Source organism: Quercus suber, unplaced genomic scaffold (genome assembly GCF_002906115.3).
Source record: "Quercus suber isolate HL8 unplaced genomic scaffold, Cork oak 2.0 scaffold_270, whole genome shotgun sequence".
NCBI lineage: Eukaryota > Viridiplantae > Streptophyta > Magnoliopsida > Fagales > Fagaceae > Quercus > Quercus suber.
In genome coordinates this window covers 600,428-744,606 of record NW_027069726.1, presented here as the reverse complement: position 1 = coordinate 744,606, position 144,179 = coordinate 600,428, and the positions used below count along the sequence as shown (strand labels likewise).

The 144,179-nt window shown below is 34.5% G+C and overlaps 9 protein-coding genes across 14 annotated transcripts in view; 4 read left to right on the top strand and 5 right to left on the bottom strand.

The window, feature by feature from the left end:
• Positions 1-1,421, bottom strand: part of LOC111997599 (LOB domain-containing protein 22) — a 12,088-nt gene extending 10,667 nt beyond the window's left edge. Inside the window, exon 1 of the mRNA XM_065781542.1 lies at positions 628-1,421. Within this exon, the coding sequence (XP_065637614.1) occupies positions 628-1,421 (794 nt within the window). The remainder of the gene's footprint in view (positions 1-627) is intronic.
• A 6,552-nt stretch (positions 1,422-7,973) lies between these two features.
• On the top strand, positions 7,974-9,592 carry LOC111997591 (uncharacterized). Its single transcript, XM_024029700.2, has 2 exons — positions 7,974-8,688; positions 9,184-9,592. Exons 1-2 carry the CDS (start codon positions 8,107-8,109, stop codon positions 9,463-9,465), a joined length of 864 nt encoding a protein of 287 aa, XP_023885468.2. The 5' UTR covers positions 7,974-8,106; the 3' UTR covers positions 9,466-9,592.
• A 3,944-nt stretch (positions 9,593-13,536) lies between these two features.
• Positions 13,537-14,288, top strand: LOC111997600 (uncharacterized). The gene has a single exon (XM_024029710.2). The coding sequence runs from the start codon at positions 13,725-13,727 to the stop codon at positions 14,286-14,288; it is 564 nt and encodes a 187-aa protein (XP_023885478.2). The 5' UTR covers positions 13,537-13,724.
• A 3,567-nt stretch (positions 14,289-17,855) lies between these two features.
• On the top strand, positions 17,856-21,521 carry LOC112023861 (uncharacterized). Its single transcript, XM_024056486.2, has 3 exons — positions 17,856-18,243; positions 19,876-19,959; positions 21,034-21,521. The coding sequence occupies exons 1-3, from the start codon at positions 18,002-18,004 to the stop codon at positions 21,263-21,265; spliced, it is 558 nt and encodes a 185-aa protein (XP_023912254.1). The 5' UTR covers positions 17,856-18,001; the 3' UTR covers positions 21,266-21,521.
• A 6,214-nt stretch (positions 21,522-27,735) lies between these two features.
• On the bottom strand, positions 27,736-60,161 carry LOC112023864 (auxin transport protein BIG). The gene is made up of 14 exons (XM_024056489.2): positions 59,689-60,161; positions 59,266-59,372; positions 51,664-51,826; positions 45,488-51,564; positions 43,055-43,672; positions 42,747-42,927; positions 39,237-39,468; positions 34,595-39,148; positions 34,246-34,468; positions 33,534-33,935; positions 33,031-33,174; positions 30,861-31,886; positions 29,161-29,664; positions 27,736-28,765 (listed from the first exon to the last, which is right to left on the bottom strand). Exons 1-14 carry the CDS (start codon positions 59,957-59,959, stop codon positions 27,944-27,946), a joined length of 15,324 nt encoding a protein of 5,107 aa, XP_023912257.1. The 5' UTR covers positions 59,960-60,161; the 3' UTR covers positions 27,736-27,943.
• Positions 60,162-70,600: 10,439 nt separating this feature from the next.
• LOC112023845 (uncharacterized) lies at positions 70,601-72,504 on the bottom strand. 4 transcript variants are annotated; one of them, XM_065781559.1, is made up of 3 exons: positions 72,243-72,504; positions 71,382-72,133; positions 70,601-71,345 (listed from the first exon to the last, which is right to left on the bottom strand). In XM_065781559.1, exons 1-3 carry the CDS (start codon positions 72,400-72,402, stop codon positions 70,815-70,817), a joined length of 1,443 nt encoding a protein of 480 aa, XP_065637631.1. In that variant the 5' UTR covers positions 72,403-72,504; the 3' UTR covers positions 70,601-70,814. The 4 variants fall into 4 exon arrangements, with proteins under 4 accessions (XP_065637631.1, XP_065637633.1, XP_065637632.1 ...); XM_065781561.1 differs by having other exon boundaries at positions 70,601-71,303; XM_065781560.1 differs by having other exon boundaries at positions 70,601-71,303; positions 71,346-72,133; positions 72,243-72,503.
• Positions 72,505-89,450: 16,946 nt separating this feature from the next.
• On the bottom strand, positions 89,451-94,544 carry LOC112023828 (putative disease resistance protein RGA3). 3 transcript variants are annotated; one of them, XM_065781558.1, is made up of 2 exons: positions 91,133-94,544; positions 89,451-89,708 (listed from the first exon to the last, which is right to left on the bottom strand). In XM_065781558.1, the coding sequence occupies exon 1, from the start codon at positions 94,427-94,429 to the stop codon at positions 91,136-91,138; it is 3,294 nt and encodes a 1,097-aa protein (XP_065637630.1). In that variant the 5' UTR covers positions 94,430-94,544; the 3' UTR covers positions 89,451-89,708; positions 91,133-91,135. The 3 variants fall into 3 exon arrangements, with proteins under 3 accessions (XP_065637630.1, XP_065637629.1, XP_023912223.1); XM_065781557.1 differs by lacking the exon at positions 89,451-89,708 and adding an exon at positions 90,522-90,701; XM_024056455.2 differs by lacking the exon at positions 89,451-89,708 and adding an exon at positions 90,522-90,655.
• A 6,063-nt stretch (positions 94,545-100,607) lies between these two features.
• Positions 100,608-103,149, top strand: LOC136070922 (receptor-like protein kinase FERONIA). Its single transcript, XM_065781556.1, has one exon. It carries the CDS (start codon positions 100,684-100,686, stop codon positions 103,027-103,029), a length of 2,346 nt encoding a protein of 781 aa, XP_065637628.1. The 5' UTR covers positions 100,608-100,683; the 3' UTR covers positions 103,030-103,149.
• Positions 103,150-133,164: 30,015 nt separating this feature from the next.
• On the bottom strand, positions 133,165-133,923 carry LOC112023830 (uncharacterized). Its single transcript, XM_065781541.1, has one exon. The coding sequence runs from the start codon at positions 133,921-133,923 to the stop codon at positions 133,165-133,167; it is 759 nt and encodes a 252-aa protein (XP_065637613.1).
• Between the last annotated feature and the right edge of the window lie 10,256 nt (positions 133,924-144,179).

Sequence of the window (144,179 nt, the reverse complement as noted above, 5' to 3'; positions counted from 1 at the left end):
AAAAAAAAAAAAATTACATTAATAATTCATCATTTCATGTGCCTACACTCTTCAGAAAAAAGAATAGAGAAAATAATTGATAAAAACGTGAACAATTCATCATTCATGTGGCAGGACTCTTCATGTATTGTGTCATTGTATAATGATTCGGTCCTGCAGATGATATTCATCAAACTATTTCATGTGGCTGTACTCTTCAGCACATTCTGAGGAACATGGTTGACGGAATGTATCGTGTCCTTGGATGTTGATTCGGTGCTGCAGATAATATTCATCAAACTTCGTTTATGCTATGAACAAAATATCCAAAATAAATTCATTCAAATGCACAAGATCATAGAAAATATTATATAATTAAAAGCTAAAGGTTTTGCTATGCAGCAATTGCTTGGGTTATGTGGCAATTACTGTTTACAAGTATGCAACAAAACATTTTCCTAATAAAAATAAATTTATTCAAATGCGCATGCTTATATAATTGCTGTATACAAGTATGCAGCAAAACTTTTCCCTTAAATAAACTGATAAATAAAAATATAAAATAAATAAACTCATATCCAACCACAAATTCTATACATAATTACAATATAAAAGATTCTATATATAATCACAATTTGAAATACATACCTTGAATCACAAACTTCTTTGAATTTATCAACCATGTTCTCATAGTCCGAATGGTGAAAAGGAAATCCCTCCGATGGAGGTTGAACATTTAATTTCCCGTCAATATATAATCCTTTTTCATTGATAGGAATGTTCAAATGCTGTTGATAAATCGAAACGGTATTACTGGTTGTAGTTATGTCTGATTGTAATTGTGAAGGAGGTAAATAGTCAGACTTTTGTTGGTATTGGCACTGACCCTTGAGATTAGTTATATATTGTGAAATACTTAAATAGTCTGCTGCAGCCTTTTGTTGGGGTTGGCACTGGCTCTGGAGATAAGTTATATCTAATGGCAATTGCGAAGGAGGTGAATGTGAATAGTGCTTTTTGATCCTATCCTTGTAAATCCTTACAAGATCTGGGAGCAGACTTTGAAGCTCTCCTGTGGCTTCTTGTAACCGTAACTGTAGTTGCTGCACAATACCATAACAACCCGTATTTGGAAATTTTGCCCACATCTCGGACTCATATTTGACGGATCTCATTGCCTTTTCACGGTCTGCAGGGTGTACTTGTTTTAGTATTTTCATTATGTTGGATACACCAAACAAACGGTGTGCATATTGAAATGACTTGAACTCCTCAGCAGGAAAAAATGGTGCCAATGGGCAATCTTTTCCACACTTTCTCCGTTGATATTTGCATGCGGCACAAGCACTCTTCGTAGTCAAAGTCATTTGAGATATGAAAACAAACACTAGAAGTGACGAGAATACCATTAATATCATCAAGATCTTGTTGGAAGATGCCATCATTGACAACTGATAATAAATCGATGTAGTTTTGTTAACCAAGAACGTAGTTTCCATGTAATTGTTAACCATGAGCTGGGAACAGAAAGACCCGGTAAAGATTCGCAAATTTCAGATTCAGAAAATTGGATCTTGTTTTGAACTTTGAACTTTGAACCTCAAAGTATTTGATAGATATTAATTGTTTTACACCCACACGGTATTAATTCAGTTAATCTAAAATGACAGATGAAAAGCCTTAATAGTATTTCATTTTCCATTTTCAAAACGAGCGCAGGAAATGACATGTCATTTTTTAAACACAAAACATTTATTATTATTGCTTATGTGTCACCATTTGCATTTATTGTTACTTTAATTTGTATTAAACATGTCATTTTTTACACTCATTAAGTTGACTTTTTTTTGGTGCAAAAAAAAATAATAATAAGTTGACTTTTTTATTTTAGTCAAATAGGTATTATTCATAAATATTTTTTCAATCATTTACAACAAACTTGCATGCACAGATAGTACTAAAAAATTTAGCTTTTAACAATTTAAAAATTATTTTATTTATTTTAACACATCATTTTATAATATGCTTGTAATTAAAAGTTTTTTTTTTTATCTCTTCATTTAAATATTTTTTTTTATCACTTTATTCTTGTAATTAAAAGTTTTTTTTTTTATCTCTTCATTTAAATATTTTTTTTTATCACTTTATGCTACGGTAATGAGAAAAGATGATCCCATAAAATAAATTAATATTTTTTTCAAGCACTTTGTGCTACAGTAAACAGTTTGTATAAATTTTTAACTTTACCATCATCAATGTAATAAGTTTTTTTGTGTTTTAAATACTAAGAAAGCATTTTAGCTATTTTAGCACCAACAATATGAATGCTCTAAAGTACTAATAAAATTTAACTCCAACTAAAAGTCTTAATTAGATATAGTTATCCAGCACTACTATTCTTTTAATTTCAAAATATAAGACTCCGGCATGATAGACAAGTGACAACAACTATGCTGGTGGTGGATTAGTTTTCTTTACTTTTCCAACACTTCTAGAGACATCCAGAATGACCAGGTCATTGTCTCGTTAATAATTTTTTTTTTTTTCCACAAAAATCTCTAGAATTTGTTGCTCACTATACATGCATTATTGATTAGGTTTCTTTCCCCTTTTTTTTTCATTTTTATCCTTCTAAACTATATAGTTGATCTTTATCCTTTACACCATATATTAATTTAATTCTTAATTTTTTAATTGTGTCAATTTGGTCTCTAATCTTTCAATGTTATTCTAATTTAGTCTCTTCCATTATCCTCTTGGATAGAGGATAAAAAATTAGACGTGTCAAACGGTATAATAAAAAATACTAATTTTTCATGCCACAATAATTGCCAATTGTACTGCCAGATAAAAAATAATTTTTTTATTTAAAAAAAAAAAAAAAAACCCCAAAATTTATGTTCAAACCCTCAAGTAATCACTGTGTTTTCACGCTTACCAATCCGATTAAATCGATGGTTTTTCTTATTTGTTTCCGATTTTTTCTGTGTTTTGGATTGGTTTGAAAATGGCTTTGGTTTTGGTTTTATTGGAAATTTTGCAGCGACCCACAATAGTTGATGTGTTAAGCGAGTTGATGAAGTTCATTGCGCCTCTTTGGATAGTGTTCTTGTCGGGGTTTTGTTGGGTGGGCATGTAAGCCCAGATGGGCCAATGTTTTGACCAAAGATACTTTTCCTACTTCACCAATTACCACAACACAATCCACGTGTTTCACATTTGTTCCAATTCCAAGCTTGAATTCTTCGAGGTTTCAGTTCCCCAATTGCTGCTATCCAATCTCATTCTAGGTTTTTTAGGGGTTTTCAATGTCTATGAGTGAATTGACAACTTTGCATATTATTTGTTTTGATAGTTTTGCTTTGGATTGGGTTGTAGAATTTCGATTAATAGTTGAATTAAAGAGTTGGGTTGTTTCTAAAATTTCAATTTCTTTACTTCTGTTGATTTGAAATTTCTTTTCTTTTTTCTTTCTTTTTTTTGTTGATAAAATGTTGGTTTGAAATTTCTAATCTCACGTGTAAAAAATATTTGGGTTTATTTATTTATTTTTAATCTAACATGGTGGTAGAGTTGACAATTAATGTAGCATGAAAAATCATCTTTTATTACTTTATTTGACACATCAAATTTTTCCATCAAATCCACAATAGTTGATGTGTTAAGCGAGTTGATGAAGTTCATTGCGCCTCTTTGGATAGTGTTCTTGTCGGGGTTTTGTTGGGTGGGCATGTAAGCCCAGATGGGCCAATGTTTTGACCAAAGATACTTTTCCTACTTCACCAATTACCACAACACAATCCACGTGTTTCACATTTGTTCCAATTCCAAGCTTGAATTCTTCGAGGTTTCAGTTCCCCAATTGCTGCTATCCAATCTCATTCTAGGTTTTTTAGGGGTTTTCAATGTCTATGAGTGAATTGACAACTTTGCATATTATTTGTTTTGATAGTTTTGCTTTGGATTGGGTTGTAGAATTTCGATTAATAGTTGAATTAAAGAGTTGGGTTGTTTCTAAAATTTCAATTTCTTTACTTCTGTTGATTTGAAATTTCTTTTCTTTTTTCTTTCTTTTTTTTGTTGATAAAATGTTGGTTTGAAATTTCTAATCTCACGTGTAAAAAATATTTGGGTTTATTTATTTATTTTTAATCTAACATGGTGGTAGAGTTGACAATTAATGTAGCATGAAAAATCATCTTTTATTACTTTATTTGACACATCAAATTTTTCCATCAAAGGGGATAACCACAGAGACCAAATTGACACAACACTAAAAAGCTAGGAGTCAAATTGACACAATTAAAATGTTAAAAACTAAATTGATATATGGAGCAAAGGATAAGGATCAACTATATAATTTACCCTATATTTTATTATGTCAATTAGGTTTCCTTTATCTAGATATTGCTTTATCTTATTATTGCTTGTAGTTTTTTATACATATAAAACAATTTTTCATAACATCAAGGATGAAAATAAATTAATTTAGATTGAGATGCAAAATACCTTTTTTTTTAAAAAAGTTTCTCCGAGCAAATGGGGAAAATCTCTCGCAAGGCAAAAAGCCCTCCGAGCAAATTTCAAGCCACCACTCCCAATAATCCACGAATCAAGAACAAGCGGTTATAAGTATAAGGAATTTTACCACTATCCTAGACTATCCCAAAATACCAACTTACAGTTGAACCTTTGCTCCAATCCCTAATTGGACTTGATCTTGTAAAAGACTTCTTCGTTTGCACTAATCCTAGTACGTGACTAACTCCAAGCTACTAATTGATTTTTTTTTTTTTTTTTTTTTTTGCAAAGTTCTTCACTTTTAAAGCACGTTGAAGATCTGGAAGCACTTGGTTACAAAACCTAAAGCGCACAAAACGCAGTAACTCCTCACAAAGTGTATATGAGTTCTCTAATTGAATCTCTAGGTTTTTGAGAATGAAACCCTAGCAATCCAAGTCATCATGAGCCAAGATTCAAATTTGAAAATTCTAAAATCGTAGAGCTCGATAGATCGGGCTTGTGTCAAGAATTATTCATTAAGTCTCGATAGATGCTAATGTCGAGCTAGTGTCGAGCTTCATTGAATTAACTTTTCTTCACTTGTTTCTTAGTTCAATCTTTATGGTTTTAAAGATACCACTTGTTATGTTTGTGTAACATACTTCTTAATACATTAAACACATCTTAGATCTACCTAATTGCAAGTGCATTTTATCAAAGAATATGCCAATACATAGAACATATGACCATAACATAAATTACCATAAGAAAATAATTTGCTGCAAACTAAGTTGTAGCAACTCTTATAAAAATGCATACATGTAAATACCTTAAATAAACACCTGTCCAAACTTATATTTAAATGAAAACTTTGTTGTCAAAATTGAATTGTTCAGCAAATGGCCACTTGATATATGTGCATTTTGTAGAAGTTGCTACAACTTAATTTGCAGCAAATCATTGCTCATTACCTTATATCTTAAAATTTTAATCTATCAGCTAGAGCGGTCCAACTAGTATATAAAGAAGTTATAGCTAGTGCTTGACAAACAAACAAACCAAGCTCTCGTACCCATAAAAAGTAGAGCCTATTGCAAGGGCCCTAGTGAAAATATATAGAAGAATTGGAATAGAGTTCCGATATAGGATCACGTACTCTTATCTACACCATATATTAGCGGAACTTAACACGTCATTTTTTTATAAATGAAATATAGAGTAGAGATAATTAAGATTACTTGCTTTCTTGCTAAGATAATTATCATTTATTCCATAAAAAAATTATCATTTATCCTATATAATAATCAAATTTTTAATTCCAAAACTGAATACATTAAGAGTTCATCCACGGACAAAATTGGGAAATGCCCTGTTTGAGCAAAAAAATAGCATTGTGCCATTTTTTCCAAACTAAATAGGGAAATGCCCTTCTTTTGTAACTCGATTTTCTCAAAATCGAGTTATTAAAAAAAAAAAAATTTCTGGAGCCTTCTAGTGGCGTTTTTAGGGACCTATAGTGACATTTTCAAGACCTATAGTGACGTTTTGTAACTCAACCTCCATAAAATCGAGTTATAGGCAATTTTTTTAATTTTTTTTTTACCTATAACTCGATTTCATATAAATCGAGTTAAAAAAACGCCACTATAGATCCTAAAAACATCACTATAGGCTCCTAAAAAACGCTGTTATAGGGCCTAAATCGATTTTGAGAAACTCGATTTTCAAAAGAAGGGTATTTTCCTATTTAGTTTGGAAAAAATGGCATAATGCTACTTTTTTTGCTCAAACAGGGCATTTCCCAATTTTGTCCGTTCATCCACATCATAAATACACTAGGATATAATTCTCCAAGATAATCCCTACTAGGATATAATTTTCCAAGATAATCCTTAGACCATTCATATCCGGATGAGGATTAGATCCAGTATTCCTGGACTTGTTGAAATGTGGACACTTAACAAGTAGGGGCCGCTCCACATTGAGGCCGTGGTGGTCCTATGACCACTCTGGTTATAGATTAAGACTATAATTCCACTTTTTTTTTTTTTTTATGTGAATTTTAACAAATTCATCATTGGCTTACATTTTCTTCTTATATTCTTCATACTTTCAAAATTTCAATAAGATCAAAAATCAATAACTATGTCATCAATTAAATGTTTACATTTTGAATTTTTGTAGTCTAAAATTATAGATAAAAAATAAGTTTACGAATCGAATAGAAAATAACATTCCATTGGCATGAAATTTGACATGTGTTTTAAAAATATATATATATATATATAATAAAATAAAAAAACATACCATTCAATGGTTATATTTTCAAAATATGTAATAATATTAATTTGTTTAGTAAGCTACAATTAAGTTTGTTGCCAAATTTTGGTCCCCTTAACAACATATTAGGCCCTTACAAACAAAAAGGAAAAGTTCAAGAAAATTTTTATTGAACTAAAATTTTGAAAGAGATTTAACTTGCCGTATTGATAATAAGAAATTATCATGCAACAATTTCAAAATAAGAAAACTTATAAAATGAATTTGCTTTTTTTTTTTTTTTGTCAATATATAAACTTCTCTTTTTATTTGATTTTGTATAATTTAAGTTTCAAAACGATTACCCTGAAAAAATTCCTAGAGCCACCACTGTTAACCAGTGTTTGATTCGTGTTTGCATTTTAACAAGTCTACTGGTCTAGTACTGTAATGCTTAGAATCCTTAGACCCAAGTCAGTTCCCGTCAGTTCTTTCAAATTGGCTTTTTACTTTTTAGCCAATTTAGTCAAAACTATAGCAAAAAATCAAAAACAAAAAACAAAAAACAAAAGACCACCAGACTGTTTTTTATTTTTGTGTCTGTTATTTTCCTTGTTCTTTCTCTTTTTCTTTATTGTTGCATAGGCAGGAAGCTAGAATGTAACGATCCAACGCACAATAGAAGTAACGGGTAAAGTGAATTTCTTGTTTTATTTGGATGACCTTTACAAGATGTTTTCTTTTTGTTCCTTTGTTTAATCCGCTTGTAGACTTTTTAAAACTGATAGGTTTCCTCCATTTTTTAACATATCTGTTTCATAAGTAATCTTATTATAATTCTTTTTCACCGTAAATATAATTGTAAAAGAAATATTCAAATATCTCCAATTTTTTTTTTATATATAACTAAACTTTTTTATAAATTTCATAACCTAAAACAGATGAAAGTTGAAACAGCCAACAATTGTGTATTTAATGTCTATACTGAGTAATGCTGGTACACATAAAATAACATAATTTGTATCGCAACTCATCCAAACAGTGAGCAGTGGGTATATGCCAGATACCACACAAGCTTAGGAGACTTTTAACCGTTCAACGCACAAATGAAATCCTAAAGCTTGTGCTCATTTCACATTGGTCAATAAGGATAAAAAAATAAATAATAATAATAATAATAAACTGATTCAAGCTTCGCGAGCTAATCTCAGACTTGACAACCAAGTAAACTTCTTTCTTTTTTTTTCTTTTTTTTCTTTTTTTAAACATTTCCTCAACCTTTGAAAATTGCGATCAGATTTTACATTCACTTCCTCTGTTCCTCATACCATTTGTCTTTCAACCTCCAAGAAAGGACAAAGCACCATGGAGTTCTTTAAGGACGCCACAGCTGTAAGACTCAGGAGTCACTTCTGCAAGTACCTAGTAGCTGAAGACGACGAAGAAAAAGTACGGCAGAGGAGCAGCGGGGCCTCAAACAGAGCGTTTTGGACCATCGAGTTTGTGGAAGAAAACAGCAACCTTATCCGCTTGAAAAGCTGCCATGGCAAGTACCTCAAGGCCTCAGACGAACCATTTTTACTAGGGATGACAGGGAACAAAGTGTTGCAAGCTATGCCAGTATCAGAAAATGATAGTTCTATCGAGTGGGAGCCTAGAAAAGATGGTGTTTACTTGAAATTGAGGACAAAAAGTGGGAATTATCTGCGAGGCAATGGTGGCACGCCCCCTTGGAGGAACACGGTCACACATGATTTGCCCTCTAGGACTGCAACGCAGGATTGGATTCTTTGGGAGGTGGATATGGACATAACAAGAGATCGTTCGTTTTTATCATCATTTTCAATGAACTCTTCGGTTGTGGAGGATTCTGAGGGGTCTGAGTGTTCTGAAACAAGCATGCCATCAGCTATCTCTATAGATGCTGACATTGCTAGTGAAAGAAAGGTACGAGCTTTCAAAAAATTTTGATAATTCACTCATTGGGGTGGGAGTTTGAATCCTAGACGTTTTTTTTTAAAACATTAGAAAGTGTTAGTAATGGTCACTTCATGGATTGCAGACAATCCATTAAGGAGGTTTTTTCTTAGGTGCTTAAACTACTGTGTAAGTAATTTTTTTTGGTCTATAATTCACTTAAAAAATCTGGGTAATTAAATATGATCACCATCGAAATTATTTGTTGGAGTTAATTTTAGTTTTGAAATTATGCACCATGGAGAAACGAATATGATAGCCTTAGATGCATCATGCATATATGATCCCTCAACATTAAATTTCTACGGAAGTGTGAAGTCTATTAATACCAATTTCATTATATCATTATATTGATCTAACAAATTGATAAGTTTGACTTTTAGGATTGAGTTAAATAAATCTCATTGTTTCGTACTCATGTCAATTGGATAGCTCATAATCGTGCTTTTGTTTGTCTTTGTAAAGAACGAAGAAGGATCTGGTAATTCCAAGAAATCTGATGAGGATGAAATCATAAAACTTGGTGCTCAGGTTGCCGAGTACCAGAGAAGAGAAAAAATGTTTTGGCTTTGGTTGGTGTTGTGCTGGGTCATATGTGGGTTGCTCATATTTTTATTTTTATGTACAGTAATGTCTGGTTCAACAACGGAACAATATTTGTTTTATCTTAAGCTGAAGGGGTTTGGCTTTGGTAACGTTGATGCTAGGTTCAATTGGTCAAAAACTGCTAGGGGTGTTGTGGTGTGATGATTCATGCTTGTTCGGTATGGGTGTTGCTAAGTCTTGTAATGCATAGCAAGTTGCATTAAAGAATATAGTCAATGGAAGTTGCTTATGTGAGTTTTATAATGCAAGCTATTACATCTTTTTTTTATTTTTTATTTTGTTAATTGTTCAGGTTGTCCTCTAACTTTGTGAATTTTGTTAATAGCACTGTATTGAATTTTAATTGCTCTTTATTCAAACTTATTCATATGTATATATGGACAAAACATAATAGATAAGTATAATTTATACTTTAAAACATGTCTTTCACATAATTTATTGTAGGGTAAATTACAAAGTTGATCTCTATTTTTTACACCATATTTCAATTTGATCCATAATCTTTCAATTGTGTCAATTTGGTCTCTAATCTTTTAATGTCGTGACAATTTAGTCTTTGCCGTTATCTTTTGAATGGAAATTGCTGACATAGCAAACGACCCAAATAAAAATAAAAAACATTTGCCACATCAATGGACACTTGTACTGCCACATCATTTGACAACCAAAATCCCTAACTCAACTCCATTTATTCTTCCCCTCTCTCGTTAGTCACCACCAACCAAACCCATCTCCATCTCTTCTCCCTCATCCTCTAAGAAGTTGCAGACACCAGCGAGAGCAACCTAAGAATAATTGATTGAAATATTTATCTTATGTTACCTAGCAAAGATACAGAAGTCATGTCAGTCGGTGAAAAAGTATGGAACTTTAGAAGTCTAGGACCACATAAGACTTTCACCATATCCTAATATTCCCACCAAATTCTAAAATCAACCATATAAAAATGAAATAAAACCCAAAACACATTACCTGGTGGGTTCAGAAAAAACAAAGGAAGAGTTCCTAAGTCTGTGACTATGGATACCGCCACAGCCAAATTTGCTTTAGTTTCGTCTATCATTTTGTTTTAACAACAGCAATCTACCGACTGCTCTACAGTTAGCTTGTAAGGTAGATTGCCATTCAGTTGTTCCCTTCTTTGGTTGGTAGAGAGTTAGGAGAGAGAGGGGGGAAAGGAGATGAAGATAGTTAGGAATTTTATTAGAGTTTAGGAATTTTGATTGTCGTGTTTCAAATTTAATTTGTTTTTTTTAATTAAAAAAAAAACTGACATGGCAAATAAATAATTTTTTATTTAGACTGTTTGTCATGTCAATAATTTTCATCTAAAAAATAACGACAGAAACTAAATTGAACATAAAACTGAAAATACATATTTCTTTCATAATGTCATGTGTAATTATCTGTTAAATTATATTAATTAAAATTAATATTCTTTGACAATTTTAAATTAAGTTCTATTTGTTCAATAAATTCAAATTTACACAATAGATTATAATTTTTTTTTTTTTTTTTTTTTTTTTCATTATAATAATAGTATTAAATAACATCTATCAAAAAAAAAAAATAGTATTAAATAACACAACATTCATACAAATCAACTCCTTCCATATACATTAAATAATAAATGTTACTTTTATATGTCTTAATATATACAATGCAGTAAAAGAGAAATATAATAATAAAAAAACTGAATGAAAATTTTTTTTATTTTTTTTATGTATGGATGGGAAAGTAGAACATGTTACAAACTTTTAACCAACATAGCATCTTCTTCTTGTTTATCTAAAGTCTATATATATATAACATATAATATTATATATACTCTTTTTTTTTAAGAAACACATATACTTAAATTGAGCCTTATACAGTCACACTTATGAGCGACGGTTATGTATCATCTTATGCTGTATAATAAAAGTTGATTCTAGAAACCACAATTAAGCCAAGTTGATATCCTACCTAATTGTCACATGTAATGCTTTTTAATTATAGTTTTACTTAGAGTTAGCAATTCGTGTTCATGTGTCGAGTTCGTGTTATGTCGACTAATAAATATTCAACTATATGGGCCAACACTAATCTGACACGTTTATTAAATAGGTCAAAATTCCTCAACCCTAACACGACCTATTTATTAAATGGGTCAGTTGGGTCGACCCATTTATTAGATTCTATAAAAGTGAAAAATAATACAAATTTTAGTATTAACCAAATTAATCTAAAAAAAATCAAAAAAATTAATTTTTTTAAACATAAAATTTAGAATTAATGAGTAAATGCATCACAAATAATTATTTAAAATTAAAATATATCTTAATATCACAAATAATCAATCACAATATGTTAAAGAAAATAAACCACAACAACTAATAAGTTCATATACCTAGGGTTTAAATGATATATTGATAAAATATCATTTAATTAAACGGGTCAGACAAGTCAAATGGGTTCCAAAGGTTGAACACTAACTCGACTCGTTTATTAAACGAGTTAGTTGTGTTAATTCGAATATGACACAAACCCATTAAGTCTCAACTCATATAACCTGTTAATTTCGTATCGTGTTTGCGGGTTGTGTCATATTTTGTCACCCCTAGTTTTACTATTAACTTATTTATTCTTATCAACTTTTGCTTATTATTATCAACTTTAAATTAAAAATAAAAATAAAAATTATCCACTTTTTATTAACAGCTTTTTATTTTATTTATTTCTATAATACATGACGTATTTTTTTCCCTATCGAAATAGTGGAAGATTTTAATTAACAAAACTAACAGTAAAACCTAGGAATAGAATTTGGGTTCAAGAAGTTGTGATTATGTCAAGTAAATATCTTATATAATTATCATGTGTGCTGCTTTTAATTATGATTTTACAATTAACTTATTTGTTTTTATCAAATTTTATTTTTTTATAGAAATAGACAAATATTTTATTAACAACAGTAACAACATGACATCATGGCAGGAATAGTAGGTTTAAAGACTATACTAATAGTATTTTATTAAATGCCTCTAGGTTTTTCTAAGTAAAACAACAATATAGCAGATATAAGATTACACTAAGGGCATGTTTGGTAAACTGTAATAGGCACTGTAATATAATAGTTATTCTTATAGTTTAATTATTCCTTAATTTCGTTATGTTTTTATTACAATGAATAATCATTCCTTATGAATAGCTATTCTTCAAAATGAGGAAGAATAACTATTCATCTTTAAAATGATTGTACTAGCTATTCCTTAGTAAGTACAATAGTTTATTTCCAAATAAACAAACTTTCCATATAAATCTAACAATTATAAAAATAAAAAATAACTTATATTTCTCTTAAATTTAAAAAAATAACAATTTTTAAGGAGATATAATTGTATGAGTAAGATATTTCCTAAAATAATCTTAAGTTTGATTCTAATGTTATAACTCACAACCAAACTTATGAATATGTTTAGTTATTACATTACAACACATTTTATTTCTAGTAATAAAGATTATAATTCATATCGTAATTCTCATTCAGCGTACCGAACATACCCTAATAATATTTTATATGTCGTAGGTGTTTCATCACAATTAGTTTTGATTTCCATTTGATTCTACATCCTCTAAATTAGTTTTATACCGAATTATAGATATAAACCCTATCAAACAAATTAAAATAACAAATGTTATTAGAACCACTCACTAATCTTTACTTTAATTAGCTAAGGCGCAACAGTAGGAATTGTGTGCTTAAGTTTTATTGTGAGAAACACACGGTACAGCTAATATGTTTAGAATTTAGTATTTCATAGTGTAATCTTACATACATGGCAATTTTTATAACAATTTTTACGATAGTTGAATCTGCAACTAATCAATTGATTCTTATATAACTTCACAACTAACATTATTTTATCATCTACTATTACTAATTTATCATTTCAAAAGTTGTAAAATATTTTGTGAAAACTATTTTCGCTCTAGAATTATTCTACATCATAAATCAAACGCTTCCTTTAGCAATGAGATCTCAAAGGCATTTGTTTCTTCATTAATTCTCTGCCCCAAATCGATGATGCTCTAATCTAGCGCAATTCAACATTATAATTTTGTCTAATAGCAAGTTGGGTTTTTTTTTTTTTTTTCAAATTCACAGTAAGTTGGTTTTCAAGTGTTTGTTATCTTAACTGTTCTTATATATTGTAGCTTTTGTAACCCCCCATAACAACATTTCCTCTAGCTAACTTGACTCTTTTTCTTTCTGCCAAGCACATCTACCACATTTCCCAATCTCTCTAACACACATTGGTTATCATTAGCTTCTTTAAAACAAATTAGTTACATATTTTACAATCTCTTTAATTTAATTTACGTACGTAGAATATTTGATCCTATTCATTTAGAGTGCTATGGAACTTTTTCAAAATGCCCAAGTAGTACGTCTCCGAGGCCACCACGACAAGTTCCTATTTGCCGATGATGATGAAAAATCTGTAAGCCAAGATCCCAATGGTTCGGTCAAGAATGCTAGATGGACCTTGGAGATGGTTAAAAATGCCAATGTTTTACGTTTCAAAAGCTGTTATGGTAAGTACTTAACAGCCTCCAAAATGCCATTTCTATTAGGAATGACAGGCAAGAAAGTGCTACAAACATTTCCAAAAAGATTGGATTCCTCGGTTGAATGGGAACCCATTAGAGAAGGATTCCAGGTCAAGCTCAAGACACGTTATGGCCAATACTTGCGTGGAAATGGGGGTGTGCCGCTGTGGCGGAACTCGATCACACATGATATTCGACATAGTACTGCAACATCGAATTGGGTTCTGTGGGATGTGGATATCGTAGAGATTCAAAGACATTCTCCACTACCTCGACCAATGTCACAAGGCGCTATTCGAACCGGTTCCTTAGCTTTAGAAGCAAGCTCCAAAATTAAACTCCTTTACCCTAAATCAAGAGAAGAAGTTTGATTTAGATTGACATAGGACAAGGAAAAATTTGTTACACGTATAATGTATTTATCGTGGATTTTTTTTTAGTTACAACAACGAGAGAAGGGGATTCAAACACTGATTTTCCTAATAGAGAAGAACAAGTTACGTTACACTATTAAAAGGCTCTTGGCACCTCTATGGTCTGTTGAACTAGAGTTTCAATTTTTTTTCATGCATTTAGAATTGTTGAAGAAAGGAAAATGAGATTGTGTTAGAAATTGCAAGGTGATTTAATAAGTTATTTGAATGACTATTTAGGTAGAAGTAAATATATGTATGGTTTTAGGGTCTTAATAGATAAAAGAAAAGACTTAATTTGGGACTGTCAGGAAGAAGGAAAATAAAGAAATTTATGATGTTTAAGGACGGTATGAATTGTATCACAAGAAGAAAAAGTGCTAGAAAAAGGAAAGGGAGAATAGAAAGGGAGAACAAAACGATAAGAACAACAATTAATCAATTTTATTACTTCTTTGAGTACATTCACAAATATGCATAAGAATTTTTATTGTACTAGCATTTTAACTCTTAGTTTGACCCAAAAAAAAACTGAAAATCTAATAAAAGACTAACTTAAACTCAAAGAAAATAAAACCTAGGAACTAAAAGTACCACCTTCTCAAAAAACTAAAGTACCAAAATAACATTAAATAGCAAGAATTGAAAGAATTATAGATCTTCCCCCCTTAATTCAGTATTGTCATGACTTGTTAAATGAAAACATTACTTTTTTTTAGAAGAAAATAGAAGCACAACTTAAAAAGTGTTTTAAGCCTAGGACATATTTAATTAGACCTTTAAAATCACAACTTTTATATCAATTTTTTGTAGACCCACGCCATGATTGGTATATATAATTATTTTGAGATATGGTCTAATGTATAATTTATTCTCTAAATTTTATTATAAATAACTAGTTGTGGGGCCTATGAGCCTCACAGCCTCGGCCCGCCACGAAACAGGCCCAAGGCCCAGGCCGAGGAGCATAGGCCATTTTTTGTTGGTGTTGTTAGGCTAAATTGGGGGAAGCCTCTTTTCCCAATCCACACCGAGGACCACCTCATCCTCGGCCTGACGAGGGGGATTTTAGGGAGACTAACCCCAAAGTAAGCTGTCATTCTCACATTTAATGCATTCAACTAACCCCCCCTGGCCGCATTAATGGGGAGGTAACCCCTTGGCAGGATAACGTTGATCAGAGTGAACCACTTGAGTACCGATAAGCCTCTGATGGGACGGATGGCCAGATAAGAAGGCAAATAGATGATCAACAGATGGAAAGAGGGGATAGGGAGATGAAAACTATAAAAGAAAAGTAAGTAAGGTGAGGGAAGGAGGGAGAACGATAAGGCCTCCTCGGCCCGGCCGAGGAGCATCTCCCTCCTTGAAAGAGAAACTCTTAGCACTTTTCTTAGTTGCAAGAAAATTCATGCTTGGTGATTGACGGCCAGCACCTAAACCTTTCGCCCCACTCTCTATAAATTTATTGTTTGGGCTTATTAGGGTGAAAACCCGTCACTCAGGGTCAATCCAAATCGAGTCCCTACAGTACCCATTAACCAAACCCATAATACAAAACACTTTTATTATACCTTTTTTTTTTTGGTGTCATTTCTCAAGCTAAAAGTTTTTTTTTTTTTTATAATTTTTTATCAATTTTGTTACAAAAAGTACCTATACTACTATTTAAGGGTTTTCCCTATTTGGAATCCATATTTTTTAAGTTCAAAATGCCCCTACACCCCTATGTTTAAGTACAGACAAAACTAAAAGATAATTCGGTAAAAATACAACTCTAACTTTCATTAAAATATTGCCTAAAAAATAAGGTCACTCTCCTATTAATTTTTCAATTACTTTATCCACTTATAAATTAGATTCTCAAAATAAAAATAATATGTAAAAAATAAATTCATAGGTTTTTCTTTTGCTATAAAATAGGACCACTAGACCCAACGTTTTCATTTTTTTTCCCCTTTATCAAGACTTAAACGTCTCTCTCTCTCTCTCTCTCTCTCTCTCTCTCTCTCTCTCTCTCTCTCACAATTTCCTTTCTTCTAAATTCTAATCTCATGTTTTTTTTTTCCAAATCTCTTCTTCTTTATTTTTGAATTATTAAAAAAATGTGATTTTTAATGTGTTCCATTTTTTTTCTTTTCCATGATTTATTTATTCATTTATGTTGGTGTTTGAATTGTTTTCTCTTCACATCTGTTTGTACTACTCCCCCCCCCCCCTCCCCCCCATTTTAATGAATGTATTTTCTATGTCCAAAATAAAAATTACTATGCGTATAATTTAATTGGATATAAGAGAGAAACGTCTCAATTTGAGATAAACAAAAAATTATAACACTAAACCTAAAAAGATCTCATCGCATGTATTACAACTATATTTAGTTAAAACTCTTTGCTGCAAAACTGTACAGATTATATTTTTACTTTCTACACAAATCCCGAACTGGCTTCATAAATCATCTCATCCATACTGTCTTTAATTAAAAATAAATAAATCATCTTATCCATATAGCTCAATCTTTTTATAGAAGTTCTTTAACTATTTTTTGTTTTTGTTTTTTACAAGTTCTTTAATCTTAATCTACAAAGAGAAAATTTTTTGGGGGATTAACATTCCATACAAAATTCATTATTTTTAATGCCAATTGTCTCAAACGCGTTTGACAACAGTACATTAGGCAGGAGGGGTGAGGTGGGTCTTGATTTGATCTTCCAATGATAAATTTAACAATTTTTGTAAAATTTATGCTTATTTTAGCATAAAAACTTACTGTTTTTATTTTATATAACCAATTTTGAAAAATACACATTAAATTATTTATTTTATTAAAATATAAGTTTTTTTTTAAAAAAATTGTTTTTTCCTCTTTTTGCATCACAAACACCGTTCACTCTTTTCTTCCATTATTGAGAAATGCAAGAAAAGAAAAAAAAAAAAAAAAAACCAATAGTCATGTAAATTTGCACGATTATTGCAGGCTTGTGACTAGAATTAATATTGGACAAAAAATGCATTATTTTAGACAAACTGATGTAAGTGATTTTTAGGGTTGAATAGCCAAAATTTTGCATTTATATAATTTTGCATGCATTGGTGCCAGTGCTATAACATTATTATTAGTTTTTTCCTCTTTTTTGGTTAAAGCTTATTGATTTACTGTAATCTACAGGTTATATTTATTTGGCAATTTGAGGCCATCTTTGATGGCACAAGTTGAAGTAGAAATGGGCCATATTCAAAATCTATAAAATACAACCCAGATTATATAATAAGGCTATTTTGTCAACATAATAATTGCACTGGGCTGGCTCATTGGGCCTCTTTATCATTGTTTTAGCAACTTAAAAACCTGAAAATATTTCAAAAAACCAGTCAAAACCTCCGGTTCAACTATGAAAACCGAGAACCGGACCGGTTCTGAGGGAACCAAAAAAACGGTGCCGTATTGCTTCTTACTAAACGACATCGATCTAATGTAGGGTTTGGCATAAAACTACGCCGTTTCTTCCTGCATAGGAAACGGCGTCGTTAAGCAAAACCCTAAACCCCACCTTATTCAACGTTGATTCAGTTTCTTTGTTCTGAGTTCTGAGAGAGACCCATTATTCCAAACCAATTTACCATTCAAACTCACTCATTCTCTGTGTGTTTGTGTGTGAAATTTCAAAAGTATGAGGAAGCTGAAGTATCATGAGAAGAAGCTGTTGAAGAAGGTGAATTTTTTGGAGTGGAAGAAAGAAGATGGGCACAGAGAAGCCTTTGTAATGCAAAGGTACCATGCTACTCACCGCGACGATTACAAGAGGTATTCGGGTTTGTGCCGTATGGTGCAGAAGCTAGTCAACGTTTTGATGAAGATGGACCACAATGACCCTTCTCGGATTCAATTCACTGATTTACTACTCGAAAAGCTGTGAGTTCTCTTTTTCTTTAAAAAGAAAAATGGGGCTTTTGTTTATCATTTTTTTTTTTGTAAATTTTGTGCCTTGCAATTTGTTCATATTGGTTTGTTAGTTGTTGATATGCTCCATGTTTAGATTATGTACTTGTTACATTTGAGATGTGAGTGAAATTAGAGGAGTGGACCAGATACGGACACGGGACAGGGTATGGATACAGACACGGGTACAACACTGTGACACGAATAATTTTTGAAAAATTAAAAATTATAATATAAAATGGTGGTACGACACGTCGTACGAGAAGGATATGACACGGGTATGGCACCCTGAATGAAAATGAAGTGTCGGTGCGTCCTAGCTATTTGTTATTGTTTTAATCAATATGATTAAAAAATTTAATAAAAATAGTCTGGTAAAATCCATTATTGTGTACACTGATTTGAATTTGGCATGGTTTACGGTTTTTTTGCTTTTAACTTGTAGTATAAGTTATAATACCGAATGGCAAATCCTTGAAATAACCCAAGAGGTAGCATAATTGAATGGGGACTATGCCTTGTGAAGCAGAGGTCAATAGTTCAAATTTCTCTTCCTCCTCCTCCCCTTAGGGCCAAAACTTATATTAAAAAAAAAAGGCATATTGTTAAACATGATTAACTTATAAGTGTGCATGATTAGCCCAATGGTCCAAATCACCGTGAAGTTATTGACATTATTTGTCCTCCCCCACCTAAAGGGGGAATTTTTTTTTTTTTTTATGTTATTGATGTAATAAATTTAAATAGTTATATGTGCTTGATCAGATTATCCCATCCGTCAGTGGTAATATACTGGAAATTTCTGTTTAGTTGAGGGGAATGCATATATTTTTTTGCTGATTTAGAAATTTCTTCTAAAAGGCTATTTATGTGACATCCATGAAAGCATCTCTTAGCTGTGTTATCAACTTCTATCATGTTTCCCATTTCTCCTCTTGGGGTTGTACATTTGCACCACAGCAGCCTCAGGGTATGAAGGCAGATTAATCACCTAACCATCACTGTTTTAGGTGGGCTTTTAAGTGTCCTCTTTGTAATGCAGAAGGCGTCTTGAGCTGTCTAAGCAATATCTTTCCTTCAGTTTTTAGAACTCCTTTTACATCGTCATAGTTTTTTAGGCAATGGTGCCAAAGTCTTTAATATCTGATCTGTGTTGATATATGGTACGGTTAATCTAGCAGCTCTTAGGGACTGATAACCATAGATTATAGATCACAAAAATTCCAATCACTGTGTGGCTTGATTGATGCTGTCATCATCAAACTCTAGTGTGCCAATGAGCTCCAGTCTGATGGCACACCTTTCCCACAAGAATAAGGTGAAGGATGTGGTTATGAGATCAAATCCAATCAGATTAATGTGCAACTTACCAATCTAAAAATAAAAATGATTGAACTTCCATATGAATATTATCTAAATATTTTGGGCCTTTTTGTCTGTGTTTATGTTTTTTTCCAAGGATTGAATGTTTAATTGGAGGGTATTGAGAACTATAGTTCTGACTAAGATTATCCTTATCTGGATGGTAATACGTTCTCATTTGAGTTGTCACTCATTATTGAAGGGTTTCTGTTGACTGTTATGTGTGTGTTTTCTCAATGACAGGTACAACATTGGTGTACTACCATCCAAGCACAACGCTGATGTTCTAAAAGTGTGTGAACGTGTAACAGTGTCATCCTTCTTTAGGTAAGCAAAAGCTTCTGAAAATAAAAATATCTTTCTGCTTAGTTTTAGGACAGCTCTCCCTCACCTTAAAAGTAAGGGAAGGTGTAGTTACATGTTTTATTCGCATAGGGAGTCTCCACCACGAATATAGGAAAAAAAAAAAGTTATGCTATTAGCTATGCTGTTCATCTACTATACCCCGTGTATTTTATTTTTTTACATTTAATAAAACTTATCTTATATAAAAAAAACAGTCATGCTATTCATTTTCACTATTGTTGCTGCAGATTGAACCCTTAATTAAGTGTACATGTTATTTATTTTTTTTTTTTTCTCGAGAGTGGATTTTAGTAACTCCTCAATCAAGAGAACTTGGATAAGTATAAACTTGCTGGTATTAATTATAATTATTAATTAAAGGACAGATTACAATGGATTTCGGGAGTAATCATGATTGAGACTCAATAAACAATAATAGTTAAATACAATGCAATTGACTTTTAAAATAAAAAGGTTGTATATTGAAATTGATTCTAAGTTTCAAACAACTTCTGCCAATGGCCTTTGGGCCATGTGGCACACCCACCCTATTAGTATAGGGTGTTGAGAAAGAATGAGGGTTCGCTAGTCTTTACCAAACAATCAATAAATTACAAAATATTTACTAGTCCTAGGATATAAGAAAAAGAAAGATTGTTGATATTGTGAAGACTTGTATTGCACTTTCTTAGTGGCACTCACTATTCTGGTCACATTGGAATGTTGTATCATAAGCCACATTACATTGGGCAGAGAGTTCATCTTGAGACGATGCCTGTTCACATTAAATAAATAAAGAGATGATGCGTGTTTACATTGCATGGCTTATTAGAATGTGTGGATTATATCTCATGCAATTCACAATTCTTAGAAGAATGGCCTAATCCCATGAAGCCCACCATTGGTGAGTGCTCATGCATGATCTCAAGCAACCTTGAGACTTTTGTCTGATTTTGAGAGTGTAAATACTAAATAGAAAGGATTTAGAATAAGGCCATTATAAGTTTCTTGTAAGGTCATGCTCTTGAAAGGGATGTTGTGTATCTGTCCTTGTAGGCGTAGGCTCTCAACTGTTTTGGTGCGAATGAAGTTTTGTGAGCACTTGAAAGAAGCTATCACATACATTGAGCAAGGGCATGTTCGAGTGGGTCCAGAGACGGTTACTGACCCAGCATTCCTTGTAACTAGGAACATGGAAGACTTCATTACATGGGTAGATTCATCCAAGATAAAGAGAAAGGTGCAGGAGTACAATGATCAGTTGGACGACTATGATGCAATGACCTGAGTGTAGCACTGGATTTTGTCTAAGTTGGTAGTGATCTTTGAACAATGCGATTTTTCATTTGAAAATTTTTCCTGTCTTCATAACTTCTGATTATGATGTATAGAAGAATTTGGTTACTGGAGATAGTGATCATATATCAGATTTTGCAAAGATACTTGATGTTCACAGATATTAATTAATGCATACAATTGCGATATATGTAAAATGCAATCAGCATAACAATGTTCTTTTTCCTCAGTGTATCTTCTCTATTACAGATATTGGCATTGGACTTGTGAAGCAAAAACATCCATAAGAGCCATTGTTAACCATTGTCATTAGGGCGTGGGCATATTCTGATATGTTTGGTGATGCAATATGTTGAAATTGCTAGACACCAAATTCAGTATCATCTCACAGGCTCACAGCAGGTCACATAAATGACTGGCCCAAATGATGTGAACAGCTTTGGGCTGGTCCAAAGCTGTTCATATAAGGTCATATATGAACAGCTTTGGACTCTAAAGTTTGTTTACCATTTATTTGAGAGCGAGACTTATTATTATAAATTGTTAAGAATCATGGTAAAAGATGTAATGAATATTTAGGAAATTAATTTCAATTACGTAAATTGTTAACATGAACCGAGCCCCATTTAGCAATAATATGCCTCGTGAATCTCCTAAAGATACTTGTTAAATCAAATGCAAATCAACAACTTAATAACTGAGAAAACGCTCTAACAATGGGAAATGGAACACTTGTTACGAAAATTGTTAACATGAACCGAGCCTCATTTAGCAATAATATGCCTCATGAATCTCTTAAAGATACTTGTTAAATCAAATGCAAATCAACAACTTAATAACTGGGAAAACGCTCTAACAATGGGAAAGGACCACTTGTTACAAAACTCCCAAAATTTACTGCATTTAACATCTTCATGGCAAATTTTAAGTGAGCAAACCAAGCAACTATTTATCAACATTAATAAGAAACGTACACAACACATTAGTGAAGTTGCAGAAGTAGCCATCACTACTTCCGAGGAAAAAAATCCAAATTTGACTTCCAAACACTCTTTGGGAAGCATCCACCATTTTCAATTTTGTTCAAGTTATGCTCAGTAACTCAACTAAATAGTTATGCTCAGTAACTCACCTTAGCTTTTAAGGTTGAAATATGTTCCTTAAAATTTAGTCAATTTATAATCACGCCATTGTGCCAAAAAAGAAAAACTTTCTCTAATACAAAAGAAAACAAAAGAGAAAGTTAAATAAAAGCAAGCACGCAAGATACCTATACTTGCTTACTTAGATTTATATACTTCTCTCTCTCTCTCTCTCTCTCTCTCTCTCTCTCTATATATATATATATATATAGTGTTTTATCCATGTCTAGACTTCTTCCTAACTTTTTTTTTAATTTTTTTATTTAAATTTAACATGTCCATACTAGCATTTTATTTTCTCATTGAATTATGAGATTCTTTACTCCTCTATGTCTAGGATATTCACACCTAAGATAGCTTACACAATATATAGGACTAGAGTGTATTACATTTTAAGGTTGAAATATGTTTCTTATTAATTCATCAAATTTTGATCATGAAGAAAAACTTTTTCCAACACAAAAGAAAACAAAAGAGAAAATTAAAAGAAAAACAAGTAGACAAAACACTTATGCTTGCTTACTTAGATTTATATACTTCTTATTCTGTTTTCTCTAATATCTTCACACACACACGCCAAAAGAAAAAGTTAAAGAGAAACAAGTGTGCCCAAAAAGTTAAAGAAAATTAAGTAGGCAAGGTATTTATGATTGCTTACTTAGATTTATATACTTGTTATGTTTTCCTTAATCTCTTCACAAATCACACACATCAAAAGAGAATTAAAAAAAAAACAAGTGTGTGCAAAAAATTAAAGAAAAGTAAGTAGGCAAGTCACTGCATATTTACTTTAATGCATACAATTGCAATATATGCAAAATGAAATCTGCATAACAACGTTTTTTTTCCTCAATATATATTCTCTATTACAGATATTGGTATTGGACTTGTGAAGCAAAACCATCCATAGGAGCCATTGTCATTAGGGCGTGGCCATATTCTGATATGTTTGGTGATGTAAAATGTTGAAATTGCTAGACACCAAATTCAGTATCATCTCACAGGCTCACAGCAGGTCACATAACTACATAAGTGACTGGCTCAAGTGATGTGACTATTGTGAATATGTGAATTCTACAGTGTCCTACTACCACTCTTGATTATAAGGTCATATATGAACAGCTTTGGACTCGTGAAAAATTTGTTAATCATTTATTTGAGAGCGAGACTTGCTATTATAAATTGTTAAGAATCACGTAAAAGATGTCATTGATATTTAGGAATTAACATAAACCCAACCTCGTTTAGCAATAATATACTCACGAATCAAATGCAAATCAACAGCTTAATAACTGGGAAAATGCTCAACAATGGGAAATGGACCACTTGTTACGAACTCCCAAAATTTACTGCATCTACGTGACAAATTTTAAGTGAGCAAACCAATCAACTATTTATGAACAGTAATAGAAAACACACACAAATCAAACTTTTTCTAATACAAAAGAAAATAAAAGAGAAAATTAAATAAAAGTAAGACATTTATGCTTACTTTCTTAGATTTATACATTTCTCTCTATATATATATGTGTGTGTAGTTTTATCCATATGTAGAATTTTTTAATTTAATATGTCCATACTAGCATTTTATTTTCTCATTGCATTATGAGATTCTTTGCTCCTCTATATCTAGGTTATACAAACTTAAGAATGCTTACACAATATATAGGACTAGAGTATATTACATTTTAAGGTTCAAATATGTTCCTTTTTATTTCGTCAAATTATGATCATAACATTGTGTCAAAAGAAAAACATTCTCCAACACAAAAGAAAACAAAAGAGAGAATTAAAGAGAAGCAAGTAAGCAAGGAACTTATGCTTGCTTGCTTACTTAGATTTATATACTTTTTGTTTTGTTTTCTCTAATATCTTCACACACACCAAAAGTGAAAGTTAAAAGAGAATCTCTTCATGCACACCGAAAAAGAAAGTAAAAAAAAAGTGCATGAAAAAAGTTAAAGAGAAGCAAGTGAGCAAGGCACTTATACTTGCTTACTTATATTTATATACTTTTTATTCTTTTTGCACAAACAACAAACATCCATAAAAGTTTTAGAATTGAGATTTTAGAGCATTCCATCCAAATTTGAAATTCAAATTCTACGGAGGGAGTGAAAGAACATTAGCCAGAAGTGGCCAACGGATAGTGAGCAAGCTTTATTAAACACGATAGACTCATCCACTTACTTATATTCGGTTATTCCCTCGTGCTACTGTGCATGCCACTTCAGTTTCCATTATTATTATTTTGTTCAACAATCAGTTTTCATCTTAGGCAATGGCAAAGTCTTTAATATCTGATCTGTGTTGATATCTGGTACGGTTAATCTAGCAGCTCTTAGGGACTGATAGCCATAGATTATAGATTGTTGACCATTTATTTGAGAGCGAGGCTTATTATTATAAGTTGTTAAGAATCATAGTGAAAGATGTTATTAATATTTAGGAATTAACATAAACCAAACCTTGTTTAGCAATAATATACCTCACGAATCAATGCAAATCAATAGCTTAATAACTGGGAAAACGCTCAGCAATGGGAAATGGACCACTTGTTACCAAACTCCCAAAATTACTGCATCTACATGACAGATTTTAAGTGAGCAAAACAATCAATTATTTATGAACATTAATAGGAAACAAACACTAATTGAGTGAAGTTGCAGATTGCCATCAGTACTTACAGGGAAAAAAAAAATAAATCCAAATTTGACTTCCAAACACTTTTGGGAGGCTTCCAAGTTAGCCCAATTTTCAATTTTCTTAAAATTAAGCTCAGTAGCTCATGTAATACTTATGCTATATATAGGACTTAGAGTAATTACATTTTAAGGTTGAAATAGGTTCCTTATAATTTTGTCAATTTTTTATCACGCCATTATGCCAAAAAAGAAAAACATTCTCTAATACAAAAGAAAACAAAAGAGAAAGTTAAATAAAAGCAAGATACTTATGCTTTCTTAATTAGATTTCTCTCTCTCTCTCTCTCTCTCTCTCTCTCTCTCTATATATATATATATATATATAGTTTTATGACTTTTATCCATGTGTAGAATTTTTTAGTTTAACATGTCTTATTATTGAATTATGAGATTCTTTACTCCTCTATATCTAGGTTGTGCACACTTAAGATTGCTAACACAATATATAGGACTAGAGTATATTACATTTTAAGGTTCAAATATGTTCCTTATTATTTCATCAAAGTACAATCATAACATTGTGCCAAAAGAAAAACCTTCTCTAACACAAAAGAAAACAAAAGAGAAAGTTAAACAGAAGCAAGTAGGCAAGGAACTTATGCTTGCTTGCTTACTTAGATTTATATACTTTTTGTTCTATTTTCTCTAATATCTTCACACACACCAAAAAAGAAAGTTAAAGAGAATCTCTTCAACACACATCAAAAGAGAAAGTCAAAGAGAAACAAGTGTACGCAAAAAGTTAAAGAGAGGCAAGTAAGTAAGGCATTTATACTTGCTTATTTAGATATATATATATATATATATATATATATTTGTTCTCTTTACACACACAATACACATCCATAGTAGTTTTAGGATTGAAATTTTCAAGCATTCGATCCAAATTCAAAATTGAAATTCTACGGAGGGGGTGAAAGAACATTAGCCAGAAGTGGCCATAGTGAGCAAACTTTTTTGAAAGACGAAATACTCATGGGTTTACTCATTCGGTTACTCCCTTTTGCCACTGTGCATGCCACTCCAGTTTCCAACTCCAGTGTGCCAATGAGCTCTATCTAGTCTGATGGCGTCACATTTCCAGCAAGAATAAGGTGAAGGATATGTGGTTATGAGATCAAAGCCAATCAGATTAGTGTGCAACTTACCTATCTAAAAGTAAAATTGATTGAACTTCCATATGAATATTATCTCAATATTTCAGGCATTTTTGTCTGTGTTTATGTTTATTCCAAGGTTTGAATGTTTAATTGAAGGGCATTGAGATTAAGATTATCCCTACCTGGATGGTAATGCGTTCTCATTTTAGTTATTACTTTTGATTAATTTATGATCATACTATTGTACCAAAAAAGAAAAACATTCTCTAATACATAAAAAAACAAAAGAAAAAGTTAAATAAAAGCAAGTACGCAAGACATTTATGCTTGCTTGCTTAGATTTATATACTTCTCTCTCTCTCTCTCTCTCTCTCTCTCTCTCTCTCTCTATATATATATATATATATAGTTTTATCCATGTCTAAACTTCTTCCTAACCTTTTTATTATTATTTAAATTTAACATGTCTAGCCTCTATTTTTTTTCATTGACTTATGAGATTCTTTACTCCTCTATAGGATATGTTACACAATATATAGGACTAGAGTGTGTTACATTTCAAAGTTGAAATATGTTCCTTATTATTTCATCAAATTATGATCATGACATTGTGCCAAAATATAAACATTTTCCAACACAAAAGAAAACAAAAGATAAAGAGAAGTAAGAAGGTAAGACACTTATGCTTGCTTGCTTAGATTTATATACTTTTTATTCTTTTTTCTCTAATCTCTTCACATGCACCAAAAGAGAAAGTTAAAAGAGAATCTTTTCACACACACCAAAAGAGAAAGTTAAAAAAGAAATAAGTATATGCAAAAAGTTAAAGAGAAGTAAGTAGACAAGGCATTTATACTTGCTTACTTAGATTTATATAATTTTTGTTTTCTTTACACACAACACACATCCATAGAAATTTTAGAATTGAGCTTTCAGAATTGAGCCTTCAAGCATCCAAATTTAAAATTCAAATTCTATGGAGGGAATGAAAGAACATTAGCCAAGAGGGAGCGAAAGAACATTAGCCAGAGGTGGCCAACGGATGGTAAGCAAGCTTTTATGAAAGACAATATACCCATCATATCGACTTACTTATTCGGCTAATCCCTTGTGCTACTGTGCATGCCACTCCAGTTTCCATTATTATTATCTTTTTCATTGTTTTATTATTTTGTTCAATAATCAGTTTCCATTTTCTTTTTCTTTTTTACTGTTTTGTTCAACATTCAATAAATACATAAAAAAATCAACCACCGGAAAAATGTCTCAACTACAATAATAATTCAAATGTAACTATGATTTTGAAGGTATTGATTGATCGAATTTTCAATTATTTAATTAGCTTGAACAATTACATTGTGTTGTTAAATTCACTTTTTAGAATCTTTTAATAGGCGCGTATATAGTCAGGCGTTTCTCTCATATAATGTCTCGCTCGTAAAGATACTTGATGAACTGAAGTACGATGTGTTGTATATGCAGACTGATGAATTTGATTCAAGACACCACGAGACATTTCTTTGGGGAAAGCAAATTTCATTACCTAAGGAGCGTATGTGTTACAGACTCAAACAAGACATAATATTAAGTTCTCACCCCTTCACTCATGGGGACAGAACAGGCACACATCATTATCACATTCATTCACATATCAAAATAAAGAAGTTTGTAACTAGAATTTTGAACTAAAAATACACATAATGCCCCTGATTCAGAATGATCATCAGCTTTTCCCCGCATTTATCGCAGCATGCACGAAATCCTCACACTGCGTAACTCCACCAGATAACACATCAGCTAAAACACCGATGACATCAAAGGCCCCCTGCAAATCAGTAGCAGAATTTATGTCATCGAGCCACGAGAGCCATTCCTTAGAAAACCCTACCATCTCCTTCACATTCAATAGTCTCTCTTTCATCACAATCTCCCAAGCTTCAACACTTCCACTTTCATCGTCCCCTTCTAATGATGCAGTAGTTCCTTCTGCTTTTACAGATGCCACATTTGCTGATTTTTTAACTTTGAAGAAATGCTGCAGCTGCTCAATTAAACCAGTGTAGACAAGCATTGGTCGGATGATAGACAGTAGATCATCAGCACCCTCTGATTCAGGGGTAGGGCTTCTACTAGAGCTTCCAGGTTCTACTTTTGCTGAATTGGATGATCCACGAGCCGCTGACCGGCCGTGAGTGTGCTGCATGTATGCGTGATAAATTCCACGCTGCAAGAAGGCGCATCGGTGCTGCAACCATGATTCATAGGACTCTGAGAGAAGTGAATTCACCATCATAAATTGTACAGTTTCTTCAGTCCCCACAGAAGGTTGTGTTCCAGATGGCGTGGAGGGGCGGGAATCTGTAGTGGAAGAGGTTAAATATGCTGAGACAGCTTTGGCCATGCTACGGCGCTGAGAAGGATTTCCCTGATCAAGAAGGTAACGAGCCATTTGGATCATGAAAGGAAGAAATCTGGAGTTGCTTTCCCTTCCTCCACCTCTGCTTTCTGCACTGAAGGATGCCCCTGTTGCAAATCGAGCAAGCATCTACATGACAGAAAATTCATGAACATCAGGTACGGGAAGGTAAAAAGCTAAATATTAAAGTGACAGAACCACAAAAGTTAGAAAGGAATTACTGATGAAAGAATAATACATGACTCATTCAAATCAATATGTGACCCACCACAAATGGCATTATTACATATATAAAAAAGTTCTCGACAAAACCTTATTAGGCATTATTTACCATCCAATAATTTGTTCAGCCATAAGTAATATCAAGAGGAAATCTTTGACAGGATCAATCTTCAACTTAGGGGTATTTGTATGTACTTCAAAGATTACTCAAAAGCAGAACCTTAACTCAGTCATCCAAATACAATATATAAATAAATAAATAAATAAAAAGAGTACAAGAAAAGTAAAAGAAAGTTATTTACCAGAACAATGTCGTATGTCAACAGTCGAAGCCTGCTTCCATCAGCACGTCCAAGAGCATTGAGGTTTTCCCAATACTGGTCGACATGGCGATTATACTGTTGTGGGGGAACAGAAGGACCTCTCACAGGGAATAAGGAATTACAAAGAGATTCATTATTTCTGAGGGTTGCACCATCCCACTCTTTCTTAGGATTCTTCAGAGCTGCATCTGCTCTTTTGGCCTCCTGATGGCATTGGAAATGAATGATATTAAAGTAACTCACAGTTGTGTAGACATATTCCCCACGTGCACTTCCTGAAGGGCCAACACCTAGGTTCACCCGCTTACTGTAGGAGTACACACCCAACAAATCAGTAGGCCTCAAACTGTAGCCTTCTCGGCACACCATGCATGCCAGCCCATCTTCCTCCTCCTCCACATCTTCCAGACCTTCAAGAATTGGTTGAGCAACAACAATACGCTCACCGCCATCTGAAGCTAGTTCCTGTCGCATTCCAAGTCCCTGTTCCAATTACAAAATAGACGTTCCCACCATTATTTCTTCATTTTCTTGGAAGAAGCATCAATATGGAGAATGTTTTTTTTTTTTTTTTTTTTTTTTTTAAGTAATAAGATATATTGATATCAAAAAGGAAACACCCTAGTACACAGGGAGTGAACAAGGGGACAACAAATCAAATACAAAAATTGCATGAATCTAGGAAATCAATAAAAGAAGGGAATGATTGGTTTTGCAATGCAAACAACCAATCTAATAAAGTTCTAAAAAAGAATAGCTTGAGGTCCGGAATAGATCTCTCAATATCTTCAAAACAACGACTATTTCTCTCCCTCCAAAGACACCACATTAAGCCATGAGGAACAATAGACCATATATAACCATTTCGATGACGACCAAAGCTGCCTTGCCAACACCCTAACAGCCCCAAAACAGTATGCGTCATAACCCAAGAAACTCCAAATAAACCCAAAACCATAGACCATAGATCCATAACAACAGGACAGTGAAGGAAGAGATGGTCAACCGATTCACCATTACTCTTGCACATGTAGCACCAATCTAAAATCCACATCAATCAATATGGAGAATGTATTATGTATCATATTTTGTTTCCTTGGCCTCAAAGGCCTCAATACTAGGGAAACAGTGGAGGGCAATGTCAAAGAAAAAAAAATGGAGAATTTCACCAACCAAAACTAAATCATGTATAAATTTTGCACTCCTGAGAGTTTCACTTACTAACCTAAACAAACATTATCCCTCCATATATAGATAATTATTGTCTATTTTATCTTTTAAATGTACAAACATGCATCAGCAAATAACTTTATCTTCTACTTTCTTCCCTTTAATCTATTTTTTCAGTTCTACTTCTCTGTGATTGATCCAAATATTAGATCAAATCAGATTTGCAAACATCCATATAAGCTTATCAAACCATAAATCCTATTGTTCAAACTTCCCATTACCAACCCTATCTGAACCTGCTATTTTCAACATCAAACCTTAACCCTAATTCCCCAAAATAGAAGTAGGAGTTGCAGAATTCAGATGTTGTCCTAGATCACACCCATATACTTTTTCTCGGCATTGAAAATCAAATAAAAAAGCTGCTACAATTATAACCAGCCCCAATTTTATTAGCATAGATAGATAGGTAAGTCTGCTATGCAGCACAGAGTTCAGTGGAAATGTACCTGAAGCATCTCCTCTCTCTTCCTCAAAGCTCGACGCCTCATTTCATCCCGAGTTGCATGCCGCAACCTACACACCTTCTCCTCCAAGAACCCATCTCCCTTTCCCTCTTTATTAGATAGTGTGTCTAGCAAGTTCTCAGCCCTTGCCCCAATTTCATTTTCTCCAGCGACTCCTTCCAAAGCATGAAGCAGGGGTAAGATTCCACCCTCATCAATACACCTTTGGGTGGCCAAATGCCCCATTGACAAGCCTGTCAGCATAGACAATATAAGCGGTACAGAAGGCAGTTTTAAACCTATTGGCCATTCTGCACTGGATTTAAAGCCAGCCTGCCCTGAAACCGCAAAACTATTGCTCAGATGTCTAATTGCAACACTGGTTATACCCTTCTCTAGGATAATGTCCTTTAGTCTCTCTCCACAGGAACTTGTCTTAAGTGACTCTGAAACTCTAACAAAATTTTCCAGGGAAAATCTCTGCTTGGCAGCTTGCTGAGCAAGGCTCTCGTCTTTAGGATTGTCTTGGTGTTGTTTCTCCAACAGGTCAAATTCACCCCAGTCTTGTAAGTAAGGGCTAAAATGCTGGATCAGTGCTTCCATTGCAGCAGGTTCACCATATGTCAAGTAAGGCAAAATTCGTGCGACCATCTCAGTGTTCCTTTGCTGTTTGTTTGATTTCTTAAGGCCCAAAGGATGTGATAGTCGTTCCAAGAACATGAGAACTATTTTCTTGGCCTGCTCATCTGTGCCAGTTTCTTCGCTGGTGACAGTAAGAGCACTCTGTGAAATGCTAATGCTTTCGCTTTCATTTGCTTCCATAGTCAGACTTTCCACAATCAGAAGAATGCCTTCGGCTGGCTCCATGGCATCCACAAAGAAGGCCCGCCTTGATGCTTCAAGAAGTATGCCTAAAGCTCCTAGTCTCAACAAGGCACGCCTGTTCTCTCTGATTTTGCAACAGTGCATGAGGAGATTAAGAACTGCAACCAACTGCTCTTGATTGGACTTGAAATCATCTCGCAAACGCTGAACATTCAAAACAAAAGTCAGATGGATTAATAAATAATAATAATCAGAAATAGCCTTCCCTTGCATAACAAAGCAAAGCCTTTATAAGCAATTGAAATGCAAAAAAAAAAAAAAAAAAAAATCTGAAGTATATATGCCATTTCCTTAAGTGACAATTCGATCAGGTCAAATGGCAAGGCATGGCTATTAAAATCATATAAGAGAATGACTAGAAGCACAGAATAAACATTCAGGGTACAGAAATAACTGAGGAAATTTATATAACCAGTAACAGATATGCTATAATCATTTAGATAAATATATGCATTTATAACACAGCATGAGTGCATAACCTCAAAATGAAAAATTCCTCATATCTTGGAAACCTGGCTTCTTTGGTTTAATTTCCATTTTAAAAGAGAGACAGAGATATGGAAGGCATTTTTTGTTTTGATTTTTTGAAATCTTAACTCAAAATGGCTTTTTGTTACAACAAAATGGTGTTTCCTGATACAGTTTTCTGCTTTTTAGGAAAAACAAAGCCAGGCTTGTTTGTGTTAAATTTTTATTTTATATAAGAAAATGAGATATGGCAGGTGATTTTTGGTTTTAGTTTTTTTTTAAACCATAACTCGAAATGGCTTTGATTACACCAAAATTGTGTTTCCTGAAAAACAATTTAGTTTTCTTCCTCTTCTTGGAAACTAGTTTTTAAAACTATTCTCTAAGACACAATGAAACAGGCCTTTGTTTCTATTATAAATAGAAAATAGACATATGGATTCAGATAAATATAATTCATAAACCCAAAGTCACCCAATTACAATTGCAAACTTTCAGAAAATACTCCAAAAATGCATCACCAATCCAAAGGGCACTAGAAACCATTAGTAATACTTAAAGAATAAAACAAATGTTGCTAAGCCACTAGAACAAATGTTACATATTATTCCGAAATTGACATGAAATGGAATGTTCATAAAAACGTAATGTGATCAATTTTCTTGAAATTTTTTGCAATTTCTATTTCTTCTGCCAAAAATTCCATGGTGTGCCCAAAGAAAAATGAACCTGGTAATATAATTTTGAATGATTGCTAAAAAAATATTCTTCATCAGCAAGAGGGAAATAGATCAATCATTTAAAGAAGTAGCCTACACACCTGGATCATGCCCAAAATAATTTCAAGACCACCATATTCACGTACTGCACCTGCTATGGCAAATTCAACCTCAGGATCTTGCGACTCCTCCCTATCTTCCTCCAATTCTTTAATCATAGGCTCAGTTGCTTCGCCATCTAATCCCTGCCAATAATACCACCACGAAATGTTGCATTCCCCTCACAAGAAACAACAACAAAAGAAATAACCACCTAATTTTTATGCACACCTTCAACAATAATGGACACAAACACTTCAAATTTACCACCCTCATACACAATACTTCACTAATAAACTGAGATCAAATGGACGGCGTGAATAGAAAATTCATCATATGGATCGCAAGACAGATTCCATGAATAGACACCATATGCAACCAAACAGTACATAGAAAAAAGGTATAAAGCAATTTCTTCTGTTCTTTTGGAACCACAATTGTTATTAAACAAAACTATTTACTGAAAAAAAAAATTATAAATCTAAAAGAAACAGTATCAACAAACCTGAAGACGGTAAGTCACAGTCATAGGTGGACAATCTCTGGCTGAAGTAGCAGCAGTTGTAGATAACAAGGTAGAATTAGCCAAAGTGCTTGAAGATTGATTTGACTTCCTCCATACTTGCTCATAAACTTGAGCAATGCTCAAATCAAGAGAGATGATATTCCCAGCAACTAGCAACTCCATGCCATAATCATCTTCAAGAAGACCCAAGAGATCCAACTGATGGCAAATTTTATTCTTAACATCACGCATCAATGGACCAATCTCTGCACTGGAATAAGGATTTTTAGTCATTGATCCCCTGATGAATTCTTCCTGCGTGTGTGCCTTGTTAAGAACCAAAAGATATACAGGCTCTGGTTTCGATGGGCAGATCAGATTGCAGAGCTGCTCTAAGATAAACTGCACAAACAGGTGGATAAGATTTATTAAAGGAAATTGCATCTCAACATACTTTAGATTAAAAAAAAATTAAAATAAAATAGAAGTACAAAAACTAAAGTTGTAAATGTATACAATTATACATCACTCATCCACTAAGTAATTTATCTGTATCAAGACAGAATACAAGCAGAAAATTGAGTTCAAAAATAGATCTGAAACAGGCATAACTTTAATGATTTTGACGTCTTTGGTAACTGATCAAAGATGATAAAGAAAATTATAAGCAGAAAAAGAGGATAATAAAAAGAGTAGATTACGTCATCCATACCAGAGAATTTCTTCCTTTTCGCTCCTCTCCATGAATTTGCAAACCACAGATACAGGCCCGGATAAACTGCCGTCTATTTTCACTGCTTTCAAGCAGAAGACTATCTAAAAGATCTTTTAAGAGCCGGTTGCAATCACTAATCAACTTTGTCTTTTGCACTATCAAGCCACGGATGACAATAAGTGCTTCAAGGATTTCAGAGAGCAGATTATCTTGCATGAATCTGGCACAAGATCAAATTGTATTAGATGTGAAAAAGTAAACAAGTTTATCGAAAAAAAAAAAAAAAAAAAAAAAAAAAAAAAGGAAAAAAAAAGTATGGAAGACATTAGCAAAATCCATATAATACCTGGATCTGATATTGGGAACCTCTAAAAATTTTCCAAGGAGCTCTATCAGCTTGTGAAGGATAAATCCCTGTGAAATGTCAATATGCAGGCTCCTTTCCAGAGACTCTATATTGGCCACCTCTTGGGTAATTAATTTACATATTTTACGTAGACATCCCTGCACAGTCAAAAACAGACGAGCATCTTCCGACTCTATCATCTTGAAAAGCAACTCAAAATACTCTGCAGCACTTTCACCAGCAGATAGTGTTGCCGGTAATAGAGACACTAGCAAGTTCAACAACCGAAATCGCCTTGATGCGCTTTGGGCACAGAGCAAACTTATCAGCATGCACATTTCGGACCTTATTGATTGAGAGCAAGCACTCAAAACAAGTTCTGTAACCCATGACCCAAGTTCAAATGCTGACAAGTCACTCTTTGCTGTCTTACAAGCACGCCGCTTCCACCTTAATGCATATTTAAGAGCTAGGAAATCATGTCTTTGGGGACGAGACCTTTGGCTGGCACCCTTGACTGCTTGAGACACCTTGTACTGCCTTCTAACAAAATCAAGATAAGATGCTCCCTTCTCCCACTCAGAATAGCTCAGTAATTGAATATCCTGAGTCTTCTGGGAAGCATCCCAGTTCCTTTCCAATGACTCTGGCTGAGACTTGCTCCCACTGAAAACACCACTCAAAGATCCTGAAACATTAGAGTTACTTTCATCCTTAGTCTGTGAAACAGGAGCAGATTTTGCAACACCTTGATCTTTGTCTGCTGTGTCAGGTTTTGGAGGAGTACATGCCTGAGATATAATCCTCAGACAAGGAAGAATAACATGCTCAGAGATGGCAGGATGCTTGGCACCCAATTTAATGGAAGAAAATAACAGTTGAAAAACAACACGTAACCTTGATTCCCAGAATTCATCAGCCAGAGAACACACTTCCGAAAGCAATAACAGCTCTTCACGGGTAGCCAGAGCAATATCCATGGAACGATGATGTTCAAGGCAGTACATGACTTTCTTCTGCATCAGACTGTTCAACTCAGTCACTGCACTAACATCACCCTCAGAGAAAGCACAAAGTACTGCCCTAGCTTGGACGCGGGCAGTCTTAGGACCTTGATGAATGTTATTTTCAAATAACTCAGATAAGATGCCAGATGAAACAAGTTGTTTCTTAGAATTTGGATGCTTTGATAGCACCTGCAATAATTCAAGGCACTGGGTCACAAAAGTAGTTGCACAGCCATAGCAATTATTTGGAGACCTGGATACCACAAATCTTGAAGCAGCAACTCCATTATCAGAATGTTTCTGGTGCAAATAACTCATCAATACCCGGCGTAACCCTTGCAGCGTCTGAACACTTTTACTAACAGAATCAAAAGCTGCTTTGCACTTCTCACCATACAGGACACCAAGAAGAGCAATTTTACGGTTTATCTTACATGAAGGCCCAGGCAAAGAGACCATCATTTGCTGCACAGAGTCCTTCTGTTGTGAGTCCATCTCATTCTCACCAATACTTGATACAATCTTGAGTAGGGGCTTCTTAAAACCCAAGAGTTGCTGATATCTCCTATGAGCATTTTCTGATTCAGATTCTATAGCTGCTAAATTTCTCTTCATATCTTCATCATTCTCCATGTTATCAAATGTAAAACTGGGCTTTGCCATGAAATTGAACTCAAACCTTCCATATTTGCTGTAACCACACTCATTGCAAAGAAAAGAATCCAGATTCTCATAATTGATGTTTCGGCATTGCCTGCATTGATATGCATTCTCATGGCAATTGCTACATATCCCATGCTTATCAGTGACTGGTCGACTGCAACGTGGGCATTGCAATGGTTCAAGGGATAAGGCCTGTAGATTTTCATAGAAAGAATCCAGCTCAATCATGAAGTTACAAGCGGTGATTGGAATGGGGAACTCTACTTTTAGCTCAGTCTGATTGAAAGCAAGATGACAACTCTTTGCACGCTTCCATAGTGCCCAATTATTTTTCAATTCTGACAAGTCAGCCACAGGCCTATTATTGTAGTAGAGGTTTAAAACTTTTACTGATTTAGATTTGCGTGCATCATGAACATTCATAGTCACAGTCTGGATTGTGTAACTCCCTGTGCATTTCACAATGATTCGGTTGTCAGTAAACTTTGTTTCAGATTTCAGACTTTCTAGCTTCATCCTGCTATATGGTACCTCAGGTGAACTGCAGGCAACACAAGGTTCACTCTCTAGATAGTATCCATCAAATTCCACTAAACCACTTAAAGTGTTGTATATGCGGGAATTTGGATGATTAGCTAATAGCTCATTTTGAGAATGAAGTGTTTCAAAGATGCATCTAATAACATCAGGGGTCAAGCACCGATCCACAAGTTCAGTACTTTGTTGCTTTGAGCTAATATCAGGGACTTTTCCCAGCAACCATGTGACAAGTTCTGTGTACTCAACAATATTCTGACCAAACATTGGCAGGAATTTGAATTTCTGTAGGAGAGTTGTTAACAAGGTTTCCTTGAATGACTGCTTTCCATGATGCCAAACACCAAAAAGAACACACTTGGCCTCTGCACGCACAGAGCTCGAATTCCATTCCAGTAGAAAACTATCAATAAATTGTCTCAAGACATCACTACCCTTGTCAGTGAAGATATCAATCGCTGCCTCCATATCTAAATAGGACTTCTCTGAACCAGATTCAGTTCCATCTTCACCTTTCTTTTTCTTCTTTGAATCCAAAGATTGAGTGCCTGATTTGTTTGAACCTATTCCAGAGTCTGCTTCAGTTTTCTGTAAAGAGTGGCCAATATCCTTTCCTGTATAGAAGGCCAAATTTAGAAGTTTAAGAGTCTGAACAACAGACTCCTCCCCGAAATAAAATATTCCATTCATCAGGAAGGGTAAAACATCTCCATGCCTCAAACAGTATTTCTGCCAGTTCCGAGGTCGTGCACCAGCTACTTCAGCCATAGTAGATAGGCACTTCACAATCTTAACACTTCTCTCATAAGAGACAGGCTTTTGAAAACCACCAGATTTATTTATGTGTTTGAAAAGTTTCTTAACTTCACTGGAGAATTGCCAAGAGTCTCTAACACTGTAATAGGTAGTTTTGCTTCCACATAGATGCAGGAAAAGCCTCCTTGCGTATCTTCTTACAAACGTTGTATGGGGATTGTTAATGTAACTGCAGAGAACATCCTGATATCCATCCAGCTTCAAATCCTTACTGTATGAAGTCTTGTAAACCTTCTCTCTCTCACCACTCTTGTCTTGCTTTTCAGGGCGAACCAAAGTGTAAACAAGTCGGAAAGCATTCTCTAACAATAGTCTGTGGTAGTCCATAAAGATATCTGTCCGATGGGCTTTAGCATATGAATCCGAAAAGAACGGAGAAAAATTACCTGCAGGTAGATCTCTTCGTACCATTAGTAAGGACCCACAGCCAGAACCAGGGCCCGAACCATGTGCACCATCATGATTAACAGGAGGAGACTTAAATACATGCACAAGCTGCTGCAGTATATCCATTAAATAACTGATAAAACCTTGTTGTCTAAGAGAATCACAGGCTCGAAGCAGCTGGGAAATGAAATCATCTTTGTCCTGATCATCCAAAGAAGACTGAGTAGCAGCTGAAGTGGAGGGCGGAATCTGGATAACACTCTTGTCATTTGTTTCTACAGTTCCAGCTGATTTTTGAGTGGAATTATCAGTTCCAGGCTGGTGCCAGTTCCGAAGCATCAACGTGAAGAACATGAAGATGAGGATTTCCACTTCCCCAAAAGAAGAGCGGGTTTTGGCATTAAAAGGTTTGTTGAGATTAATCTCATCCAAAAACCATTTAATTAATTTCTCTAGATCCAAACTTTTCGGCTTTGAACTGTCTATAAAAGGTCCACCCACAGCAGATGATAGTCTGTAGAAGAGTTGCATTACAGGGATTGCCCGAACTCCAGAGGTTGTCTCCATCCATCCTTTCAACTGTTCAAGAAGCTCAGAAAGAAGCAAAGAATTTACAGCCCGTTTCGAAGCAGAAATTGAAACTGGGTCAGTCACTGAAGTAGAAAACTCTCCAGATTCACTGGGCTCCAACACATGGATTGATGGAGCAGAACTCTGCATGCTGGCATCTGCAGTGGCTGGCAGCAAGCTTGTATCACTTGCATCATCTGGTGTGAAGTGAAATTCATTGCCATCTCCTCCAATTGATTCAATTTCAATTGGAATTGCTGTCATAGGATGATCTCTAGAATGTGGTGGGGGAAGCCGGTCTGCATCTAATACTTCATAACATGCCTCACATAAATCAAAATCAGGACAAATAGTACAATGCCATCTTCGCCTAAGTATAGGAACAGTGGAGCAGCCATCACAACAGTATTGAACAGATGAAGTGATGGAATCTTCCTCAATCATGACTTGGGTATTTACACCAGTTGTGTCAGAAGGCACAGGAGCAGACACAGTATTTTCCACCGCATCATCTGTAGCTAACATGGTTTGCTTTGGAAATGGAACCTGGAGCAACCTTGAAGATATAGCTAGGCTGAAAAAACAAAGCAAGTATAAATAAGGATCTGACAAACAAAACTCCATTCAGATTCCAAATAAAGCAGAAAAAAAAATATAAGTACCTGCTGGAAGTCTGAACTGCGTCATTGGGGGAAAACAGAAGTTGCTTGAGTAAAACAACAGCAGGTGCCACAGAGCATCCTGTATCCTTCCCATGTAAAGTGAGGCATTCAGCATAACAATAAATGAGTTCCACGGAAGATATAACAATATTGTTCATAGTTTGTGTGTCAGGCTGCTCTAATTCCAAAATTCCCCATAGGACTTGCATAAGCCCATCCACCACTTCAGAACCTATATCAGAGGAATGGCAGCTTATATTAATACAGAACAAATCAATAAACAAACATCTCTCTACACTTTCATGGCACAAAGCTGCTGATTGATCAATTAGACATAATGGAAGTGACAGCCACGTCAAAACTCTGGAATGTAAACAACAAATCAAACTGAATAAACATGTCTTATTAATTTCAGAGGAGAGGAGTAGAATAGGGCCTTATAGGTGAAAGCCCTAAGCTCAACCCCAAAGGAGTACTTTTAGGGCTCGTTGGATTGAGGAGGGGGAGTGGAGGGGAGTAGAGTAGAGTTGGATGAAAATAGGCTAATTTTGAGCCAATTCCACTCTACTCTACTCTCCCTCCTTCTCCCTCAATCCAAACGGACCATTAAATCTTAACTCCCTAGATGGTTGGATGATAGTTTATAAGTCCTAAAACTTTCCTAAGAGTCAAGAGTATTCCTTCTGGGATGGGCTTGGAGCTTACACTTTTACTAAGCTTAAAAGACTTTCATCTACTCTTCTCCTTCAAAATTAATTAACAAAAGAATAAACATAATTGTCTAAACCAATGCTCCAAAATCCTTCAGGTAAATGTGTAACACCGAGAAACAACACTAACATTCCTAGGGTTGCCGTATTTAACTTTTTCAAAATATAACATTCAAGGAGGTAGAAACAAACAAGAAGATGAAATGATTAGTGAAGATCCAAAAACCCAATGTTAAATAGAGTCCTTGCACCATGAAATGATATAAATACCTTTAGCATGGCACACTGTCCTAACATAAACATTTAGGACTTATATGATTCACAATATCCATGTCATAGAATTTGAAAAACTGGCATCATTATCATTGCTCTTTGCACCATAGAGCTCAACAAAGCAATAAACAAACTAATTGAATTTTTATTAACACAGAAAATAAATGGTGCTTTCAATTTTAGTGCCTAGGGATTCCAATTTTTGCCCACCCCCTACATACCCATGGCAATGAATGTGATTGGTGACACATCAACAACATAATAGGCAGTGTAGGAACAGGTCATAGAATTAAAACACAAGACAAATTCAGGGCAGGGATGGTTTTAGTCTCCCCATCCCACCCTGGGTATATTTAAAATTTTGTATACGTATAAATATAGTATAGTAAAACTAATCTATTTTAAGTAATAAAACCCAAGGTTTCATCTTTGTTCATTAACCCCCCCCCCCCCCCCTCTCTCCCTCTAACTTTTCACCTTATGAGAATGTGCCCGCCCTTCCACAGTCACCATAAATCTCCCGTCTTTCCTTCCTTGGCCCCTCTATGTCTCTCTAGTTTGCGCCCCAATCATCACCATCACTCATTGCATTGACCACCATCATTGCTGAGATCTGTCCTCATTCTTTTTGTTGTCTTGATTCTTTATTGTTTTAGGTTCAATGGACTCATTTGTCGTTTGGTTTAGTATTTTTCAATGAGCATTATGTCAATTGGTGTGATGTAGCGGTGTACAATAGTTTTCTTGCCTTGGGGGTGGCAACAGAGTGGTGTGTTGATGCAAATTTGAACATGGGTGTTGTCAATAGTAGTTTTGAAGTGTTTGGTGACTTGGGTATAATGGAGCATGGTAGATTTGGGTGGTGGGGTGTCGTTTGCTTTAGTATTTTTCAATGAGCATTATGTTAATTGGTGTGATGTAGCGGTGTACAGTAGTTTTCTTGCCTCGGGGGTGGCAACAGAGTGGTGTGTTGTTGCAAATTTGAACATGGGTGTTGTCAATAGTAGTTTTGAAGTGTTTGGTGACTTGGGTATAATGGAGCATGGTAGATTTGGGTGGTGGGGTGTAGTGAATGGTGGTGTTAGCAATGAGCGGTGGATTATGGTGGTGGTGATTGGTGTTTGTATGTTCAAGCAGGGTAAACTGTGGTGGGGGAAAGTTTTGAAAGGACCCCCCATGGCACCACATTGTCGCACAAACCGTAGATGGAATGGGGATTTTTTTTTTGATAGACAACAAAAAATTTTATTAATAAAAAAATAGCCAACTCAAGTACATAGGGGATGTACTATATTGGCAAAAATCAAGAACCAAAATTACAATGATCAAGCAAAACAGGAAGGGAAAAAACAAGAAAAATGCGACAAAACTATACTCCAATCAAGGAGAGTATGTAAGAAAAAAGACTTAATCTCTAGCAATGACTGTTCCCATCCCTTAAAGGATCTAGCATTCCCCTCACTAAGTAGAATGGAGATGGGGAATAGAGCCCATATATATACATATATATATATCCACCTAAAAAAATACAAAACAAAACTGAAAGAGAGAACAAAATAAAAACTGATTCACATGTTAAATTAAAAACCAATCAATCCAACCATCTAATAACTTAATAACGCAAGCAATGAGAAGCCAATTTCAATTTTATTTTATTTAAGGCATCAAGGACAAATTTGTAATTTTCTGGACTAGTGTCATCTATTTGTATGGACTAATGCTTTCTATTCAAGAAAAAAATAATTTCTCCATATCAGAAATAATGAAGTTTTGCTTGAGGTTTGTGTGACACAACCTTCTCTGAAGTGTGAACCAAGGAATCATAGGTGTGATGACTAAAAGTTTATTACTTTTCTTTTCGTCCTTAAATTTCCAGCAACTTGAAACCTAGTAAAAACAAATTTTTTTGTCACCTTTTAAACCTAAATCCCAAACTTCAAAACCCTAAACCAGATCCATCAAATAGACCCAAATACCCCATGAAGAGTCAAAACACAATTCACTGGTTACTATTCATAGCCTAGAATAGCAACCCGGACTTTGGAGTTTCCCCTTAATTTCATCCCCAAATCCTGCTCTTCCTTTTTATCATCTGAACCCTATATTCCTTACTATTTTCCAGCATTTTCCCCACCAAACCCTAACTCCTTAAAAAACAACCTGTCCAAGCAATGTCAGATCTGATCCAGGAATTCTATTTCTGATTTTGTTCCCCTTGTCCTATGTCACTACAACAATTATAAGATGAACTACATGTAAACCACAATCTTCACCAGTTCACTTTTATAAGGTCTGCAATCCATTAACTTCAATGCACAGCATGCCCAGCCTCAATTTCCATATTAAATTTAGGTAATATTTATCATAACCATAATCAGGAACATAAAGGAATACTTTTTTTTTTTTTTGGATAGGTAAGAAAAAATATATTAAAGACACTACAATCTGCTGGAGAAGCACAAAAGAACACATAAGGAATGCTTCGACGAAATTTAATATTATTTCCAATTAGGGGATGTGAAAATACCATTCATCTCCAGAAAAGTAGCCAAATTAGACCGACGCTGCAACGCAATCTTAGAGACTGCACGCATCTGGCCTGTAAACTCTTCAATAATCCACCTTCCTGCAGTACTACCAGTGCCAAGCCTTGAAGAAAGTGCAGAGGTTGATTTGACCACCCCAAGGAGACGCATGGTATCCTTAACCTAAGTAAGAAGCTTCAGTTAGTGAGTGCACAATGCTCACTTGCATATAAATAAGAGAAAATTAACAAGCACACCCAAAAAACGGGGGATAATAGTTAACAAATACACAACAAAAGTAGGCATATACTTGGTAGTATATCTCTTTTTTGGGGAATACAGCCTGCAAGATACGGCGAGCAGCAGCCTGCAACAAGGGTTCCCGGTCACTTTCAAATATGGTTTCTAGTAACTTCTTGCACTTGAGGTTGCTCAGCTCCTGTTTTACTTCCTCAACTCTTGAGCATTCTTGTGACTTACACACTGAATAAAATCTAGATAGAAGCTTAAGACCATCTGCTATAACCTGCTCCTGAACAGGAGCAGACTGCATTGAACGGCGCTTTTTCCCTGATACTGCAAGCGAGGCATTAGAACCAAGCACACGAGCTTCCATATCCAAAACTGCATCCATTTTCTCTTTCCAACCAAATTCATCTTTAGCTCGACCATAAACGTCAAGTGAGTCTATTCTAGGCAGTGCAGACCCACCGAAGGTTGGTCCAACAGAAATTGTAAATTCCTCATCAGCAAGGAGTGATTCAGCAACTGTAAATGGTATATCATACCAAGAACGCATGCCCTCATCTAATTTAACAACCCTCTGGAAGATAGTAATATCAGATGGTATATGGTTTGCTGAAGCATAACCCACATGCACACGAAAACCAACCATGACTATATCAGGGTTTGAATTGAAGACGGTTATCTGTGAAAACAAGAATATACAATCAGAGAAGTTTAAACAAGAGCAGAGAAAATGCAAATAAATCAAACAGGAAAAGACATGACCGAGTGACCACTATAATAAACTGCACGCAAAAGACAAACCATCCTGTCTACCCTCAATATGCTCAGTATCATAACGATTATGATTAACTCATTATCCAGACATATGAAGCATTAATATGGCCACATTACAATATGGACAGGGATATGTCAAATGTTGAAAATAAAAGATAGGATGTGACAAGGATACATTAATCAATCAACATATAATAAATATTTTCAAATGCAATTTTTTTTTTAGTTTAACAGATGTTAACAAACATCAAAAGGGGAAAATTTTTGTATAAGACAATAAAACTAGATTAACTTATTAATTTTTTTTAAAAAAATACTTGACCATGATCTTCTGGATGGTAATGTATCCAATCAAACAAAACAAGAGGCAATTTGAATGAAAAGAACGCCCTGGGAAGTTAATTGGGCAACCTGCTTAACAGTCTCAGATTCAAGGCTGACGAATATTTTCAATTTGTTGCCAGGTATGTAAATCTATTTTGTGAACAACTATACTGTTTTCCCCAAAAAGGACACTCACTGGACATAAAAGAAGATGCAAATCTTGCTCTGAAAATTATGTCAGCTTCAGGGAAGATCAAGATTAATCAGGCTAAGACCACCCCGTACCATGCACATGATCCCACCCCTAAATATTGTACAACTACTTATTTTTTATAAATAATAATCCTCCACAAAGATTCTGATGATACCACAGGTTTCCCCCAGGTTCTTCAATTATCGTTGACCTCTTACCTGAAGTTGAAGCAGCACCTGATACAACCATGGAGGAAAGGTAAGTTGCTGCCTTTAGAGTGATATTCAGTTTTGGCAGCTCAAGAGCTTTTCCTGTCATTGGCCATCATGTGATGTCTAGTTGAAGCATACATATGCTTTTAAAGCCTATAATAGTTTTTAAATTTGTCACTAGGTTTATAAGTTATTGCGTTCATAAACTTATGTTTACAGAGGATATTCTCTTAACTATGTTCTGTCTAGATTATTCTAGAGTTTCTTAGTATCATTCTAGAATTTCTTAGTACTGGGAATCTTTTAATGCATTTCTTAGGCCTATAATTTAGTAGTCAAATTTTGATCCTTGGTCCTATTAGGTTAAGCAAAAGTCAAAAATATACAAATAGCCTTCACCATATTCGAAGATTTATAAGTTGATTAATGGAATATTGTGTGATTTGATTTATGTAACAAAAGTTTCCAGAGTGTTCTCCTTCTGTCTCCTTCAGCACACATAATTGTTCATGTCGTTGTTTACATGATCATTGAACATCAGCAAAATCTTTTATAACCCCAAAGTAGATCACTTCTCTTATACCCTTTAAAATCTTTTCCTGTAAGATATTTTATTGAAAGAAAGGAGAGCTCGAAATGGAAAGCTTCCTTAAAAAATTACAAATAGAGAGAGAGACTAATGGCAGAACCATAGATGGAAAGAGGGCAGAGACAAAACACAATAGTTAGACCGTAAAGACACAATACCTTAAAGCCTGCAGCACTAGCTTGAACATCAACAAAATCTTTTATCACCCGAAAGTAGATCACTTTTCTTATACCCTTTAAACCCTTTTTCTATAAATAAGATATTTTATTCAAAGAAAGGAGAGCTTCAAATGGAAATCTTTCTTAAACAATTACAAACAGAGAGAGAGAAACTAATGACAGAACCATAGATGGAAGGAGGGGAGAGACACAACACAAAAGTTAGACCATAAAGAAACAATACCTTAAAGCCCGTAGGATTAGGGCTTTCTAGAAAACCATCCTCAGATAACAAGCTCTGCTTAGCACCCTCAGAGTCTCTGATGGCCTCACCGCCCAGTTTCACATCCGGTGTAATCAACACTGTTTTCTCAAAAAAATCAAGTGGGAATTCAGGATTTACACCAGCATAAGCCTTATTGCTTAGGATACCAGAACCCAATTTTTTAACTTTCTCCGATGTCGCATTTGCACTAGCATCAACTCCAACAGGGACATGTGAGTATATTTGCAGGCTGCCATCATCATGTAGAACAAGACAGTGGATTTTGTCTTTGGATAAAGGTTTGTAGGCAGTTATCCCAACTATGGGTGAGGTTGAACCCACTGCATGCCGCAGGTTTTGTGCAATTAATTCATGGGCCCCAATGGACACAGCAAGTGCAGAATTTGATTTTAAACTAGAGAAGCAAACAAATAACCCACTTCCAGCCAGCAACTCCTTCCAACGATGAAGTCCAGCAGGCCGCTGCTTACCATCTTGCTCCTCATATACCGAAGATATCTCAATAAGAGATGTTGCATCAGAACTCAGCCGACCTATCAAGGTTGTGCCATCTTGATAAGATATGAAAAGTAATTTACATGATGAAGAAAAGTACAAAGAGGAGCCCTTGGCAAGAATTTCTTTGTCCTGAACATGTATAATTTCCTTCAATGGCGTGGCCCCAACATTACCTTCCACTGACAACTCTAGCCTGAATAAGCTACCACATTCTGAAAGAACAATAAGAAACATCCTTCCCTGGGAAGCCAAATAAAGGGTTGCATCTACAATAATGTCATCTTGCAATGTGAAGTAGTGCATGGGACTGATGTTGTCCTGAGACAGATCGTATATTTTGACAAACCTGTTTGTAACCACCATTAACTGAACCTGAGAACCTGGAACCCAATCTACTCGCCTAATATATGCACCTTGTAGGGCTAGTTCAATGGCAAGACGATCAGTCACTTCACCACGAGGGTTCACAGTGAGGACCTGGCAATCTTCATAACCAGCTACAGCGAGATAGTTCTCTATGACTGAATTAAAAGCAAGATGGACAATCTCAAAGCGAACAACATTCTTTGAGAGAGGCTTAACATTTGTCTTGTCTGCTGTAACAGGTGCAATGGTGGCTTGTCCAATTAACTGCCCAACATCAAAGATAGCAACTTTGTCACCTTCTCCAACAGCAAGTCGGCCTCGAACACTGACACTGAGCAAGGTTTTGACAAGAGAACCACTCGCTAAATGTGACTTAAGTTCCTTGGCATTTGAATAATCTGCCTTTATTTTTAGGTCTAGTGACCCACTTTTATATGCCTTCTTCAATTGCAAGATATCAACACCATAAGAAAGCACCTTATCCTCGCCCAAAACAATTTTCTTATCTTTTGAAAGGCTGGAGTCTCTTTTACTAGTTATAGAAGGCAACAATGATGAACAAAGGCCAAGCACCCGGCCCTCAATATCAAGCTCCTCCAGTAGCAGTGGAATCCTATCTTGAAGTTCTCTTGGAATTGATAACCTGAGGGAGTTATCAATATCTGTATTAACATCCTCATCAAAATCTGAATCACTATCTGGCAGCTGATCTCCATCCTGGGTAAAGGGTAAGAAGGACTGAAAATTACTAGAACCACGCACAGGTGCAACACTACTCCCAGTGAATTTGCGAGGCTTCAAACACTGACAGTTGCTACCCCTAACACCCCCAGCTCCACAATCACAAAAGAAGCGACTCGAGCGAGAATAAACAACACGGTGACCACGATGACAAACTTTAGCACAAACAGAGCAGCAGCCTTTTGATACAGTCAGATCACATGTATAACAAAAATACCAATGCTGTTCCATGAAATTGCTGCCACTGGATGTAAATGTGCATACTTTAGAAGCAAGGGCCCTTTCACTGTTACTATCCTCATCCTCATCCTTGTCTATGCTAGCCACCTCACCATCAGAAGTTCCATCATCCTCATCTTCATCCACAGAAGTTGCATCACATTCAATAGATGTGGATCCCCCTTCTTGATTAGCTGAAAGAACCAATGTTTCGGAATTCTTACTTGATCCCACCAGCCTAGAAGCCACAGATCCCACCCCATGAGTATTGGTAGACAATGACTTTCCAGCAGATCTTTCTGGAGTATTCTTACCAGATCCACAATCACTCAAGATGGTTCCAAGAAAACTGAACAAAAACTTCAACCCCGGAAGCAAACGTTCATCACCAGCCACCTTCTCCATCAGCTTTATGGCCCGTTCCAAAAGCAATTTCATTGATGTCTCTCCTCTTGAAAGTTGAACAACAAGATGAAAATAGGACTTGGCTACATGAATATCAAATAGCAAAAATGCAGTATCAAGTGAAACCAGCACAGCTTCAAAAAAATGACTTTGCAGTTCACTAGATTGCAACTCAGAAGGTGAGGATACAAGGCACAGAATAAAATTCATAGTTGACTCTCTGAGAGAAACAGAACTTCCTTTTGCACTATTGATCCCACCTGAAGCTTCCACTACGCAACCTAAAAGCCTTTTCTCCAACCATTTGGTCAGGCGAACTGAATCCATGCCAAGGAACTTATTTTGTATCTTTTCTTTAAGACCAGGACACAACTCTCCCGATAATAGATCAACAAAGAAGGAAAGAACCTTCACATTTACTAAGTCTGAGCAGCAATCATCCAGTGAATCAATCAAAACCAACAAATCACCACGCTGCAACCCATACTGATCCTTCACCTGCTCTGACACATCCTCCGCACCAACATAAAATTGGAAAATGGCAGACTTTGAAGGGTCTTTCTTAAGGCTATCAATTGTATCAATAGCCTTGGTAATTATCAATTCATGGATACTGCTATCACCTACTCCTCTGGCATTTATGTCCCTTAGAAAACCTTCCATGTGCTTTATTAGAAGTAAGTTGGAATAATCCAATACTTCCAAACCAACATTTAAGATGTGATAAATATCTCCACACATCCCATGAATGCTTCCAAAGATCCTATCAAACCTGACCGTCATTACTGTACCAAGAATCTGATCAAGTAGTTCAGTCTCCAGATGGATATTTTCTCTCGCATTTTTTATTCTGAGCAGCCCATCTAGAGTGGAAATGATCCCTCTTATGCTAAGAATGCAAGAAATAAGAATTCCACTAGCAGTTTGAGGACTAAAGGGAAAACCGTGCAACATAAATTCCCAATAGGCCCTGGATAAATTTCCGACAGCTCTCTTATCAATGGCAGCATCCAACTTCAATAAGATATCAAGAACAGGGTCCAGCTGGGAAGAAGTGGTGCAACTCTTTTCAAGGAGCTCATCTTGAAAACATTTGTCAAATCCAGAATGCTTGAGAAGCAATAGAGGTGAAAACATATTAGCATTGTTCTGATCATTATCAACAGTAGCTAGGAAAGCTTTCTGTTGAGCCTGCAAATATCTTTCCAACATAGAAGACAGCAGCCCGACCAGCATTTCAATTTGACCAGCTTCAACAATGGAGCAAATCAGGTCTTCAGAAAGAGTGATATACTCATTGTCCCTAGATGTGTTTTCCATCCATGGACTTGCTCCAGGAATTTTATTCTTAATGCAATATCTCCAGATGCCAACATTAAGTATGGAAAGTACCAAAGACAACCATGATCCATTCCTAAAGAAATCCCAGCCTAGTTCCTCAATTCCCTCTGGTACGTGCATGGCATGCAAGTGCTGAATTAGGCCAACTACTCCAGGGAAACTAGTGCCACGGTCAAAGGCATCACTGCACCCTAAAAATGAGTGGGTGAAGCAGAAGAAATGTGCCATATCAGATAAGTCCAGAGCCTGGGAGCCAGTCCGAAATGGAAGCAGATTGTCGGATGCAGTGCACACCGAAGGAAAATCCCAACAAAGTGCAAAAACATATCTTTCAATAATAAGATCTTCAGGTGCTGCAGCTTTTTTACCTTTCCAAGCCCCGAGAATCTGCGAGAAAGTTGCGAAAATATCATTCCAACTCAAGCATAAGCCACCTTTGGCCTGATCATCCCGATATAGTGAAGTAGGAAGGGCTGAAATATCAATCAGTTGATTGATCAAGCTACTAATGACAGGCTCTTCAATCCATGCACCAACCAAACTATTTACTGCGATTGATGCCCAAGAGGATAAATAATCATTCATGTTATTAGGCAGACGTGAAAGAGAATGGGGGGCTTCCCTCAACTTGGATCGCAAATCCAGGACCAATGATTGAGGACAAGTATGTGGATAAAATATCATATGACGAAGCACTAAAATCAACCTTGAAATTAGTAAAGCCCAGCATGAAAACTGTGTGCTGTTAAAACCCGAAGTTGGAACCTCAATTGCTCTGAGGGAAGAAAATATTAAGTTTGCCAGTGTTGCCTTTTCTCCTTCGGAAGATAAGTGGAATGCCATAAGAAGAATCTCAATATGAAAGACAGAGGGAAGGGTACCAATAAGCTCCTTGAGGCTAGGACATTTATAAGAAATAGCTTTTGCCTTCTCAAGAACAAAACCCACAAATCCCCTGTATATTTGGGTTCTGAACTGGCTACCTGCCAAACCCACCCTACAGAAAAGAGTGTGAGCTAGCAAGGTTAGAGTCTGATCATTGTAAACAAATATATCGTTTTCAACATTCAGAATTTTCTCAACAAGGTACTCTTCAAGGGAATCAGACAAAGCATGGTGAGTGAGAAGGTTGTGCAACAGCTCAAAGCAAAGTTCATGGATATTCCCATTTCTCCTCTCTTCACGTAAACTGCCACAGCTATCAGACGTCCTATCTTCAGAACAACAGCCCTGACAAATAAGTAAGGAAAGCAAAATATCAATATGGCTCCTACTGATTTGTTTGCGGCCATCCTCGTATATGGATGTATACCATTCTGGAGAGAAGATGCTCGATTCAAGAAAACTCAACATTTCTGTAGCAGCTTGAATTGGTGTGTTGCTATGGCTGGAGCTAGAATTGATAGCAACAGGTGGCTGATCACATCCATCTGTAGATCCTACAGAACGACCACTCTCAGAAAAAAGGTCACCAAAAAGGGCTTCATCCTCTTGGCAAACTGCATTTTCCAATTCAGAGTTGGAAATAGTTTTTGCACAACTGGAAGATGATCGCTCCACTTTTGGCCTTAATTTTACTGCTTCAGAATGAAGAAAAAAAATAAGATGCATTAGATTGTCCACCCACTGCTTTGATGAGGGGAATATCATTTTCAATAGTTCTTCCACTGTGTACCTCTTAAGTAAAGGAACCTTCTCAAAATGAACATAACAATAAGGGGAATCAATCAGATCAGCAGAACTGCCACTAAGCACTCTTTCAAACTCCTCCCAATTGAGAGGCTGATGTGTTTGCCTCCTGAGATCATAAATAAGTTTCAATATGTAAAGAACACTGCGAGGGAAGAAAGCTAGCGGAGGCTTCAGGTTAGCAGTGGACTTGTTGTATCTCCACACAGAAGAATCCAAATTGTCCAATATAGAAGCTACTATACATGCTTGAATATTCTGAAAAATGCTACTATTGCAGAAAACAACTTGGACAAGCTGAAGAAACTCTTCCAAAAGCAACAGAATCAGGCTCTCAAAACTACCATCAATAGCAGCATGGCTATTTACAAACTCAAATCCAGGTCTAAACAAAATTGGCAATACATCAGCAAAAGAAGCAACTGCCTGAACCAATTGGACATCATATTCAACGTAAGGAATGTCCTTTGAAAGACTTCCAAGTAACTTCAAAATCCTCAAACTGAATGAGAGTCTCTTACTGAAATTTGTACCAGCTGTCTTCTCGTCAAACACAGCTGGCATTGCAATCAATTCTTTGCAGAGCAATACCAGACGCCGAATGCATCCCACATGAGCAACAGCCCAATGCTGGGACAGAAAAATAAACTTGTTCAAATTTTGGTGGAAAGCATGTGCAATGAATCCAGATGTCTGCCTATCTGATTGTATGCACTCAGAAGCTAATGTCATATGAAGCCGATCCACTGGTTTCTCTTCCACAGAGCAACTGGTCCCTTTTCAGATAAACATATGAGAAGCATGTCAATATTACAATGTAAACAATGAGATAAAACAACTGCAAGAGACCATGGAGTTCACAATATCAGAGATACCTTGAAGACTGCATTTAACATGATTATCCAAATCAATGCCACAACAATCAGCAACCGTTGGCAATAGGTCTACCAAACTATTTATAGAGCAGGGCTGCAATGTCTCAGATACTTTATCCACTCCATCAACTAATGCTATCTCCAAAAGCTGTACCAATTTATTCTGAAAAAATCAAACAAAATTGAAGCCATCAATAATAATAACTATCACCATTTAACTGATTCAAAAAAGATGCACAAACTGACTGAACAATCTAGCACTAAATAAATCTATTAAAAGAAAAAAAAACAAGAGAAGATATTTAAAACTCCAAGAACTATGACCTCTCTCTCTCTCTCTCTCTCTCACACACACACACACACACACAGAGTTGAAAGACCTCTAACCGCACCGCAAGTTAGCCGGTGGTTCCTAAAACCATACAGATTCAGGAGAAAAGGAGGTAGTCAGGCTTCCATGGCTCAAATTATGCACTGATTAAGTGATGAATAAAACTGTACAATATTAGTGGTCTCCATTTTACAAGCAATATGAGTTCAAAAATCCATCATGCATGCCCCTTCTCAAAATATTCCTAAAAGTTTTTCCACCAGACAAAAAAGTGATTGATATTACACCATTAAATTATCAAGACAGCCCAATTGTTATTATTGAGAACCATCATGCAGTAGGTTTCAAACCACAACATGAACTAGCATGGAAGACTTTCAATAATGACTTTTCACCAACAGAAGCCATAATATCTTCCATCACTTTTAGTACGTTCTAGAGAGAAAATCCAAATCTCAGTTTTTCTTTTCTTTTTTTGATAGGTAATAAAAGTTTTATTGATAACAAAAATGCAATGTGATTATGTAGATCTAACAAAATTAAGGAAATTAGACAAGAAAATACAATGTGTGAGGCCCCAAATATGAGACCACTCAAACAAAGTCCTAGCTAGCGATGTCTTCAACAGTTCAATAGGTCTCTCAATGTCTTCAAAAGTTCAGGCATTGCGTTCCTTCCATACTAACCACATAAGACACGCCAATACCATATTCCAAACATTTGAAGAATAATTCTCCAACCAATGTTTCCAAGCGAAAAGAAGAAAGGCAACTGTATACGGCATCACCCACTGAACCCCAGACATGAGGAAAACCTCACTCCACAAAGCACGAGCAAACTTACAATGGAGTAAAAGTTGATCCACAATTTCCTCATCACACTGACAAAGACAACACCAATTAACAAGAGGCAAATTCTTCTCAACAAGGTTATCTATGGTAAGAATCCCATCCCTAGTAGCAGTCCATAAAAAGAAAGAACCCTTTTAGGTACCTTTATACACCAAATGCTCTGCCAAGAGAAAGAAATAGAAGGGGCTTTTAATAAAGAATTATAAAAAGAGTGGACATCAAAAATACCACTACGATTTAACTGCCAAATGATAACATCATCACCCTCCCCCCTTGGTATTCTGGCAAAAACATGCTCAAAAAAAGAGTAAAATCTCCCTGTTTCCCAGCCATTAAATTCACAATGGAAAAGTAAGTTCCAACTTGTATCTCCCCCATCTGGTGCATATAAAATCATATCAGAAATCAAAACTTCTTGAACCACAGCACAGACAAACAGTTCCAGATATAACTCTTTCAAAGAAGTAGGACCGCTCCAAGGGTCATGCCAGAATCGAATGCGACTACCCTCTCCTGCTGCATACACCACATGACTAAAGAAACTATCTGCATATTTCTAATACTCTTCCACAACCCACAGCCATGTGTCCCTCTGGCAACTCTAGAGCACCAACCTCCACTACCCTCCCCATATTTGGTGGCAATAACCTGACGCCATAAATGGGTAACTTCCTTCCCAAAGCACCATAGCCACTTCCCAAGCAAAGCTTGGTTAAAAAGCTCAATCTTCCGAATCCCCAAACCACCTGCCTCCACTAGCCAAACAACCTTATCCCAAGCAACAAGCAAATATTTAAAAACTTCATCAGATCTCCCCCAGAGGAAGTTCCTCTGAATCCTCTCTAATTTGTCTGCTATGTGTTGTGGGATGGTAAACAAAGAAAGATAATAAGTTGGAAGGCTCGACAGAGTGCTCTTCAATAAAGTAAGCCTACCCCTTTTGTGCGAGTAAGTGAGTACCTGTGTGTGTTAGGCTGCTGAAAATCTTGCTGTCATCCTTCCATTCATTCTGATTTAACATTGCCTTGTAATTTATAGAACAACACAATGGCTAGAGCCACACTCAATATTAATTTTGCTATAAAAACAGCCTGATTTGGAGGTTTTAGCCATTTTTTGTATCAAACATATGGATTCTTTTTATAAGTAATAATATTTACTTAAATGAGAATATTACTTCATGATCATGATGTTCAAGACAAAGAATCTTAAAAATTACAAAGAATCATACAGATAATTGAAGTGAGGCTTGAAAATCAAAAATAGAATTACAATGTGTAAAGCCCCATGGGTGAGACCAATCAATCAAAGTTCAAATCAACAAGGATTTCAGCTGATCAAGAAATCTCAACATACTCAAAAGTGAAGTTATTATGTTCCTCTGAACTATACACATCAAACATAATGGAGTAAGATTCCAAACATCCGAAGAGTTCCTTAATAACCAATTCCTCCACCCAAACAACAGATCTGCTATAGTTGGTGACAACACTCAGTGAGCCCTAAACATCTTTAAAACTATGCTCCACAAGCCATATGCAACCTCACAATGGCGCAATGAATGGTCCACCATTTCCCCACTACACCTACACATACAGCACCAACTGACTAAAGAGAAACTCCTTTTGAGGAGGAGGAAATTCTGAATGTGGTTAAAGATGCTAATGGGGATATATCTCTGTTCTAGATGGGTTCCCTTTAGCTTTTTTCAAAAGTTGCAGCGACAGTGTGAAGAAAAATCGATTTGGAACAGTGTTTTGGAAAAAATGGTGAGGCGTTTAGCAGGATGGAAAACATATGTAGGGAGGTAAAGTTACTCTTCTCAAGAGTAATCTTTCTAATTTGCCCATGTATTTCATGTCTTTATTTCCTATTCCAGCAGATGTAGCCCTTTGTCTTGAGAAATTACAACAAGATTTTCTGTGGAGGGAGTTGGGGGAAGAGTCCAAGCTTCAATTGTTTAGCTGGGATAAAATATGTTTGCCTTACCAAAATGGTGGGTTAGCTGTAAGAAAGCTCAGAATCTTTAATGAGGTTCTTTTGGGTAAATGGTTGGGGAGGTTGGAGAGGGACTCGTTGTGAAGGCAAGTGGTGGATCTGAAGTATGGCTCTATGGGAGCTGGTTGGTGTGCAAAACCAGCCATTGGGACTTATGGGTGAGCCTTTGGAAATTCATCCAGCAGGGGTGGATTAAATTTTCTCAATGCACTAAATTCGAGGTAGGTGATGATACTATAGTAAAGTTTTGATTGGATGTGTGGCATGATGATTCCCCTCTAAAGAGTCTTTTCGGAAATTATATAGTATTACTCAGAATAAGGAAGCTCTTGAAGCGGATTATATGAAGTTAAGGAATGGTTCAATTTTTTAGGAATTAAATTTCATTCAGGCAATTCAGGATTGGGAACTGGAATCTCTTGCAGTTTTCTTGGATCTTTTCTATTCTAGCAAAGTGACAGCTGGTGGAGTGGATAAGCTTTGCTGGAAGCCATCTCAGCAGAAGGATTTTGAGGTTCATTAGTACACTGCTTGTGTGCTTTGGTTCCCTATATTGATTTCTTTATTCAGTGAAGTTATAATACTTATAAAGAAATAAAAAATAAAAAAAGGATTTTGAGGTTCGTTCTTATTATAATATGTTAGCTCCCTTTGGTGGTGTTCAATTCTCTTGGAAAATATTTGGAAGCCAACAGTCCCCTCTAAAGTGTCCCTCCTCTGGGTGGCTTCTCTGGGGAACATTCTAACAATGGAGAATCTGAGAAAGAGTATTATTATCCTGGCTAGTTGGTGTTGCACGTATAAGAGGGATGAAGAAACAATGGATCATCTGTTGTGGCATTATTCCTTGGTTAGAGAATTGTGGGATTTGATTTTGCCTTGTTTAGCATTTATTGGGTGATGCCTAGGAGGTTTATTGATTTACTAGTTTGTTGCAAGGCAGTTTTGGGCATCATTGATATGTTGAAATTTGAAAGACTATTCCTCATTGTTTGATGTGGTGTATTTGGAGGGAAAGAAATACAAGGAGATTTGACGGGTGTGAGAGGACTATGATAAAGCTGAAAGCTTTCTTTATGAAGACATTTCTTGAGTGGATGTCAGCATCAAGGATGTTTTCTTTCTCTGATTTAATTGAACTTCTTGATTTTTGTAATTTTGGAGCTTTACTGTGATGTTGTGTTAGTATACTCCCAGTGTACTTGCAGTTATTTTTATTAATAATTTTTTTTAATTATAAAAATAAATTAAAAAAAAAAAGTTATTTGCCTTCAATTTTTTTTTTTTTTATAAATAGTTCATCCATTCCTCTCTCAAAATACTCCATGTCAAACACAATTTTTCTTTTTGATAAGTATGCTCCATGTCAAACACAAATGAATAGCCCTCCAGATTTTTTTTTTTAACCAAAAACCCTTGATAATTTCATAACATACCTCATGGCACATGGTAAGAGAGATAAAATAAAATAAAATAAACTTGTGTGAGTATGCTCAAATTACTCAAGAGCGTAAAGGAAGCAAGCAGAGGGGCAAGAGACCTAAAAATATCTAACTTGTCCAGTGAATTATGATGAGACACGGAGATTTGTTGAAAGCCACATCAAAGATATGCACAGGTTCAATTATGCAATCATAATGCAGTTTAAGATGGTTTTCTAGAACGTGTGGTCTAAATGATGGGGAAAAAACATGAAAGGGGAGAAATTTGTTGAGGGGATGGAAGGTTGATATTGTTTGCCTACAAGAGACAAAATCGAGAAAGTTTGGTCAAGTTCAACAAAAATCTATACCAAGACCCCTGTACTTGGTGTCGAAAGGTGGAAGGACTTCCTTTTGATATGCTAGAGGAAAATGAGGATAGCTACTTGGAAAGAAATTTCACAGATAAGTTCTTCTAGTTTTCAACTCTGAATGGAGACAAAGCACCAGGCCTAGAAAATTTCATTATTTCCTTCTTTCAAAAGTGTTTGGAGTGTGGTTAAAGGAGATATCATGAGCTTTTTTTCATTACTTCCATGTACTTACATGATAGAGGTACACTCTAAAAATGCTCAATGCTACTTTTATTGCTCTTCTTCCTGTGAAAATTGGTTCTGTTGAGTTGAATATTTTCAGGCCTATTACTCTCATTAGTAGTGTTTACAAAATTCTTGGCAAGATATTGGCAAACAGGTTAAAACATGCATTAGGGAAGAAGATTGTTTCAGACACTCAAAATGCCTCTATAAAAGACATACAGATTATGGATTCAGTCTCATAACTAATGAATGCTTGGATGGTTGTTTAAAATCCAGAATTTTTTGAAAGTAGATCTAGAGAAGGCATATGACCATGTCAACTGGGATTTTCAGGTTTGCTAATTATAAGGATGATGGATTCATTTTTGCATCTCTATTATCCGCTTCTTAGTTATTGTCAAAGAAAATCCACATGGTTTCTTTGACAGTGGTCGTATGTCTACATCAAGGTGATCCTATTTCCCCATTGCAGTTCATTTTGGTTATGCAGGCTCTTAATAGACTGACGTCTAAAGTAATGGCTATAGGTTTTGAAAAAGGTTTTCTGTCTCTTCTAGATATTGAAACTGGTGTATTATTGCACTTGCTTTTTGTCAATGATACCCTGATTTTTGCAAGGCAGATGTCAATCAGATCTACCATTTAGATGTATTTTGTTATGTTTTGAGCTTATTTCTGGCAGACTGGTGTATTATTGCACTTGCTTTTTGTCGATGATACCCAGATTTTTGCAAGGCTGATGTCAATTAGATCTGCCATTTAGATGTATTTTGTTATGTTTTGAGCTTATTTCTGGCATTAGGGTAAATCTGACTAAATCCGAGTTCATGCCCATAGAAATCGTCACAAAGAAGAAGGCTTTGGCTAACACTTTGGAATGTAAAGTCTCTTCTCTCCCAATGAAATATTTGGGACTCCCTCTTGGGGTGGGATGGGATACTACTACTAGATAAGATGGAGAAATGATTGGCGGGGTGGAAGAAACTTTATCTTTCAAAGGGGGGTCAACTCAATCTAAACAACAGTACACTATTTAGTCTCCCTACTTACTTCTTGCCTGTATTTCACATACTTATTGGCATAGCCAATAAATTGGAAAAAAATGCAATGGGATTTCTCATGGGATGGTATTGGTGGTGAGAATAAATTCCATTTCGTGAAGTGGTCTACAATGTGTACCCAAATTCAAAAGGGGATTCAGGTATTAGATAACTTTTGATTTTTAATCAAGCATGGTTGTGGCGTAATGTGGCAGAAAGGGGCTCACTGTGGAGGAAGGTGATTCCATGATTGATAACAAATATGGTATTGGTAGGGGTGATTGGTGTTCTAATGTTGTCAAAGTCCCTTATTGGGTTGGTTTTTGAAAATAAAGTACAAATGGTTGAACTAGATTTGTCTCTTATACACATATTGGGTATGGGATGGCTCTAAAGTTTGGTTTTGTAAAAATCATTGGACTGGCAAATTTCATAGAGATTAGAGATGGAGATGCCCTTGTATCAAACCATATAGAGTGGGTTAATGGTCACTTACATTGGAAGCCACTTTTCCTTAAAGAAGCTCAAGATTCAGAGATGGAATTGTTGGAACACATTTCAAATGAACTATATGCAATGAAGGTCGGTCGCCACTAGGGAGAGATTGATAGATTGGTATGGCTCCCATCACCAAAGAAAGGAATTCAAGTAAAAAACTTTGATAGAGAGCTTCAATCAGAAAATGCAAGATCCACCCCATTTCCTTGGAAGTGCATTTGGAAAGCTAGAACAGCACCTATGCCTTCTTCACTTGGATTGCAGCACTAGGAAATTTTTTGACAACGGATAATTTATGAGAGGGAAATTATAAATGCAAATTGGTGTTATATGTGTAAGTTCAATCGACATTGTCCTATTGCTAGAGATTTCTGGGATGTATTACTCCGCTCATTTGGGGTTACTTGGGAAAATGTCCAATTCCCTTCTTGCTATGTTGGAGTCATGGAAATGTACCTTGGGCAATCTTGGAGATGGGGACATGGGGAACAGCTCCTTCATGTCTCATGCAGTGCATTTGGATTAAGAGAATTGTCATACTTGAAGCAATATTTTAAACCAAACCCAAAGCACATGCAGTTTATCATATAATCCAATTCCATTTTCATTCAATGCAAAGCTTAAATCAATTTGAGTATTGCATAAAACCAAGTTCATATATTTTGTTTAACTACAACTACATAACCCAAAATTTCGATAAACAGGATCAAATTTAAAGGCATCCACGTATTAGAAAGGAGTCCACTCCAGCTTGACATAAACCAAACCACAAATAAACAAATAAAACACTACTGCACAAAAATCTCTAACAGAGGCTACAACTCCGCAATTAAAATAATAAATTGCCAAAGAAGCCACACAAACCTGAATACTTAAATCATCGCCATTGAATTCCGATTTCTCCAAATAAGAAACAGCGAATTCCAGCGACTGTTGCACGACTGCAACAATTAATGCTTCTGCTTGCTCCACTATGCATTCATTCACACCACAAAAATACACAAAATTTAATAAAATATAAGGAAAAAAAAAAAAGCAAAATTTGCTATAATCTACGAATCAATAACTTGAAACCAAAGATAAGTACTTTTGGCTTTATCAAAGCAAAAGCAAAAAAAAAAAAAAAACTGCGTCTAATCTAGTTTGTTTCTGATTAGCATCCAAAAGTACTTCTCTTACTTCCTGAATCATAAACTGCTATACAGACTAATACAGTAATAAAAGTACTTTCCTATTATCAAAACCGAATTGTTAAGAAACGAAATGGAAGATAAAGCGAAATTTCACCAGAGAGAGATCGAGAAGCGGAGGCGAGCGCAGAAGCAATCGAAGCAACGGCTTGAATCTGCGAGTCGTTCCAGGATTGAAGCCCTAAGCGAGCACCATCATCCGGCGAAGCCTCGACGCCGCGTTTGAGGATCAAATAGAACTTCTGTAGCGCCGGTCTGATGGAGTCCTCGGAGCGAAGCTTGCGTAGAAGATCGGCGGGGGAGAGAGGCTTCGACCCAGCGAAGAGAGCTTCGGCGAGGCCGGCGAAGAGGTTATCGCCCTCCGCCATAGGAGAAAAAACGAGACGATCGGTGCGAGAAATGAGAGACAGAGAATGTGTGAATTCTGAGAAACGCAGAGAGAGAGAGAGAGAGTGTGTGTGTGTGTGTAAAGATGTTTGTAGAAGAGGGGTTTATAGTTTTACTACTTTTTACATGGAAAATCCGAAAATGAGCCGAGGCGGTACTACAAGGGAATCTGAGGCGGCACTACAAGGGAATTTTTTGGCTTTTGAAGTTTTTGTTTTGCTTTTCTTCCAAGTGAAAGTGATTCTCTTAACTTTGGTACTTTTTTCTCTTTTTTGAGAAAAAAAAAAATTCTATATGCTTGGGTAACGGGAAATATGGGATTCGACAATAAGTGGTGATGGTAATTGGGTTGGATGGAATCGATTTATTTTTATAGTTTTAAAAATTGGATTAGTTAAAAAACTAAAAAAAAATATCTAATTTCTAGTTTTTACCAATTGAACAGATAGCTTTAAGACTAAACCATTAGTTTAAAGGGTGGCAGCAAAAGTTTTATTTTATAACAGAGTTTCGACTTGTGACGTTTTATTATCAAGTTAAGATACCAATAAATTTTTAGTGTAAGTAGAAATTGGAACTCTCTAAATACTTTACCGATAATATATATATGTCGCTTGATCGAGATATAACAAGTTTGAGTAAGATGAGAAAATAATTTCATCATCTAATGGTGGAGGAGGTATATCATGTATTAAAAGTGTGAAGTCTACTTTCATGTTAGATGGAAAAATTGTACATCCGAAACATGATGCATTTTTCCTTAATGGTATCGGCACTAATAAAAATAAGAAAAAGGAGGTAAGGGGTGATAATAAAATAAAATTCTCCACCAATATAAAAAATAGAGCAATACAAATCAACTCATTAGATTGATAAACTTCTGCTACTGTCTTATAATCAATTATTTATTAAAAAGAAAAATATTTGAACATTGTTCTGAGTCATTGAGGATATAGAGTTAGATGGTATTAGAAGAATCATTAACTCATTTCCTACGATGAATTACTTATTGATTTTTCCACAACTTTAAGTTGTAAAGGAGAAACTAGATTACCTTTAAATCAGACTATGTCTAAAAAAAAAAAAACCGAAGTCTACTAAGAAAAAGACTACGAAAGTTCAAGTCATGATAGGAGCATGTTACTTTTGCTACCCCTTTCAAACACACATTTCAAGATACGACAAAAAATAATACGCCAATAAGTCATTGACTTACAATAATGGAGTCCGTCCTTTCTCTCTCTCTCTGTCTCTCTCTACTTACAATAATGTAGTGCTCTCTCTCTCCTTTTTTTTTTTTTTCTTTTTTTTTTCCCCTGGTTTGTAAAGTGATTAAAAGAAAGAAAAGAAAAAAAGTTGAAGTAATTATTTAACATGATTAGACTTTACAACATAAAGCTACAAAAAAAAATCCCTTAATTACTACAATTTTTTTTTAAATATAATCTATTAATATTTCGTGGAATTCAATATAAAGTTTAAATACTAAAGAACCTTATAGTAACTTATTATTAGTTTTTTAAGAGACTTGTAATTTAATTGGTTGATTTCTTCTAATAAAGATGTAAGGGCAAGATTCGGTTCCTTAACTCAAAGAGTTAAAATATTTAGGACCAAAGAGTCCAATACAATGAATTTGTAAAGAATGATTTTGAAAACTAGGTTCTAACAAATCATGCAACAATTATAGTTGACCTAAATGATAATAAAACAAAGATAAAATAGTTTAATTCAAAGAAAATCATACTCCTCTCAATCCTAGGAGATCGGTTATGGTATATATTTCTTTTGGATATGGTTACAAGTGTAATTCTTATTCTTACAGTGTTTTTCTCTCTTCCTTTCAATCCCTTTCCCTCAGGGTGTTCTTTCTCTTTTATACTATTTTCTTATTTCATCTTCACTCTCCACATGTAGACCGGATTACTGGTGTTGATCATTGTCCCATCTGAACCTTTCTGAAGTCTTTGGGAGTAGTTGTAAGGCTGAAAATCACTGTTCAAGTATCACTTCCTCATTAATGCGGCTAGAAAGTTAACTACAGAACATTCAATGCCGTGGTAGCAGCTTTCTCTTAGATATTTCATAGTTCCCATTTGTCTTGTACCTTCATGATATGTATCTTTATCAATAGAACTTTCTAAAATGTTGCCCTGGATGGCAGACCACACTTTTAGACATCTGCTGTGCTCCTCAGACCACCTTTTTGGACTCTCATGACCAAACCCCCTTTCTTCATTCACTAACGCGGACTTCCATGATAGCATAAACCGTCCTCAGACTATTAGGTATTCTCAAATCAGGCCTTCAACTCAATATATATTACTGGGTCTATCATCCCTACAAAAGACATTCAAGGTTCAATTCCTGTCTTATAAAAAAAAAAAAAATCAATACCATTGTACTTATTGATTTATAAATAAGCTTCATGATATGTATCTTTATCAATAGAACTTCCTAGAATGTTGCCCTGGATGGTAGACCACACCTTTGAACCTTTGTTGTGCTCCTTGAACCACCTTTTTGGATTCTCATGACCAAACCACCTTTCTTCATTCACTAACGCGGACTTTCATGGCAACATTTAATCGTCCTTAGACTATTAGGTATTCTCGGACCGAGCCCCCAGCTCAATATATATTACTAGGTCTATCATCCCTACAAAAGACATTCAAAGTTCAATTCCTGTCTTATAAAAGAAAAAATTTCAATACCATTGTAATTATTGATTTATAAATAAATAAAAACTTAGTACTAGGCTTTTTTTTTTTTTTTTGGGGAAGTCAAGCTAACCTTAGACTAACCCTAGGTTTAGCATGCTTACACTACAATTACATGGGCCTCTAATAGATTTAGGTCTCTTGGGTCCTAATATCTCTAATGCCCCCATCCTCTCAAACTTAAGATGCTGGAACCTTGTATTTGTAAAGTCATGAATGTATAACATGGTCAATTTGGAAACCTACAGGACAAATGTTGATGGTATCGAACAATCATAGTTGATGATGATGGCTAACACAGATTGCTAAAAAATTGTGTAAAAAGATGGAAGCATCATGTGTGGACAACATTCTAGTGGCAGAATAACATGTGGTCTGCATGTCTAACGTCAAAAGGCTAAAGAGTGGTCATCTTCACAGGGTGACGTGAGATCCTTGTGCATGTGAGGGCCTTGGCCTCCTGATGGTGCATGGGCCTTTATTATGTTGGGTCTTGTGGGCTTGCATGATCTAGAGGCATGAGGTGTTACAATAGTTTGCAAAAAATCTGGGTTTATGATAAAGGTAAACATTAGTGAACACAGTATGAGTAACACACCTTTTGAACTAAACACGATCCTTATGATAATTGGTGCATCATAACTTTGGGCAAAACTTATATGTTAAATTTTTTGGGTGATTGAAAGAGAGAAGAAAAAAGGGAAGTGAAACTAAGAATTTAATGTGTTTCAACCTAATGACCGACATCTAGAGGTGGAGCTAGCATGGGACGAGGGAGGGGGGCGGGGGGGGGTCCTCCCCCGACTTTGTAAAAAATTCCCCAAACTACTAGTTTTGGTGATATATTAAGGTGCTTGATGTTAGGATATGTGCCCTTTAAATCCTATTGTATGATGCTATATATGACATTATGTATGATATTATGTTGTGATTAATAAAGTTGTTTTATTATTATCTAGAATAATAATAATATGAATATTTGGACATTATCATAAAGTCCATGGATGCATAATATGTGATTTAGTCACAGAAGATATAAGTCACAAGTTCTTTATAAACTTAAAATTTTAGTTCGTAGTCGGTGATGAAATTGAGCATTTTATCTGCGAAGATTATAACATATCAATTAAGATGATTTGTCTTGATCAGGGAAGCGGTGACTTCTAGTTGATATGTTTTAAGTGTTAAGACATATTGAACTGGACCGCTGTGATATTTATTATTCTACTAACGACTGTCAAATGAATAATAAATCTTATGACTTCTATTTACATCAACTCTTAATCTTGAGAGAATAATGAGAGAATAATGAACCTGATTATGAAGTGTAAATTGTTTTGATATATCAAGAGTGAGATTTAAAGTTATGATCAAAAGCTTAATATGTTGGGCAGTCACATTTAGTGTTAAAGGAACATATATTCTTAAGATGAAATTCGTAATCTCTTAACAGAGATATAAAATATTTATTTGAGATAAATTTAATGGGTTCGGTTATTGAGAGTGTTAGGCCTAACCACTTTAGTAATGAGTTACTAAAGTATATATTTATGAAATTGGATTTCATAAATATATGATAAATAACTTAAAGGATTAAACCAGGAACTCAATGATTAAGATGTAGTAATCTTCAAAGTGACAGTCAACATTCATGATTTTGTAATACTACGAATATTTTATGAAGGGGTTAAATGTATAATAAAGTCTTGAGATATAATTTATTAATAAGGCCTAGAGTGCAATTATATTTATATAGTTGTACTAAATATAATTAATGGTAATTTTGAGCTTATCAAGAGTTGACAGAAAAGCCTAAAACTCATTGGAGTTAGTGTCTTATTTGTTCCCTTTTAGTCTCACTCCAAGCCACATACTAAAGCCCAATTGGAATGACTCAAAAGGCTAGCCTAATTAGATAATCAGTTATAAGGAGAGAAACATACAGAATTTTGTAAGAGAATGAACTGGCGTGTATGTGAGTGTAAGCCATTCTCTTATTTTCCCTTGAACACATACATATAAACTGATTAAGAAACCATACTTCTTGGGCACAAGTGGAATTGGAGTGAAAATTAAAAGTATTCCCAAGTACTTCTAATATTTGATTTTAAATTTCACCGCACCAAGATACACTCTCTTATTCTTAAATTTTGAAATTTATATAGTACATGTTATTAATTGTGAATAAAGTAAATCTGTTAATTTTCCGCTGCGTATATTTTGTAGGCAATACAATCCATGTTTTTCTAACACTTGACACTTTTACCCACCCTTTTGATATGAAAAAGAAAAAAAGCTAGCCCACTCCACCCTTAAAGAAACAGACCGGAAAGTAAGGAAAAAAGTTTTCTTAAAAAGCTAAAGTAAAAGAAAAGGATAAAAAATATAGAGAAGTGCTATATTTATAATATTTTTATAACAAATTATATGTGTAAGATGTAGTTGGTTTTAATTTGAACCTACTATTGAAATTAGTTTTTTTTTTTTTTAATACCAATAACAACCTGTAACAACTTGCCATTTAAGATTTGTTAAGAAAATATTGTGAACATAGCATATCCCTTATTTTTTACCTATTACTTTTTTTTTTTTGGTCAAAATTTTTTACCTATTACATGATTCATGGCATCTGTCTTGCTTGTTCATATCTCATAAAGGACTTATCCCATAAATGAACAGTGAAATGCCATTTAAATTATATTGTCTTTTAGATAAATAGGATGAGGCGTTTTGTTTTGTTTTTTTTTTTTTTTTGCTTTTAACAATAAGCAACATATATTATATCACAATTCCTCTTCAACACTCTGACTGTTGATGACATAAACACAACCTAAAATCCTCCAAGAGGTCAAATTGACATCTCAAAAAAAAAAAAAGCCTCATTGACATTGTAGTTTTAGTAGTAATTCTGTTGGTTTACTCCCTTATCCTCCAGCCTGGGAAGGGGATTGTCATCATCCATGTAATCCATTGCAGTGAATTTTCTTGCCACAGATTACTTGTATTAACCTTGACAATGTGTTGGTTATGTCTGTCATATATTTCTTCCTATGTTTTGTTTGTACCATTTTGTATTAAAACCTTTCTAGTTCTTTTTTTCCTCAAATTTTTCTATCAAATTCCCATGGTTTGCTCTTTGATAAAAGATGTGGAAGTCTCCAAAGTAAGAGTAGCCAAAAGTTGTTTCGACCAGTTTAAACAATTTTAGACATCAAATCAAATCTTTCGATTTCTGACAACTTGTGTGATTTTAAAATTGTGATGAAATAAGAGACAATAATAGGTAAGACCTCTAAATAAACAACTATGATGAATGAGCACATTATCTTTAAGGATGCCACCTTTTACTGTATGCTAAATTGGCAATAAGGAATATGGACTTTAGCATCAACGTTTAATGAATAACATACTGCCCTCCAATGTTTGTTAAGTGTTGTGAAATTTGTTAACTAAATGCTAGTCATTGTTGTTTGTTTAGTCTTTTAATCTTTCCTTCTTCTTCTGCAGTGCTTACATAATACATTTGGATTGGAAATTATATCTTTATTCTGATCCCCTTTGTAAGAGCATTATATGAAAGTCAGCAGGATTTCCAGTCTAAGGGATTTAAAGCTCTTGGCTCCACATTTATAAAGCATTTTGTGATTCTTGGCAGGCTATTTAATTGTTTGGCTTGTCTGCATCCCATTTTCTATCTCCATGCAGACTATTTTATGTTTTGAGATTACAAGGAAGCAATTATCATGAAGTTTAAGGCCAGCAGATCTATAAGATTGAAGTTTAGGAACTCAAAGTCATTTTTGAGATTCTGGGAAGTATTGCATTGCTTTTCAGTATACAAGAACATTTGTACATAGCCATGGAAGGCCAAAAATTCAAATGCTTCTCTTTTTTCTTTTATCTTATAGTTGATGCTTTAATATGGTGAAATTATTTTTTTGGCTTATCTAGTTAATCATATCAATTCTGTAGCAATGGTGCATAGCTTGTAATTCACTAAATGGGAGTTCAAATGTGTCGTGATCAGATCATTGCTTCAATTGTTTACTGGACAAGAGTTTTTTATGGAACAAATGCCAAGTTTTTTCTAAATTTGTGTAGCAGGATTTTTGTGTTAATTTTGCTTTCTAATTAAGTTTTGGATGTATTTTTCATTGATTGCTAATGCACAAATTTTAATTTGTTATAGCAATGGAATGCCTCCAACTTTCAGATCATATGATGCACTACAGATATTTTTATTATTATTTTTGCTTCACAACAAATTTCAACTGTTTTGAAGTAGTTTTGTTGGTTTTCAAAGCAGAATTTGCTAAAGAAGGAAAGACTACTGAGTATGGTAGAAAACATTGTTCCGTGCGTTTGATTTGTTTGTTGATTTCTGGCTACTGGTTTGAGTTAGAGATTCTGTATTGTGACTTCACCTCTGTTTGATTTTAAAAAATTGAGATTTAGGAAATATGTAAAATACGGTTGTTATCATATATGTTTGGAGTTTATTTTGGTTAAAATTAAAAAAATAAAATAAAATCTTTACCTGCTTGAATTGATCTATTCTATAGTCAAATTCTGATTCTTATTATCTAATCTGTTTGATATGCATTCTATTGTTCTCATCCCTTTGATTTGAGTACATTCCTAAACCTTTTTGTCAGAACCTGTCCACAGTTGTTATAAGGATTAGCAGGATATGTCTATAATCTATATTGAGTCCATGGTGCTTAGTTTGTCTATCATGTTATATGCTAACTATGCCTTAATATTATAGAGTTTATATGCCTTAATATTATAGAGTTTATATGAGCTTATTACTAAGATTTTAGGTTTGGCTTCTTTTCTGGTGATGTACTCTGCTTATCAAAACCTTATATATTGTGTTTTGTTGCTCTCATTTCTGTTTTTAGTTGGCTAGAATGTATGAATAAAGAGGCTTTTAATGCCCTTTCTTTTAGACATGAGAAGAATGCATAATCGTCAAATAAGTCATCGTGAAAATGATGAAAAGAGTGCATAATTGTTGAAATTTTTGAATGGGATCAATTTTTGAAATTTTTGGCATGGTGCTTTTGTTTAAGCACGGTCTTCAAGAAAGGATGATATTTTTGATGATTCCCTGCATTTTGAATGTCAATTTGGATCATATTTTTATAAATGCTTTTATTAGAATATATCAAGATTGTAATTCACATCAGAAAGAAAGAAAAGAGATAAAGCAGAAGAAGAAAGAAACGAAGAAATGATTTTTCAGACTAAACGACACCAGTGTATTATAATTGTTGTAGTTCTGTGTTTTAGTGTCTAAAGCTACATGTAGTTTATAATATATTTAAGTAGAAGATGTTCACACGTGGAGTAACTAACTAACACACGTGCTATAACTGTCCCCGTGTAATTTGGAATATTTTTCTTTGCTCTGTTTTTGTATTTAGTCACAGAGATTGTTCATTCAGTTGAAATCAATATTTTCTTCACCTTCAATTCTCTCTCTAGCACTCTGTTTCTTCATCAAGATTCTTGTGCTCTCTTATAGAATATCTGTTACTTTTTCCTTATCAAAAAAAGGAATGAATAGAATATATGTTGCTTTTTTTGAATGTCTACAGTGTTATACCATCCTTCACTAGAATTGTCTAGATGTGTGTGTGGCAATTTAAGCATAATTGGGACAGAGAAATTTTACGGGCTCATTCAAGTTGTACTCTCAATAACATATTAAAATGAAAATTATACGATATTTGTCCTCAACTAACTGGCATTAAGCTAACAGCTTTATAACTCAGTAGCAATTGTTAATTTTCATGACGAAGAGAATTATAACTTGAAAGTTGAAACTCCCTACCCCATTTATTTATTTTTATTTTTTTTGCAAACGCAGCAAAACTTTCATTCATTGAAATTGAAAAGAATCAACATACAATTCCTCCAAGGCTGGTGGTGGAGAGTCCTCTAACCAAAAAACATCTTCAACTATAGTTTTTGCATAACGCGCTAAGGAGTGAGCTACACCATTTGCAACCCTTTTCACCAGTTTTACTTCTACCCACTGTAAACCAGCCACCAAACATTGAATATCAGCAAAAATATGACCAAGCCGAGACATATTTGTATCAGTGGACCTTAGTGAATTCAGCACTTGAGCACTGTCTCCTTCAATCACTAACTCTGAAAAACCAATATCAATGGCAAATTCGAGAGCTCTACGGCATGCAAGAACTTCAGCTTCCGTGCTGTCTTGTACCTGCGGCCCCTTGGCGGACATGGCACTCATCACTTCACCCTTTTCGTTGCGAATGATAGCTCCTATACCAGAGCACTTAAGGTCAGGGAAAATGGCTAGCTGTGCTGGTTCTGCTGACTATGGTTAGCTGTTCTTGTGCTTGTCGAAACACTGCCAGGAGATCAAATGCTCTTTTGTTCAGTTGGGTTGGTGACTGAAGCTTGCCTCCATGTAAAATCCTGTTCCGTTGGGTCCAAATGAGCCAGGCTTGGACTAAAAATAGCTCCAATTCTTCCCTTGACAGCCGGTCTTGCATCTCCTCAAATAATTGCATTGAACCCCATTGACCTCCACCACATTTTTGTAACTTCACAAGGCTGCTTGCCCACACATCCCTCGCCACCCCACACTCCCAAAAGGCGTGAATCACTGTTTCTGAAGCACTTTTACAGAGTTCACATGTATCATCCTCCATAATTCGTCTATGGACTAAATTTTCTCGGGTAGGAAGTATGTTTTGGCATACCCTCCAGCCAAAAACTTTGATTTTATTTGGAACCTTGAGCTTCCGTAACATTGCCCAGACTTTAGTACCACACAGCCCTACCCCATTTATTATAACAATAGAATAATGAAAAAAAAAGAAAAAACTTACTTGCACCATACGATCGTACTATAGGTTCATTTGTTTTGTTCTGTTGCTCATTCGTTTTGCATGTCTTTTATTTAAATTTTATGGTTATGCCTTCACTTAAGAAATTAGTATAGAGGCAAATATTTAAAAGCCAAAATTGAGGGAAAATCCAACTAAATTCTAAGTTGGATTTTAATTATTGTTTAATTTTGGGCCACATGTTCTATTTATGACTTAAACCATAAAAAAAAAAAAAAAGAAAAAAAAAAAAGAAAAAGAAAAAAGAGTAAAATTCATGTATATATCTATGACTTAAAAAATGTGTAACTTTTATACTAGGTGTAATTTAAACGCATATGTGTACAGTTGTGATTGTTGTGATTGTTTTTAATTGTACTGTACATATATATAGATTATACACCATCATTTTTTTTTTGAAAAAGAAAAAAAATATACACCAGTTAATATAGAGGTAACCAGTTCGTAAATGAACATAAGCCAACACCACCTATGTCTCTCAATTCTCAAGTGGTACTGATGAAACGGAAGCTCAAATTCTAAATTCAGTATAATGTGAACATACTATTTCATTCAATGCATTTTACATTTTAATCCAAACATTAAATGAAACTAAATTCCATTGATTTCAATTGACGTCTATTCCAAACAAATGAGTCGATAGTAAAGTGAATTCAATTCAATTCTTTTAAGAATTAAATTATGAATTCCAAACAGAAATCGTTTCACCATAGTAAATTTGATTAGAATGAATTTAGTCCAATGACAATGCCTAATGGTTAAAATTACAGTAACAATAAGGATTTACAGAGTGAAACCATTGGTTTAATGGTTCCCAAAGCATCACGAGATGCATGAAATTCTAGCACCAAAACTCCTAGCCAATATCTTGGGGTCACGCTAAAAAGATTCTTTCCTGTAATTATCTGTGTGTATTGGATGGAGGATTACACATGCCAGGAAATAATAAGTACTCAAAAATCTCTAAACACCCAATTCTGGAGAAAAAAAAAAAACAGAGTGAAACCTGTGATTGACAGAAACCTCAGCTTTATTCCAATAATACAACAATTTAGTATTCATTTCTCCTTACTCACTGACAGTAGACACACTACATGCTCCACAAACATCCAACTTCATTGTTCTGGCAAATCCACAAATTTATATTATAATTTACATGAAATAAAGTGAAGAACATGTGAAAGCTATTATTGAAGAATTGTACATGCTGGATAGATTCTGATTAATCAAGGAGAACTAATTTGCTTTGAAGAAGGAGCAGGAGGGATGCCAGGGATGCGAGGGATAGGTGGGAGAGGAACTATTGGAGGTAAAGGGAATGGCAGAGCTGGTGGTGGTGGTGATGGAGTGAAACCTGGTATTGGTGGAAATGGAAAAAATGGTGCTGGACCTGCTGGTGGGGAAGGTAACAATGGTGCTGGTGGAGGCTGAAATGGGTTAGGGATAAGAGGAGGTGGTTGGAAAGGGTTAGGAATAAGAGGAGATGGCTGGAATGGATTTGGTGGTAAAATTGGTGGTAAAAGTGGTGGAAAAAGTGGCGGAAGAAGTGGTGGAAGGAGATCATCTGGGTGGGCTTCCTTTTCATCTTGTAACTGAGTTTTCTTTAAGGATTCAGTAGTAGTAGGTTTTGAGTTTGTTGTCTTTCCTAGAATAGGTGGTGGAAATGGAAGTCCTGGAAGGTTTGGGAGAGGAGGGACTAGTGGCAATGGTGGAAGGTTTGGGAGAGGAGGGACTAGCGGCAATGGTGGAAGTGGAAGGTTTGGGAGAGGAGGGAGCAATGGTGGAAGTGGAAGGTTTGGGAGAGGAGGGACTAGAGGGACTAGTGGCAATGGTGGAAGGTTTGAGAGAGGAGGGACTAGTGGCAACGGTGGAAGCTCAGGCAATTTAGGAAGAGGGGGAAGATATGGGCTTATTGGGTCTAGAATTGGGGGTAAAACTGGTGTTAAAAGTGGTGGAAAGAGATCATCTGGGTGGGCTTCCTTTTCATCTTGTAACTGAGTTTTCTTTAAGGATTCAGTAGTAGTAGGTTTTGAGTTTGTGGTCTTTCCTAGATTAGGTGGTGGAAATGGAAGTCCTGGAAGGTTTGGGAGAGGAGGAAGTTGTGGCAATGGTGGAAGCTCAGGCAATTTAGGAAGAGGGGGAAGATATGGGCTTGTTGGGTCTTGAATTGGAGGAGGAAAATCTAGACCATCAGTTGGAGAGAGTTTATTGGAACCCAATTCCTTGGAATTTTGAATGCTTGGTTTTTGGTTACATAGGTTTGGCTGCTTTAATGGTTTGAAGGTGAAAAACCCAGCAGAGAATATGTGAGTCCCTTGCTTTCTTGACTTGAGACGGAGTGAAGATGAAGTTGCTGTTGAGGCCACAGCACAATAAGGCTCACTGCTGCTGATCAATTTCACAGAACATCCCTCAATTTTCTTCACATGTTTGCTTACTGAGAAAGGCAAATGCACTTTAAATTCTCCATGCTGATCTGTTTTCACTTCTTTATGAAAACTTGGTTTTGAAGTCCCATACTTGCATTCTACAGCCACAGATGCACCTGCATACAATTTTGGTAACATTAATGTTGACACAGAACTGAAACAGAACCCAAAGTTTGTAACATGAAAAACACTGATAATAATAATTATGAAGTTGTTGAAATGAACCTGATATGAAGTGGCTGGACTTTGAGAAATCCTCCTGGAAACATGTGTCACAGTAGACACTGCCAACAACAATGGCAGATGGAAGATTCTTCTCACGGCCAGCCTCTGAAAGGCTATTAAATGCAAGGCTGAGAAAGAATATTATTACAGACCAAGACATCCTACCTCCTTATGGAACTGTACCGTGAGAATGAGCTATGGTTGGCTTTAATAAGAATAGCTCAGGCCTATATAGGGGAGCTAGGAATTTTTGTTTAGGACTAATATATTTATTAAGACAATTTTTTCCTCCAAGACACACACACACATATATATATATATATATATGCCTATGCACGCTCTTTCATTATATACACACACATTTTTATTTGATAAGTTATATATATACACACTCAACCAAAAAAGAGAAAGAAAAAAGAGCTTAGTATTTTCAATCAAAATTATATTTGATGGTGATCTTTCATAAAATAAAACTCACTTTTACCATTTTTCACAGTGAAATTCTTAAAAATGTTTCATTTTTAATACAAATTATCAAATTTTATACTAAAGTAAGTAAAAAATCTTTCAATTGAGCTAATGAAATTTTCAAAAATATGAATAATCCAAAACTTGAAGAAATAAGTTATGCTCCAAACATATTTGAAACTATCTTGATCTAGCCCATTATGTGACAACTAAAGAGATATTTCATGTGTAGTTTTAATGACAAGATTTTTTTAATGAGTCAATAACTTATTAATTACCACATAACGGGTTGAAAAAGATAGACCCAAACACGTTTGGTGCCAAATTTTATCAAATATTTAACAGATATAAGAGCATATTTTACAATAAATAAAAAATTACAAAAAAAAAAAAATTATGTCTCTATAACTATTAGACAAATTTTTTTTTTAAGAGCATCATTGGACTAATTCAAATATTTGGTGGGGCTAACTCTTATTTTTCTAGATTAAAATTTGAAAACATTAAAATAATTATATATATATATTTATATATTTAGGAAATACCCATGTACGTGGCTCCGCTCCTGATCCTATAATGATGATATAGTTTCTGTGAATTAGACTTATTTGTTTTTTTCTTCTAGCTATCTTAGGTTTTAAATTTTAGATTTTCTAGTTTTATAAAACCAGCCTCATTATGTCATTCATGCAAAAAACTAGTGAACCACAAACTATAAGCAGTAACGTTGGTTCAATTCTTTCTACCAAACAGCTCAAAAAGTAAGGTAACTAGGAGATAGGAAAGGTAGATAAAGTAAGGTCCAAGATTGGCTTTCTGATTCTTTTTTTTAACTCACATTTATTGAGTTTGTTCCTTTCTTGGTGTAAAAAAAAAAAAAAAAATTCTAGTACCACATAAAATGTCATAATTTTTATCACAACTATCTTATGTGTTAGACTATAACAGACTGTTAGTTACTTTTACATAAACTTATAATTTTTTCTTAACTACTCACAGTTTGCTACGTGAACAGTTGTAATAAAAATTGTGACATTTTATATAGGCTTCGAATTTTTGGTTAAAAAAAAAATGCTAATAGGTATAGTTGGGTCCCTGTCGGTTCACGAGACATGCAGAGTAGCCACAAATGTCATGAGTCCTTTAATTGAAAGAATGACTAATGATAAACAAATTTGGGGTGATTGCGTGTTTGTTAGGACAGTGTCCTTCAGTTCACATTGGAACCACGTGGCAAGAGAGAGATGTCTCTCCTCAGCTTAAAGCAAAACACAGAATGCCTGTCGCTTCTACAGCTAGCTTCTTATGATTGGTACTATGTGCCTCGTGATCTCAATTAAGCTTCAGCCCTTCACCAGCCAGAAGGGTTTCTTGGTGTGTTTCATATTGTGATTGAGACCAAAACCCTTCTCAATTCTCATATACTATAGCATCTAAGCTTTGTGATGCACTTTGGTAAGACTTTGAGGAATACACATGCTAAAACATTGAAACACATACGATCAAATAAAGACTATAAGTTGGGTACACAACTCTTGATGAAGCAAGCTACCCTTGTCTCTATTTTTTTGACTGAAACACCCTAGTCCCTAAACAAAAGAGACCTAGAGTTATTTTCTAACATCTTGAAGTGGAGAGTGGAGGGAGGACCTAAACGTAATAGTTTTTATTTTTTATTTTTTATTTTTAAGGGATAATTACAACATGCTGTTAATTTCGTAGTTTGAACCCTTTCTCCTTAAATCTCCAACACTTTATATATAAGAATGTGTCAATTCAGTTACAAAGCCCTAACCTTAATAGTTAATACATAAGAAATCATGCACTTATCATAAATCATAGTAGAGTCCAAGCCCAAATAAACACCGTGCTCTGCGCACCAAACCTCCATAAATACAAAAACAATGGAAAATTATTTATTTATTTATTTATATTATGGAAAGCTTTTAATAACTACTTATTACTCTATGAATTATTTTGTGTAACAATGAACTAATTTAAGGTATATAGTAGTTAACCCTAGGCTAATCCTAGACTTGTAGCACTCGCACTAAAAGTAAGATTAAGACTATGTTGCTTGCTCTACAAGTACATGAGCTTAAAATAGTTTTGATTTATTGAGTCTTAATATCTTTAATATTTAAGCAGTTTAAAAATGTAAAAGAAATTTCATTCTTTATTTAAAATTATTTTAATAATTATCATAAATTTTTATAACAAAATCAATCTTATTCAATGTTCTTCAGCCACGTAAATTTAGGGTATTTCCTGTTCTAGATGTACTATCTATCTTATTGTTTAATTTTAAAGATACTTATAAAACTTTTCTTTAATTTACATAAGAATTTTATTTGTTGATTCGTGCATTATACAGACAAAATGGAAGACTAATATTACAAAAGTTCTTATTCGATGTGCTATTACTGTAACTTAAGATATTTTTTATTATCGTTTATTTTATTGCTTTTTTCAATGAAATCAGTGATTTTTTTAAAATTTTTTATTTCCATGAAATTATTATATATATAATCTTATGCTGCTAATGTACTGTCCTTGAAGTTCAAGTCGATCTTAGCCGGCGCATGATTCCTGGCAGCGGTGTCTCCATAAGCTTCCAAAGACCCGAGTACCCAAACAAGAAATACAGAGTTTTTCGCATCAAGAAAAAAGAAAAAAAAAAAAATGAAAAAAAAAAAAAAATGAAAAACAGAATTTTGTGAACCTCTGTCGTTGTTAGACCATACCTTCAGGCTTCAGACATTTCTTCATGTGTTCCACTTCCAAGTTCCAACCCTTTTATATATGTAGGCATTAATTTGTTTTCATTTTTTTTTTTTTGATGAAATTTAACAACAAAATTGGTTGTAGTCTACAACCTTAATAAAATAAACATTACACATATTTTGGAAATCTTTTTACGCTCTTAATATACATGTCATATTTTGTGTCAATTAGATATTATTTACTATATGATTTATAAGCTAATATTTTATGCAAAATTTTAAACTACAAAAACTTGAAATTTAAACAATTTATTGATGACATAGTTATTGATATTTAATTTTCTTGAAATTTTGCAAACATGGAGAATATAAAAAGAATATATGATCCAATGGTAGATTTGTCAAAATTTACATTCAATAAAAATATATTGAATAAGGTTGTGTAGCCTTAGGCTACAATCAATTTTGTAGTTAAACTTTGCCTTCTTTTTTTGTTTGAATAAGAATTTTTTTTTTCACTTCATTATCCATTTGTGTAAAAAAATCATTTGGATGTTTATATCAATATTGCACAAATTACCTTTTTTTTTTCGCCAAAAACTTTCATCTCATTTATAATCCTCCAAACTAATTTGCTCCATTAACACCCTAATGTGAGAGAATTATATCAATGCGCCTCCGACCATCTAAATTAAATCAGGAATCAAATGGGAAGGGAATGGTGATTTTCCATCGTAATCAGTTAGGGTAATTTCATCATTATGCCCAAATTTAGCATTTACTCAAATTGATTAATTAACGTTCATAAGTAGAGTAAAAACAATTTGACAAATATCATCAAATTTTAACAATAAAATAATTAATAAAAATGAAAGATAACTTACTTTAAATTATAATCATTGAATTCCATCATCTTCAAAGATCATTTTTATTTATTAATACTAAAAACTATAGTGGATGATTCAAAATAACTTAAAAATAAATAATAAAGTTCTTTTAAATTATTTTTTAATAATACAACTTACATGGAAAAATAATTAATAAAAATAAAATAAATAAAAGAAAAGATTACCTTAAGTTATATTACGAAGGCCTATTACTGTGTAAGAAAAAAAATTTATTAAAAAAATTATAATTGATTATTAAAATAATTAAAAACAAATGATTAATTTTTAATATTAATTTGAAACTTTTTGTAGTAGAGTTTGAATTGAAATATAAATTTAATATTCATGGAAGGTTGGTAATAAAGTTTCATTTAGAATAAAATTAGATTGATAATTTCAATATAGTTATACTGCACTGAGGACTCTTTTGTTAATCGGGATTGAAGAAAGAAAGAAAAAAAAAAAAAAAGTCTACCAAGTGTGCCAAATAAATCAGAAAATGACTGTTCATGTGGCTGAAGGAGTAAAGGAAAAAAAAAAAAGGAAAAAGAAAAAGAAAATTTGAAAGAGCATGCAGCCATAATGTTTGATACGCAACTTTTATCTTAGAAAAAAAAAAAAAAAACACAACTTTTGTTATATTAAAAAAAAAAAAGAAGAAAGTAGCAATATGCTCATGCAATATAAAAAAAAAAAAACACAACTTTTGTTATATTAAAAAAAAAAAAGAAGAAAGTAGCAATATGCTCATGCAATACTGTTATTAAGGTATATATATATATATATTGTTTTTTTACACCTAATATTGTTTAAATACCACCTATTTATTTTCAAACATCACCAACAAATTATTGGGATTCTTCAAATATTTTTTACCATATTATTATTATAGCCCACAACCATTATTCTTTTTATCACAAAATTGGGCTACAAATATAATACGTTATAGGACCTGATATTTTTGTATAACCTATAATTTAGACTCATCCCCAAATTATTTATTTTATTGAGCAAGATAAAATCTCATTCTTTTTAAAGTCTAAGAATATTTATGTTTAGCAATGTTTGAAAAGCCCATGATTCAAATACATGGCAAAACAATTTTATTGATGGAATTTAAATCCATGATCAAAGTCCATGATTTAAACCCATGCCAATTTTATGGAATTCAAATCCATAATTAAAACCCATGGTTCAAATCATGGCAAGATATTTTTATTTAATGGAATTCAAATCCATAATCGAATCCCATGATTCAAATCCATGGCAAATTATCAAATCCCGTTACTATACGGCACCATCAAAGCTCAATTTTCATTAGTAATATCAAAAGCCCAACTTACGTTGGTAATATAAAAAAACCCAGTTCTCACTGACAAAATAAAAAAACTCAACTTACGTTGTCACTATTTTAAAGCCTAATGTTATTAATACTTGGCAAAATATTATATCATAAGTATTTCATTTAAGGTTCAATAATGAATAATACTTTAGGTTTTAAACCTATTACTATAATATTAGAAGCTCCTAAAACTTATGACAATTATCTATTTTCAAAACCCATGGCAATCATTTTATAGAAGCCCATGGAAAATCATGATTATTTATCTTAGACCGATGACATCTATTTATACTGCAAGCTCATGGAATTTATATAAGAACATATGTTCACTATCTATCTTACATCACAACATTCATAATATTTATTTCCAAAACTCATAATAATTATTCACCTTACAAGCATATTATGATAAAAAACCACAAGAATATCACATTATTTCACTATAGTGGTTGTTACCATATTTTATTTAAAACCCATGGATATTTCCTCTATTTAAAACTCACGGTAAATATTATTCTCAAGAAACATTGGAGTTCATTATTTAAAACCCAAAAAAAAAAAATCATTTACAAAATAATCCATAGCAGAAATCATGAGAAACTATACAAGTTGTTATTTAAATCTTATGGAAATTAATACCCAAAACCTATCATAAATATTTATTAAAGCTCATGAATACATTTCTTATTAACTAAAGCCCGTATGGAATAAAAATCCATGGCAATATTTGGTAGTTTTGACTATTTTGTAGGGTTTACAATGAGAAGGCAAAAAGATAGGCCTAAGTTGAGATAACCACCAAGTCAAAGGCCCACAAAGTACTTAGCCCTCTTGTGTGCAAATTAACCCAGCTAGAGAACTCAATCTAGTTCTGCCTTCTACTAAAAAGCACCTCAAGAAGCAACCAAACTCTTAAACCAAATCAGGAGTTGGCCACCCGTCCCAGTAGCCTTTCTGCCACTGCCAATCACGATCTGAACAATACTAGTGGCTAAGTTGACACCTAAAAGCTAATAGGCAATAAATATCCTTCTTCTCCAAGTTTTGATTACAAGTCAAGGAAGCCATGACCAAGACCTCCAAGCTCATGAAATTCTTAACTAAATAGTTTATTTTATTACTAAAATTGTATGTAATTGGTTCATGAACCAAGCCCATGAATCTTAAAGGGGAAAATTTGGTAACATGTGGTTTGGAGAGCATAAAGGGATCTCCAGTAGAATCCTTTGAAGTTGGTTTAAACTTTGACACTTGGCTTAGGGTTTTGAATTCTACTTTCTACGGTCCAAATCTCAGTTGCAGTACTAGGATTTCCCCTTAGTACCTACCTTAATCCCATTGGCCGAACACAATCTCATAAATCTTAGCATTTAATGTAAGATTATCCAAATATTCCCCCATGTGTGATAAGCACATCAGCCCACAAAACACACACCAAATCCTCTAAAAAACCTTTGTTATTTTGTCAAATTTCAGCTTGTAGTTAGCCCCAGTAACCCACAAATAAACCACTCATGTCCATACTCACTTAGTTTCAGACATTTCTTTCATTTTTCTGCATATTCCAAGCTCATAAATGCTCTCCAATCAACCATAAACAACTCTTCTTCCCCATTAAAGACTTAGTTTTGGCATTTCCCATTATAAGCCTTCACGCCACTCACTCAAAACTGTCCCTACTATCCCATTTGTACTCCACATATATATATTCCTCAAGAATCTTAGTTGAATATCTGCTGCACTGAGCTGGAATCTCTCTCTCCCTTCACACCATGCCAAATAACCCTTTCCTTTTCACCATGGAACTATTAGTTTTTACTTTTTGTTTTACTATTGAAGAATACAATGTATTTGTAATAATAGAATTCTTCCTTCATATTAATGTAATGATGGTTGAAAAGTACCGTAGACCCTTCTGACCAAGACACACAAGGACTTCTAGAAGTGAACACTTTCCTAAATTTGTTTAATAATTGACTATTGGACCTTAAGTATAATTTTACACTGCCCCTGGAGAATTTGTTCTTCTTGTAATACCATAATAGGACCACTAACCCAAATAATCAAGTGTTTGCTGGGCTTTATTGTTGTTTTTTGTCAAGGTGCAACTTTTATTTTTTGCTTGGATAGGCTTATCACTATACCGAAAGCCTTTGAGTATCATCTCAAGAGCTCATGGTCGAGTTTCGGCTTGGCATCTCCATATTTTATTTGAAGGCATTAATTTCCCCCTCAACAACTCCAAAGTAGGTTCTAACTGCATTCTAGTCAAGTGTCCTTTTAATTCCTCTATATTTTAAAGAAAAACGTAAGTAAGGTTTTATTGATGAAATAAAATCACTAGTCCTTCCGCCTAAATTTCATTATGTATTCCAAAGTGTCATTCAATATCTAACTTTCATGCCAAGTATTTTAATATATAACTGCACAAATCTAATTAAAAAAAAAATCAAAAGAAAATTAAATTTATTATACTTGTATTTATCACTTTGAATGTATTATAGTTCTAACTTTTTTTTTAACTATTTTAAATCCGTCTAAAACTACTTCTAACCCATTCTATTTAAATCAGATTTGGAACAGCTTCCAATCCATTTAACACTAATCTATAATAGCTTACAAAAGCTTGTTATTTAGTTCAAATATAAAGTAAATTCTTTTTTATCATGTTCTAAAAATTAGTTGTGTATAACTTAATTATTTGAAAAATATAAACATGAAATAAATTTATTGTATTACTAAAAAAATGATAAGGTTTGGCTACAATTTGGTTATAACCAATATAGGAAGATGATATGTGTTTACTTAATAAACCACACTTAATTGTATACAATCACTTTCTAAACCCTGAATACAATCATTTATATGTCACCTTCCTATTGTTTGATATAGTGTTATGTCAAATTTTGTAACCAAACTCTTTAAAAATAAAAATTAAGTTAAGAAATAAAAATATTACATTCTTCTTCTTTTTTTCCAAAAAATAAATATATAAAAAAAGAATTAACAATTTGTATACTCTACCAAATAATATTCTTACAATGTTTTTTCATCAGTTGACATAACATAAAAATGACTATAATTATTATGCAAGTTATGTATTTTTTTTAAAGAAAACTGAAGTATGAATTTAAATATGCATTTACCTATGTTTATTTTGAAATGCATTAATGTAAATTTTAATATATAGTATTCTAATTAATAACAAATGCAGTGCATGGGAATTTTTGATAAATCATATTCATATATTTGAATATTTAAGCAATAAGTACTAATAAATATGAAGTCAAATGGAAAAATTTTTAAAAATAAATTCCCTAATTTAATTAAAATTTATTTAAAAAAAAGTAAAATAGTATTTAATCAGAAATTGTTTCGTGTCAGGTTGCTTTATTTTTCTAATTTTGTTAAGCTTATTTAGTTTAGAAATATTTGCAAATATAAAAATCAAATTATAACATTTATATTAATTATAATGATATTTTTTTTTCTCTAAAAAAACATATATGCTTTTAAAAACTTATGTGACAATATTAGAAAAAATCAATAAACAGTAAAGTTTCAATTTGTACTATTGTATTGATACAACCATAACTTGCCAAGAGTTTTCTAACTCAATGACATGTCTCATTATTTTCAATGAGTATATCAATAGTTTAAATCCCTTAAAAGGTGTATATATATGAAGCACCCAAGCAACCACAATTTTAAAGCAACCGCACTTTTGAAGTTCTAATAGTTATTTTATAATAGGTAAAGTATATGAAATATGAAATATGGAATGATGACAAATATGAAATGGGAAATGACCTGTCCTTCTTTACTAAAAAGAATATTTAATAAGAACCATGATTTTTTTATTAAAAAAAAGTAATTTTAAATTCAATAATTACAATAATAAGGTAGGGATAAGAACTCTGATAATTTTTTTAGTAAAAAAAAAAACAGATCATATCATTGACTTCGCCACTCTTAGCATCTTTTTTGAAGATTTAACTATAACTCTTGCCACAACTGCCCTCTCCTTTTAAAGTGTTTTTAATTAAAAGAGAAAAATACAAAAAAACCATTTCAAATTTATCTATAAAACACAAATCTTTTGAGATCTTGACTATAACACTTGACACAAATCTATTGTCACTTGCCTCTTTTGGGCCGCCTTAATAATATGCGCTCTATCTTATTTAGCAAAAAAAAGAAAAAAAAAAAAAAGAAAAAAAAGAAAGAAGAGGACTATAACACTTAATTCTATGTGATATCACTTTATGTGTAAATCGTTAATTGTGTGACACTTAAACCCCTAGAAGTTTTAAATGTAATACAAAATCTCTAAGAAGAGCTATTTTATGTGAAAATAATATGTGCATATTTCATCAAATGAACAAGTCATTATTTATTTTCACACAGTTTTTTACTTTTTTTATTATTACTTATTTCCACGTATGTTTAACATTTTACAAATAAAATAATATCACAAAGAATTAAGTGTTACATTTAAAACATGTTTGAGAGGAAACCACAAAAGGTTTGTATTTTTTTTTTTAAAGCTTAAAGAGAAGAGAAAAGTTTTATGAAACTATTTTATTCTCCAACAAGTAATTGTGGTGGTTTTATCACAAATTAACGCTTAAACATATTATGAAATTGAGTGGTGCTTTGGATATGTTTGAAGTCGGTCTATTCATGAAACATTCCTCTCAAAATATCTGAGTGTTTTATTCTATGATGACAACTTTTACCATATTTTTTCACAAGCATATCCTATGTAGTAAATTATGAATCCTCTACTTACAGTCAGCCTTAGTCACATCGTAGAGTTACGACAACGAGTGTGAATTACAGAATTTTTGGATGCGAGTCTCACGTGTGTCTACAGCTGGTAAAGATAAGAGGAACACTTTTTTCCGACATTCTTGATCGAGATATGAGAGGACATGACAGAGAGAAGCTGATAAGGAACCTTAAAACGACGCCTCTGTGTATATCGGAAAGAGCCTGTCTTTTTCTTCACGGGATTCGAAAGCCATGTGATGATTGTTTCGTAGCCCCCGTCTCGTCTTCACGGACGAGGTTAGACGTATGCCCAACTATGAGGGCTTTCTTGTCATCTCCTTGAGCGTATCCAAAAACTAAAATTGTCTCCTTGTTCAATGTCCCAATCCATTATCAAATCTTCTACATTTTTCCTTTCACAATTCTTCTAATTTTTTATGGGTACCGAAGTGGTGTAACATTTAAAAATTTAGAATTATATAGGCCAATGGTATATACTCTATACCCGTGCAGCATATAGTTATCTGGAATATAAAGAGTACAATCAGGGCCAGCCCTACCCTTAGGCGAATTAGGAGGCCCCAAAATTTTAGAAAAAAAGGGGTAGTAGGGGCCAAAAAAAGAAGTTTTAGATGAATTAGAAATATCTGGTTTATCCTTTTAACCAATTTTTTTTTTTTTTTTTTTTTTTTATAAATCCAGTTAAACATTAGTTCTAAACAAAATTATTATCAAAAATAACATTATTATTCTCTAGACAAACTAAAAATCAACAAGATAAACTACAAATCCGGTTTAAGAGACTAATCACAAAACAATCACAAATCAAAACGAATAAGACAACTCAAATTCCCTAAAATTTTTAGTTTTACGATTCCTCTGTTTCTTTGATTCTTTCTCTTTGCTCTCAGCCTCTCTCATCTCAAGGCTCAAGCAAGCTTTCTCCGCCTCTCTCATTCCTTCTCTGATTCTCTGCTCTGCCGCCTCTGCGCCCCTACGCCTTTACTCTAGGTTTTGAGATTGAGAGTTTTCTGTGTTAGAGCATTCTACAGCCTCTCATAAGATGTGCTAAATGTCTCAAAATTATAAGACATGCTACAGTACGCTCTCAAATATGAGAGCGTACGGACAACAATGCTATAATTCTTTTGATTATTTTATTTATTTTTCTCTCTCCTCCCAACACATCTCTCTCTGTCTGCAACACAGCTCTCTCTCTCTCTCCTCTCTGGTCTCCATCTCTCCGTTGCTCCCTATTTCTTTCTCACTTTCATTTTTTTTAATCTCTCCATCTCTCTGTCTCTGCGCCTCTCTCTCTCTCTCTCTCTCTCTCTCTCTCTCTCTCTCTCTCTCTCTCTCTCTCTCTCTCTCTCTCTCTCTCTCTCTTGTCACTATCTCTCTCTCTTTCTTTTCCTGTCACGAAGAAGAAGGCGATTCCGATCTGAAGCAGAGCTCGCTGATTGAAGCTCACTAATCTGAACCTCTGCTCGCCGATTTGAAGCTCTGCTCGCCCAGGGGCAGTCGCAGATCTTTGCTCATCGTCCTCCACAACTCTCGTGGCCGATGGTTGATTGAGTTTGGTCCTTGATTGATTTGTTGGGTTGGGGTTTTGTTGAAGATTTTGAGTTTTTTTTTTTTTATTTTTTTTTATTTTTTTTTTATGTTGAAGTTTTTGGATTTGGAATTTGTTGGAGGATCCGGTGGTTGTGGTTGTAGTTTGTGGTGGTGGTTGTTGTTGTCACAGTGGTTGCAGCGGTGGCTGTTGGTTCTTGGGTGGTGGCGACTGCCACTGGCTGTGCATTTGTATATTTGCTGGGTTTTGGGTAAATATATTATTTTAATGGGTAGGAAATATTATTTTAATGTATAGAATTGAAGAATAAAACATCTGATAAATGAGATAATGTAAAATGATGTGGTAAAATGATAAAGTAGGTTTTTGGTGTGTCAAAATAATATTTTTTATGAGAGAGCTGATGTGAATGCTCTACGGTATAATTTATTTCATTATTTGGGTTTGGGCGCCTGGCTTTCAGGTTTCTGGCTTTCAGGTTTCAGCCTTTCTATTCATTGTATTTGTTATGATAAAAAGCTTGGGCCTGCCTCCTGCCTGTTTCACGTTTGTTCAGTTTGGGCCTTCAACTTCAAGTTTTTTTTTTTTTTTTTTGGGGATTATAGATAGATACTATTTTTTTTGTGTTTTTTTTTTTGGGGTGGGTCTTATTAATAAGCCTTGTATTATGGCTGTGCTTAAATTTTTGTTATGCTTGTGGTTAATTTTTTTTTTTTAAAATTTTAATCTTGTGCTTTAAAAAAAAGTATTCTTATCTAATTTCTTCGGATTGTATAGTCCAATTGTGGACGCTAAATTTGCGGTTAAAATTTAACATTGATCAGAAGACTTTGTGAATGTTAGTTGAGTGAAATATTTTTGACAATCCCTTAAACAGAGATTACTGTTAATCTTCAGCAATTGGAATATTGCGTTTTTTGGTAGAAACAGCACAAAGTTCAAAGCTCTTGAACAGAGATTACTTGATCATCAGCAATTGGAACCCTCAATGTAGAACATTATTGCTATAGACTTTGTGCAACAAAAATATGGATGAATGGAAGATAAGATAGGAAGTGATTCGGGAGCAGAAATTGCAAGAGCTTTTGTTGGAGGAAGGGGATAGAAACACAATTCTTTCAACTCTCCATGATTATTAAGAGGAGAAGGAATTATGTGGACAGTATCAAGGTGGATGATAACCTTTGATTTAAGGATCCTAATGGGATAAAGTAGTACTTCATTTCCAACTTTAGAGGATTATAATGAGTCCAGCAAATTTCAATTGCCAGAGGATTTGGAGGGCATCATCCAAACCATGTTTCAAAGATATATATTGACAATGAAAAGATATGTTGGCAGTGGCGGTTCCAGAAATTTTTTTTCAGGGTGGTCATGAAAAAACTTAAATTAAATAAAATCTAATAAAAATATAAATTTATATATTGACAACAACAAAAAATAAAAGCAAAAAAAAAAAAAAAAACCTCAAATACATGAAGTCTTACGATTTTCTTCTACGAATTTTTTTATTTTGAAATCGTTGCATGATAATCTCATTATCAATGTTACAAGTTACATCTTTTTCAAAATTTTAGTTAAATAAAAATTTTCTTGGATTTTTCTTTTTGTTTGTAAGGGCTCAATATATTGTTAAGAGGAACAAGACTATAACTTTCACTACACAAATTAACATGGCTACATATTTTGAAAATCTAACCATTGAATTGTATGTTCTTAAAACACATGTCAAATTTCATGTCAATCGGATGTTATTTACTATTTGATCTACAAACTTATTTTTTGCGTATAATTTTAGACTACAAAAAACTCGAAATTTAAACATTTGATTGATAACATAAGCTATTAATCTTTGATATTTTTGAAGTTTTGCAAGCATGGAGGGTATAAGAAAAAAAAATGTAATCTAATTGTGAATTTGTCAAAATTCGTATCCAATAAAAAATTATATATCTATATATATATATATATATATATCGAGTGGAGTTGTAGCCTTAGTCTACAACCAAGTTAATTTGTTGCTAAATTTTGTCCAAAGTTTAATTAAATTGAGCTTAAAAAAATTTAGGCTGGTCACACATTTTTTTAAGAGTAAAAAAATCATAAAATTTTTAAATTTTATATATAATAATGATTATTTTTCCAGGTCAGGGTGGTCCTGTGACCACCTTGGCTCTAATGTGGAGCCGCCAGTGTTTGTTGGATACTTACGACAGAAGAAATAAAAGGCATTGTGTGGGAAATAAACTAATTAAAAGCTTCTGGCATTGATTGATGGTGCACAATCGTTTTGCAATTTAGGCCTATTAGCTTAAAGCATTCCCATCAAAGGAAGTAAAATTTTTAGCATATACCACCTCAAAACTCAAAATTTTAGTTTTTAACATCTCATTTTATAATACATCATACATCAAAGATTCTAAAATTTTTAGCACTTCATTTAAATATTATTTTTTTATTCTTTGTTTCTTTCTCTTTGGCTACGTTTGTTTTGGCTTCAAAGGATTTCCGGAAATGCTTTTACACCGCGGTGTGTGTTTGGTAGGTATTGAAAATTGGGTCAAACGGAATTGGTATTCCGCATTAACAGTAAAATAAGGCATTTGGGGCATAAAACCATTTCAGTGCCTATTTTACCTTTAAATGAATTACACCTTTCACACGCACTCCTTACAGACATCATTGGTACTCTCCAAGCTCATCAGTTGTGACTGAGCTCCACCCTCTCCCTCATGCTAAACGCAGTCGATCCTTTCCCTCACGCTAGTCCGAGCTTCCACCCACAGTCCGACGAGCGCCGTCAATCCACCCACGGTGAGTTTCCTCCACTGTTTGAGTTCATTTCAGTCTGACAACCTCACCTCACCTCCGATCCACCCTCTATTTGAGTCCGACGATTTCCATTTCCAGCCGAGAAAGAGAAAGATTGAACCAAGTCTAATCATCGCCGCTGCCTGAAGCCTGATGCCACCATGCTCTATATTGCCTCATCCTTCTCTCGATCTCGTCACCGCTGCCCTTTGGGTTAGATCATCTCCTTTCGATCTCGTTGCCACCATTCGCCGAATTGCATTCTCTCTCTTGCCCTCCGACCAACCAAGGTCGAATTGGACACTGCATGTCATTGATCTAGTGTCTTCTCTCTCTCTCATCTCACTTTTTCTCTCTAAGTCGAACCAAACCCCCAACTGGCTTTTATGCCTGATTTTCATTTTCTTTGAACTCTGATTTTGTTGTTATTGTGGTGGCGTGGGCGTTGGTGTTTTGGTGGTTTTTGTGTGTTATGGGTGGGGGTATTTTGGTGGGTAGTGGTGGATTTTGTGTGGTGTGGTGGGGGGTTTTGTGTGGATGGCGATGGGTTTTTCTGTGGGTGGTGGTGGGTTTTGTGTGGGTGGTGGTGGATTTTTTGTGTGTGGTGATGGCAATGGAGCAGCGCTAGCGGTTTTTTCCCTCTTCTCGATCTGGATTTGGTGTGGGTGGTGGTGGGTTGTGCCTGTCCTTAGTGGTGGTGGCTGGCTTGGGTTTACATTTTCTGAAAATAGATTTTTTACATCAAGACCAAACGCAAGAAATAATTTTCCGGTGTAATTTTCATAACCCAGTCAAATAGTAGAAAATGTTTTCCTTTACGTAAAATATTTTCAACTGAAAATATTTTACACTTGGAAAATATTTTACATATTGCCAAACACAGCCTTTGTCTCTCCCTTTCTCTGAAAAACCTACCATTTTCTTTGCAAACCCATACCCACGGCTAGCCACTACCCGCCACCACCATCGAAAACAAAAAAATAAAAAATAAAAGCATTCGCTGGCCCCACCACAGCTACAACAACTGCCACTGTCACCACCACCCACAACCATGACCACTAACCACCAAAATCATAACCAAATCACAAATCCAAACCCACAACCTCATCACCATTCACCACTAACAACCGGAAAAAGAAAAACAACCCTCCAAAATCACAACCAAATCACAAACCCACGACCTCCTCACCACCAACAATTGGAAAAGGAAAAAGAAAAACAACCACCTAGAGAGACCCACACGATTAGAGACCCATTGATTAAAGACCCATGCCGAACTCTTAACTGATGACCCACGCCAATCTACCCTTAACGCTGACGCCCACGTCGGTCAGAGACCCACGCTGGTCAAATCCAAAATGCCAAATCCATAATCCACTACGATAGAGATAGGCTTGCCTTGATGCTCTGGCTTGGGTTTCGTCGAAAAGGGAGGTAGAGATGTCAAGTAGAGGGAGAGGGAGAGAGAGAGAGAGAGCAAAGAAATGGTTGGAGGCTCTCAGAGTAAGAATGAGAGACAGAAGAAAGACAAAGAAATGAGAAAGAAAAAAAATAAGAAGAAGAGAAAGCGGGCCCCATTGAATAAAAAAATAATATAAGTTTTACAATTGGTGAATAGTGTGGTCTCAAATTTAAGATTGCACTGTTCATCAATACAAAATATTATAGCATTTAAAACACTTGATGGAAGTGGTTTTTTTAGAGTTTGGTATGTCAAATGCCAAATATTTGGCATTTGACACACTTGATGGGAATGCTCTTATGGAGCTTCTTCTAAAAGATCATTGCTTCAAGGTTGTACACCATGTAAGAAAAGTGAGCTCTCCCTATCGAGTTGCTTTTCTTCCTTGCAAATCAATATCCAAGAATTCCATAATATTTCAGGAGAGTTTAGAAATTCAAAATGAGAAAGAAAGGGGATGGCATGTTGGGAGTGAAATAGGGCTTGCAGAAGGCATATGACAATATTGAATGAGACTTCTTGTCGGATGTGCTAACAAAGTTTGGCTTTAATAAGGTCACCAAACTAGACTAAATTGCAATTTACACTCTTAAAGTTTGAGTTCATTTTAATTTTTCTCAAAATATTTAAAAATTTGGATTTAGACCTTCGATGTTATATATGGTTTAATTCAAGTCCTTTTATTTGTGATGATAGATGGTCTGGACCAAAATCAATCCACAATGTCTCCAAAATTGTTGCATTGCATAATTAGAATGAGAAGTGAACGTATTATATAGTTTGAAAATTGTACAACACAGCTGCAACCCATGTAAATGTCCAAGGCCTCTCTTAAAAACCTTCTCCTAGTTTAAGGAAAATATAATCATTTACCAATAAGTAATTTCTCGACTTTTTACCAGTCACTTACAGATCAAGTCTAAGGCCTTGTCTGTGACTTGTAGTTTGAGTTCATTTACAGATTCTGCTGCTACATGGCATGCAGTTTGGAAAAGATACTAACAACAACATGTTATTTTATATTGTAGATTGTAGTCATAACATATTAGTCATTCTGGCTCTAGTTCTGTTTAACAATCCATTGGTTAATTTAGTTATTGCCCTTGAGAGGTGTGGTTTAAGTTGTTAGCGGTCTGTTAGCATAGTTGAGTTACTGTTTAGTTAATCCATTATAAATAGTCTCTTGTACAGTAATTCAGAGGTTAAGAGTGGAATAATACAAGTTTTACTTTCTCTCATACTCTCGGCTCTACGATTCTGCATTTCCCTCTTCTTTCTTCTAATTTTTCTTGTATCAAATACTTAGCTATCAAACGCTTGGCTATAATTTTCACACCAACCAATTCTCAATTAGTAATCTCCAAAGGTGTCAAAAATTAAGAATTAATATGTTGTAACTTATTAGTGCCGAAAATTATGAGCTCTACCTGCCCAAAAAAAAAAAGCAAGTTTAGATTTCTTAAATTCTAATACTTAAGAGTGGGGTGATTCAAGGAAACAAAAGTTATCCTGTAGATGAAGTTACAATTCACAATTCAAATGTCTAATTCACATGCAATCTATAATAATAAATTCCTAAATTTTCCATAACAACTTTAAATGACCACAAATAATTTCAAAAAGTTTGTCACAAATCCTGTTAATTTTTCATTGGGAGTAAGGGAAATAAAAAGAAAATCTGAAAAGGCCCAAAGGAAGCAAAGACGGAGCTAAGCTTGGCCCTTTTTTACATTAAAATATTAGTTTACATATAAGTATTAATTTTAACAATTTTGTTATATAAAATTACACTGTCCTTTTAACAATATCATTGATTCTTTTAAAAGCAATGTTATAGCCAGTTAGCCACAAACATTTTTACAACATTTTTATAAATTGTTGACATAGTAAATTCTTATTAGTTTGCATTTGGGCCACTTACAAAATTTTCTACTTACCAATAACCACTCAACACATCAGTAATTTATAAAAAAGTTCATAACTCTAATCATTTTAAAGTCCATAAAAAAAAATTATAGCTCTAAAATCTAAAACAAAATAAAGCCAAAAAAATTAGCCCAACAACAAATATTATCAATAGCAAAACTAAAAAAAAAATTAAGTCCATCCAACAAATTTTACTCAAAACAAACAATCCAGCCCTATAAAAAATTTTAAGCAAATAATTTTTTCCTTAACTAGCTGCAGACAAAAAAAAAAAAAAAAAAAAAAACCCTTATCAGCTAAATAGCAGCAGAACCGAATAAAAAAAAAAAAAAAAAAAAAAAAACCCTTATCAGCTAAATAGCAGCAGAACCGAATGCCAATGTCGCCGCGCGCAGCCAGCAAACGAACTGCCCTCCTAATTCCAAGTTCTACCTTGGGAATTTAGAACCTAAAAGATAGAGCACTGTCATTGGCAAAACCAAGTGCCTAGCAGACTTACTCATCAAAAAAATAAAATAAAATAAAGATTCGTCAGTCTTTAAAGCTAATGTCTTCTAGATATTTTGTAATTCACATATCAACACACAATTATGCACATAATCATCTATTTATTCATGCTTTGAACAAAATTTTGCAAGGGGCTTTTTTCTTTAACATAAAAAGTTAAAGAATGCAAAACACACCCCAAAAAAAAAAAAAAACCAGAAACAAAATGACAAACGTTACTCTATTAAATTAAATGTGCTTCCTCTCAATCAAATTAAATTTGGCCATCAACACGTCTCTTAGCCAATTGCAAAGCATCATTTGATTCCATTAGTAAGCTTTGAAAAATCTCCTTTGCATCTCCTTCTATTATAAACTGTGCAAAAATAGAGAGAGCGAGAGAAAGAGGAGAGAGACGCCCAGAGGGGCAATCAGTTACCTTTTATGTGGACCAAAATTTCAGTTTCTGAAGCGCCTTGCAACGATTCCTTGATTGTACTGGTGGACGATCGACGATATGAATGTTGGGGATTCGAGCAATCTTATGCCAATCCTCGCCGCTGTCTTTCTTGCACCGCCTCTGCAGATGTGGACAACTTTCAATTCTCAATGTTTTGAGTGCCGTAAGATTCTGCAACTCGTCCGGTATAGACATTAGATTATTGCAGCGCTGAATTCGCAAAGAAGAAAGTGACGTGAGGCATCCTATCTGCTTCGGCAAGGAAACTAACTCCGGACATCCACCAATAAGTAAGTCCTCAAGGCTAGTTAAATATTGAATTCCTTCAGATAAAGAGCAGAATTTGTCGCAGTTCTCAATCCATAACCTCTGTAGTGAAGACAAGCCCCGCAATCCATTTACCGAAAAGGACAAAATATTTGTACAGCCCGATATAACGAGTTCCCGTAAAGAATGTAGGTACTGGAGTCCTTCTGGTAGACTTTCGAGTCCCTTACAATAATCAAGTGTAAAGCGTTTCATTGCAGTAAGATTTTGAAACAGTCCATCCGGAAGAAGTGTCGATTCATGCATACCTCCAATTTGAAGGGAAGAAAGTGAAGTGAGATTCATCACTGACTTAATTAACATTGCATTGTTTGTATAGATACACAAACTTGTAAGGGAAGGAATAATAGGCAATTCAACTAACTTTGGACAATCCCAGATATATAATGATCTTAGGCAGGAAAAACTCTCTCTTCCATCCATTGTTTGCCATTCCTCCAAATTAGCCATCGATTCTAAACTCAGTCTCTCCAATGATGGGAACGAAATTGCACTATCTCCATGTAACTCATTGCCAAGATACTTCACAGAATCCATGCCAATTATTTCAAGAACCTTAAGGAATGGTAGTTTGCCAAGAGGTGGCAGATGTTCACATCTTTCACACTTAATTAGAGAAATTTCAACCAGATCATGAAGGAGTAAATCTTGCATCCATGTTGGAAATTTTGAACCCAAATAGTTTTGAATGCACAACACTTTCAGATTTGAATGAGGTTGGAGACCATCAAGAACAGCTTCAACCTGTTCTGGTACAGGGCACTGACTTTCCTCCTGCCAAACTAGACTTAGCGAATGAAGATTTTGTTTCCCAATCAAATTTGCATTTTTTGCCTCCGCAAAATTTCTTACATTATCAAGTTCCTTTATTGACAACTCATTTCGAAGGTGTAGTCCTTTCAGCTCACTTAATTGATAACCATTTTCCTTGCCAACGATGAAGATGCTTAATGATTGGAGGCACGTTAGTTGTCCCATCCCTTCAGGCATACAAGTAAGAGAATTACAAGATCTAAGCCCAAGATAGATAAGGTTTTTCATGTGCCTCATACCATTGGGCAACTTATGAAGAGAATGACAATAATCTAGTTTCAGCGTTTGCAGGTTCAAGAGGCAAGTTATTGATTCAGGTAAAACATTGAAGTAGGAATAAGACATGTCGAGATACCTCAAGTGTTTTAAATTAGTGATTGATTTTGGTACTTTCTCTAACCGTTGATCAATAGAGTCCCACACCCGAAGATACTTTTGTTTCAAAAAGAAGGATAGAGGAGGTTTATACTCACTGTAACTGTAATAATTTGGTGACACAATGTATGAGCGTAGAGATCGGACTTTGCATACTTCAACATCCCAAGAAGTGCGTTGAGTATAATTCAAGTGACGAATCATTTTTGGAACTTTGACCTCTTTGTCAGATTCCACCACAATGCATTCAAGCCTCATAATAGACTGAGCAAGGTCATGCATAAGATCATGCATTGTACATGTTATTTCACTAGAAGAACGCTCCACAACATCTTGAAAGAAAGATCTCCACACTAATTCATTGAAGATAATAATGCCAACATCATGGGGCTCCAATGATTCTTTAGAGGGAATAAAACCATTAGCCATCCACAATTGTATCAACTTATCCCTATTAAGCTCGTGATCTTTGGGAAATATACAGCAGAAAGCAAAACATTGCCTTAGATGTGGGGGTAAATGGTGGTAACTCAACCTCAGCGCTAGCAAGATGGAATTTTCACCTTCTGGTAATTCCCAAATTTGACTTTCTTTCACAGATGACCACTCAGTTTCCGTACTTTTTAAGCTCATGAGGCTTCCAAGAGTCTTTATTGCTAGAGGTACCCCTCCACACTTCTTCACTATTTCCTTGCCAATTGATTCCAATTCTGATCTCTCCTTTAGCCTTCCCATCCCAAATGCACATCTTGTAAACAGGGACCAAGAATCATTCTCTGACAAACATCCCATGTTGTGTATAGGTAGTGTGGCCATCATAAGCGCTACATTCTCAATCCGGGTTGTCACTATAACCTTACTTCCGTTCGATCCACACCTCAACACCTCTTTTAAGCCATTCCATTTGTCATGGTATTCGTTCCAAACATCGTCCAAAACAAGCAAAAATCTCCTCCCACGCAATTTTTCCTGCAAGCGTTGCTGTAATGGGTCCAATTCTGAAAGATTACATGCACTACCATCAATGGACTCTATGATTGCTCTCACCAATTTTCTTATATGGAAATCATCTGATACACACACCCAAATTCTCATATCATAATGCCTTTGCACCCTAATATCATTGTAGATCAACTGTGCAAGTGTTGTTTTTCCCATGCCCCCCATACCCCATACGGCATAAATGGCGAGATTATCTTGATCAGACAGATTAGTGAGCAATACTTGAATGATTTTTTCTTTCTCTTCACCTCTTCCATAAATCTCACTTTCATTCACAAGTGAGCCAGTTTGTCTTCTTTCTATATCAAAGACTTCCATGTTTATATCTCCCTCTCTCAAGTGAAACTTAGATCTCTCCATAGAAATGGATTCTAGTCTATCCCTCACATTCTTCAGTTTATGTGCCATCTTCATGCGAAATATAAGTCGGTTTTGAAGAGAAAAGAAGCTACTTACTTGGCTTTTCACACCTTTCTCTTTCTCCGCCTTTTGTATTAGAGCTTCAGTTGCAAACTCGTCCAGAACATCATCTGCATCATAAGCTCCTTCTTTGAGCTTTCTCAGCCAATTCCTGATAGCCTCACTCTTCCACTGCTTCTCCTCTGCATCTTGCAGAACAGCTTGGATGGTGGAAAGTGTGCTTTCAAGGTTGTCAAGCTCAGCTCTCAGGTCCAAAGCAACTCCCAATTCTTGAAGTGCTGAAGTATTCAAGTTACCCACCATAGAGCTCACCAGGGCAGATAGAAGTATGTCTGCCATTCCCTCTCTCTCTCTCTCTGTGTCTCTCTTTCTCACTCACTCACTCTGGCAACAAAATGCTATTGGAATACAGGATAGCTCAGGGGAAGTGAATTGCCTAAAGGGAATTGCGTAGTTACTTTACCAGTTAAAGTCTTTCTACCTTTGGCTCCACGCGGTGTGGACTTGACTCAGGCAGCATATTCTGCTTTGGATTCTAAATTGTTAATGTCCTTTGATTGGCTAGAGAGTCTACATCTGGCTCCACACGGGATTGACTTTACGACCGATTGATCAGGGGTAGCCCACGCGGGTTTCTTTCTTCTTCAAAAAGTCTTGTTACTTTGGGACCTTGAGAGGAATTTTCCTGCATCATTGGTTTTGTAATTCCATTAGTCATCTGATTTATGATTTTCCGTGTGTATAATCAATTGCTTAAGATAGAACCGTGCTGCAAATTGTTAAATCTGCCACCAATTCTGTCGAAGAATCAGCACTCACAGCCTCTTTAATTACGTAAACCCCAATGTAATTTAAAACACACCACTTCATTGATGTGCACAAAGCAATATCAATCTTCCTGCCATTCAGTCCTTCAAATATTTAAAGTAAATCATTTAAGTCTTTTTTTCCTAAAAAATTTGACCACAAAGTATTTGAAATTTATTTAGAAACGCGGTTTCTACTAAGAAAATTTCATGTCCTTGCTTTTTCTGTGCCATTTCACCTAAGTATCTTGCAGTGTTCTGAATGTATGGGACACGTTACTAAATGTAATCTTATGATAAGAGGCTAACATGATAGAAAACAGATAATCAAGTAAATAATCCATGAATTTTTTTTTGCTTCACATAATAAATTCTCAAGGTGGACCAAAAGTAGTAATAAAAAAAAGCAGCAATCTTAATTTGACCCCTCAAAGATAAAATCCCAATCCTTTCAGTAATACAAACAGAGTTAAGGGTTTCGCATTTAAGAATTCAATTTTTAAAACTAATGGGCCTATAAAATGTCATATTTTTAAAATTTTAAATGACATAACATTCAATATATTTTTATTTTTTAAATTAGTAATATTTAATCTAAGTCATAATACATACCCGTTTAATATGAAAAAGATTAATTTCTAATAGAATACATGTATTATTTCGCCAAAAGTTTTATAGTTCAATTGACACATTTTGAATTTTATAACAGAGAAGTTTATGGTTCAAAATTCTTCTCTTCCAACTATAGAATTATGACCAAAAAAAAAAAAACATAAAAATTATTTAGTCTTTAAATTTCAGGTATATTTTTTTTAATAATTCATTTAACGCATAAATATGTCAACATCTCATTTTACATTTTTTTTTATATGACTTGCATATTTGCAAAACAATATTAATAAAACAACTACAATTGGGTTCATTATTTTTTAGGGCCACCAAATGGGCTGGTTTGAATCTTTGTATAAGATGTTGGGCCTTGTCTGTCTTTCGAGTTTTTATAATTTCTCTCTTCTAATTTCTTTTGGACCTTGACCGCTTCTTGCTCATCCAGCTAATTACTAGTTTTTTTTGATGAATCCAACTAATTACTAGTTACCACTTACTACACCATTTTCACACATACGGGAAAATAAGTGGACTGTTCCATTTTTCTGCTACAGCCAAGATGAAAGATGACTTTTAATTATTTTTTATTTATAGAAATGCTATGTTGGCAACTTTTTTACAACAATTTTAACATTTCTCGATAAATTCTAAATGACAGGTTGTTAGTAATTGTTACTATTGAGTAAAAAATTAATTACAGTTATGAATTCAAATTTAACCAGTAATATATACTTATAATTTGTTGTGAAAATATTGTGAACATAAAACTTTTTATTTATTTATAGATTTACCTGAAGTATTAGGGATTCAGTATTCACAATACTAGGCAAGATTCAGTATCCTCTTGTTGAATTAGGCAAGATTTAACCCCAAGGAAAGAGTATATGCCTTTTTTCCCCCTTCTTGCCATGGTCTTGGACTCTAGGCATCATTTGGGGCATTGGTAATAGTAAAACTTCCATAGATCCTGGTTTAATAGGGTTGTTGCTTGTTAGTGCAGTCAGTTATACATGTGATACCCCAATTTGATTGATTGTGTGATGTGTGTGACTGTGTGATGAGTCCAACATTGGATATTTACTAGGTAGATCTGTGCTTTATTAACAACTAAAAGGAGCCTCAGTTGTGACTAGTCCTTTTGAGATATAGCGCAGATGTGGCTAGCGCTTTTCCTTGGGTTGTTACATATAGTATCAGAACCGGTCTGGTAATTTCGTGTGGGCTCAAAGACACTGCTCCACAAAGTGGGCTCTAACGTTAGGGATTTAAGTAGGGGAGATTGTGATACTCCAATTTGATTGATTGTGTGATGTGTGTGGGTATGTGATGAGTCCCACATCGGGTATTTACTGGGTAAATCTGAGCTTTATTAACAACTAAAAGGAGCCTCAATTGTGATTAGTCCTTTTGAGGTATAGTGCAGATGTGGCTAATGCTTTTCCTTGGGTCATTACATATGGTATCAGAATCGGCTTGGTAACCTCGTGTGGGCTCGGAGACATTATCTCATAAAGTGGGCCATAACGAAGACGTTAGGAATTTAAGTGGGGGAGATTGTGATAACCCAATTTGATTGACTGTGTGATGTGTGTGAGTGTGTGATGAGACCCACATTGGGTATTTACTGGGTAGATCTGAGCTTTATTAACAACTACAAAGAGCCTCAATTGCGATTAGTCATTTTGAGGTATAGCGTAGATGTGGCTAGCGCGTTTCCTTGGGTCATTACAATACAACTGCATTGGAAATACATGCTTTCATTCCCCTATTAGGCACTCGCACTCGTCGTGATTGTGACTCGTGAAAGTGCCACATCCTATTGAAAAGGATACCCTCTCTATTTTTTTTTTTCAATTTTAGGCTACACATTTAAAATCCAACATTTTTATGTGAATCACACAAAATCAAATAAAAACGTGTTTTCACATTTGGTTAAAAAAATTATAATTTTTTTTGGAGGATTTGAATAAAAGTATAGTAGTGGGAGCTTCATACTTGGGTTGAGCTTAGCAACATCATCAGCATCACTGGGTATACTCTTTTTCTTCCTCTATTTTGGCACACTCAGGGTCACATTTGGTTAAAAAATAAAACAAATACCACGTGTTTCACACTTGGTTAAATTTTTTTTAAAAAAAATGGAGGATTTAAATGAGAAGTAGTAGTGGGAGTTTCATAAAGACTTGGTTTGAGCTGAGCAACTAGCACCATTAGCATCACTAGGTACTCTTTTTCTTACTCTATTTCGGCTCACTCGAGGTCTATGACTATGAGAGTACTTATTACAGTGGGTGGGGAGGAGTTAGCCCAGTTGGGCACTAATGCAATGTTTGGATGTTTGGAGGGGGGGGGAGGCATTTGATAGAAACCAACTTAGCAACAGGAGAAAAAGTGTCTAAATAGTCAACGCCTTCCTTTTGAGTGAAGTCTTTAGCAACCAACCTGGTCTTATACCTCTCCACACTCCCATTAGATCTATATTTCACCTTATACACCCATTTACACCTAATAGTCTTCTTATGAGAAGGTAAAGGAGTGAGAACCCAAGTATGGTTAACTTCAAGGGCAGAAATCTCATCTCTATTATAATTATTGAATTATTAAAAATATATATATATATATATATATAAACATTAGGTCTGAGGTTGCTTATGTTGCCCCTCATCTTATGGGGTGTCAAGGGTACTAATGGCAGCACAAATCACAAATGTACCATCCCTTGCTACCTCTTAGTAACATGAGCGGTAAATAAAATTACATATAGATTGGTAATAACCCAATTGACATTGACCACTTAAATATGATGGTCTTGAGTCTTGACCCGTATAAAAAAAAGGTTTGTTAGGACTAAAAGTAGCACTGTTATAAAATTTAACATTAAGCATTTTGAGACTTGTTCGCTTTCTACACTCAAAATTGTGGATATATCCAAGTCTTGAGGGAGCATTAATTTGTATGAAGTGATTTTTTTTTTTTTTTTTAGAGCCAAATACAGTTTTCCACATCAATAACCAATCCTAAATTTACATGTGTCATTCTAGTTGACATTATAATATTATATTGGAAAATAAAAAATCTTCATTGGTCACTTAGATAAGTCTTCCAATTAAATTTTGATATTTGTGGTTGCAAAAAAAAATTGTGATATTTGTAGTTGATAAATACCATTAGTAAAAGAAATAAAATATAGAAAATTATTGATAGACAGTAGTTCTAGTTGAACTTTTGTGATTTTGGGCTAATCAACATGGACCACTAATCTTCAAAAATATTAATTTAGAGTGAAATTCATCATGAGAAGCCACTAAGTGTCAAAACTCTAATACATTTATGCCTCAAAATAATTCGAAAAACATTCGAAGAGTATTCATTTAAATCATTATTTTAAAGTTCTACTAAATTCAAGCTCCAAGCCTCTATAAATTCTACATGCAAAAAAAAAAAAAAAAAGACCAAATCATTGAAGCTCTACTGATTCAAGTCTACAAACTCTTGAAGAACTTCCAACTAAAAGCCTTCAAATACAAACACAGAAAAATAAAATAAATAAAAACATTCAAAGAACATGAACGCGAAGAACAAGGTGTCTTTAATAAGCTCATATCCAGAGATTTATTGTATTTCCATTAAAAAGATTGTTTGATCTATTTTCCAATACAAGTCGAGAAGATTTCATTTTTGAATCAAGCCTTTGTTTGCACGATTCTTGGAGCAAAGATCTTTTCAAAGAGATTGAATCAAAGTATCATTTTCTTATAAAACAATTAAATACACTCATGTTTTTGAATCAATTTCAATTGTTTGATGATAGTTTTTAGACCTAAAAATACTAGCTAACCAATTTTAAGGCAATTTTTTTAATTAAATAAATTATGAACAACGACCCTTGGTTAAAGTGAGCAACATCAATATTGGTTCTTGATGTAGCTTTTGTCTTGAAAACCGATATATGGTTGCTTTTGAGAGCATACAGAGCCCCAAGATGCACAATGCGAAGCTCCCCAAAAGTCTCTTTTATGTCCTCTAGGGTTTTCTTATATAGCCTAGGCTTAAGTGCAAGAAATCCAAGGCATGCGCACTTGATGGGTTGAATTCACATTACTGTTTTGCTGCATTTCAGTTGATCCAATTTAAGCTTGATCAATTCAAAACTTCCCTATTTGATCAGTCGAATAGCTTTAGAACTGCATAAACTTGGAAACTAAAATGTAGATCTTGGACATGCATCAATGGGTGTTCATATGCACCGGTTAGCCCTTGGAACTAATGAAGGTGGTGGTGGTGGTCCATAAAGAATACAAAGAGGGTCGCGGTTTGATGTTCTTCCGTTGCATATATAGTAAATCTTTTAAGGAAAATGTTAAGAGTTATAAACTAATTTACAAATGTTGTGACTTGTGAGTGGTTAATGGTAAATTAAAAAAGTGATGTTAGTTGTAGGTCCAGATGGGAACAAGAATTAGTCCTAATAACAGCTTGTAAAAATATAATAAAATAGTTTGTGGTAGTAGCATTACTCATTCCAAAATGACTTATTATATGTTTGATTTCAAGAAAATGCTAAAACCATAAATTGTTTTACAAATTATTGATGTAAAGAGTTATTATTGATATTAGTGGTAGACCCATATAAAAATTAGTAAAAATTACTACATCTATAATTTATAAAAATATTATAAAATAGTTTATATATAGCATTCCTCAATGTTGTTTGTGGACAGCAATGAATAATATAACTCTCCTACGACAATACTACTAACAATGAGGCATTTACTTTGACTTGCAATTCATTTAGGAAATACCCTTCTTACATACTATCAATATATAGCTTCTCTTCTTAATCATTCTCTTCCATAACATCTCTCTCTCTCTCTCTCTCTCTCTCTCTGAGCAATGAGGAACCCTCCCCACCTCTTGTTTTTCTTCTTCCTCCTCCAACTTGCCAGTGGCTTGCAGCCCCCTTATTCTCCGACCATTAATATAACAGTCAACTGTGGCTTCAGCGGCAACACTTTTGCAAGAGATAATCGGATCTGGTTGGGAGACATCAATTCCGATTTCGGTCCTTTTGAACTTCAAAACAACTCATCAGTAATCTCCACAGCAGCTAAACAACCAACCGAAGTCGACCCAATTCCCTACTACACTGCACGCCTCTCCTACTCCGAATTCACATACATGTTCTCTGTCACCCCAGGCCAACTCTTCATTCGCCTCTACTTTTTCCCAGCTTCATATCAAAACTTTGACCGCTCTAAGGCCTTATTCTCCGTCAAAGCCGGCTCTTATACCCTTTTAAGCAACTTTAGCGCTGCCCTCACTGTTGATGCTGATGCTCTTAGCTTAGAAGGCTTCTCAAGAGAATTCTGCGTAAATATTGTTGAAAATGCTCGATTCTTAAACATAACCTTCACTCCAAGCCCCGGTAATCTAGATGCATATGCTTTTGTAAACGGGATTGAACTCGTTTCAATGCCTTCTAATCTTTATTACTCTGAAGACATTAGTACAGAAATTAAGCTTATTGGCCAGAGTACGCCATATACCATCGAAAAGAGCCAGGCTCTTGAGACGGTATATAGATTAAACATTGGTGGGGGAATGATTTCACCCACAGAAGATACTGGCATGTACCGGAGCTGGTCTGGTGACGATGCTGCTTACTTGACAAGTTCTGAAAAAGGCTTTGTGGACAGAAACACAACTATTCGCCTCCGCTTCAGTAAAATTTCTAACTACACTGCACCAGAAGAGGTCTATATCACTGCTCTAACAATGGGACCCAACAAAACCATAAACAAGAGCAACAATCTCACCTGGGAATTCTCTGTAGACGCTGGTTTTAATTACCTAGTAAGGCTACACTTTTGCGAGTTTCAAGTTGAGGTCACGAAAGAAGGAGACCGAGATTTTTACATCTTTATAGCTGATCAAATTGCTGAGGAACGAGCAGACGTTTTGTCTTGGAGCGGGGGAAATGGAATCCCAGTATATAAAGACTACGCTGTACTGAAGTTTGGTGAAGGCAACAAGAAAAAACTAAACCTCTCTGTCGCTCTGCAAGCAAACCCAGATGACAGGATGACTAAATATTCCGATGCAATCTTGAACGGGCTCGAAATCTTCAAAATCAGTGACTCCATTAACAATCTCGCTGGGCTAAACCCCGACCCACTTCCAACACCAAAGGTTGTAGCGATTCCCTTGCCAATCCAACCAAGGAAGGTAAAGAGTAACCACACCACAATAATTGCCATGGTTGTTGGTTTATTCTCTGGCATAGTTGTTCTGTCTATTATCGGTTTCTTCATTTTCCAACGAGGTAGGAGGGTTAATAAGGATGCCAAGAGCAGCAACACAATTCTGCCGTCTGATTTGTGTCGATGCTTTTCGCTGTCTGAAATCAAAGCAGCTACAAACAACTTCGACAAGCTCTTCATCATAGGTGTCGGAGGGTTTGGTGATGTGTACAAAGGATACATTGATGGTGGGGAGACCTGTGTTGCCATTAAACGGTTGAAACCGGGTTCTCAACAAGGGGCTCACGAGTTCAAGACCGAGATTGAGATGCTCTCCCAACTCCGCCACCTCCATCTTGTCCCTCTGATTGGCTATTGCAACCATGGCAATGAGATGATCCTTGTGTATGATTACATGGCCCATGGGACCCTCCGTGATCATCTCTACAACACCGATAATCCACCTCTTTCGTGGGAACAACGGCTCCAAATCTGTATTGGTGCTGCTCGGGGTTTGCAATACCTTCACATGGGTGCAAAGCACATGATCATTCATCGTGATGTGAAAAGCACAAATATATTGTTAGACGAGAAATGGGTGGCAAAGGTGTCTGATTTTGGGTTGTCAAAAATGGGTCCTACTAGTGTGTCCATGACCCATGTAAGCACAATGGTGAAAGGGAGTATTGGGTACTTAGACCCAGAGTATTACCGTCGTCAACAGTTGACTGAAAAATCTGATGTGTACTCATTTGGTGTGATATTGTGTGAAGTGTTATGTGCAAGACCACCGTTGATACGTAATGTTGACAAGGAGCGAGTGAGCTTAGCTGAGTGGGCTCAGCAGTGCTATCATAATGGAAAGCTTGATCAGATTGTTGATCCATTTCTATCAGGTAAGATTGTGCCGGAGTGTTTGAAAAAATTTGGTGAAATTACAGTGAACTGTTTGCTTGACGATGGAATCAAACGGCCGTCAATGAACGATGTGGTTTGGGGTCTTGAATTTGCATTACAACTACAGGAGAGCAAAAAGGATAGTGGAGCACAAACATTTGAGATTGAAGGCCATATTGAGAAAGTGCTCCTTCAAAGAACCGCAATTGAAGATTGTGAGAAGGTCTTTACTAGTAGCGGTGGACGTGGGTCAAATGGGGAAAGCACTAGCTGCAGGGTGAACATTGCAAGCAATGGAGACCAAAGTTCTGCTTATGAGACTTCAGATAGCAGCAATTTGATAGGTGAAACTATTTTCTCGGAGCTTATGAGTCAGAAAGGAAGATAAAAGGAATATGCATGGTACGTAGCTGACTTGTAAGTTATATAACAACTTAAATTAGCATGTTTTGTAGCATATTAAGACTTGCTGTCAAGAATGGAATAAGAAGCTTTTCTTGTTTGGAAATTGAGGTGCTAATGAGTTTTGAGTTACAAGTTTATTCGCAATTTTACTTCTATATAAAATGATTATAGATTAATTAATGTCAATTTAACAAAATAATAAATGATTGTCTAAATTACCTTTTTTATGAATGATAACACTTTATTTAAAAAGATATATGTAATAAAATTTGTAATATTTCTAACATCACACTTTGCTTATCCACTTAACTTCTTTTATATAATGGAAAAAGTCATACTAGGAAGAGCAAACTCAATTTTCTAGTGTAATATGCTGTTATCATCACATCCAAGTAAAGTATTCCAAAAACTCACCATTATTTTAGTTTGTTTAATTTGTTTTCATTCAAGGAAAAAAAATGCTGACCTAATAAAATTTTCCTTGTAAACCTATGATAATTAAGCTGGGATGAAGCCTCAGCTAGGTCTATATATAATGGGTTTAGTTAATAGATGCTCTTAAAATATTTGCTAATGAGTCATTTTAGAAAAATTTTGACACCACTCTTATGAAGAATATGACAAACTGTCAAGAAAAAATTTGTGTTCCACTATTCCTTTTGCTTGAGTCTAGTGCTTGAGTGTACTGAGTGCCACACTAGTCATAGAATAACTAGGTATGAGTGGAGCTGGAGTTTGACGAGCGATTGCGTGAGGTTTAGCCCTCATCGCTTAGCTCCGAACTATTTCGATGAAATGGGCCCATTGATGATGATGACTCAGCCGACTAGGACAATGAGTATAAGGAGCCCCCCACCGGTTCAAAACCCCATCCTCCCAAACTAACGAGGTAAACCGTAAAAGCATTGAAATTTCCTATTTGCAACGTCTTGAAAGTATTGCGCCTTGCCTTTGGATAATTTTTTGGTTCGTTTTCCATGATTATGGAGAGATGCTCACGTGGAAACAAGGTTTGCTTTGGTGAATGGTAATGGGTTTGTGTGTATATATATATATATATATATTTTTTTTTTTTTTTGAGAAAATGATGGGTTTGTATATTGTATAATTGAATTTTCAAGATGTTTAATTTCATTGATGGGTTTCCACGGAGTGTATTGGATCTAAAGGTTCGATTTAAATTTTTGTAGGGGTGTTTATTGAATTATTTCCACATAAAATGTTGTTTGATTTTTGGGAAAATGAGAAATTTCTTGCAAGAAAAAAATATAAAAAGAGAAGAAAGTGGATAAAAAGCAAAAAAAAAAAAAAAAAAAAAAGGGAAAAATTTATTACAAAATAAAAAATAAAAAAATATTTTTTTCTTAATTTTCTGGCATAGACAAAATAATGAAAAATTATTAGGTACTCTCAAAATATAGTGAAATTGTGCTCCGTTCTTTCACATTCATAGTAGACTTCAGTGTAAATGTGAGAGAAGAGAGTATCATTTTCCGTACTCTGAGAGTTCTTAATAATTACTCCAAAACAACTGTTTTAATGTATCAACCTAACAGTGTCGTATATTGTTTTGAGATTAGTGGCATTAAAGTTATAGATAGTTCATCTATATATATATAATAACAGATGAAACTGAGAGAAATTCAAATTAAAATTTCAAATTAGATTTCCAATTTTGCGCCACATATCTTAAATTATTTATTCTTAAAGAATTTTATTTCTTAATTTTAGAATCAAATGTGGGAGCCACATCATAAATATTCATCCAAGTGAGTTATTAAATACAAAAATCAAAGAGTCTAGAATAAATGAATCGTAAAAAAAAAAAAAAAAAAAGTGCTTCACAATAATAATTTTAAAAAATAGACAATTTACGTTTTATACTTATCAATAGTATTTAAATTACAAGTTTTTTAAAGAGTTAACAAAATATAAAAATAACTATCAATAGTATTTAAATTATATATATAGGAATTATATTATGCATCTTATTATATATTTTTAAGTTTATCCATGCATATGCATGGGGTTACAAGCTAGTTATTCAATAATAGATGAATAAAGTTTAACTACAAAATTAGTTGTAACTTAAAGCTATAACCTTACTCAATAAAATAAAAATTATTTCATATTTTAAAAATCCAACCGCTGAATTGCATGTTCTTTACACTCTTAATACGTATGTCAAATTTTATGTTAATCAGATATTATTTACTATATGATCTATACACTTATATTTTATTCATAATTTTAAACTATAAAAACTTGCAATTTAACAATTTATTGATAATATAACTATTAATCTTTAATTTTTTAGGTATTTTGCAAGCATGAAAGTTTTCTCCATCATGCGGGGTGGGGCGGGGCGGGGATAGGACAAGACAAAACCATGCGAGGCGGGGATGAAGATTCCATCATTTGGCCCCACCCCGCCCCATTGCCATCTCTAACGAAGGATATAAAAAGAAGATGTAATCTAATAGTGGATTTGTCAAAATTCATCTCTAATAAAAAAAAATATTAAGCAAGATTGTACCCTAAGACTACAACTAGTTTTATAACTAAACTTTGTCCTTAATGGACATAGATGGAAGCGAGCAAATCTAAATGCTATTTAACTAGTACAGTAGCCTTGATCTGACAAGGTATGAATTGGAATTCAAATACCGACACTTTTAAATCTCCTGAAATCTTTGTGAACTCATTGGAAGAATACCAATTCCACAAAAAGTGGTGTTTATTACACACTACTGCACACAAACATACACATAAGCACATGGTTTTTATGAAGAATAATATAGTTGAACTTTGGCTAATTAGATATGACCTTCCTTTATCTTGGAATTTGGTCTATAAATACATTATATTAGAAATTGGCTCCTTAATAGTAATGAATTGGCTAACAACCCGTGGTGTATTGGTCCCAAATAAGTTTATTTTGGTGTGTGTTTGCAGGAATTTGCTGAAAATAGACCATTATTCCATTTCACATATAGTCACGCATACCGTGAAGAATATGATCAATGCCATCTTTTGTATACTACTCTTATGTATGGGATCTCATGCGGGGCTCCTACCTTTGCTATGAACTCTCTACTTATATAAAAATAAAAAAATAAAAATTTTGGGAGAAACAAACTAAAAAATAAAAATAAATAAAAAATCTTGATCTATCTGTTTAATGAAAGTTTGAGTTATTCGGTTTACATCAATCACTTAATCATAATTCTTTGTTACATATTAAGAATGTTTCAAAAAAAATTTTCCTTAAAAATGATAACATTAGGAATTTGGATCTTCTCCAAAATGAGAACATATAGTCAAGGAAATTAGCTGAGGCTCGCCAAAAAGTCAAAAGCCAATAGTTAAAGTACAACTCCCCCTCCCCCTCCCCCTTCCCCGACTCCCCCTCCACCTAGCTAACTCATTATTTTTTTACTGAATTTTTTATGTATTTCTTCTTGATATGATTATTTTATATCATAATTATAATTAATCCAATTTCATCTCTTTTATATGTCAAAATTCATTCAAAAAAATAGAAAGAAAATATTTCACATTTTATCGTTGTCTTTTAAGGTTCAGAACTTATAAAAGGAAAGTAAAGATAGGTATACATTTTTCTATTTAAAAAAACACCATTGTTACCTTACAATTTATATAATGTTATTCTTTTAAAAAAAAAATTATATAAGGTGAATAGGACCTCAAATTGTTTATGTAAAAATTTATTTTCTTTAGAGAAAATATTTGTATTAGCAATTAAATATGGGATAATAACATAATAACATAAATTTTTACATAATTTTATCTAGCTTCTGTCTAACTATTACAAAACTTTAATTTCAGTCATAAATGGAATTTTGACTTTAAAAAAAATGGAAAACAGTTCATTTGTGCAAAGATATCCTTAACATGCCTATTGGCGCCAAAAAAAAAAAAAATGCTGTCATTTTGAGGGTCTTTTTTACATTAAGACTAAAATGCAATACACACCATAAATTTCAAATTTATTCAACTAAAGTCTCTCTGTCAACTTCTATTAAATTTTAAAAAAAAATTATAGAAAAATGTGGGGCCTGTTAGCTAAAAAGGTATAGTAGTCCTCAGAAGTGGGCTCGGGGCCCAAAGGCCCGATCCGAGAACACGTAGTCGTCCGAGGACAGCCTAAAGAAGTTTTATTCACGTCAAATGGGTGATATGAAAGAAATAAATAGGTATTATATACAGCGGTATAACACACGTCCGAGGACGCCAAAGTCCGAGGTGAAGGTAACCTTCGTGCTGGCGGAGAGATTCCGCCAGGTTGTATCTGAACTGGAAATTGGATATAGCTTAAAGAGGCNGAAGTAACCTCTTTAAACAATTATGAATGAATTATCGTTGAGCTTTCCCATAAAAAAAAAAGAAAAAAAAAGAAAAAAAAAAAGAAGACTTGCTGTCAAGAATGGAATAAGAAGCTTTTCTTGTTTGGAAATTGAGGTTTTTTTTTTTTTTTTTTTTTTTGAGTAAACAATAATATTTATTAGAACATACACGAAAATATTAATAGTGTTTTAAACCGGGTTTATAATATATTACATAATTAGAGTACAACTACAAGTTTATTCGTAATTTTACTTCTATATAAAATGATTATAGATTAATTAATGTTAATTTAACAAAATAATAAATGATTGTCTAAATTACCTTTTTGTGAATGATAACACTTTATTTAAAAAGATTTATATAGTAAAATTTGTAATATTTGTAATATTACAATTTGACTTCTTTAATATAATGGAAAAAGTCATACTAGGGAAGAGCAAACTCAATTTTCTAGTGTAATATACTGTTATCATCACATCCAAGTAAAGTATTCCAAAAACTCACCATTATTTTAGTTTGTTTAATTTGTTTTCATTCAAGGAAAACAAATGCTAACCTAATAAAATTTTGCTTGTAAACCTATGATAATTAAGCTGGGATGAAGCCTTAGCTAGGTCTATATATAATGGGTTTAGTTAATAGATACTCTTAAAGTATTTGTTAATGAGTCATTTTAGAAAAATTTTAATACCACTCTTACGAGAAATATAACAAATTGTCAAGAGAAAATTTGTGTTCCACCATTCTTTTTGCTTGAGTCTAGTGCTTGAGTGTACTAAGTGCCACACTAATCATAGAATAACTAGGTATGAGTGGAGCTGGAGTTTGACGAGAGCGATTGCGTGAGGTTTAGCCCTCATCGCTGAGCTCCAAACTATTTCGATGAAATGGGCCCATTGATGATGATGAATCAGCCGACTAGGACAATGAGTATAAGGAGCCCCCCACCGGTTCAAAACCCTATCCTCCCAAACTAACGAGGTAAATCGTAAAAGCATTGAAATTTCCTTTTTGCAACGTCTTGAAAGTATTGCGCCTTGCATTTGGATACATTTTTGGTTGGTTTTCCATGATTATGGCGAGATGTTCACGTGGAAACAAGGTTTGGTTTGGTGAATGGTGATGGGTTTGTATATTGTATAATTGAATTTTCAAGATGTTTAATTTCATTGATGGGTTTCCACCGAGTGTATTGGATCTAAAGGTTTGATTTAAATTTTTGTAGGTGTTTATTTCCACATAAAATGTTGTTTGATTTTTGGGAAAAATGAGAAATTTCTTGCAAAAGAAAAATATAAAAAGAGAAGAAAGTGGATAAAAAGAAAAAAAGAAGGAAAAAATTATTACAAAATAAAAAAGGAAAAATATTTTTTTCTTTGCTGGCACAGACAAAATAATGAAAAATTATTAGGTACTCTCGAAATATAGTGAAATTGTGCTCCATTCTTTCACATTTATGGTGGACCTCACAGTAAATGTGAGAGGAGAGAGTATCATTTTTCGTACTCTGAGAGTACTTAATAATTACTCCAAAACAATAGTTTTAATGTATTAACCTAACCATGTCGTATATTGTTTTGAGATTAGTGGTTTATCTATATATATAATAATAGGTGAAACTAAGAGAAAATCAAATTAAAATTCTAAATTAGAGCTCTAATTTTGCGCCATATGTTTTAAATTATTTATTCTTAAAGAATTTTATTTCTTAATTTTAGAATCAAATGTGGGATTACATCATAAATATTCATCCAAGTGAGTTATTAAGTATAAAAACCAAAGAGTCTAGAATAAATGAATCGTTAAAAAAAAAAAAGTGCTTCACAATAATAATTAAAAAAAAAAATGGACAATTTACATTTTATACCTAACTAGTTGCTAACCTGTGCTATGCACGGGAACCTACCTATTTGTGAGGTAAACTAAAATATTTTTATAAAATATTTAAGAAACTACACCATTAGTGCATGATTTACTCTTGTATGACTTCAATTTGTGTTATAATTTGATGAAGAAGTCGTTGCTTAAACGTGCAATGAGTTACAAAAAAATTGTCAAATAGTTTCAGATACAACAAAAAAATAACTCAAAAATTCAAATATTAAAACTTCTGAAAGACAAAAAAGTATCAAAGAATCAGATGATTCATTGCTTAGAAATCATTGAAATAAAACAAAATATATATGACTAAACAATAGAGAAATATAAGAGAAAAATGGGTTACATTCAAAAGAATAATTTCAATTATTGCAAGTTTTTTTATCTTGTAAAAAACGGCTAAAGAGAGTTTGGTGGTTCATGTAAGAAAATTACTTTTTAAAAAATCCATGAAAAACCATAAAATAATTTTTTTTTTTTAACAAAATAGAGGAGAAAAAAATAACATAAGAAGAGCTCATACCCCTACTTGGCTTTAAAAAAAAAAAATTGGGGTTTGCTTTGCTTTTATGGTATTCATGATTAACCTCGCAAATTTGGAAATAAATTATCAATGTTTGAGTTTGAATTTAAGTTTGACTTGTTAGAGATATGAAGTTTTACTCATTGTTAAGTTTGAATTAAACAAAAATAATTTTGTTTAAAAAATTGTGAGAGGTTTAGAGGCTTCGGTTATATATATATATATATATATAAGTTTGGACTAAATAAAAATAATTTTATTTAAATAAAATTATAACTTTTATTTAAATATTGTGCTGATGTGGAAAATTGTGAGTGCACGATATTTAAATATAGCAAGTGTTATTCAAAGATAACAGGAAAAATTAGATTATTTTGAACTCCTTTTTATTTCTTGAAAAGTTAAATTAATTTTTCAAATTTACCCTAATACATTTGCTAGGGTTAAATCTGACCTAATACTTCATAACTTTTAATACTTGATTGGAATTTTGTTTTTTAGTTCATGAGATGTAGGAGACACCGATGAATAATCAAAATGCATCAAATGGAAGCTTCTTGTTGGCTAGAATGTGTAAGATGACAAGGTGGACACGTTTTAGAGCAAACGTAGTAACTATTTTTTAAGGAATGGTGCGTAAAATTCAACAAACATATATCTAATAAAATTTTACTTAAACTAAACTATTGTAACACTTGATAAGATAATTACACGTTGAAGATAAATAATAAATATATATAAGATATAAAACCTAAAATAAAAAGAAAAAGAAAATAGTGGTGACGTAGAAAATTGTGGGAGTTCTAGAGGTTTCGGTTTTATGATAACGTGACGTGGAATATTGTGGAGCTATAAGAGGTTTCGGTTATATATATATATATATAGATAATATCCTTACAAAATTTTTTAAAGAGTTAACAAAATATAAAAATAACTGTCAATAGTATTTAAATTATATATATAGGAATTATATTATGCATCTTATTGTATATTGAATGTTCAAATAGCGTATAAAACACTATGAACGTTTAGACCCCCAATTATAAAATTATCAATTCAAGCTTAATGTTAAACAGTATATGTGCGGAAAATGAACATAAGCCAATAACAGAATTGAAAAACAATCTAAACCAATTAAAATCATATCCACAGCAGAAATTAAATGGCAAAGATTAAGGGAAGAGAGATGCAAATACAAGGACAATACAACGATATGTTATCGAAGAGAAAACCGAAGCCCTTGGCGTAAAACCTCTCCGCCGCCCTCCAAGCGGTCAATAATCCACTAAAGAATGAAGTTGGGATACATGAACAGTAGAAGACCATCCAAGCATAATCTACCCAGTGTACTTAAGCCTTCCAAACTTCTTACTCCAACGAGGTTGCGTTGAACCTTTATCTTTTTTAGCTTACCGGATTCCGCTATAACCCATAGCATCAACCAATAACCATTGGTCCATTTCTAACTGCTTTCCAAGCACCAAATAGCATTCTCATAGATGTGGGTATGGCGAGAAAAGGATTTGGGTAATGAACCTCTCAAGGATGTAACAATGGAGAGGGTGAGAGTAGAGGAATTTGACGAGTCTCTATGTAAAGATTGTGGATGAGTCAATCTTATTTTTCTTTAGGGTTTCTCTCTCAAAATTCTCTTTGGAAGTTCTACATTTCGTGGGTATAAGGGTCTATATATACTGGTGCGTGTTTGGAATGCGAAGAGTCATTTTTCCAAAACAGATTTGACTGACGACTTGGTCTCGCGACTTGACTGAGTTGCGAGTTCAAGCCGTGAGTTAACTAAATGGTTAGTTTGAAAATTTTGTCCTGTAGTGCAACAGCTGGCATGACAATTTAGCTTCTTTGCATACTTCACTCGTGTGCATCATCTGGCGGCTTGCCAATCGCGAGCCACCCGCGAGATCCAGTCGTGAGTCCCTGCTTCACTGCACAATTTTAAGCATTTCTTTACACTCTCTCACACACTACTCTTACATGATTCCCATCTAAGTACAGGGTTTCTAAGTGCTGAATTACAAGCAAATTGGTACGGAATAAAGCCAACAAAATGGTTGATAAAATTCAACCTTACATATATCTTTAAGTTTATTCATGCATATGCATGGATTTACAAGTTAGTTAGTCATTAATAGATAGACAAAGTTTAACTACAAAACTAGTTGTAACCTAAAGTTACAACTTTACTCAATAAAATAAAAATTACTTCATATTTTGAAAATCCGACCGTTGAATTGCATGTTCTTTACACTCTTAATACGTATGTCAAATTTTATGTCAATCAAATATTATTTATTATATGATCTATAAACTTATATTTTATTCATAATTTTAAACTATAAAAACTTTCAATTTAACAATTTATTGATGATATAACTATTAATCTTTAATTTTTTAGCAATTTTGCAAGCATGAATGATATAAGAAGAAGATGTAATCTAATGGTTGATTTGTCAAGTTGTTGGCTGCAAAGTTCTTCACTTCATTAACAATAAAGATCTAGAAGCATTTGGTTGCAAAACCTAATGGCGTACAAACGCAGTAGCTTCACACAGAGAAAATAAGTCTCTTGGTCTCTGTATTCGTATGTGACGGCTCTTAAAATAAGCCTTATATATAGGGTTGTGAGAAAAGAAACCCTAAACAATTGCATAAGCCTGGGCCGAATTTCAAATCTAGAAATTTGAAAATCGTAAGTCTCGATAGATTGAGCTACTGTCGAGCTATTTATTGAGTTTCACATTAAGTCTCGATAGCACACATCTGTGGAGCTATCTGTCGAGACTTAATGAGCAGCTTTTCTTTACTTGTTTCTTGGACCAATCTTCATGCATTTAATACTTAACTTGAATAACATGTTTCTTGAACAGATGTTGTTGGTTGCAAAGTTCTTCACTTCATCAACAATGAATATCTGGAAGCACTTGGTTACAAAACTCTATGGCGTACAAACGCAGTAGGTTCACACAGAGAAAATAAGTCTCTTGATCTCTGTATTCGTGTGTGACGGCTCTTAAAATAAGTTTTATATATGTCTAGGGTTGTGAGAAAATAAACCCTAAACAATTGCACAAGCTTGGGCCGAATTTCAGATCTAGAAATCTGAAAATTGTAAGTCTCGATAGATTGAGCTACTGTCGAGCTATTTATCGAGTTTCACATTAAGTCTCGATAGCAGGCATTTGTCGAGCTATCTGTCGAGACTTAATGAACAACTTTTCTTCACTTGTTTCTTAGACCAATCTTCATGTCTTTAATACTTGACTTGAACAACATGTTTCTTGAAGTACTAAACTCATCTTAAATATACTCAATTACAAGTAAAATGCATTTTGTCAAAAGATTAGCCAATTACAATAAAATATGACTCTAACATAGTAAATGAGATTTTTAAATTTTTTTTTTTTTTCAGATGGATGTCAAAAATGCATTCTTTAATAGGAATTTAAGTGAAGAAGTTTATATGCAATCTCCTCTTGGTCTCTTTATTGAATCGAACAAGATTTGTCACCTTTGATGTGCACTTTATGGCCTTGAACAAGCTCCACAAGCTTGGTTTGCCAAGTTCAGATCCACCATCTTTCACTTGGTTTACACTGCCATTACCTATGATTCTGACTTATTTCTTTGTCAACACTGACAAAGACACTATTTTGCATCTCCTGTATGTGAATGATATGATCATAACTAGTGATGACCTCGATGACATTCAAGAACTCATAGATTTTCTCAGTTAACAGTTTGAGATGAAAGATCTTGGACATCTCAGCTACTTCTTGGGTCTTTAAATCACTTATTTCACTGATGGACTTTACATTACTTAAACCAAGTATGCTTTTGAACTTTTGTCTCAATCTGGACTTACTAATAGCAAGGTTGTTGATACTTTAGTTGAACTTAATGCGCATCTGACTCCTTTAGCTAGGAAACCATTGTCTAATATCTCTCTTTACAGACGATTGGTTGGCAGTTTAGTTTAATTTCCTGCCACTCATCCAGATATTTCTTATGCAATTCACTAGGTGAGCTAGTTTTTGTCTGCTCCACGATTGACTCACTATGCTGCTGTTCTGTGCATTCTTCGATACTTGAAGGGCGCTCTCTTTCATGGCTTTTCTACTCTGCTTAGTCTCCTCTTGTTCTCCATGCATTCTCTAATGTTTATTAGGCAAGAGATCCCACTGATCAAAGGTCAACCATTGGTTATTGTTTTCCTTTTGGTTCTTCTTTGATTTCTTGGCGAAGCAGGAAACAAACCATTGTAGCCCGTTCTAGCATTGAAGCAGAATATCGTGCCCCTGTTGATACCACATCTGAACTCATCTAGCTTAGATGGCTTCTTAAGGATTTAGGTGTGTCTACATCCTCTGCTACTTATTTTTATTGTGATAACCAGAGTGCCATTTATGTTGCTTATAATGATATCTTCTATGATCGAACTAAATAGATCAAGATTGATTATCATTTTATCCGTTATTATCTTGTCCATGGTACTTTCAAGCCAATGACGAAGTCATGAATTTATCTTTAGGGGGTCCATAAATATGTATATATATTTGGAAAAATGGAAAGAATTCATAAAAGAGATATCTAGTAATGTCCCTTTCTTTGAATACTTTGAGAACCATTTTGAATGGCACAAAAAGTCTTGTGTCATCACCAAAACCAACTGGACCATAGAAGACAACAAAGGTAACAAAGAAGTTTTTAGGTCTAGTCACCCACCCCAGGAAGCTATAACCTTCAAACACCGTGGAAGCGATGTAGTTGCCTCTCCCTTCAAGTGTCCCACAAATGAAGAAAAAGTGGTCAAGAAGGTGATAGAGCAAAATAACTACAGTCGTCCTCTGTCTGTAACTTACCCCCCCTTTTGGTATCAGAGCCAAGTTAACTGATAGTAGTTGTTGTAAGTTACATTTATTTTCAATCAAGTTGGCGGTTGAATCACCATAGTTATCAGACAGAGGCCGACTGAGGCCATATGGTTACAATGGTGCAGGTTACAGTTGTGAAGACCAACTATGGTGTTACGAGTGTAAACTGAAATGTAAAGGGGGATTGCCATCTATTTACAAGATTAAGGGTTGTAAAGGAGAGGGTTGTGAAGTAGTTTTTCCAAACTGGACTAAAAATAAGCTTGCCTCAGACTAGAGTTGTAGTTGTCTTATATAGCTGAAAAGAGCCATGAAATCCGCTGAAGACTACTAGAAATCCGGAAGGTGAAATGCTTTTACTGGGGGTGAAACCTTTTCAGTTGAAAGCAAACAGTGCTTCTGGATCATTGTGTTGGAACTGCTTATGAACAATAACCGTTACTGTTCATGAATAGTGCTTTGTCCCCTTACTTTTCTGCTGAACTATTCATTTATAGTATATATATATATATATATATTTGTGTATGAAATGTAAAATAGTAATGTACAATACATCATAACTCAATATGTGCTATAAACAAAAGTGTATTTAATTAAAATTAAAAAACCATGAGACAAGATTGACAAAATGATTTAATATCTTTAATCAACTATGAAATGGGCAAAGTCGCAAAACATACAATAACATAGAGTAAAACAATCAAAATAAAAAATGCAACGTACCTGAGAAAGAGTTAAAAAGAGGGGGTTAATTGGTTAACTAGGGGCATAGAGCATTGCCCAGTTAGGGGATAAGGGGCCCACGACATGAAAGCTTCAATATTTCACTCTTTCTTGTCTAGTTTAGTCACACAGTACATAACTTTTACTTTTAAACAATCTACAGCAGCGGTGAGAGGGAGGAAAAGGAAAGAACTGAAAAGGTATATAAATAAATAAAATTAAAAAAAAAAGAAAAACAAAAAAAGAAGGAGATGAATAAGAAGAAGAAGAAGAAGAAGAAGAAGGCAAACGCCAAGTAGCCAACGGAGACAGAGAGAGCGAGAGAGAGTCACTAGTGTGAGGCAAAATGTTTTTACAACTGTGTGGGGGACTTGGTGATGCGGCACATCAACAAAGTTTTTGACTTTTCAATCTTTCTACTGTTGTGTATAAGTAAGCCCTAGATGTGGTGGGATGAAAATTAGAATTTGTTTCCCTTTTATTTATTGAGGTAATTGTTAAAATACGTATGTGTTCATTTTAAAGATGGTGAATGTTTAATTATTGTAATTTGTTGACATATGTATTTATGGATTTTATTTTATTTAAATGAAAATTATGTTTGTTTTTAGACTTTCTTAAATACACACACACACACACACACACACACACACATGCATATTATCAAGTATGGGGGGCCAAAATGATAAGGTTATTTAAAAATTTTCAAATTATTTAGGGGACAAAACTTAGGTATAGTACCTTAGGTGCTGTTCCTTAGGTTCCCCTCTTAAGATTCAGCTATGTGGCTACTTAACTAAAAAATATTTTTCAATTCTATGAGAAAAAATTCACATGGCAAAATTTTAAGATGAGAACCTAAAGAACAGCACCTAAGTATTGTACCTAAGTCTTGCCCCTTATTTAGGATATTTCCCAAAAAGAAATTTAATTTTTTCCAAAAATTTTGGGGGCCCAAGGCCCCCCTCGGTCCTCAAGTGGCTTCGCCACTATCTCAAGCTATTCTCAGTCTCTTTTAAAAATTAACTTGCAGATATTTTCACCAAGTCACATCCTAAGGGATGTCTTTGTGATTTGGTTGATAACCTCAAGTTGGCCTCACATCCACCTTGAAGTTTGAGGGGGGCTGTTAATGTGTAATAAACTATGGGCTTTAGGCCCACCTTATTTATTTGTATAACACACATACTTGTACTGCACACCCTGTCTCTTATATAATGGTACTCAGGTATATTTTATTACTTGAGAAATACCATACATTAATTTAGTATTACTAACAATTATTATAAAGAGCAGTCTTCAAACAATAATTTTCACTCCATAAAAGTCTCCATTTTCTCAAAGAATCTCAAATTGGGTGGGGGAGGGGCACTAATAGAAATGGTGGAAGGAAACGAAATGCAATTGTTGGGAACTATACATAAGTGAGTGATGATTACTGAACCTGGTGGGCGGCTGGTAAAAAGATGGCGACATATACTCTATTCTATTTGATTATTACCCTAAGGTTTACCTTTTAATGCACTCAAAATGGCATTGGTATGATCACAATCATAGCTCATGCTTAATTTTGAAAAAGTGAAGTAATTTTGATTTGGACAAGATTTTCTCTAAATCAATTTAGAAGAATTTCCTTCAACTCACTAAATATGTGATGATTTATAAAAATATTCATATAAATTATTTAAATAAACCACATGACTCATTAAAATAATCATATGATTAAAAGTATATGTAAATAATAGTGTTTTTAACCGTTACGTAATTGGTTAAAAAAAGTTCCCTCCAAACCGGTTTGGAAGCTAACTTACTGGGAATTTTCTTTTTCTTTGGATTTAATTTTTTAGTCCTTCTCTATACTTCAAAATGTTTTTATAAAAAAATGATGGTATTTTAAGTTCACCAAATTATTGCACAAAAGAATCTTTTAAAGGTGGCACAAGACACCTAGTAAGAGGTTTCAAGTCCGTGACCCTTTATATATAGCAGTAGAAATGTGGACTCATATGGACTTGATATTTTTTCTCCACCACTCATAACTCACTACGTATTAATTTATGGCAAAAAATTGTCTAATTTCTCTCTTTCTCCACGCATGTGTCTACTAGAGAGATGCATAATAATGTGGAATTATATGAACTTTATATTTCTTTTTCTTCATCACTCACAATAAGCATGGCAAATTACAACAAAAATTATATAAGATATTGTGGTACCAGCATTTCTCTCTCTCTGCACGCGTCTACTGCTAGGTAGGTACGTATACCAATTCTCACCTCTTTGTCTCGGCTCTGATAGTACTATGCACGCTTTGTAATCATAGGCCTTATATGGTTATATATTTCTCCTATAATTTTTTTTTTTTTTTATGGAGTAATTATTTAATTCATTGAATTAGTACTCATCTTTTAAATTTATCACAGAACTAAATATCAGAAAAAAAAATTAGGAAGTTCAATAAAAATAGGCTTTGTAGTTAGAAGTAATTTTTTTAGTCAAAAATATTTCTTGTCCCTAAAATTTGTTTGAAGTTTGATTTTCCTACTTAATTTTTTTTTAAAAAATTCTATATATATATATATATATATTGTCTCTAAACTATTAAAAATATTACACTTGATATTTACTAGCATTCGTCACCTATTGCTCCTATATGACTAACTAGGTGATATTATTTTTAATAATAAAAGAATCTGATACCACTAATTTGGATCATTATATTAAAAAAAAAAAATATAAAGTGAACAGGCGATATGAAACTATTGTCACATACATATACACTATAAAAAAGAATACCTACTTTTTAAAGTTAAGGGACAACAAAAATTCAATAAGTTAGAGAGAAAAAGAAATATATATTTTTTTAAAGAAAAAAAGTGTAAAGTTTTCAATAGTTTAAAGGCAAACAAATAACTTTAACTTATTGTAAAATTTAGAGAAGAAAACAACATTTTTACCTTTTTTTTTTTTTTTAAGTAAAAAAATGTTATATCCCTAATATTTTTGCAATACTTTCACAAATTTTGAGTGACATGATGTTATAGGTTATTATTGATGGACAAAAAAGTAAGAAAAATACTATATTCATAACATTTTCACAAAATCATAAGTAAAAAATGTTAGTGGTGAATAAAAAAATAATTTTAATGATGAATTCAAATTAAAAACTCCAAACAATATTTGTGACCGTAAAAATGTTTGAAATTTTGCGTTGAGGGCCTGCTCAAAGATTCTGCCTACGAGGGAGAACCTACAACGTAGAAAGGTGAAGGTCAAGGCGAGATGTGAGCTCTGCTGCCAACAAGGAAACAACCTTAGACAACATGCCATATTCTGTGGGAATGCCCATTTGCAAGAAACGTCTGGGCCATGGTCCGTGGGAAATTGCAGAAATGCTCAAATGCAACACAAGACATATTTTCCTCTTGCTCCGTAGCTTGATGACAAAAATGGAGATGAAAGACTTGGAGTAATGGGCGATAATTGCTTGCTTGGGCGATTTGGAATGCGAAGAGGAATAGCTTCTATTTTGACAAAGTGCATATACAATCGAAGACTATCCTAGAGAATGCAATGGGACTGTTGACTGAGTATCAGCATCTCAATGCAGCACAATGTCAAACTTTGAGTTTTTTCTTGCATCTTTCCATTGGCTCTCTTATGTATTGGTTTCTCGGCCTCATTCTGCTAGCTCTATTATTATTGCGTGGCCTACCTGCATTTTTTTATTTTTCCTGATCTGAGCAACGGGTTTGCCAGGCCCCAGCTGTATACCCTTTCTTTGGTTCATTAATATATTTTCTCTCTCTTATCTCCCAATAAAAAAACTCTTTTTTATTGGTCTAAAAAAATATTCGGCGAGCGAGTGAACAAGATTTAATCTAAGCAAGAGGAATTTCTAATTCTAACAAGCAAGTATAGTGTTTTAAGATAACTCATCAGCGACACACGAAACTATGTTAACAAAGAAAAGAAAAAGGGGTGCGGATTTCAGGAAGCAGTACAGGAGAGCAATAAAATTGTTAGATTGGATATATATAATCACTCATTTATCCATTATTAACTAAATAATTTCACACCTATATAGCTATAAATATTATCCATTATCCAAACCCATTTATGTAGTTTATTCAGAGAAAAATGGGTTTGGGTAAATTAAAATTGTACCACCCACGGAAGGCAGAAATCTGTATAAGGTTTGGGTTTGATAATTTTTCTCTTTTAATTTCTTTTGGACCTTAACCGTTTCTTGCTCATCCAGCTAATTACTAGTTACCACACCATTTTCACACATACGGAAAAATAAATGAACTGTTCTATTTTTCTGCTACAGCCAGAATGAAAGATGACTTTTTTTGTTTTTATTTTTATTTATTTATAGATATGCTATATTGATAACTTTTTCACAACACTTAAGTCTTTCACAATATATTTTAAGTGACGGGTTGTTAGTGACGATTGCTGTTAAGTGAAAAAGTAATTACAGTTATAGATTCAAATTGTAACCAGTAATATATATTTATCATTTGTTGTGAAATTATTATGAACGTAGAACTTTTTTTTAATAGATTTACTTGAAGTATTAGGGATTCAGTATTCATAATACTAGGCAAGATTCAGTATCCCCCTGTTGAATTAGGCTAGATTTAACCCCAAAAGAAAGAGGATATGCCTTTTTTTTTTCCCCTTCCTACCGTGGTCATAGATTCTAGGCATCATTTGGGCCATTGGTAATAGCAGAACTTCCACAAATCCTGGTTTGATAGGGTTGTTGGTGGAGTCAGTTATACAACTGCATTGGAAATACATGCTTTCGTTCCTCTATTAGACACTCGCACAAGCCGTGATTGTGACTTGTGAAAGTGCCACATCATATAAAAAAGGATTCATTTTTCAATTTTTGGCTACATATAAGACATGACATTTAAAATCCAACATTTTTATGTAAATCACACAAAATTAAATAAATCCACCGTGTTTTCACATTTGGTTAAAAATTTATTTTAAAAAAAAATTGGAGGATTTAAATGAAAAGTAGCAGTGGGAGCTTAACACCTGAGTTGAGTTGAGCAACACCATCAGCATCACTAGTACACATTTTTTCTACCTCTATTTTGGCACGCTCGGGGTCTACGACTACAAGAGTACTTTATAATAGTGGGTGGGGCCTGGGGGGATGAGTTGGGCACTAAGATAGTGGCGTAGTGGTAGTATTGAAATGACTCTATTTCATCCACCCCCATCATTTTAGTTAATTGACAATTTGACATGCCCGCTATTTTGCAATCTGAATAAGAGCCACCGAAAGAATTGTAGAATGCAAGGCTGGCTCTTCCACAGTCTATTTAATTGTTAATTATTTAATGATTTAGGATAAATTTCTAAACACTCTCTCTGCAACTAAGAATATCTTTTGACAAAATGAGTCATTATAAAAGCACATACACTCTCTCTAAGCATCTCCTGGCAACCAAGTCCTATCAAACTACGCTTATCTCTACTATCCATAAAATTATTTTTTTGGATCACATTGAAAAATAAAAAATAAAAAAACTTTTTTATGCTTTATATGTAATACTTTGCAAAATTCTATTAGTGAATCCAATGGCTTAGTTAGGATTTTTTGGGAGAAAGCATTTTTTTTTTTTTTTTTTTATAACTATAATGTCTACTAGAAAATATGAATCGGATATAAAAAAACACTGTTAGATGGAAACTATAAAAAAATTAGAAGAAAATAAAAATATTAATTATGTATGTTCTACAAATATTTGCTATGTAAGTAAATAGAAAAATAATTATATAAAACGAAAAGAAAACAATTTAATTAGAGAAAATGATCTAATATTTCAAATAGTAATGAGAAAGAAACTTTTCAAAATTAAAATTGATAAAATTCTAGCTTAGATTGACTATACATATCATAAGAACGACTTAGTGAATTAGTTATTATTTAAATAGACAAGGAAAAATGTTAGCAAAACTGAATAAAATATCTTATTTAGTAATACAATATCTCTTAAAATGAAAAAAAAAAAAATTTAAATATAGAATTATACTATAAAAAGCTAAATAAATAATATTTAATTGATAGATTATCAAAATAATATTTAATTTATATTTAAATATAATAAAAAGACCTCACAATACATTTTCTTTTTTGGGGTACAGTTTTGCAACCACTGAGTTAATTACATCTTTTCAAAGAATTGTGGCTCTTCTTAAAAGGTTCTATAACTTTTAGCCCATATTACAATTTTTAGGGGGGACACCACTCCTAAAGACTTCTTATAATAACAATATTATAGATATACCCAATTTCATAACACGTTGATATAATTTAAAAAAAGTGGATATGTGACTATAAATAGGATATTAATATTGCACATCATTGTCAAATTATTTTAATATCCCTTCACTCACACAATACTGTAGTATATGCAATCACCATCCTCACCAGGTGCTTATCATTATGTTGGATCAACACATTTCCATCTCTTCACAGGCCTTAGAGCATCCACATCTGGAAATCTCATCCCATTCTATTTTACCATCCCAAAAAGCAGCTTTATCAATTAGCTATATATCACTCTAACAATTCTTTTTTGAAATAGTCCAAAAATTACTTAACAGATGTATTATAATTTTACTTATCCAGGAAAAAAAAAGTGTATTAGACAAGATGAATAAAATATGCTTAAAAAAACTGGTTTTGTAGCTCAACAATTCTTTTTTTGAAGTAGTCCATTTTGGCTATCTTTATCTTTTTTTTTTCTTGAAAAAAAAAGGGGTCTTGAATTGACACATTACCGACGTTCTCTTTAAATGAATACAACATATAAATGATAATAGATGTTGAGGAATAAGGATTGTGGAATTGAAAGTTTATTGAATACAACATATAAATGATAATATGTTGTAACTTGGTAGTGCCGAAAATTATGAGCTCTACCTGCACTAAAAAAAGCAAGTTCAGATTTCTTAAATTCTAATACTTAAGAGTGGGGTGATTCATTCAATGGAATCATCACAGTAACAGAGAGAGGTCTAGATAAGAGGGTATAGTATCTTGTAGACATGTACAATAAATAATCCAACTCTGCTGTGCTAGATATTGATGCTAAAGATAATGACATTTGAGTAAAGGTTTGTCTGGTTTAATCTTTACTTGATCATGAGTTGTAAACATCAGTGTATTTGTATGCTATACTATATGTACCAAAAAGAAAACTGTAATTTACTAATGAGATATCTCTAATTTATTATACAATACATAACCGGAGAAGTCCTCCAATTATTGCGCATATTGCGTAGTGCAATATGTGTGTATATCACAGGAGAGTAGTTTTATGATTGGTTCTCTATATTTTGAACTCCCTTTAAATAATATTTTTCCATTTGGAGAACTTTGGGACTCTTAAGTTGTGGACTAAACAGATTGAATTTAATTTAGAAAAATCCCCTGAGAAGGAACCTGAAAAACATCTAACTACTTCTCAATAGAGCACTAATCGGAAATGCAGCATTCTAAATCTTAAGCATGTGAAACAAAATCAGTCTCTAGGCCACTGATTCCAATCGGATAGCAAAATCTCTAAAAAATGACATGATGATCTGGAGAAGTATTGGCCTTCTTTAAGTTGTGGCTCACCATCAACTTACCATGGTGGAAAAGGGTCATTCTGGGCACATGAGGTCCTCATCTTATGTTCACTTAGTTTTTTTGTTTAATCTTCCCTTTACACAATACACACTAACAATTATTCATTCTTATGCTCTTGGGTATGGCTGAAATGGGTGATATACAATGGCAGTGGGGCAATGCTCTTCAACCTTAGCTCACTCACATGATTTATTGGATATCTAAAGTTTATTGTTTACTCCTATCTTTATTTTATTTTTTTGGAGGTGGGATGGGGAAGTTCTGCATCTGCCAAAAGGATGAAGGACCCCAAAAACCATGCTCTTGAAATGGATTAAAAAAAAAAAAAAAAAAACCCTCTCCCAACAAAGAAAAAAGGAAAGGGAAGGAATGGGGTCTCTCAAAGCCAAAATTTAAAATGAGATCCCACCCATCTACAATAGGTTATTCTAGCTTCTTAGTGAGTCCATCCCTCACTCCAAGGTAAACTATCTCTACAAAACCTAATGAATATATCAAAAATTCTAAAACCAAAAAAATTCACATAAAACCACAATACAGAGTTTAGTTGCAAACAGAATGTGATAAATCATTTCAAAACAAAAACCCAATACAAAATTGGTTCTACGAATACAAAATTTGTATTTAAAGCAACACAATAGACAATTCAAGTTAAGTGAAACAATAAAGACTAACACAGTAAGAGTCCAGCCATACCACAATAAGTAACACACATCATCTCTTCCTCAATAGGATTATGTTCTAGGCCCCATACCAGCTTCCACTCCAAAATTTTCAAATTCACAAATAATAATAAAAATTTCCAACCAAATTCAAAATTATAAAATGTACAGGGCATTCAATAATCAAATAGAAAATAACTTACTAAATCTGAGTTTCCAGCCAGTTACACAACTTCTTAATTGGATGCTTACATAATAATTCAGCCAAAATACTTTGTATTTCAAACAATTGGATGGTTTCATATGTAGTTCAGAAGATGGTTATAAAGAGAAATAGAAAAGAGAAATGAACTTGCCTCTAAAAGTCTTGACAGTCAAACATGTAGCTATTATGATAAAAGGGCTTGGATTTTCAGTAAAGAAGCTCTCCTCAACTTGATTTGCAACTAATCCCCAAAGTGTAAGCTTTATTTCATTTCCTCTGTTCAAATTTTCCAATGTTACAATGTAAGTTCATATAATATAAGTGCATGTATTGGCTTATCAAAAATAAAAAGCACATGTATTGAAAATAATTTTTTTTAAAAAAAAAGACATACTCTATAGTCATGATATTTATGTTTCTCATCAACACATATGATTCTTTGATGCAAGGTTGCTCAATTGGTCCAACACCAATCACATTTGCAATGATATCTAGGCATTACAAAGATGTGTATGTAATTATTTTCATATATAACAATAATATAATGCATAATTATTAAAAAATTTAATATAACGCATAATATATATAGAGATACCTGATAGCTGGACATGTTTATTAACGCGTTCATGTATTTTATTGTAGACAACAAATTTGAATTTATGATGTGGTATATCAACATTAGTCTCCTTTATTTCCTTAATACTGGTTTTCAATGTGAACATGATCTTGAAGTCATTGTCTACTGGTCTATACAATGCATTGCCATCAACCACTTGAAAATAAGAGAGTTCATATAATTTTCCTTCTTGCAGAAGAGGGTTGAACTTTTTAGCAATATTATTTCAAATGATTGCATGTATTGCATTATTCTGCAAGTAAAGTGCATCAGTTTTATATAGATAGAGTTCATGGTTTACATAATGATTGAACAATATTAAAAGCTATAGAAGAAAAACAAACCTGCTCATCGATTAAAACAATATCTAAACTAATAATATCATTATTTTTTGAGTTGATTGCATTCCACATCCTTGATATTCTGATCTTGACTTTCCTATTTTCTTTGTGTTTGTCTATACAAAGCTGATTAAGGAGCAAATATTGCATCATCTTGGAACCTGTATAGATTAATAAATTTGAAAGTTTATAAAAATTCAAACTTTCATTTAGATACTTCATGGAATAAAACAAAACAAAGCAGTATAACAAAGACACCAAATAGTAATTAGCTTGTATTCAATTATCTTATAGACATGAAATTTAACAAAACAATAAGCATATATGAATTGGCTAAATCAATTTGGAGGAGATAAACAGAAAAATAAATAATATATAAAATTATGTTACCTTTATTAGTTGGTTTCTTGAGTCAAAGATTGGTAAAAACTTCTTTATACACAATATTTTTGTTTCAGACTTTTTTTCAATCTCATCATTAATGATGAGGAATTTTAGTCCATTTCTGCTTGTAACTCTAGACACTGAAATGTACAATTGCCCATGACTAAAAACAGGTTTTGGCAAATACTGTAGGACATATATGTTTTCACTTGTTAAGAACATATGTCACTTATTTATGTAAATTGGCTAATCCTTTGACAAAACGCACTCTACTTGTAATTGGGTAGTTTTAGGTGTTTTTAATATTTCAAGAAACAAGGTTTCAAGGTCAAGTGTTGAAGTTATCAAGTCTGTCCAAGAAAAAGCAAGCTGAAGTGCAATTTCATTAAAGCTCGACACCTTCTCGATAGCTACCTCGACACCTGCTATCTATCAAGATTTAATATTTCAGATTTTTCAATCTGATTTTCTTGGGATCCGTGAATATGATTTTGGGCCTTCTTTTCTTCTAACCCTAAACATATAAAAGGATTGTTTTAAGAGCCGTCAAGTGGTACACAAGTTGCAAAAGCATTAAGCAATCTCTGTTCAAGCAAATTGTGATCAAAAGACAAAGTTCTTGACCTAATTCATCTTCCTTCAAGAAGTTGCTATGTATTTGCACCAAAGGGTTTTGTAACCAAGCAGCTTCCTGTTATTCATCATAAAGGATGAATTGAAGAACTTTGCAGCCAACCTTTCTTCCTTAGTTGGTATTTGAAGTCGCGTACTGGGATCCGCGCATTGGTTAGTCACGTACTTGGGAGTCGTACATCAAAGGTGGGAATTGTCGCTACAGATTAAGTCCAATTGGGTATTGGGGTAAGGGTTCAACTGTAGGTTGGTAAGGTACTTGGGATTCCTTTACTTGTAACCGCTTGATTTGATAATAGTAGAGTTTCGGGAGTGGTGACCTGAAAATCACCCGGTGGGGTTTTTGCCGTTAGGGTTTTCCTCATTCGTAAACAAATCACCGTGTTATTTAATTTCCGCTGTATATTTAGTTTTTGGTGATTTGTTTGTGCTTCCCCGCAATTGCATGACTAATTGATTAATTAACAACTTGGCTAATTAATTAATTGGTTTAATCACAAGGGGTCATTCAGATTGTGGCCTATCAAGTGGTATCAGAATAGGCACACTCTGATTAGGTTTAATCTTTGCTGTGTTGATCCATTGACCTCTGTTTGTCATGGATAGATGACAGTCATTAATCATACCTCATTTATTTGATGGCACTAACTATGCATACTGGAAAGTAAGCATGAGAGCTTTCTTGCAGTCTTTAGATGAAAATGTGTGGCAAGCTGTAGAGATTGGCTGGACTAAGCCAAAAGAAGAACTAGCCGATTGGGATGATGCAACGATCAAGGCGGCTAACTTCAACAGTAGAGCGTTAAATGCCCTATTTAGCGCAGTCACCAATGAGAAGTTCAAGAAGATATCCTCAACTGAAACTGCTAAGGAGGCTTGGACCATTCTCTAGACAACTTATGAAGGAACAAAGGCTGTCAAAGATTCAAAATTTCAGAGGCTCACTACTAGCTTTGAAGAAATTAAGATGGTGGAGGATGAGTCGTTTGATGAGTTCTATGCCAAGCTCAAGGACATAGTGAACTTAGCCTTCAATCTTGGGGAAACCATCTCTGAACCCAAGGTTGTAAGGAAGGTGCTCAGATCTCTACCTGAGAGATTCCATGCCAAGATTACGGCAATAGAAGAATCAAAGGATATTGACAAGATTTCTTTGACTGAGCTGGTTGGAAACTTGCAGACCTATGAGCTAGGACTCTCCAGGATTGGCAAAACTGGTAAAAGTAAGAGCATGGCCTTGAAGGCGAAGAGCAGTGATACAGATGAGTCTTTTGATGATGAAGATTTCAAGATGAAGTTCTACATTACAAGGCAGTTCAAGAAGTTTATGAAGAATGCCAATGGGAGGAACTTCGACAAGGACCGCAGACAATCCAGTTCTTCTCAGTTCAAGAGTCAAGACAAAGGGAAGAAGGATGCTAAGGATGACGGTTAGTACACTGTTCCTGCAGGACCAAAGTGTTTTAGATGTCATGGATTTGGTCATATGAAGCATGAATGCCCTACATATCTCAAGAGCATTGGGAAGAGTAAGGCACTTGCTTCAACCTTGAGTGACATTGAGCCTGAAGATGATTCCGACAATGAGGATGACGGAATCTTAAATTCCTTCACTGCCACGGTCAATCCTACTGAAGGGATTGTTGAAGAAGTGGATGAAGAAGAAGAACTGGTGGAGTCTAAATTTGAGAAGATGGATGATTAAGATGATATCCATTCAGCCTATGAGAAGCTTTACAAGCTCTCTGAGAAGTATGAGAAATTGTACAGGCTGGCCACCAAAAAGCTCAGTGGTGTGGAACTTGATCGTGAAGAGTTATCCACAAAGTTTGATGAGGCGAATCAAACTATTGAAGCACTGAGATTTGAGAACAACTTTTTGGCTGAAAAGACCAAGAAGATTGAAGCAGAACTGTCACAAGTCAGAGCTCAATTGGAGAGGACTTCAAGTGCAAAGCTTGATGAGATGCTTAGCAATCAGAAATCTGCTTTAGATCGAACTGGCTTGGTGTATGGTCTTTCTTTCTCTAATATTACTTCTACTAGCAATATTGTTTTTGTTTCTCCTGCTAATAACACTGAAATTGAGAACATTGATGTCAAAACTGAATTAGCTAGTGAGAACTTAGACAAGGGTAAGTCTATCTTAGGAGCACCCCCTAAGCAAGATAAGAAAGATGCTAAAAACCCTAGAGCTAGGAAGGCTAACTCTCAAAAGTCGAAATAAAAGAAGCAGCATCTCTGTCATCATTGTGGAGCTGCCGGTCATACTCGACCAAATTGATATAAGTGGCTAGCCACTCAACAAAGCAATGGCATGATAGCATCAGGAAGCCAAAATCAGCTTCAATCCTCTCTTGCTCCTCTTGGAGATATTCTAAAAGCCCTCATGTTTCTTTCTAACCTGAACGGTTTTAATTCTTCCCCCTTACCACTGGTTCAAGGATTCAATCAAAGGAAAGGTTCTTCCAAGATGTGGAAGAAAAAGGACTCTCTTCTCTCCTTCTTGTTTTTCTTGTTTGTTGCATTACTTGTGTGTTTTGCATTTTTGTTGAGTCAGTCTAGTTTTATGCTTTGTTTTGTTTAACATGTTTTGTATGTTTACTTTCAGTTTTGTTTATTTTGTTTTTAATATAAAAATAAAAAAAATTGAAAAATCAGAAAAATACAAAAACAGTGTATGTTTTGTGTACTTTGGTACTTATGTACCTTGAATGGCTATTGAAACAAAGTTTCTAAACTTTGTATCATTTGTAGTTTAGATGAATATCTCTATGCATAACTAAGCAAGTGAGCTTTGTGGCTTTTGTTTGTGATGAGTAAGATTAAGTTATCTTTTAAAGCTTAACACTCATATCACTCTTTTTGACGGGTAGGACTAGAAAATCCTAAGAGAAAGGCATAAATAACCATTTCACCACTGTTGCCCGCCAATCATAATATGACACCTGTATGCCTCGGCATAGTAAAAGTGCAGTGTCAAAGACATTCGTATGCTTCGGCATAGTAAAAGTGTGATGTCAAATGCTTAACATCTTGGGTATTTCTTTCTTCTCTTTTTTTATGCCCATGCATGATATGCTAAAATAAAATAAAATATGCAAAGATAATAAAAAGCAAAAAGATAAAAAATGCTTTAAATATGGTTGCAAGCGTGTATTCTAGGAGATGTGGGAGTTATAGGATGTACCTCGAAGGTGATAGTCCCCATCAAACAATTATGATTGTGTGTGAGTTAAAGTTATTTTCTCATATCTCAGATCGTCATAACATGCATACACATATGCAATCTTGCGATGTTTTTCACACACAACATGCAATATTCTTTGCTACTTTTGATACATGTGCAGGTACAATGTGATTTGGCCATCACAAAGGTTTTACATGTGCTGATGTATGCTCACTAAACTGTCTTAACTTGTTTTTGAAAAATAAAATTGGTTAGACTTGTTTAGTGTGTGTGTGTGTTTTTGAGGATCCATGTGCTTAAATTTTTGTTGAGAGATGATTTTGAGAGCTTTATATGTTGAGTGGATCTTTGGTTGAGGTGTGTGTTGGATTGCATTCATGTCTGTGTTTTTCTCTTCTCGAAAAATTGCTTTTAACTACTGGCTCGACACCTCCTCGATACTTGGTCATCCTTCGAGCTTCTCAAGCCTTTTCTTATCGCAATCTCGACACTTGTCTCGACACCTGATGGATCGATCGAGAAATTTTCTGTCTCCTCGATAGATTCTAGACACCTGATGGATTGATCGAGATTCACTTGTTGTGTCTGATGTCTTCTTTCTCGACACCTGTCTTGACACCATGTGGATCAATCGAGAATTCTCCTGTCTCCTCGACACCTCCTCAACACCTTGTCGATCGATCGAGCTTCTTATATCTGAAATTGGTCTTGCACCTCGACACCTCTCGATACCTGCAGCTGTCGAAGGCAAATTTCTCGACACCTTACTCGACAGCTTCCTCGATACCTCTCGACACCTCAGCTGTCGAGAATTACTGAGGTGTCTATAAAAGGTCAGATCGCGATTTTCCTCTCATTCTATCGATCTCTCTCGATCTATCCGAAGATTTTTCACCTCCCAAACAAGTTTTGTCACTCAAATCTTCAAATCTTCATCATTTTTGGTCTTCCCTTGATTTCCATCACTTGGTATGTTCATTTTCCCTTCCTTTTTCATGCATTACATGTTTTGAAACCTAGGTTTTGGGATTTTTTATGAAATTTTTGGGGTTATCAAAATTGATGAGTTTTTCTTGAAATTTTGGGTTGGGTTTTCACTTAAATGCTTTTAAAAAGTCATACATTGCATTCCATGTGCAGTAGAATGATATTTACATGCATTTAGATGTGTGCTATATGTTGTGTGCTGGTAGAATTGGATTGGGTTGAGCCATGATGCATTTTGATTTGCATGTCACATGCTCATGCATTCCCATGCATACGTACTTATTGTTCAATATATTTGACAAATGTGAACTGTTTTGGGAACTTTTCTGATTGTCTTCCTCTCTATCTCTTTCTCATTCTTTTACGTTAGTAGTGTCTATGGCACCCAAACGTAAATCCACTCCTGCTCGGAACCCTATGCGTTCTAGAGCTTCCTGTTCTTCTGACTCTGCTCCTCTTAACCTTCGGTTCCGTGATGGAGATGCCCACAAGGCATTTTTTGAGAACTTTTCTCGACGAGGTGTTTATTCAGAACGCCAAGTCATTCTGGCGGACTTTGCCGACACTGACCTTCCCTCTGTCATTCACAGTAGGGGATGGGAGTCAGTGTGTGACGTCCTGGTCACTTGCCCTCTCGTGCTGATACAGGAGTTTTACTCCAACATGCATGGGATAGATCGTTCAGTACCTCTCTTTTTCACTTGCGTTCGAGGTACGCGCATTCCTGTCACACTGCAGCTGGTTGCGGATGTGCTTAGGGTACCCAGGATAGACTTTCTTGATTATCCTTCTTGTGAGTGTCTGAGGACTGTGTCCAAAGATGAGCTCATCTCTGCTTTTTGTCAGCGCCCAGCTGATTGGGGAGAGCATCAGTACACATCATGTAGGCCTTTTGCTAAAGGTCCTAGATTTCTTAACATGGTGATGACTTTTGTACTCCATCCACTCTCTCACTACAACTCCATTACTGAACCTCGTGCTCGATTTTTGTTATCTTTATTAGAGCATCTTACTATAGATTTTCCTTCTCACTTCATTCTTTCTATCATAGATGTTCATCTTGATGCGGCGTCCCATGATAAGCTCATCTTTCCTTCCGTTATCACGAGAATATTACGCCATTTTTCCATTCCCTTTCCTGTGTTCGACCACTTCACACACATATCTGCCATAGATGCCGCTACTATAAAACGTAGTGAGGCGCAGTTCAGGTTGCGACAGACGGATGCCACTCCTCCCTCCCGTTCGGCTCCATCTAGATCAGCTCCATCTATATTTGCTCCTTCTTCTTCTACGGGCGATGTATCTCTAGGAGACATTATGGTGTAGCTGCAGCGCATGGACACTCGCCTTGATACACTCTCCGCTGAGTTGTATCAGGTGAATGTTCGTGTTGGTCGTATTGCACGACGGCAGGCGACCATGGGTGGTTTTGCTCCAGAGGCTACTCCTTCACCACCTACTCCAGCAGCTTTAGATTCTGAGGATGATGAGGATGATGATGATGATGATGATGATGATGGGGATGCTAGCTCTACTGATGAGATGTCTACATGACACTCTACCCTTTGTCACTTGTGACAAAAATGGGGAGTAGTTTTGGGTTATGAGAGTAGTCATCTTAGGGGGAGAGTTAGTATAGGACATTTTGATAGGGAGAGTGTTGATATTTTTGAGGGATGTAGTGAGGTTCTATATGTATCTTTTCTTTTCTTACTTTTTAGATACATTGATCTTGTATATGAGGTCCTTTGACCATTTTTACATACATTGTACTTATACTTCTTTATATATGTGGATGTATGTTTCTTTCACCTCTCTCTTCATGTGTCGTTTCTTCTCTTTCTTTATACATATGTTCTTTATACTTGTATGCAATCTATTATTTCTGTTTCACACAAGATGCCTTGATGAGTTTTGTTTAAAGTGTTTCAGAAATACAGGTTGTCAAAGTCTACTTGCCATAAACTCTCTTCTTGCAAAGTTTTTCAAGAGTTTGTGTTAGGATAGATTTTATTTTATTCAACAAGTGAATATGAGTTGAGTGATTTATGACTTCTCTCATATGTTCATTTGTTTGCTGTGATTTTGTCACGGATTGCCAAAGGGGGAGATTGTTAGGACATATATGTTTTCACTTGTTAAGAACATATGTCACTTATTTATGTAAATTGACTAATCCTTTGACAAAACGCACTCTATTTGTAATTGGGTAGTTCTTGGTGTTTTTAATACTTCAAGAAACAAGGTTTCAAGGTCAAGTGTTGAAGTCATCAAGTCTGTCCAAGAAAAAGCAAGCTGAAGTGCAATTTCATTAAAGCTCGACACCTTCTCGATAGCTACCTCGACACCTGCTATCTGTCGAGATTTAATATTTCAGATTTTTCAATCTGATTTTCTTGGGATCCGTGAATATGGTTTTGGGCCTTCTTTTCTTCTAACCCTAAACATATAAAAGGATTGTTTTAAGAGCCGTCAAGTGGTACACAAGTTGCAAAAGCATTGAGCAATCTCTGTTCAAGCAAATTGTGATCAAAAGACAAAGTTCTTGACCTAGTTCATCTTCCTTCAAGAAGTTGCTGTGTATTTGCACCAAAGGGTTTTGTAACCAAGTATCTTCCTGTTATTCATCATAAATGATGAACTAAAGAACTTTGCAGCCAACCTTTCTTCCTTAGTTGGTATTTGAAGTCGCGTACTGGGATCCGTGCATTGGTTAGTCACGTACTTGGGAGCCGTGCATCAAAGGTGGGAATTGTCGCTATAGATCAAGTCCAATTGGGTATTGGGGTAAGGGTTCAACTGTAGGTTGGTAAGGTACTTGAGATTCCTCTACTTGTAACTGCTTGATTTGATAATAGTGGAGTTTTGGGAGTGGTGACCTGAAAATCACCCGGTGGGGTTTTTGCCGTTAGGGTTTTCCCCATTCGTAAACAAATCACCGTGTTATTTAATTTCCGCTGTATATTTAGTTTTTGGTGTTTTGTTTGTGCTTCCACGCAATTGCATGATTAATTGATTAATTAACAACTTGGCTAATTAATTAATTGGTTTAATCACAAGGGGTCATTCAGATTGTGGCCTATCAAATACACTCCAACATGTTGCAATGATTGTCCCTGGCTTTTATTTATAGTCATTGCAAAGCACACTGAAATTGGAAATTGTCGTCTCTTTAAAACGAATGGCCATTTTGAATCACTTGAAGATAATGTTATTCTTGGAATGAATACACATTTGCCTATATTAGTGCCAGTTATGATTTCTGCTTCTATCACCCATGTAGCCAATCTTGTTATAATGAGTCTTGTTCCATTACAAAGACCTTTATTCTGATTTAGGTTTCTAAGCAACATTATAGGCAAACCTATTTTTAATGTCAGTTTATGGTTTGGCAATCCTGGAAATCTCAACGTGTTCAAAAATTCAACAGTATACAAGATTTCTTGGTCAGGAACATTTGAAGAAGCCTTGCATATAGAATCTGAACTTAGATATTCATGAACTTCTCCATTTAAGGATGACACAATGTAGTCATTTAGTTCTTCTACAACTTCATTTGTAGGGGCGAGAATTGCCCTTTCCTGTAGGTAACTTGGATTTGTGTATTTAGTTTCCAAACCTGGATATGTGTTGTCTATAATATCTTGCATTGGATTCTCTGAAGGTTGGATAATCAGATCACTTGGAATTGAAATGTTGTTATCCCCATCTCCTTCTGCCAATTCACCATTACCTATTTTAAGAATCCACTCACTAAAGTCCTTTATAGATGATGTTTCTATTCCACTCATATTGTTCCGTAGAAGCCTCATATTTGTTTGGAGTTTAAAGACATGACAATCATTCCATAGACATGACTTGTTAATTGAGGATTGGACTATATTTTCTCGTCTTCCCTTTCTCACAACTGGAAGTATTTGTCGAAAATCACCACCTAGAACTACAACTTTACCACCGAAAGGTTTTTTAGCATTTTAAGGATCTTCAATTTGTAGTATATCTCATAACGTCCAATCAACAGCTTCAAAACAATTCCTATGTGCCATCGGTGCTTCATCCCTAAGTATAATACTTATTTTTTAGAGAAGTTCCACTGCTTTTATTCTTTGCTTTATGTCACAGGTAGAGTCATCATTTACATTAATTGGGATATGAAATCTTGAGTGAGCAGTCCTTCCACCAGAAAGCAACAAGGCAGCAATTCCTGAAGATGTAACAGCAAGAGCAATTTTTCCTTTTGATCTTATACCAAATAGGATGGTTCTATAAAGATACGTTTTACCCGTTCCACCATGTCCATAGATAAAAACCATTTCCCCTCTTTCAGTAGCAACAACTTCCATTATAGAATTGTAGATTATTCTCTATTCATTGTTTAGGCCAGAAATTAGGATCTCATGTTCTCTTTTCAAATTTGATACATCATATGACATTTCTTCTTGAATAAGTCTATTCTCATTCTGAATAAGATCCATATCTGGTTGGATCATTTGTGGATAATCTCTAGGTGATCTTCCATATTGTTGGAGGATTTGTTCAATTTCATACAATCCATAATTTCTCAATTGGTCATCTGATAAGATTAGTTCTTGGAATTGGAGGATACACCTTTGCCTATTTAGTATATCTTCTGTAATTAGTTTCTAGTTGGATTCCTAAAGACTTAATGGATTAGCTACTTCACAGAACGATAGCATTGTAACAAATAGTTGACGCAATTGTTGCCCACTAGCCCAACTCGAAACTTCAATTAGGGAATCATGCCATTCTTTGTCATCATCAAGAAGTCCAAGTGCATAATAGGCTTCCTTATAGGTTGGATAAGTAACATCGTTTATAGTCCTTAATTCTTTAAAGTTTCTTGGACCTTTGACAATGTTAAAGCAACATTCTCAAATAAAATCTTTCTCCACTTGAAGGATGTGTGTAATACACTCTTCCAATACAATATTTAGATTTCCTTCTTTGCCATTGCTTGTCATCACTATGCCATACCCATTTTGTGGGAAATTCAGCATAAGTCAACTCTTGAGCATCTTCAAAAGCCTCATTTGTTTTCATCCATTCTGTAAACTTTGTTTCTTCAATACCAGGTATATTTAAAACATTACCCAAGCTTGTATTTTCCATATAAATGATGGGATGTTCGTCTTCCAAATGAAAATTTAATCTTTCAACAAGTGGATATCAAAATTGAATTGGAAATTCAAATATTCTCTAACATACTTCAGAAACTGAAATATATTTACAATCCAAGTATGCTTTTGTCTCATCAACAACAATGTTGGTCTCTTGTCCATCACTCCCAATATTTGGAAAATTCTCTTCTACAACAACTGTTGCTCTATCTGATCCCTTGTTTATATATTTAAACAAATATTTGATCGAGATCTGTTACACCATTCTACATTCAAATGGGATTGGTACTTCACCAAAAGATCTACATTATAAGGTACAACAAATTGGTTATCCAAAAGAATTCCGTTCTCCTCTATTGTTTTTCCATCATTTGTCCTCTATATATTGGGAAGCCTTCTTCATCAAATAATGTTTCTTCATAAAATCTTTTTGGAAAATGTTTTGTACATTTACCATTTATCATGCACGGTGATTTTGGTTTTGTAGATCCACATGGTCCATGCATCATAAATTGTTTTATAGCTTCATTTGCAACAGGATCCTCATCTGAATCTGGTATCTTAGCCATAATGATACCATCAATGTCTGTTGGACTTGGACACTTATTCTTTGGATCCAAGAATAGAAGAATATGTGCAAGTGGGAGTCCTTTTTTTTGGCATTCAATTGTATACACAATTGCAATAACTCTTCCAAAATGAGATTATGCCTCAAATCATGTAATAGCTCATCTAATTTTATCTTAAAAACCCTTGCTACAATATCTGGCCGACCCTCATATTTTAGGCCTTCTATAAATTCCAAAGAATGATTGATTTCTAGCCATTTTAGATTGCAAGTAAATGTAAGAAATAAATCTAGGTAACCTACCCATCTACATATCGCCATTGCATCTTGATAATTTTGAATCATGTACCTTGGACTTCTAGTAAATAAGGATGGTAGGACTATTCGTCTACCTACACTAATGGGATCTGTATCACCACAAAGTACGGCATCTTTCAAACCATAGTAGAACTCTGACCTCAATTTTTTTTATTATTGAATCTAACCCATTGTAGTCTTTCTTCTTCGATAGAAGTGTATGCATCCACTACAAATTGTTGAAAAAGCCTTCTACCAAGCAACAATGTCTTGCCCTCATGAAAGCGTTGTTGAAGCATATATGCATAGTATTCTCTCATTGTTATTGATTCCCTTTTTCTAGAATTGCTCCTATTCAAATTCCTATAAGGTATACCAAGCATATACCCATCCTCACCATAAGTAAAAAGTAATGGATATTGCAATGCCATAAATCTTGGATGAGTCCCATTTATATGTTGCAATCCTAAACTTCGATTCTCAACAATAATATCTCTACCAGAACTTTCAATATTAGAATCTCCAACAATAAGAGCAGCTATCTTAGACGTTACAAGTAAGTCACATTGCCTTTCACCAAAATTACGACTTCGAATTAAATGAATTCGGACATTATGTATATCTGATTCATCAAATCTGTCCCTGACCATTCTAAAATATTTAACCAATTGGTTGCATTGGTCTAACATTTCCATCAACCTGGTAACAATATCTAGATCCACATAATTTCTATCATCTTCATCTATAACTACATCAATTCTATTTTTAACTTCATTATTAGTTTCATAAATATAAAGCTATGCATACTTAGGTTTTTGGCCATGGACAGGAAGAAGTGACCCAATTCTATGATGAGTTTGACCATTTACATGAAACACATATGGACCAGAACCATTATTCACTGATCTATCAACATTACCCCCCAAAGAAGTGAAAGCAAAGAGAGAGTTGTAGATTCTTATCTCTGGTTGAAAGTTTATTGATCTCTGATCACTATTAATATTGAGTAAGCTTCCAAGAAAGGGTGGAGGTTCTTTCAACTCTTCCTTTAGAACATCACAAACTAAACTTTGGTTTTGTAGGCATTTTTGACTTTATAGTTCTCTCTTCATACCAAAGTTGAGCTCCACAATGTTCACATACTATTGTTGCAGGTACTAAATCCAATGGTTCTGTAAATTTTCCTATGACAATAAAAACAAAAATTCACTTTTTCTTCCTAATTTTAGAACTTTTTTGGGAGAACTAAAAAATATAGCACTTACGTTGTTTTCTACTTTCATCATTAGTGCTATATTATCTACGTCAAATACTCCTTTCAAATGGCTCATCATCTTTTGTTCTTGTTTGGCCTAGGTTACATACTAATTATGTGTTTTTTAAAGAAAAATATTTTTTTAATATCTCAATATTGTACCCCTTCTATTTCTCTTTTCAGATAAAATTAATCTTCATCTCAATCTTGCACAAAAAGCAGACTCCATGCTTGGGGAATAAACTAAAAGCAAAGCATTCAAAGTTTTTCAATTCATAAATATAACTATATAGCAAAAACATATATTACAAATTAATAGTTATATGTTATAGAAACGGGAAATATTGAAGAAAAATATAGCATTCACATACTAACTTCAGAATTAAAAAAAAAAAAAAAAAACATAAAAGCATGATTATTTGATAAAATACAAATTATACATAGAAGTAATTAAAACAATGGAAATCTTGAGACGAAACAATTAAAGCAAACATAAAACCAAGTTTGAGATAACCAAGAAACTTAAATATGCAATCATATTCCAATTTCAAATTCTTTCTACAAACATATTACCAATAAATATGCAATAAACAGTACAAAATAAAGGAAAGACTGGACCATACCTGACTTTTCTCGTCTTGTAGTTGTATTACCAAATAAGCCAGATATCAAAATGCTAAATCACTACCTGCAAAACAGTAAGAATCCAATTTTCAGCCAAGAAACATTAATAGAAGAGAAATAGTGCAGTGCAGAAAGTTTGAAACAGTGCGGTGTAGTGCAGATTTTAATGAAATAGTGCAATGTAGTGCAATTTTTTCTTTTTTAATCTCCTTCATATCATCAAACAATTTGATTGTGAGAGCAGGCAGGTTTCCCTCATAAAAAAAAAAAAATGAGAACTCTTCCTATATATTTTATTTTCTTCAAGAATTAAATAGATTTGCATAAAAATTTCAATGATTCTATCCAATGAAAAAACAATCACCTGCATCACCATAGTTGTTGCCGTTAGCTAACTTTAACTAATGTTTTCCATAGTGACCAGTAATTTATAGACGCAAAGAAACCCAGATATTAAAAGCAAAAGCCTAAACTAAATCCTCTACTTGATTTAAGAATTCCATTGTGTTTTATGCAGTTACTTTCAGTTATAGTCTTGCAGCCTCGCAAGTATTTGAATGTATCTTATCCAATCAATGTGTCAGCTGCATCATACCTTGCATGTCCATACATTCATGTGTTTGAAGAAAAAAATACAATGTTAACAATATTCAAATCTAAAAAACTAAACAACACTGTGCTCAAGAGCATTTCTAAAATTTTAACAATGTTAAGCTACGCTCTACAATTTTCTGTTTGTGTTGAAAAATGTTTTAAACACTTGGGTCACATGGGCTACAAAAAATCTACCCACAACAATTTCGCTAAGGTAGCATAGCATCCTTTGATGGGGTAGTGAAAAAGCCATCTCCTATTCGTCCAGTTGGGTCGTCCATGACATGCAGTTTGCCAAACAACTAGGCCATCTCCTATTTCGTCCAGACCTCTCTTCCCTGAGAGGTAGACCAATTGGGTAGATCCCGTAATCAAGCCAAAAGGGTCGTCCACGGATGAGTCTCATGGACGACCAGATAACAGCATGACAAAGGGTCGTCCATAAGCATTGCACATGGACGACCACACGATACTTAGCAGGTTTTGAAGTGGTTCATCAACCGGTGCTTATCCCGTCAATTTCTCCCAAGTATATAACTTCTAGCAGCGGTTATGACCGTTAAAGAAGTTACATCCGGATTCCACAAATCTGGGGGAAGTTATTGAACCAAATAACTGCCCTAAAGTACCCTATATAAGGACCGGTTTGAATTATGTAAAGGTACGATATTCTGAGATCCTTACATTGCAGTTAGATTTCCAGGAGGGAAGGCACTAACTTAACCATCGGAGGATATTGGACCGGTCCACCCCGGTCATTCCTTTGATTCTTTTCTTCTTTTTCAGGCCTTTGCAAACGTTGTAGCCCATCGAAGCCGAAGTGTTCAACCAAACTGATTTTATCCACTATCATCCTTAACATATAAAATATTTATACATAATAAGTTACAATTCAAATTGAGTTTCATGAGTTCTTTAAATGTAAAGAAAACACTACAATATACTATGATATTAAAACTCCAAGCATAAAAGTAGATTTAAAACAACAATCATATATTTGCTGTAACTATTAAACATACACAAGGGAAATATAAATTATTTAAATATTTATAAGGTACAATTGTACTAAGCATAGATATAAATTATTTTATAAACCTGCTCCATACCTGTATATCATCTGTATATCTCTCTTTTTTTTTTTTTTTTTTTTGTTCTCTAAAAATCAGTTTCACAGATCTAAGTTTAGGTGCAAGATTGCTTTTTATTGCACAGATCTATGTTGGGTTTCCTACATGGCTGCACCCAATCATAGACTATTCCCATTAACAAGAAAGGATTTATGGTTAATGAATTTGAGAGAGAGTTAGTTTTATAATACTTTTTCTACTCAAAGTTGGATCTCTTCAACTCAATACTCATGATTTTTGTTGGCTTTGAGGTACTCCGGTGATTCGATTGGAGAATTGAAAGCGGTGAAGGAGAAAGAGGGGTTGAAGCAAATCAAATTTTTTTTTCCATTATAATAAATAATAATCAATTAAAAGATTATGTAGCAACCTTATAATTAAATAGTTGACTTGGCATTTGACACTTAAGTTGCCACATCAATATGTAAATGCTACATCACTATTCCGTTAGGCACATAAACAGTAACACTAACAGTAGTTAAAAAAGACTAATAATGCTCAATTTTGAAACTTGAGGGACTAGTAGTGCCCACTTGAAACTTGATGAATTAATTACGCTCACAAGGTAGTAAACTTTAGAGATTAATAGTGTAGTTTTGCCTTTTTTGAAAATATATGTGGGTGAAAAAGTGTATAGAAATACGTGTATTGTTGTTTAAACTGAAAATATATGTTTAAACACATGTACCAAACGGACTTTAAATGTTCTGTAAACACCAATGTTATGTGCTTTATTTTATTTTATTGTAATGTTGTTTTAGTAACGTTGTTTGTATTTTTTGAAAATACATGTGGATGAAAAAAGTGTGTAATAATACATTGTAATGTTGTTTAAAAACTGAAAATATATGTCTAAACACATGTACAAATAAGCCCTAAATGTTATGTAAACACCAATGTTATTTAAAACAGTTTTGCCATTTCATTTAACTTTTTTGAACCCATTTTGAGAAGATAACAACTCCTAAAAATATCGAAGTTTTAAAAAAACATATCCAAAGCTAATATACAACACAATCAAATAGAGAAAAAAAAAAAAAAATCTAGAGCTAGAATATGCGTTTAGCATTCATTGATATCCACGGCACACCAAATTTACCAAATTTTTTCGATGCGAGTTTCACACGTGTATACAGTCGGTAAAGATGAGAGGGGCACTTTTTCCAAAATTCTTGATCGAGATATGAGAGGACATGACAGAGAGAAGCTGATAAAAGGACCCTTAAATGAGGGCTTTCTTGTCATCTCTTTGAATGTATCCAAAAACTAAATAGTGTCTCCTTGTTTAACATTCCTACTTCTTCAATGCCTTGAAAATCCCTAATTTGTCTAGCCCCTACAATTTTTCAACTAACAACCACATAAGAGCACTGGAATAAAAACACCTTTGGAAATTCAAAGGAAAAATTAAAAACCTCAAAGCCAAAATTGCTGAGGTTCAACAATTTGCCCCCACAAGAGGGAATTTGGAACTTGAAGCTTCCCTAAATTTAGAGCTTGATGAATGGCTAGATAGAGAAGACATGAGGTTACGTCAGATGTCTCGGGAACTGTGGGTTAAAGAGGGAGACCATAACTCAAGGTTTTTCCATCTCTCAACCATAATCAGAAAACGAAGAAACTGCATCTTAGAAATTAAGCTTGAGGATGGTACTTGGATTAGAGACCGAGGGGAAATTCAAAACTATTTTTTGGAAAAGTTTTCCTCCCTTTTCTCGTCGGGCCTCCCTCATTTCCCGGCAAACCTTGAGAATTTAATAGTGCCTTGTGTTACTGACCAAGAGAACTCGGAACTTTGCAAAATCCCCTCAAGAGAAGAGATCAAGAAGGTGGTGTTTGGGATGAAATCCCTCAAAGCCCCAGGTCCGGATGGCTTTCCTGCCCTCTTCTACAAGCATTATTGGGACACAGTGGGTGATTAAGTGGTTCAAGCTACCCAAAGCTTTTTTCGTAGTGGCTGGCTTTTGAAAGATTTCAACAAAACCTTCATCCACCTCATTCCTAAAAAGAAGGGGGCATGCAATTTTAATCATTTCCGTCCTATTGGACTATGTAATGTGTGCTACAAAGTGATACCCAAGATTTTAGTGAATAGACTAAGACCTCTTCTAAATAAAATGGTGGATCCGGCTCAAGTGGCCTTCGTGCCTAATAGATGGATTAATGAAAATGTGGTCTTGGCCCATGAAATTTTTCACAGCTTCAAATATACGGGGAAGAAGAAGGGTTTCCTTGGAATCAAGCTTGATTTTCAAAAAGCTTACGATAGAATGGAATGGAATTTTTTGATGCTAGTCTTAAAGCCATTTGGTTTCAGTCACAGCTTTGTTAATCTCATCCACCAATGCCTCTCCTCAGTTGAGTTCACCTTGCTCTTGAATGGTGGCCTTGGGCCAAGTTTCTCCCCTTCGAGAGGGCTTAGGCAAGGGGACCCCCTATCCCCATACTTATTTATTTTGGGCAATGAGGTTCTCATGAGATTGATAAATAGAGAAGTGTCTCAAAAGAACCTAACCGGGTTTAAAGTTTCTAATACTGCACCACCCATCTCTAAGCTCTGCTATGCGGATGAAATTCTTTTGTTTTGCAAAGCTAAATCCTCCGAACTAGCCATTCTCAGAAGATGTTTGGAGAAATTCTGTTCTTGGTCGGGTCAATCTATCAGTGTGGAAAAATCAGGCTGCTTCTCTTCCAAAGGTGTGAGCCCACAGTTTATGAATCAAGTTAAATGTTGTTGGGGTCTCAATCTTTTGCCTCAAAGTACAACATATTTGGGTGTTCCTCTCTTTCTATCAAAAAGCAAATCTCAGGATTTCGGTTATGTTAAAGAAAGATTGGACAGCAAGCTCAAGGGATGGAAAAGTAAAAATCTGTCTTGGTCTGGTAGAGCAACTCAGATTAGATCGGTGGCCCAAGCCATCCCGACCTATGCTATGTCAGCTACTCTTCTCCCTAAAGGTCTTAGTGATCAATTAGACGCATCTGTGCGCAGATTTTGGTGGAGCCCCAAATCAAGGGCGGGTTCGTATTGGTCTCCGATGTCTTGGTCTTCTCTATGTTTGCCACAAAAGGAGGGTGGCTTGGGTTTCAGAAAATTCTGGGATTTCAACCAAGCGCTCCTTTCCAAATTTGGCTGGTGGATTCTATCCGGAAAGGATTGTCTTTGCATTAAAATTTTGAGGGCGAAATACAAGATCCGAGATAATTGGCTGGCTTATCATTCTCCTTGTAATGCATCCCCCTTTTGGAAAAGCTTGATGGGCACAGAACACCTTATTGCAAAGGCAGCTTGCCTTTTGGTAGGCAATGGGAACTCCATTAGAACATGGATTGACCCTTGGATTCCTGATCTCCCTGGTTTCATCCCCACCCCAAAATTTGAAGCTAATCTAGATATGGCTTTGGTTGTTTCTCTGCTCCTTACTCCAAACTGAAGTAGTTGGGATTTTGCAAAGCTGAGTTTGCTTTTTGAGGAGCATGTGATTGAGCTTATCCTAAAAATTCCCATTCCTCGTTGCCCTATGAAAGATAGTTGGTCTTGGACTACAATAAACTCTGGAATTTTTTCGGTCAAGTCCGCTTATTGGCTGTGTAGGAATGGCTCTCCTCCCTCAAATTCCGACTCCATTAGAGGTCAGATTTGGAGATCCAAAATTCATGAGCGTTTGAAGTTGCATCTATGGAGAATAGCTGCAAATGTTTTGCCTACCAAGGAGGTAATAAATATGTTTAATGAAAATATGGATGGGAGCTGCCCCTTGTGTAATTCAGCTTTGGAAACTTCCCGTCATCTGTTCACAGTATGCCCTTTTGCAAAATCCTTATGGTTCCGAAGCCATTGGGGCGTGAGGATTGACTTATTGGCTTTTGGGTCGGCATTTGATTTTGTCAACTTCCTCCTGTCTCCCCCTTTTTTGGCTAATCAATGTTTGGGCCAATTGGAAGAATTTTTGTTGTATGGTGCCATCCTTTGTGATATGGTATGGAAACAGAGAAATCAAGTCCTATTTGGAGACAGATCTCTAAATGTTGATAGGGTGTCTACGAAGATCTCATGTCTCTTTTCTGAGCATAATATTCCCATGGGCTCTTCCTCTTATCAACAGGTTCCTTCCTTTGTTCAGACTTGGATCCCTCCTCCAGGTACGTCTTTTAAAATTAATGTCGATGCTACTGTGGGGCCTCGCTTCTCTTCTATAGCTGTAGTGGCGAGAGATCGGAGAGGGGAGATGGTTTTTGCCGGTTCTATGAAGGTGAATACCACCCTCCCTTTCTTGGCGGAAGCAGAGGCTATTAACTGGGCTTTCTCTTGTGTTCCTGCCATGGGTAATGAGTGCATTATTGTAGAATCGGATTGCCAATACTGTGTGCATCTTCTCAATGACTTGGCCGAGCCCTCCCCCCCTTGGCGGTTCTGGTCCTTGTGCTCTGAACTGAGGTTGTCTTTGTCTGGCTCAGATAAGGT

Coding starts and splice junctions, on each gene's coding strand:
- LOC111997591 (XM_024029700.2), top strand. CDS start 8,107: ATGGAGTTCTTTAAGGACGCCACAGCTGTAAGACTCAGGAGTCACTTC. Junction 8,689..9,183: donor ACATTGCTAGTGAAAGAAAG/GTACGAGCTTTC, acceptor GTCTTTGTAAAG/AACGAAGAAGGATCTGGTAA.
- LOC112023861 (XM_024056486.2), top strand. CDS start 18,002: ATGAGGAAGCTGAAGTATCATGAGAAGAAGCTGTTGAAGAAGGTGAAT. Junction 18,244..19,875: donor GATTTACTACTCGAAAAGCT/GTGAGTTCTCTT, acceptor TCTCAATGACAG/GTACAACATTGGTGTACTAC. Junction 19,960..21,033: donor ACAGTGTCATCCTTCTTTAG/GTAAGCAAAAGC, acceptor CTGTCCTTGTAG/GCGTAGGCTCTCAACTGTTT.
- LOC112023864 (XM_024056489.2), bottom strand. CDS start 59,959: ATGGCGGAGGGCGATAACCTCTTCGCCGGCCTCGCCGAAGCTCTCTTC. Junction 59,373..59,688: donor CGCTTCTCGATCTCTCTCTG/GTGAAATTTCGC, acceptor ATGAATGCATAG/TGGAGCAAGCAGAAGCATTA. Junction 29,665..30,860: donor AGAGAGAGGAGATGCTTCAG/GTACATTTCCAC, acceptor TAATTGGAACAG/GGACTTGGAATGCGACAGGA.
- LOC112023845 (XM_024056471.2), bottom strand. CDS start 72,402: ATGTCTTGGTCTGTAATAATATTCTTTCTCAGCCTTGCATTTAATAGC. Junction 72,134..72,242: donor GTCCAGCCACTTCATATCAG/GTTCATTTCAAC, acceptor AATTGTATGCAG/GTGCATCTGTGGCTGTAGAA.
- LOC112023828 (XM_065781558.1), bottom strand. CDS start 94,429: ATGGCAGACATACTTCTATCTGCCCTGGTGAGCTCTATGGTGGGTAAC.
- LOC111997600 (XM_024029710.2), top strand. CDS start 13,725: ATGGAACTTTTTCAAAATGCCCAAGTAGTACGTCTCCGAGGCCACCAC.
- LOC136070922 (XM_065781556.1), top strand. CDS start 100,684: ATGTTCTCTGTCACCCCAGGCCAACTCTTCATTCGCCTCTACTTTTTC.
- LOC112023830 (XM_065781541.1), bottom strand. CDS start 133,923: ATGAGGCTTCTACGGAACAATATGAGTGGAATAGAAACATCATCTATA.